At 37.5% G+C, this 144,179-nt stretch overlaps 2 protein-coding genes, 1 non-coding gene and 2 pseudogenes across 8 annotated transcripts; 2 read left to right on the top strand and 3 right to left on the bottom strand.

Moving 5' to 3' along the window:
• The first annotated feature begins 67,202 nt into the window (after positions 1-67,202).
• GCFC2 (GC-rich sequence DNA-binding factor 2) lies at positions 67,203-120,994 on the top strand. Of its 6 annotated transcripts, none has more exons than XR_004258289.1 (18): positions 67,203-67,548; positions 71,070-71,198; positions 73,311-73,349; positions 74,737-74,961; positions 76,156-76,253; positions 82,333-82,448; positions 84,533-84,719; positions 87,158-87,281; positions 88,527-88,608; positions 89,141-89,253; positions 90,009-90,208; positions 91,256-91,406; positions 94,774-94,895; positions 101,344-101,420; positions 102,860-102,926; positions 104,557-104,663; positions 108,405-108,529; positions 109,709-111,624. XR_004258289.1 is itself a non-coding variant. In XM_032243469.1 (18 exons), the coding sequence occupies exons 1-18, from the start codon at positions 67,260-67,262 to the stop codon at positions 120,613-120,615; spliced, it is 2,343 nt and encodes a 780-aa protein (XP_032099360.1). In that variant the 5' UTR covers positions 67,203-67,259; the 3' UTR covers positions 120,616-120,994. The 6 variants fall into 6 exon arrangements, 5 of the variants coding, with proteins under 5 accessions (XP_032099360.1, XP_032099357.1, XP_032099361.1 ...); XM_032243469.1 differs by lacking the exon at positions 109,709-111,624 and adding an exon at positions 120,564-120,994 and having other exon boundaries at positions 104,517-104,663; XM_032243466.1 differs by having other exon boundaries at positions 104,517-104,663.
• On the bottom strand, positions 117,053-126,225 carry MRPL19 (mitochondrial ribosomal protein L19). Its single transcript, XM_032243471.1, has 6 exons — positions 126,085-126,225; positions 125,769-125,886; positions 120,491-120,609; positions 120,117-120,251; positions 117,864-118,045; positions 117,053-117,729 (listed from the first exon to the last, which is right to left on the bottom strand). Exons 1-6 carry the CDS (start codon positions 126,185-126,187, stop codon positions 117,508-117,510), a joined length of 879 nt encoding a protein of 292 aa, XP_032099362.1. The 5' UTR covers positions 126,188-126,225; the 3' UTR covers positions 117,053-117,507.
• Positions 121,088-121,667, top strand: LOC116526829 (annotated as a pseudogene).
• A 10,853-nt stretch (positions 126,226-137,078) lies between the features above and the next one.
• On the bottom strand, positions 137,079-137,182 carry LOC116527054. The gene has a single exon (XR_004258366.1). It is a non-coding gene; the product is annotated as a small nucleolar RNA U13 (small nucleolar RNA).
• Positions 137,183-144,016: 6,834 nt separating this feature from the next.
• Positions 144,017-144,179, bottom strand: part of LOC116527032 — a 204-nt pseudogene continuing 41 nt past the window's right edge.

Below are 144,179 nucleotides of genomic sequence, written 5' to 3'. Positions count from 1 at the left end.
TGCCACTTCCACTTAAATCTACAAGCTTCCACTCCTGAGCCAGATGAGGGATATCCTCTTTGTGCCATTTTTATCTTTACTACCAATTTAAAACCTTTTCTTTTATTCTCTCGTTTTTTAATTCATTCTACTATTTACTGAATAGCTATTAATGTGCCAGGTATGGTATTAGACACAAGATATACCTTTTGTGCCCACATAGGGTACAGCCTAGTGGGAGAGACAGAAGAAAAAAAATTATATTTGTTAATATATAACTTGTGGTACTCTTATATATTAAGAAAGTGTATATGGTGAAGTGATAGATAATTATAATGTATAACATTATACATATACATTATACATTAAGAAAATGTGTAAGGTGTAATGACAGAGAATAAGAGACCGTACTTCAGAAACTGATGGGCCATGCCTGCCTACTTAGAGTTTAAGTAAGCTGGGTGTTTAGGGAAGGCCTCTGGTCTAGTATAAGGTATCACTAGCATTTACTGCAACACATAAACTCCGAAATGTCAGTGGCTTACCACAACAGATTTTGGATTCTCTCTCACATATAGTCCAATAAGTTGTTCAATAGGCAGCCTTCCACATAGTGATTTAGAGATAAAGTCTCCTTCCACCTGTGTCTCTGGCATTTGTTTTCAGTCAATGGACAGAAGCAGAGAGAGTAAAAAAGCCAAGGTCACTCACTTTTTTTTGTCTTCAACTTTTAAGGTTCAGGGTACATGTGCAGGACATGCAGTTTGTTACATAGGTAAACATGTGACAGGGTGGTTTGTTGCACAGATCAACCCACCACCAAGTATTAAGCCCAGCATCTGTTAGCTGTTCTTCCTGATGCTCTCCCTCCCCTCATCCCCTCTCAAGAGGCCCCAGTGTGTGTTGTTCCCCACTATGTGTCCATGTGTTCTCATCATTTAGCTCCTACTTATAAGTTAAAACATTGGTGTTTGGTTTTCTGTCCCTGCATTAGTTTGCTAAGGATAACAGCTTCCAGGTCCATCCCTGTCCCTGCAAAGGATATAACCTTATTCCTTTCCATGGCTGAATAATATTCCACGGTATATATGTACCACATTTTCTTTATCTAGTCTATCACTGATAGGCATTTGAGTTGATTCCATGTCTTTGCTATTGTAAATACTACTGCAATGAATGGACACATCCACATATCTTTATAATAGAATGATTTCTATTCCTTTGAGTATATACCCAGTAATGGGATTGCAGGGTCAAATGATATTTCTGCCTCTGGATCTTTGAGGAATCACCACACTGTCTTCCACAGTGGTTAAACTAATTTACACTCAACAATAGTGTAAAAGCATTCTTTTATCTCCTCAACCTCACCAACATATGTTGTTTTTTAACTTTTTAATAATTGCCATTCTGACTGGCATGAGGTGGCATCTAAATGTGGTTTTGATTTGCATTTCTCTAATGATCATTGATGTTGAGCTTTTTTTCATATGTCTGTTGGCCACATGAATGTCTTCTTTTGAGAAGTACCTATTCATGTCCTCTGACAGCTTTTTAATGGGGTTGTTTATGTTTTTTTCTTGTAAATTTGTTTAAGTCTCTTGTAGACTCTAGATAATACACCTTTGTCAGATGGATAGATTGCAAAAATTTTATCCCATTCTGTAGGTTGTCTGTTCACTCTGATAATAGTTTCTTTTTAGTTTAATTTGTCAATTTTCGCTTTTGTCAATTTTCCCATTTGTCAATTTTTGCTTTTGTTGCAATTGCTTTTGGTGTTTTCCTCATGAAATCTTTGCCTGTGCCTATGTCCTGAAGGGTATTGCCTAGATTTTTTTTTAGGGTATTTATAGTCTTGGGTTTTACATTTAGTTCTTTAATCCATCTTGAGTTAATTTTTATATAAGGTAAAAGAAAAGGGTCCAGTTTCAATTGTCTGCATACGGCTAGCCAGTTCTTCCAGTGCCATTTATTAAATAGGGAATCCTTTACTGACAGCTTGTTTTTGTCAAGTTTGTCGAAGATCAGATGGTTGTAGATGTATGGTGTGTTTCTGAGGTCTCTTTCTTCTCTATTGGTCTGTATGTCTGTTTTGGTACCAGTACCATGCTGTTTTGGTTACTGTAGCCTTGTAGTATCATTTGAAGTTGGGTAGCATGATGCTTCCAGTGTCAAGGCCAGTTTTTAAGCCCTTTAGCACACAAATGATCATATCACTTCTGTACACATCTGTTGGTAAAAACTGGTCACATAAATTAGCTATATGCCAGGGGAACTGGGAAACATAGACCCTGACTGGGTAGCCACTTCCTCAAAACAAGTATACCTTACAGAAGGAGAACACAAATGTTAGCGGAGACACGGTCATCTCTGTCACTGCCCCTTTCTGAGGAAAAGACACTGAAGAAGAGATTTGAAGGATAATAAGAAGTCAGACCATGTGTAGAGCTGTGAGAGGGTGAGCCCAGCCAGAAGAAACTGGACATGGAAAGTCAGCCTCAAAATAGGAAAGGTCTGCCCGGTTCAGAAGTCAGAACAAAGAGACTAAAATATCACAGACAAGGGAAAGGAGGCATTTAGTGATGTTGGAGATGTGGGAAGAGCCAATCCGTAGGCTATTATAGGCCACACTGAGGAATTTGGGTATTTTATTAAAATATCAAGGTATTTTTAATAGCATAATAGTTTGTTCTAATTTATTTTCTCAAAAATATTTATCTGGAAGTCATGAGAAAATTGGCAAGGGGTAAGAGATGAAGTGGAGAGATCAGATATGAAACTCTTTTATTTCCTAAGTCAAAGGCCATTGTGAATTGAATAAATGTAATCACTGTGGAAATCGCAAAAACTGAAACTGGCAACCCTAAGAAGCAGTAAGTCACTTGCCTGGACTAATGTACACATCTTGTTCATCTGATGGGAGACACGCAGCACATGGATAGCTGCCAGACTTTGCATTTTGACAATAGTAAGATAGGCCTAGAAGTCTGGGATTCAGGTGGATAGAAAGGGAGGCCCCAAAGTAATGTAAGAAGAGATATATTAAGATTGAAAGAGATAGCGGCCTGGTGCTCACATTTAGGGAGAAATCCTACGTGGTAGTGAGTTTAGAATGTTAATATTGACAAGCTGCAATGAAGAAATAGATGTTTGACTCTTTTTATGATCGTGGATATAAACACAGGTAAAAAATAATGTGAGTTTAAGAGTAATCATATTAATTTTTTATTTATCAGTCTTAGGCAGAAGAATGCCTTTCCTTCTTCTAAACTTTTAAAATACTGCTGTGGATGAGAATTTAACATGTCTTTGGTGAAGGGATATGCAGCCTTTATTTGATCTAAGACTTTGGTTTTGAAAAGTGAAAATGTTAGGGCTCCTTTCTCACATTGAAATACCACATGAGACAAATCTGAGTATCAAAGAATCTGAAAAAAGAAGGTGAACATAATTCCAAAATTCAAAGGATCAATGGAAGATGCTAACTTCACAGAATTCCGTGTGTAGGACTCCCAAGTTACCTGGAGGATTATCTACAAGCTTAGCTGCCTCTGATGAATTTTTTGAGAGAAGCAACCGACCCTCCAGCCTACTTCAAAAACCCATAGATAAGGAGTTCTTTAGTGCTCTAGTATATTTCTGGTGTGTGTTAAATAAGCCAGGATTCTACATGCTGTGTGCATGGTGTTTTGCAAGAACACAAAAGATTCGTTCCTGCCTTAAAGGGCTAAGATACAGACACAGGCAGTTTACTAAAAGGCCTGCTTACTTGAGAAAGGGTTACTGGAAATGGTATGAATGTGAAAGAGATAACAGGGTTTTACCTAAGGCAGGCAGCTCTTCATCTGGCATAGATGCTATTTCATTCACAGCATTAGATATAACAACAGCAAAAGAAGCCCAACATGAAATTACAGTACTAAGGAAAGAAAAATAATTATAGTTTCAAAAAAAAAAAAAAAAACTCAGCTCACTGAAAAGTAAAGCTTTATAAGCGCTTCGTGGAAATTCTGGATGATTCTACTAGATTTCTTCACTTAAATAGTATTAATGATAGGAGTACTTAACACAATTCTTGATAATTTTTACTAGAGCTTTTGAAGAGCATCAAAGTCATCAGTGTATGGACACGGGCAGACTCTGATTAAAAAGACTGTTTAATTGGTTTTTTGCTCAGCTTCTTGGCGACAAGCACCTCAGTCATTTTGCAAGAACCTTTGTTAAGCTTTTTTGGGAAAAAACTGACTTGCCAAGTACAATTAACAACTGTGAAGGTTGTAAAACACAGATATTCCTCTCTGCAGGTTCCAAACTCTAACCATAAATAAAGATATATTAGAAATAAATGGAAAAACAACTCCTTTGCCTTCATTTACAAAGGCAGCTCTGCGTACCAGACCTCTTACCCAGGAATCAGACAATTTAGTGTGTCATTTCAGTACTGCCACTACTCAGCAAGCAGGGTGTTTAACCCCTCCAAGCCACACTTTCCATTTTGACAAAATGAGGGAGTTGGAATAAATGACCTTTAAATTAACTCATTTCTGTTCTAACACGGAGCCTCTCAGACACAATAATGAATGGGAAAGCTTCACATTGAGTGGACAAAGACAACAGAGAGCACCATTTAGGGAGGCCATTGAAGACACTAGCAGATTTAGAGGCTTTCTGTGGGTTTCACCAATGGAAGAGCCACGTGCCATGCATCAGAGTTGCAATGCTGAGCTTTCACCTGAAGATCTAAGCCTGTCACACACCCAGAGTTCCAGCCATCATTAATGGTAACCTGTGTGCACACATCAATGCTAGATGCAGTGACTGTACTTCAGAAACCCCCAGTACAAAGCCAAAAGGAAAACTATGGCTGTAATTTTAAACTCACCTTTTGAGCAAACCAAAGAAGAAAAAAAATTCCTAGTTTAATTGTCTCCCTGAGAATACTTACACTATACCTTACACTGGAAAATAAAATTAGAAACCTTGATTTTAGTAGACAACTGTCAGAGTAATCTTCTCAACAAATAAATACTCTCCCGTGATGTCTGGTGTATTTACTGATGGCTTGTATCATTCATCACATGATAATAATCTGGATGTGATGCAGCAGAATAAATTGCAGAACTGTTTTAAATAATCATTTTTGTTTGTTTTTACTAAGTAGAACTTACAGAATTAGTAGCACCCTGGTACAGAGCTTTAAAAGTCTCAGTCAAGAAATTTCAATTGCCTTTGCAGTTTTTGATAAAGATTAATTTGATGATCAGCCAGATACTATCAACATATAAGATGCTCAGTATACAGAATATCATATGAAAAGGCAGGACAGAACACTACTAAGTATTTCAGAGCCTTCTGGAGTGAAATAGAATTTTTAAGTAGATAATGGGAATTAGGGAATACATATCATGTACAATAAAGTCATGTTAAAAGATGTTCCTAGCTTAACTCAATCTCCAAAAGAGGCCATTTTCAATCTACTGCTTTTTAGATGCCCTGATTTTCTCCCTTTGAATGCAGATGTGCTAACATTTATTAAGCACTTCCCTGTTTTGGGTAGTGTTTTAAATATTTATTTTGTTCAACAAGTTTGTCCTTGAGCATTGACTACTTGCCTGGTACTGCATGCAGTATTAGGCATAGGGCTGCAAAACCCCACACCACCTTTACCCTCATGGACTATATACACTAGAAGAGGAAGCAGAAATTGAATAAACAAACATTCAATATTATTGCAAACTGTGAACAGTGTGATGAAGAATCTACAAGATATCAAACCTCGAAAAGAGAAGGAAAACTCTTCCTGAGAAAGTGAGTTGAGACCTAAGAGGTTTCCTCCAGGCAGCTGGTGGGAGCTGAAGACAGAAAGAAGAAGATGGACAAAGGCTTCTGGGGATGAGTACTATCCTTACCCCCATACAACAAAAGGACAAACTGTTATTTAGAGACATTAACTAACTTAGCCTGAGGCAATACAGTTAGTGCCTGACAAGTGAGAAGTCAAATATGGGTCTACTATCAGAGCTCCAATAATGAAGGAGCCTATGGGAAAAACAGGAAATGCATCCTCAATTATTACACTTATGAGTTCATGACATCTTGTGTTTCAGATCGAATGACTGTTCTCTGAAGGTGTCAGAGAAAAAAAATACTCCCGACGTCATGAACAGCATCTTGCAATGCCTGGGCAAATCATTATTGCCATTATTATTATTATTATTATTATTATTATTATTATTTGGCTCCCTCAGAAGCTGCAGGCATTGGAGCACTGCCAATAACAGGAGATACGAGGTTCACTGAGCCAGAAGAATCGTACTATAAATCCTGATGCCATTTTGAGAACAGTAAAAAGCAAACAAACCATAACATTATAGAGCAAGAAGATGAACAAATATCACCTTCCCCCTGAATATGAGAATCAAGTGCACTAGATAAATAAAAGGCTGACCATATCTTATAAAGGACACAGAGAACTACTGATGAAAACAGGTAAAGGAAATATATTCCATTTTTCCACTGGGCAAACCAGGTTATACAGTAATGATGGGGCTCAGATTACACTACCCCAGAATATGGGACCTTGGCATGTTGGCTATTTTAAGCTGAAGGAATCTGAGAAACATGACCTTCCCCTGCCTTTCTTCCCTGAGGCAGGTCATAAGGCTCTCAATGTGCAAGGTGCCTTCCCTATATGCGAAGAAAGGAAGACCCTTATCTCCAAGACAAAGGATGTCAAGAGGAACCAAAACAAACAGGCTTTGCTGTTTCCTCCAGTTGATTATCCTTAGTTCATAATCTTTTTTTTAAAAAACCCATCATATTTGTCATAACTCTTCATCAAACCAAAAACATTCAGGTTTAATTATTTCCTCAGATCTGCATTTCCTTATGAAGGCTCTTGTGCCATGAAAAACATTAAATCAATTTGTATGCTTTTCTCTTGTTAATATGTCTTTTGTTATGGGGGCCCCAGCCAAGGAACCTAAAAAGGGTAGAAGGACAAGACATTGCTCCTCCCCAAGAGTAGTTACCTATGGAGCTGCCAGATGCATCAGATAAGGCTCACCTCCTGATCAGTGTCCATTTCTACTATGTTTTTGTAACTAGCACCTAAAATGTTAATCAGGTATTAACAGTAGGGTCTCTCCAAAGTTATACAGCCAAACTTAGACTTAAGAATGGAATTTAGAAATGCTGATGAGACTGGGACTGTGCCAGGTGTGAAAGGGTAATTTTTTAATAGATAAAATCTTGACTCTTGTACAAATATCAAGCACATGTAATAATTTGATTTAATCTATTATTCAGAGAGAACTGGTAAAATAAACCTGATTCAAAGGAAAAGCCAAAGAAAAGACACAGCTTTTGAACATCGAAATGAATTGCAAATGGAAGTAAATTGGCCTGTTTCACAGTATAGTAGGTGTGTCAATCGAAGTTCCACTGGATAGGACAGAAGTTGCATGTATATTTACAAGAATTATCATGCATTACTATCAATTATCTACAACTCATAGAGTTGTAAAAACGTACAGAAAATGAAGGTCATAATTAGATAGCTCTTAAGTGCATGGCTTTCCACTGAAGCACACATTTTTTTCCCACACACAGAGATGCAATATCCATCATGGCAAAACTGGTGACTTCAGGCAGATCACTGCATAATGTAAGGACAAGTAGAAATTAAAAATAAGCGGCTTAATTTGTTTCTGATTAAAATAAGGAAAGAAATTCCCCTCTCCTCCTCATTCTTAAAGCATTTACTTTAGAAAACTTAAAAAGTACTCTCTTCTTTCTTTGAAATGTATATAAATTCTTTTGAAAACTAGATAGGCCTTTTGTCAACTTTATGACCCAGGAATATTTTTTCTCAAGAAGCTGGGAGCCATCTTTTTGAAATACAAACATCAAAGGAGATAGCACTTCTGTTTCTGTGGGAAGGTTGGACCCTTACTTCACTGGCGCTGGAAGCCTTGCTCTGAGTTGCAAAACTACCTTTTTTTTATATTGGTATTATTTTTTATTGACAAATCATAATTGTATGATATGTATGGAGTACAGTGGTATGTTTTTATCTACATACACAATGTGTAATGATTAAATCAAGCTAATCCATCACCTTACTTAATATTTTTTGCGGTGATAGATTTGAAATTTTCTCATAGTTATTTTGAAATATATAGTATATTATTATTGATTATATTCACCCTGCTGTGCAATAGATCATAAGACTTATTCCTCCTGTCTAGCTGAAACTTGGTACCCTTTGATCAGCAATTCTTCATTTCCTTGCTCCCTATTCCCACCCCCAACCACTAGGAACCATCATTCTACTCTCTACCTCTATGAGTTCAATATTTTCAGAATCTGCATATAAGAGAGATCATGCAGTATTTGTTTTTCTGTGTCTAGCTTATTTCACTCAGTATAATGTCCTCTAGGTTCATTTATGTTGTCCCAAATGACAGAATTTCATTCTCTTTTAAGGCTGAATAGTATTCCCTTGTGTTTATGTATCACATTTTCTTTATCCATTTACCCATTGATGGACACTTAGGTTTATTCCATATCTTGGCTATTGTTAAGAATGCTACAATGAACATGAGAATGCAGACATCCTTTCAACATACTGATTTCAATTTCTTTGGATCTATTCCCAGAAGTAGTATGGTAGTTCTATTTTTAGGTGCTGTTTTTATTTTGAGATGGAGTCTCACTCTGTTGCCCAAGCTGGAATGCAGTGGCATGATCTCAGCTCACTGCAATTTCCACCTCTCAGGTTCAAGTGATTCTCATACCTCGTTGTCCCAAGTAGATGGGACTACAGGTACCTGCCACCATGCCTGGCTAATTTTTGTTTTTTGTTTTTTTTCAGCAGAGACAGGGTTTTACCATGTTGGCCAGGCTGATCTCGAACTCCTGACCTGAGATGATCCACCTGCCTTGGCCTCCCAAAGTGCTCGGATTACAGGCATGAGCCACCGTGCCTGGTAAACTTTTGGTTTAACTTTGTGTTGTTTTTAAGGTTTCTTAAAACTATCTCTTGTCATAAAAATTTGAGAGATTTGCTTTTCCTCTGGATAAAGCCAATCAGCTAACACAGATGGCCACATTTACCTAAGAGATTCAGGATGAATGAACTATGTGTGACAAATGGTGCTGTCAAGTTCTCTTACTTGAGGACTATTGTTTCTCTTGAAAACATGTATGTAATAGGTTGTATCTCTTTGACTGTATAAGAAGATGAGATTCCTTTCTGCCTTTTCAATCTCTTACTGAATTGCCTATGATATGTATTGCATTCTGGTTTAAATCTTATTAAACAATAAAACTGGCTTCTTTCTCCACTACTTTTATAGAGAGAATTTGCTTTTACCTTCATTTACCCCCAAAGAATCAACCTATCCAAATGTACCACAAATCCCAGACGCATCCTGCCAGAATCAAGAACCCTGTGAACCAAACTGCTTGTCCCACTGGTCATTGTCTCCTTGCCTCCAGACACAGGATGACGCCTTTTGCAAAAACCAAAAGAGTAGTGAACAAATGGCAGGCATTCTACTGTATTCCTAGCATACAGTAGATCCTAGGTACTATGTGTAGATTGATGTATGCAATTAAGAGGCCTCAGCAAACAAAGGCAGCCTAGGGAAAGTTAAAATGCCCACAGCAAGTATGATATTCCTTGATTGCTGTCACTGAGCATTGAAGGTTGGTGCCCCAAACATCACTGACACAACCTGCTGATAGACAAAGCTGACTTTATTGCCTATTTCAGTTAAGGGAGAAAACCACCTAGCAATGCTTTGGCAGTATCTGAGAAAAGGGGAAGGTAAAGTCAGAATCTATGAGAAATGGATCTTGGATTGATCTAAGGCAAGTATTTTAAGAGGAATTGAAGGGAAATTTTGGATCTTGGATAGGATTAAGTAATAATTACCATATAACAGTCTAGAAGTGGTAGAAATAATAAGGTGGCGATTTTGAGGAAAGTGATTTAAACATTTTTAGGTTATAAATTGTCTGTTGATGTTTTCCACTGAAGAGTTGTTTGGGAAATTCCTGTAATGAATAGTCAAAGCATTTTCCTGAATAGTAAAGTCATGCTAATGAAGGCAGAGGAATAGCACAAACTCATATTAATGTGGACAGTAAGGCATGGCTTTGATTCCCAGCATCCAGGCTGTGTGGGGGTAGAGGATTTTGACTTTTAGAAGCTCAGGCCAAAACTCAGATGTGCGGGAAACGTTCTTTTTCTTTTTCTCTAAGTCAGCTTATTTGCTATTTTGGGCCCTGTAAGGTTTTTAATATCCGTATTTATTAATATTATCTTGAATGCACACACAAGGTTTCTGGAGCAGAGAAGATTATCCATGAACTCCATGAAATAAAGAAAGATTTATTTTCCCACAGGCCCTGATTATGCTGGAAAATCATCTCAGCCCATTAGGGTCCATCATACTACTTTTCCCAGGGCTGTGTCTAAGTTTCACAGGTTTTCAAAGTACAAGGCAAGAGTAGGTAGCCATTTATGTTTCTCTGTGTATCTGTCCTCCCAGAAGCCCTCCCACCTGGCCTTTGGTCATCATCTCCTTCTTTAGCCCTGAAGTGTTTCTCCTCCCTCTCACTTGGTCCTAATGGCCCTGCAGCAACTCTCTTAGTTCAATGCTTTGAGCACAAGAATAAATGCACGTTTGGATTCAGTGTGATCCTCTCTCTGTGGCTGTTCAACAGTCCCTCTTGAGTCTGACTCAACTTGTAGCCCCCAGACTCCAGGTCCTTCTGTTTCCCCAGAGGTCTTCTCAGGGAACATAGTTCAAGACTCCTCTACATAGGGAAATACCTCAGACACCTCTGCTCTCATCTCTTTCCCCCTTTGCTTTAGCTCCCCCAACCCAGGGACTCTTAGTTAGAGGAAGTCATTCCTGCCTCAAACTCCTCACTCTCAGTCTGTGCACCTCTACTCCTCCATACCAGGTTTTCTCAACCTCGACACCATTGATAGTCTCGGCTAAATAATTTTTGTGATGGGAGCTTGTTCTGTGGATTGTAGGATACTCAGCAGCACCCTAAAAATACCCACTAGATATCCCCAAGTTGTGACAACTAAGAATGCCAAATGTTCTTCGTGGCAAGAAAAGTGGGCCCAGGTTGAGGACAATTGCAGTAAAAGCTTAGATTTTGTGAAATAATAACCAGGAGAAAACTTCCTGCATATTTCCTTCTTGCTTGCCTCATTTCTTCTCTGGGATACTGAACTTAGGATAGCCTCTCCAGACAAATGAGGGCAACACAAAAGACAAGAAAATTTGGCAGAGGAAGAACTTAGATTAATAATTCCTTATAGTGTCCCTTCAGTTGACCACTCCATCACAGTGCTATTGAAGGTCACTTGGAGACTATTAAAAATGCAGAATCTCAGGCTCCACTCTGCTGAATAGGAAGCTGGGCACCGGACTCAGCAATCTGTATTTTAACAAGATCTCCAGATGATTCTTATGACATGTAAAAATAAATGACCACCCAAATAAGAATAAGCAGAGGCTATTCATTCAGAGCTGCTATAGTCAGGAAGTCAGCCACCATCACTTACATTTGGCAGAGACTCAAAGGGTGGGAACGCTTTACTGACATGGGAAGCTAGACAAAGGCTATTAGAAGTGGAGCAGCCTATAGGATTGGTTTGGGAACATATTTCACTTTCTCTAGGTGATTCTGAGTTAGAAGTATGGTCAAAAACTCATGAAGATGGCATTCTTGGCCAAGTCTCAACTGGTCTGTGCCAATTGCTACAAAGATTATGGTTTGCTTCCTGCACTGGTTGCCGCAAACATTAGTTAGGGGTGGGGTGGGGTTGGGTTGGGTTGGGTTAGGTTTTATTGCCATCTATAGTCTGGCCTTTGTCTGGTTATATATTCCATCTCTCAGCTGATAAAGCTTGAGACTCATTGCTCTTTTCAAAATAGCTGACTGAGCCAGGTGCTGCAGATTTGAAGAAGGTACCCTCAGGGAGCTGACAATTTAGCAGAGAAGGACACTAAAACTACATGCCATGAAAATCACACTGAGGCAGAGAGCCATAAAAGAAGCCAAAACAAGATTCCCTGTGAACAGAGAGGAGTGAGTAATTCCCTCTGACAGGGAGCTCAGGGAAAGTTTCCAGATGGTGCAGCATGTGTGTTGAACCTTAAAGGATTAGTGGAATTTGAAAACAAAAAAAGAGAAATAAGATAAACCTACTGCTTCTGGGGGGTGGGGAGCGGAAAGGTTCGTAATCAAGAAAAGAGTTTACGGGGCTCAAAAATAAAAACTGGTCTTCCTAGGTTGGAGGGAAGGGAATGGTAATACAATTCATGTGTCAGCCCACTTACTCTTCTTCACTGTATCTATCTCTTTGTACCAGAAAGGACAAAAGACCAGAGCCAGGTATATGTTGATGCATGCTTAGATGCAAACAGCTCTTGCCTTCTGGCAAGAAGCATCTCTGCCATTGGCAGCCCTTAAAGACTAAAGATGTTCAAATAGCATGCACACATGCAGGAGGAGCCCTGGAAATGGAAAGAAGGTGAGACTGTCATATGAATAACCTGTGCAGAGTGTGGAGAAGGAACAAAGAGAAAAGATCAGAGGCAAGAATGGAGCCAATCCAGGGATGGAAAAGGAGATGTAAAACAAGAAAGACTGAATAAAGAAGGGAGACCCCAAGGAAGAGGAGCCTGCCTGGAGAGCTCATCATGTTCCCAGGAGGGAGAAGGCAGCAAGGTCTTTAAGGGGAAAGAAAAGGAAAATCGATTATTTTATAGTCCTGGCATTACTGAAAAAGAGGAATGGCAAGCAATCTTGTCTCCAATGCTTTCTTCTCTCATATGCAAAAAAGTCCTAATGTTCATGCCCTGTTTACCCCCATTCCCATTCATAGCACGGAAGTGGGGAGTCCATGGGTAAGTCACAGACTATAAGAGGAGGAAAAGAACAGCAGGAGCAGTCAGCACAGGGACCTGCCGACTGCTTTCTTCCCAGAGAACAAGGGTAATATATCTGCTTTTCTCTGCCCTTCTCTTCTCCAGAGCCAATAGTTCCTCCACCTTTATGCCCTTTCATTTCTGGATGTTCAACTTTTATCTTTATGATATGAGGAAAGCAAAGGGGGATAAAACAAATCTTCCAAGCTCTCCTATCCCCTAAGATACATCTTAAAAAAAGAAAAAGAGATGCTCTTTGACTACAATCAAAGTTCAAATATGGATTTTTCCTCAAATCCACAACATTTTTCCTTTCTTACCAGAAAACTTCTGATTCCAATTAATTTTCCCAGTGGATATCTTGAAACAATGAGCCGGTGTGCATGGGTCAGGCAGGCACTATCACTGAGAAATCCAGCCCTTGGCTAAAGAATAAATTTGGTACAGTTAAGTCTTTCTATGAGGGAAAGCCAAGGAAGAAAATTACTAATTGATGGCAGCTATTATGTGCCAAGCACTGAGATAAATATCTTTATATAAATGCATACTTAATTTGAAAAATCACCCCGGGAAGTCAGCACTATGATCCATGATTGACAGCTAAAACACTGAGGCTAAGCGGTTAACAAAATAGCCATCCCATCAGAAAGCAGTGGAATGGAAGCCTGAACTCTGCAATGCTGAATCCTAGTCTTTTGCTCCCTTTGCCTTCATGACAATATATCTCTGCCCACATAGGTGTGTTTATCCTTTAGGGTGACTCCCTGGCCCCTCACATGGAACCTTGCTCTTTAGGAAGGATTTGTCACCAGTCATTTTAACTTAGTATATTTTCCCATGTAAATATGTTCCAGAGAACACATATACCATTAACTATGGATTCCATAGGAAATTAAATTTGGAAAGCACTAGGTTAAACAAATGTAAACACATTTCTTTATTTACTTCTCAGACCCTTGATTATAGATATGTACAATGTGAGGTAAGAAGCTTAAATAGCAGTAGGACAAAGTGAGATAATGGGAAGGTACATCACAGTGCTCCAAAAAGGAATATTCTAAGACAATACAATGCAGTGGTTAAGCTCTCAGTCTCTGGGACCAGACTTCTTAGGTTCAAATCCCAGATCCATCACTTATCACATCAGATCTAGGGTTTTGGGCAAGTTACTTAACCTCTCTATGCTTTGAAAAATTGAGAAAGTAAAAGACTTTATACTTTCATAGGTATGTCATAAAGATTAAATGAAGTTATATCATACAAAGTATCTTTAGAATAGAGTCTGTGTGACAGCCATGAAAATGTGTCTCTCAGATCTCCTGCTGCAAAGAGCAAAGTCAACTGATAGCCCCAGCTGCCACACCTCTCTGGGTTCACCAGTGTGTTTGTGTTGAGGCCACATTTTCCTGGGCAGTACACAGTGCGGGCACTAATATAAGCCTATTCCTAAGGGACACCTCTAATAGGTGTCTTTACTCTGGGACCCTTCATCCTGGCTGAAACGTTCTTAGCATGCACTGTAATCTAAATTTCTTCCTACCCAATCCCCCTCCTTTTCTGTCTCCACCTGATTCTTCCCCTGTGTGCTTCAGTTGTTTCCCTAATAAATCTCTTAGGTATCTAATCTCATTTTAGCATTTGCCTCCTAGAAGACTCAAACTGACATGGCTAAGTACAAGCAGGCACAGCCCACAAAGTTAGTTGCCCACGGAGACCCTTACTCAAAAGCATCTCATGAGACACATTCCATGAAATGCATGAGTGAATATATTTGTTATTACATTTACCTATAAGGGGAGTCATTCTTTAAGCCTTTGTTACAAGGAAGTGAAGATGACAGAAAGATCTTCAGGTTAATCTAAAATCAAATTACATACCAGCTACCCAACCTAACACATATGACTGGGAGTATCTGTCATAATAAATACAATTGACTAGTATTTGGGAACGTAAGATAATCTGAAATTCTCTTCCTATCATAGGACTCTACGAATTTAAAACAGCTTCAAGAGAACCCAAATTGCCCTACTGAGGCTAGGAATTAAATGAAGGGCAGGGGGTATATGGATTGTATGACACCAGCTCTCAGTCATCCAGTTATTCATTGACTCATTGACTCATTTAATAAATATTGAGCTCTCACTATGCACTGGTTCCATTTGCAGGTGCTGAGGATGAAGAGATACAAGAGTCAGATGCAGACACAACTTCAACAAATGTGATAAAGGCTGTAAGACAGAATCAAGTGTGATAGGGGCACAAAGGAGAGAAAGCGTTGACTCTGCCTAACACTAAGAAGGAGTCTCAGAAAGTTAAAAGGTAAAGGGAATTCCAAGAAGAACACTGTATGCAAAAAGTTGGAAGTGTGAAGAAAAGAGCACAGAGTTGGCAAAAAGCTGATGCTGATTATAACATCCAGAATCAAAGTTCATGGAAGGTGGATACTGTAAAGACGGGCAGAGGTCAGATCCCAATGGGCTCCCTATGGCACACTAAGGATAGTGTACTTCCCCATGCAGAAGACAGAAAGTCACATGGTTCTACTTAGAACTGAGCCCCAATTACTAGATAGAGGAGTGCTGGAAACCTTTAATAGGGTTGGGCTGAAACTGGCAGTTGTTAGGCCCTATCAGTCGGTGACATGGATGTAATAAAGCAGGAATGGAGCACATGAGAATTTGCACAGGAACATATGTGCATTGTTGTTTTATCCCCAGAAGAAAATAAATCTATTCCATTGAAAATCATCAATATACAATTGCTTTGAAGCACTTACAAGTAATAGAAATGGCCCTGTTTTCTGTTATTACAACAAAATAAATACTAACAAAATACAACTTCAGAAAAAGTTGTATTTCAGACAGGCCTGAATTTTCTTCCTAGCAAATGACAGGATAAACTGTATTCAACCAAAAGAAAAGTTCTAAATCTGAAAAAAAAAAAAAAAAAAAATAGTTTCAGGGTCTTTGTAACATGTGACTGTTCTTTGTGCCCTCATTTTACTGTGCTCAAATTTTTTGAATTCCTATTTTAAAAATCCATGCATATTTTATGAATTGAGCCTAAATGTCCCATCATCACAAATTCCTAAGACTCTTTCTGCTCAGGAGCTGATCATTAGTGAATTCATTTTGTATGCTAGTGGTTGTCAAAGGCCGTTCTGAAGGTGTTACATTGGATTTTGACATTAATTGATGAACACTTAAGTTCATCATAACTCTGCTGGGATTCAGAACAGCAGAAATTAGAAAGATGAATTTCAGGAGATGAAACCATTGAAAGGAAATGTAACTTCAGAGTCATTACTATTGAATGCTTGGAGTTCCGTGACATCCACACAGAATGCAGTAAGGCCTCCGGCTGTAGTCAAGCATAGTGCTCTGATGGGAAAAGAGGGTTATTCTGCATGTTTCCAGCAAAACCGGACAAATTCAACAATCCATCTTCACAGCCTTATGTCCTGGGAACACAGAAGAACTAGATTTACCTTATTCTGTTAACTAGTTAAAGATGAGCATCTCCAAAAGGAGAAAAATCTATTTAGGTGAAAATCATAAAGAGCTCTTATTTCTATTGCTACCAAAGGATTTGTAGAAATGGAAAATGTCACTCTTAGGCTAGCAGACAGGAATCAGGGCCTTGGAATCCCATCAGCTTTGACAAGTAAGTATTAAATAAAGACATTGAGCTAAGAAGAAAATAGAGCAGTTTTCTTTGGCAGCAGTGCGTACTTGTTCAGCCATGCTGTTTGAATAACTCATTGGAAGCTTGGTAAGGTTCAAGGTATTACAGAACTTTCTGAAAACAGGAAAAGATGCTGAAATGATTATTAGATAGGTTGAAAATCAATACATATTCAAAATCCACAACTGCCATCTCAACTTCTCAAACTTCTCTGGGGTCACATTCTTGAACTCAAAAAGTCAATCAACAAATACATTGACTTTTCTTTCCTTCTATTTACTCTTCAAAACTCCACAAAGGAATTTGTTTTGCTTTGTTTTTTTCATTTGTACTGTAACCTACAGGGGGGTTTCAACTGGTCAGAAAAAGAGACTATATGCCAAAAGGTATGGAGGAGCATAGAGGGTTTTGTGAAAAATTTATCTCAGTGAAAGCAAGAAAGTAATTAGCGTTTCAGAAACATTGAATTCATTAATATGATTAATAGCAACACCTCCACTGGGTCTGGCACAGTGCTAGACTCTATAAACTTTCATTTCTCACAGTTTGTGTATGAGGAAAGGATATGATTGTCTATGATTTATAAATAAATAACCTGCAGCTTGGAAATGTTCATTGAATTTTCAAAGTCTTAGGCTAGCAGACAGGAATCAGGGCCTTGGAATCCCAAAGCTGGTAAGTTTTGTACCCAGGTTTCAATTCCAGGAACTTTAACCCAAGCTTTGTACCCAGGTTTCAATTCCAGGAACTTTAACCCAATGAACCGTTTTATCTCCCAACCTCTGAATCAGTTAACTTATTTATCAGGGATGTGAGGTGAGCTCTTCCACTGAAGGCAGAAAATAATTGTTCTCACCAAGGCCAATCTTTCATGCAGCCAAGTGACTGACTAAGGTCATGTATTTTTTTTTTTTTTTTTTTTTTTTTTTGAGACGGAGTTTCACTCTTGTTACCCAGGCTGGAGTGCAATGGCGCGATCTCGGCTCACCGCAACCTCCGCCTCCTGGGTTCAGGCAATTCTCCTGCCTCAGCCTCCTGAGTAGCTGGGATTACAGGCACGCACCACCATGCCCAGCTAATTTTTCGTAGTTTTAGTAGAGACGGGGTTTCACCATGTTGACCAGGACGGTCTCGATCTCTTGACCTCGGGATCCACCCGCCTCGGCCTCCCAAAGTGCTGGGATTACAGGCTTGAGCCACCGCGCCCGGCAAGTTCATGTATTTAAGGTGTAATAGCAAGTCTGAGGATGAATTGATATTCTTATAGATTACAACAGCATCACTGATGATCATTAGATTGATTCAGTCATAGAATTTTCAGAGCCTTTTTGTGAGTACTGTATTCAGTCTTTCCACTAGAAACCATTTATAAATGTGGAAGTCAAATGAGTAGATTATATTTTCTTGAATCTAGCATGCACCTTATGTTCTTATGAGTTTGTTGCCTGTTTTGTATTTTTTAAGCAGTTTTTTTCTGGTAACAAAAGCAATATTAGCTAACACAAAGTATCAGATTATCAAATCAGACTTACAAGGAATCAGAGATCATAACCAGTTTCAAGTCTTACCAATCACTTCAAGAATTCAGGTGATCACAAGGCAAGACAGCGTGGAAAAGTTGCCCACACTGTACTCCAGGTATTTCTTGCCACATTAAGACATGCTCTGGTCAAGATTAAATATACAAGTTCTTTATGTGGTGGATGCAGGTAGCAATTATACAAAAGGGAGCTAATTTAGTCAGGAAACATCCTTATTTTATACTTTGATAACTACATAGCTTATCTGACACTTTCCTGTGAGCCATGCCCCAGAAACCCATAGATTCCAGGTTTACTTACTGTAATACAAGCAAGTCTAGACACACCAGATACCTCTTGCTAAAAAGTATGTGGTAGATAAATAATCTATCACTATTAAATATCCCTGATCTGTATGCCAGATGGACTATCACTAGCATATTTACAAAGGTACTTGACCATCCCCAGGCTTTCCTCCAAAAACTAAAAGAACAAATGCATAGCTGCTGCTGACCCTTTCCTTTCCAAATAGCATACTCATTACAGACATGTTTGAAAATATAGAAAAAAGTGGCTGAAGGATATGAACAGACACTTCTCAAAAGAAGACATTTATGTGGCCAACAAACATGAACAAAAGCTGATCATCACTGGTCATTAGAAAAATGCAAATCAAAACCACAATGAGAAACCATCTCATGCCAGTCAGAATGGTGATTATTAAAAAGTCAGGAAACAATAGATGCTGGCAAGGCTGTGGAGAAATAGGAACACTTTTACACTTGGTGGGAGTGTAAATTAGTCCAACCATTGTGGAAGACAGTGTGATGATTCCTCAAGAATCTAGAACCGGAAATACCATTCAACTCAGCAATCCCATTACTGGTTATATGCCCAAAATATTATAAATCATTCTACTATAAAGACACATGCACATATATGTTTATTGCAGCACTGCTCACAATACAAAGACTTGCAACCAACCCAAATGTCTATCAATGATAGACTGGATTAAGAAATGTGGTGCATATACACCAGGGAAAACTATGCAGCCACAAAAAAGAATGAGATTGTATCCCTTGCAGGGACATGGATGAAGCTGGAAAACATCATTATCAGCAAACTAACACAGGAACAGAAAACCAAACACCGCATGTTCTCACTCATAAGTGGGAGCTGTACAATGAGAACACATGGACACAGAGGGAAACATCACACACTAGGGCCTGTCAGGGGGGTGGCGGCAAAGAGGAGGGAGAGCATTAGGACAAATGCCCAATGCATGCGGGGCTTAAAACCTAGGTGACAGGTTGATAGGTGCAGCAAACCACCATGGCACATGTATACCTATACAACAACTACACATTCTACACATGTATCTCTAACTTAAAATAAAACCAAAAATAAAAATGCAAAGAAACAAAATGCAAAACAAAAAATAAATAAATAAATAATAAAAATAGAAATCATTTATAAATACTAAGCATCACAAATCCAGAAATATTTACTCTTAAAAATAGTGTGTGGCCAGGCATGGTGGCCGATCCCTATAATCCCCACACTTTGGGAGGCTGAGGCGGGAGAATCACTTGAATGAACCCTGGAATTCAAGACTAGCCTGGGCAACACAGTGAGACTCTATCTCTATTAAAAAAAAAATAATTAAAATGTTTAATCAAAAATAAATAAAAATACTTGTGTTTTGCTCTAATCATTTTTCTATTCAGATTATGTCTATGCAAATTACTGAGATCATACTCTCATCTATGTTGCATTATATAACTGCTTATAACTCTGTATAATACATCGAGACTATATTCTCATATTTCTAAATAATTTTCTAAAATAGTGGTAATGATTATATACTATTATCATGTTTGAATACACTGTTCTTATTTAATAAATAGCCATTAATGTATATTTAGATTATTACATGCCGGTAGCTTTTTCCCCCCAAGAAAATTTGCAACCTACACTACACTCCCAATAGCAGAACTAAGATTTTTCTCTATGCCTCTTAATGCTAGATTTTAAAGCTGTTTTTTTTTTTTTTTTTTTTCATTTTATTAATCACATAGAAACCTATGCCAACTGGGATCTCTGAGTGGCTACAATTAGTAGAGCTCTCTCATTGCTTCACGTTGGCCATATGTACACATATATAGATGAGAGAGCCATATATAATGAGATAACTCTACTATATAAATATATAATGAGAGCTCTACTATATATATATATATATACATACACATATATATAAATATATATATTTATATATATATGTATTTAGATGGAGTCTCACTCTGTTGCCTAGACTGGAGTGCTATGGCGTGACCTCAGCTCACTGCAACCTCTGTTTCTCTGGTTCAAGCAATTCTTCTGCCTCAGCCTTCTGAGTAGCTGGGACTACAGGCACCCACCACCATGCCCGGCTAATTTTTTGTATTTTTAGTAGAGATGGGGTTTCACTGTATTAGCCAGGATGGTTTTGATCTCCAGACCTCGTGATCCACCTGCCTCAGCCTCCCAAAGTGCTGGGATTACAGGCATGAGCCACTGCACCCAGCCCACACTGGCTATATTATGTGAAGAGGAAGTAAACTATTGTATTAAGCACTTGCTATTTTGTGGTTGTTACTTTAGCACAAGCTAGTCTATCCCTACTGATTGATAGATACATTTGCAAATATTTTTCTAGGTTTTCTTCTTTAATTTAAATATAGCTAATACATTTTATTGCTGCATATGCTTTTTTATAATGGCAAATATCTCAAGCTTTGAAAATTGTGGATTCTTTATTTGCTTTAATGCATTGAAAGTGTGTTGCTGAAGAAAGATGAGATAATTCTCCTACATTTCCTTCTGGTTCTTTTTTTTTTTTTTTTTTGCCTATAGATGACTTTTTTTATTATTATACTGTAAGTTGTGGGGTGCATATACAGATTGTACAGGTTTGTTACATAGGTATACATGTGCCATGGTGGTTTGCTGCATCTGTACCCCTGGTTCTTTTATGGTTTTGGTTTTTGCACTTAATTATTTTCTAAATAGCATTTACTATATATTTTTTCTAATCATGGTACTATCATTTTACATATTCAAAGCAAAAATAACTTTAAAAATATAACAAACAAATGAAATAAAGACAAAATCGTGTATTATGCCATCACCCAAAGATAACCAGTCCTAAACACTTAATTATATGTGTTGTCAGTAAATTATTGTCCTATGCAGAGACATATAAGTGAATAAATGGGATAATACTTTATGTAATATTTTGAAACTCATTTTCAGTTATATAAACATAATATTTTCTAAAATAAATAAAAATAGAATGACTTATTTTCTTTTGGATATGTACCCAGCAATGAGATTACTGGGTTGAAGGACAGTTCTCTTTTAAGTTCTTTGAGAAATCTCCAAAAGGCTTTCTACAGTGGCTGAAATAATGTGCATTCCCATCAACAGCGTATAAGTATTTCCTTTTCTCTGCAGCCTTGCCAGTATCTGTTTGTTTAACTTTTGATAACAGCCATTATGACTGCTGTGAGATGGTATCTCATTGTGCTTTTTATTTGCATTTCTCTGTTGACTGGTGATGTGGAACATTTTTTCATATGCTTCTTGGCCACTTGTATATCTCCTTTGAGAAGTATCTGTTCCTGTCTTTTGCCCATTTTTGGTGGGGTTGTTTTTTGCCTTGTTGAATTGTTTAAGTTCCTAATCAATCCTGCATATTAGTCCTTTGCTGGATGCATACTTGGCAAATATTTTCTCTCATTCTGTACACTGTCTGTTTACTCTGCTGATAGATTATTTTGTGTGCAGAAGCTCTGTAGTTTTATTAGGTCCCACTTGTCGATTTCTGTTTCTGTTGCAAATACTTTTAAGGGCTTAGTCATAAATTCTTTTCCAAGGCTGATGTCCAGACTGATGTTTCCTAGCATTTCTTCTAGGATTCTTATAGTTTGAGGTCTTACACTTGAATCTTTAATCCATTTTAATTTTTGTATATGGTGAAAAGTATGGATCTAGTTCCATTCTTCTGCATATGGCTAGCCAGTAATTCCAGCACCTTTTATTGAATAGGGAATCCTTTCCTCATTACTTATTTTTGTTGGCTTTGTCAATGATCAAATGATTGTAGGTGGGAAGCTATATTTCTGGGTTCTTTATTCTGTTCCATTGCTCTACGTATCTGTTTCTTTTCCAGTACCATCCTGTTTCGGTTACCGTAGCCTTATGGTATAGTTTGAAGTGAGGTAATGTGATACCTCCAGCTTTATTCTTTTTGCTTAGAATTGCTGTGTCTATTCAAACTCTTTTTTGGTTCCATATGAATTTTAGAATCATTTTTCCTAGTTTTGTGAAAAATAACATTGGTAGCTTAATAGGAATAACACTGAATCTGTAAATTGCTTTAGGCAGTATGGACATTTTTAATGACATTGATTCTTCCAATCCATGAGCATGAAATATTTTTTCCATTTACTTGTGTTGTATATGATTTCTTTCAGTGGTGTCTTGCAGTACTTGTTGTAGAGATCTTTTACCTTCTGGATAGGTGGATTCGTAGGGTGTGTGTGTATGTGTGTGACTATTGTAAATGAACTTGCATTCTTGATTTGACTCTAAGCTGGAATGTTATTGGCGGATAAAAATGCTACTGATTTTTGTACACTGATTTTGTACCCTGAAACTTTACTGAAGTAATTTATGAGTTCTAGGAGGCTTTTGGTAGAGCCTTTAGGTTTCCTGGGTATAGAATTATATCTTTAGCAAAGAGAGATAGTTTAATTTCTTCTTTTCCTGTTGAATGCCTTTTATTTCTCTCTCTTGTCTGATGATTGCTCCAGCTAAGACTTCTAGCACTATGTTGAATAGAAGTGGTCTGAGTGGGCATACTAATCTTATTCCATTTCTCAAAGGTAATGCTTCTAGTTTTTACTTATTCAGCATGATATCAACTATGAATTTGTTGTAGATGGCTTTTATTACTTAGAAGTATGTTTCTTCAATTCCTGCCAACCACTTCTAGTTAGAATGTTCCTTCTTTCTTCATGAATACATTAGACCTTTTTTAACTATATCAACTCTTTGTCTATCATATGTGTTGCAGGTAGCTTTCTCATTTCATCCTTTTTCTTTTTGTTTTACTTAAGCTTTTACCATCCAGAAATATTTACATAGTCAAATTTATCCCTCATTTTTTATGGTTAATTAATTTTGTTCTATTACCAGAAAAATTTTCTTTCTAATATTACATAAATAACTATCATACTTGAGTTCTTCTGATTTCTCCTCTTGCCTAAGGGAGATGAATAGCATCGTAACAAAAAATTTCAGTTTCCTCTAGCCTCTTCCAGTGTCTGAAAAGCATCTTATACATTAGTCTTACCCTCCTCTTTCTAGGCCCCCTACCCCTAATGATGTTTCTGTGCCGTGAGGAACCAGAACTGGAAATAAAGTATCTAAGTAGGCAACTCATGTTACAATTATAAAATTTAGAATCATGGTTGGAGTGGAGAAGACACACAATTCTTTTGGTTCGCTGAAAAATATGAAGCTAACTTTGCCTACTCCTACATCAGGAAGATATAGAGGATTTACCTTTTGTGCTATCTTCAGGCTTTTGGTATGCAGGGTCCTACTATAAATTCCTAGAGGGGTTTATAAATGCTGTAGGCTATTTAAGAGGTTCAATACAAGATAGGTTGGACAAGGTGCTATGCAAGTATTGGACCACACATTAGCATCAGTCCTATCAAACGATCAGCAGATCAACTGATGCCCTGGTTGTGGTTTGTTCCTTTGAGGGGTCATCAAAGTCTCTAGATCTTATAATCTCCTGTCTTTATATTCCTCTTCATCTTCCCTTTCCATACCCGAGGCATCTTTTACCTAATCTACATACAGAAAAAGCAGAGATTTAAATACTTTTTAATCTGAAGTACATGACCCATAGCTCACTGTCTGGATTGAAAGGAATAGAAGGAATGCTCTCAAAGTGCAGTTGGAGAATGCAGTGACCACAAAGGGAATAAAAGCCAATCATGAGAGATCAGTCAGAGTTCTTCATTTCAAAACACAAAAAACAACAGGCTAATTTAAGTAGAAAATTAATTGATTAAAAGGATAGAACATGTTCATTCTCTTGACATAATTATGTTTCATTGTATTTTGGGATTATAACATCACTTTATACCCTACAAGTATATATCACTCTAATTTGTCAATTTACAATAAAGGTATTTTTTTAAATTTTTTATAAAAAAGATACTAGATAGCTTACAGAATTATCAGTAGGGCCGAAAAAACTAGGTTTAAGAAACTCTACCAGCTTTTGTATGTTTATACAAAATTATGTGATAAATATGGTCATTTGCAGACATCATTATTACTGCCAAGCTCTAGACATTGTAACAAATCAACACCACCAACTCTGGGCCCTGGACACTGCCTTCCACTACACAGCCACAGCTATCTCAAAACCAGATTTTCCTACATGTGCCACCACCATAAGAGAATGTGCCTTCTAGTCTTCTTTTGCATCATGAGACCCCAGTTCAAAGTCTAGAAGATAAGTATCTATTTAATGAAGCTAAGGTCATATACCTCTACCCTAGGTGCAAGGAGTTCTGGGAAAGTTAGAAGCCATGCTTTTCAGCAGGCTGATGTTACCTACCACTGAAATTAATAAGGCAGGGAATTCCCCAATATAGGAACAAGTTTAGACATGAGTCACAAAAACATAATGACAAATGCCTTTTGAATTAATATTTTAAAATGCCATCCTGACTCAATAATTTAAAACCGTAAATATGTCTTTTTATCTCAATGATTTATATACTTTGAGTTCAGTTGCTTGCTGCTTTCATAGATTGTTTATAAAGTAGAGGTACTCATTACAATTAGATTAAGTTACAAGTGACAGAGAAACCAAAAATAACTGTGGTTTAATAGGCTTATTTTTTTTCAAGTTTTAGAAGTACAAATATAATCCAAGACAGGAATGACATTTCATGGTAATGGAGACCCATACTCCTTTAGTCTTGTTGCTCTGCTATGTATGACTTCCATTTCCAAGATACTTTCATGGCTTAATGTAGCTACTAAATCTACAAATATTGTGTTCACATTTTATTCAGTCATAAGAAGAAAAGAAAAAAGAGAGGCATATTCTACCTCTTTAAGGACATTTCTAAGAAGTCAAGCATACCACTTACATCAGTTTATATCCCAATGGGCAGAACTTAGCTACTTAGACATGTGGCCATTCTAGCTGCAAAGGAAGTTTAGAAGTACAATCTTTATTCCAAGAGCCATGTGCCCAACTGAAAATTGGAGTTCTCCTTCTATAGAAAATGATCTTAGGGAAAAACTACCAGTCTTTGCCATGCTAAAATACCTTTATAGCTGAGAATGTGGAATTATAGAAGTTACCTGTCCATGATGTGGTGGCAGGCAAACTCTCTAATGTCCCTAGAACTAGATCTGTTTGACCTCCTTAATTATTATTGCAAACTTTTTGGACATGCCCCACCCAAACTTCAAGCACCAGAGTATACGTCACTCTCTCCATGCCACCTTCCCTAATTAAATGAGCCTACCTGGGCTCTATGAACTGTATAGTACTCACTGTTTCTCTTACTACTGTGGTAGAAGAATTCTAAAATGATCTCCAATATCCCTACCCCTTGTTGTACCTGCTCTGTAAAATCATCTTTACAGGTGGTGAGAGGGATCTATGAATATGATAATCACCCTCATGATTGTTGTATTATATAAAACTTTATCTTAGCAAAGGAGAGAGAGATTATCCTGGTGTCTTGAAGAAATGAGGTATCATGTTGTGAGAGGGCCGTGTGGCAAGGAAATGGGAGTGACCTCTAGTAGCTGAGAGTAGTCCCACTGTTGAGAGCCAGCAAGAAGGAGAACTGTAATCCTACAACTGCAAGACTTAAATTCTGCCAACAGCTGTAAGAATTTGGAAAAGAGCCTCAAGCTCCATAAAAAAACAAAACAAAACAAAACAAAAAAACACACAGCCCAATTGACACATTGATTGAAGCCTTGTGAGACCCTAAACAGAAAAAGTAGCTAAACCATGCTCAGAATTCTGACCCACGGAAACTGTGAGATAATAAATGGGTATTGTTTTAAGCAACTAAGGTATGGTAATTGTTATGCAGCAATAGAAAATTAATACCTTTACAGTACTATTTTGTATTATTAAGACAAAGAAAAGTGGGGAGATGGAAATAGCAGTGAAGTCTTACTTTGCTGAAGGTATAATGCTAGGGGCTCTACATACACTATTGTATTTAATATCTAATCAACTAGCATATTGGAGGAAAATAGAGCTCAGTTAAGTTAATGCAATTTGCCCAAAGTATAAAGATAGAAGGCAATAGAACTGACCACCTGGACCAAGAACTGGACCAGCCATTTCTAGTACTTTTCTAATGATGGCTTAAATTAAACAAACAAATAAGTAAATAAATAAGCAGTGAACTTAAAGCAGTAAACTGTAGGATTTTTATGAAGTTATTTCTATTACTAAAATGTTTGAATACTTATCACCAGTATTTATTTATAATTACCAAATTATATGTTTATTTATAAATTAGAAATGTTCTTGCTTGAATGAACATCTGATTTTATGTTTGTGGGTTTCTTAATTTATTTAGCCATTAGCTTGTTTAAAGGAAGGAGAAGAGGGTGAGGAAAGGAGGAGGGAGTGAGAGATAGAAGGATAGAAGAAAAAGCAGCTGTGGCCCAAGAGTTGAGGGTCATTGAGGAGGAGGAGCCTAAGGAAGGAGGAGATTATGGGATAGAGGACTACATTTGAAAGCTAAAATAGCACAACAAATTTAAGGATTTCTTAAGTGTTTTAATGCAACATAGTATCTTGAGGAGAATTTCTATAAACTTTCCTGGCAAGTGTTGTGAGAACATTGAAAGTGAAATGCAGGCTGTTACAGCTTATCTTTAACTAATACTTCCCTATTGTTTAGATTAAATCATAAGTAGTCCTATTACAAGAGCTCCTGGTCATTGTAATAAAAAATTGCAGTGCCCCTTCCACAATTAGATGTTACAGTATGGTAATTAAACTTTTTGAAGTGCTGGTATTCTGGTTTCTATCCTCCTGATTGATTTTATTCTCTCTTTTGTCTTGTTTTTGATGTATTTCAGAAACATTATTATGACTTGTGTTCATCATTTCAGAAGGCCTCGTTTGTATAAATTTTCAGTCTCCCAATCTTGTTCCTGTAACGTATCTTATGTCTAATTAGTTTCAGATATTTCAATAGCAGATGACAGTCTGGCTCAAACTAATTACAGCTGTTAATGCAAGATAATGATATAGTGGTAATAAAAATACCACATCTCTTTTCATATTTTGGAATTTACTCTAAGCTCCTCTGGAGCTCAAAGAGGATCATGTTTTCATTGCTCATCCCTGAGACTAACAGAAATGTCAGAAATCACATTTCAGTACACAATTAATATTTCTTTGCCAGCTGGCTGTGTGGTCTTTCAGATTGCAAATCTAATCTGCTTTGCAAGATTTTCTGCCTAATTCTTGGCTTTATCCCCAGATTAAATACTGAATGCTGTTTTAGCTGCTAATTTCTTTGGACAGGCCACGAGTACTGCAAAATAGAGGCAAGATTTTTTCTTAGTAGTCACTTCTCAAGTTACAGAAATGACTAGTATGGTTTCCACTAAATCAGCTAGGGAAATACATCAATGAATCTCCTGCTGTTTGTATATCCTTCAGAGGTTCAGGGAAGTACAAATGAATAAATAATAAAGGGATTGACAGCTGCTTATAAGAAGAGACTAAAAAAGACTGAGAATACTTTTATATTTGTTTGTAATTTTAAAATGCAGAGGTAGACATGATAATATCATTAAAACCTCTAAAATCAGAAACCCTGTGAGTAAGTGGCCAAGAGTTGTTCAAGAAATTCTAGAATATCATCACATTCTGATCTGAGATAAGAGAAGAAGAATGGGGGGTAATTGATAATGTCAGATTAATACTTGCCTAACACAGTATAAAATAGACTTAATACTGACTTCTCATTTTATAGATATGTAAATGTGTATAAAATGGAAGATATCAAAAGTTTAAAATAGTCTCTTGTTACGGTTTCTTATGAGACATAAAACAGGGAAATGAGAACTGAAATTAGAAACTAAAATTGGATGTTCACCAACAGTATGAATAAGCAAGACTCAGTTCCCATTACCACAAACTGCTTTGAAAGATAAAAGCAAAAACCCTAAGACACTAAGTGTAACAATTGCTAAAACTCTGTTCTATGCTCCCATGTCAAAGTGACTACAACCAGCCTGCTTTACCTAATCCCAAATTGTTAAGTCCCATCCCCAAAACACTCAACCTGTAAACCTAATTATAATCCTAAGCTGATAAAAACCCAAAGAGTTTTTGAAGATACCATTAAGGCTTTACTCTTAGCAGTTGTCTCCCTTGTTGAGCAATAACACAAACCAGTTTGTTTGAGACAGGCTTTCTTAGTGCTCTTTAAGCAGTCTACAGCACTTATCAGCTTTCGTTCTTTTCGTTTTTTCTTTTTTTTGTATTCTTGTCGAGTTTCTTTCATTGAGGATTAAAACAAAATCAATGCAACATCAGCTTGCCATTGCACAAACTATTCCCCTCATCTACTAAACACTCCATGGAGTCCTAGTGAGCAGCTGAATGTTCACCCTATGTGGCTTGTTCCTTCTTTGTTCTGTGCCTTTGCTTCAAGCAACTGCCCAGGGCTCTGAAGCCATGATTCCCATACAGCATGTGAAAGCCACTCAAAACTTTCACCACCCTCCTCCTTGATGTCAGAGTCTGGCAATATTTTTCATCTTTCACTCGAACTATCTCCTCTTGCTTAAAAAACAACTGCATAAATACTGTGAAAAAGTATAAGACAAGTTCTAGCCTAAATGCAGACTTCATTTATCAATGCCCCTATTTGGATAATTATACTTGTGGAGTGGAGAATAAACTGACTTGTTTCTTGAAAATCAGAAAGAGATCTCAATAATTTACAGAAATGCTAACTTAAATCTTTACTTCTTTCATAAGTTACAGCTGCTCCTGGGGCTTTCTCTGAAACTTCTACCTTTAGCCCACCTGATGTATCAGGCTTCTTCCTATTCTCTTCTCTCATTACAGTCCTTTTTTATGTAAAGTGTATAATGTGTATCAGCATCACCTGGCGAGCCTGTTGAAATACAGATTGGTGGCTTCATGCCGGAGTTTCTGATTCTGGAGGTCTCTGATGGCACGCAAAAATTTGCATTTCTAGCATGTGCCCAGGTGATGCTGATGGTCCAGGGATCACTCTTTGAGTACCACTGATGTAGGTCATCTTAGTCTTTCTGGTTGAGTTACTTTTTTCCTCCTGTATCCATAATTCTATCTTCCACTTTCCATTCTCCCAATTCTCTGCCACCAAAATACAAATCTTAAATATATGTGTCAACTTGGGCTGTCATAACAAAATACCATGAACTGGAAAGCTTAAACCACAGGAATTTATTTCTCACAGATCTGGAGGCTGGGAAGCCCAAATCAAGATGCCAGCCTACTCAGTTTCCCAGTGAGGGTTTTCTTCCAGTCTTGAAGATGGCCACCTTCTCACTGTGTCCTCACATGGAAGAGAGAGAGAAAGAGTTTGGGCCTCTCTTTCTCTTCTTAGAAGAGCACTGATCCCATCATCGGGGTCCTACCCTTATAACCTCATCTAATCCTAACTACCTTTCAAAGACCCCCTCTCCAACTACCATCATATTGAGGGTTAGAGCTTTAATAAGTGCATTTGTGGGGGTAAGAATATTCCATTCACATGAATAATTAACTCTCCTGAGATGGCAAAAACTGAATGCCTCTTTATGGGCAGATAAATAAGGGGAAAACTCTGTAGTCTTGTTAACAACGATTGCACCAACACCACGGGTGAATCTCAAAACTAGAAAAGAGGAAAGTCAAACACAAAAGATTATATATTATATGATTCCATTTACATGAAGTGCTAGAAATAACAAAAGTATAGTGCCAGAAAATAGACTAATGGTTGCCTGACACTGGGGCCCTAAGGAGGAAATTGACTACAAAGGGGCTCAGGGAAACTTCGTGGCATGATAGAAATGTTCTAAGTCTTGGTCGTGCTAGTGGTCACACAGATGTATGCAATTGCCAAAATTCATTAAATTGTATACTTAAAAAGAGTGAATTTTATCATACATAAATTGTGCCTCAGTAAATAAGAGAAGCATATATATACTTTATATGTATGTTACATATTAATATATATTACTTTATATATATGAAATGTTAAAACATTTCCAAAAACAAAAAAGATTTCATTTAAGTTAAGCTGATGTGACAACCAAAGGTGTCTGTGGAAAAATAAATCAATAAACTGATAGATTATCTTATGATTTTAAAGGAATTTTCTAGTTTTGTTTTGTATTTTATCTTTCATCTCATGTCCAAAGGGTGCCTGCTCAGACACAATCAGTACCTCAATCACACAGAATCAGTACCTCAATCAATGAAGTAAGCATGGCTCACTCTCCTCTTTCTGGGTGGGGTTCAAAGGATGTCTAAAGAATTTTATTTGTGAACTAAAGAATGCTACATTTGATTTAGCTGAACACCACTTACCTAATGAAGAAAGTAAAAGTTCAACTAGGAAATTATTTTATTTAGGGCAGAATCTTCACTAATCTCTTACTATGGTAATGCTTGGTGTGGTCTCTTCTTCTCCATCTCCCAGAGGAATAATTACACAAGTTCTGCTTTCTGCTCACCTGCCCCCTCATGTCAGATTTGGCATCTCTATTGCAAGATAATTGCTGCTTGGAATATTCAATTAGCTTTTAATTAAATATTGCTCATTAATATAACTGCAAGACAATAAAACATATGTCATTTGATTAGCCAAAAATTCAAATATAAATTACATTCATTTTTATGCCAACATGCACTTTACCTAATGAGACATTTTTCACACTGCTATAAAAAGATTGTCTGTGATCTTATTTTCTTTTAGATATTTTTTAATGCCTCTAAGCAAAGTTTTAAAATTATATATGGCAACTCATATTCTATTTCTCATCTCTACACTAACTAGAACAGAAAGGTATGTACACTTAAGTACAATGAAACTTCTTTGTAATCACAGGTGTTAGGATATTAACATAACACTCCATTTTATAGGTCATTTTATGTATAAAACTGTTGTTTGTAGTGATCATATATATATTAGAACACAAACAACATTTTATTTAACAATATATTTTTTGTCTGGTTACAAAAGTAATATATAGTTATATAAGAAGCTTTTAAATATAGAAAGGTAACCTATTAATACACTGATGTATTTTGCTCCAGTTCTATTCTGTTTTAAAATATTAAAATTATACAATATTTAATCTGGCTTAAGATTATATTGTTATCATGTATCATGTCACTTTTTTAGAATTGAAAAATCTGAAATGCTGTGTAATATTTCATTATATAAACTGATTATAATTTTTAGACATTAGGGTTTATTTTCCCAGTTTTTCACTATTATTGGTAAAATTAAGGCAAACATATTTATTCACAAATCTTGGCCATGTCTCTGGTCAGGACTGATTTCCGAAAATAGAATAATTGGATTAGAAGCATTAAGGGAATACTTGTATTCTCAGCTTCCCATGTCTTTACAGGGTAGAAAGCAGCCTAGTGCTAACTCTCCTAGGCCCTGTATAGCCCCTGAAATTGATCCTCCCATAAGAAGCCAGGGTGACTAATACGGTTAGAGAATTGGAGAGAGTTGATACCTCTGATTTCCTGTGATTTCTGTGACGCATGTCCCATGTCTTGACCTCATGGCTTACTTAGTTTTTGATGTAAGACTACTAGGGCAACGTGGTACCCACCAACAGCAACACCCCAGTGAAGGAGTGACTGCTGTTTAAAGTTGCTCGACCTGTAAGTAAGTTGAGGTGGGGATGGGCATTAGGAGGTCAGAATTATCAGGCCCCAATGTCCAACACTGGGAGAAGGGGAAAAGGCCCCATCAAGTTCTCCAATCACCTTTATTTGATAATCATGTACTTTAGAACACTTTGCACTCCTTCACTTAGTTTGGGCTCTGCTTCATCTACAAGAAGCCAGGTAGGAAATAACTGTAATGAGTAGGATGCAGGTAGCAAACTCTTCACTTAATCTCTAACAAATAATATAATACAAGAGTTCACAAGAGATAGAACAGTATATTCACACTTTGAAATACTCCTTCTACTCCAAATACATAGCAGTAACAGAAAAAAAAATGAGGGATGGGTGCGGTGGCACACACGTGTAATCCTAGCACTTTGGGAGGCTGAGGTAGGAGGATCGCCTGAGGTCGGAGTTCAAGAAAAAAAAAATAAGAACAAAATAATTTTTAAAACTGTCCCCCCCCCAAAAAAAAACGACTTTCATAGACAGGATATGAAAAAGAAATGAACAATGGGACCTGAACTCTTGGTCAGGAGGCAAAGAGGAGTAATTAGGAGTTTGGTTCCTGTGGAATTATGGAGAATAAAAATGATCCACTAGGCTGGAAAGGAAATCAGATAAAGACCTACTGACTAAGACAGGCTTTGGTAAAGATCTTTAATTCATGAAAACAGGCTTAAGAAAATGACTACCAACTCTACTTAAGACTGTAGATTATGGGAGCCATGAAAGCCCAAAACACAGATAGTAGAAAATTTCAAATGACATGAAAATTATGTAATGCTAAGAAAGATGTTCAACAAACAACAATATGAGCTTGAATTCACTTCAATTGAATTTAACAGTATAGCACAGTCAGACCAAGGTTTTAAAATAAACATGTTAGCAGGCCCTGAAATGACAAAAATGAAGGAAATATAATCATAGAAAGGACAATTATAAAATAAAAGCAGAAATTTATAAAGGACAGATGGATATGAAAATAAAGAGGTCTTAAAAAATAAAAGTATGTCCCATTTGTCTATTTTGGCTTTTGCTGCCAATGCTTTTGGTGTTTTAGTCATGAAGTCCTTGCCTATGCCTATGTCCTAAATGGTTTTGCCTAGGTTTTCTTCTAGGGTTTTTATGGTGTTAGGTCTTATGTTTAAGTCTTTAATCCATCTGTAGTTAATTTTAGTGTAAGGTGTCAGGAAGGGGTCCAGTTTCTGCTTTCTGCACACTGCTATTCATTTATTGACTGTCTCTAAGGATTTTATTATTTTAATTTTTTAATTGACATAATAATTGAACAGATCCATGGGGTAAACAGTGATGTTTACATAAATATAATACATACTGGTCAGATCAGGGTAATTAGTATATACATCATCTCAAACAATTATCATTTCTTTGTGTGGGGAACATTCAATACTCTACTTCCAGCTATTTGAAGCTATATAATATATTGTTGTTAATTGTAGTCATCCTACGGTGGGAAAGAACACTAGAACTGATTTATACTATGTTGCTATAATTTCGTATTCTTTAACAAATCTCTACTCATCCCTCCCTTCTCTCTACCCTTGCCAGCCTCTGGTATCCTCTGTTCTACTTTTTACTTGTGTGAATAAACTTTTCTTAGCTTCCACATATGAATGAGGATGTGTGGTGTTTAATATCTTGTTTCTGACTTATTTCACTTAACCTAATGTCCTCCACTTCCACCCATGTTACCACAAATGACAGGATTTTATCTTTTTGTGGCTAAATGGTATTCCATTATGTGTATATATTGCATTTTCTTTATTCAGTCATCTGTTGTTGGACACCTAGGGTGATTCCATGTCTTGGCTATTGTGAATAGTGCTACAATAAACATGGGGTGCAGATGTATCTTTAATATACATATTTCCTTTCCTCTGGATAAATGCCCAGTTGTGGGATTGCTGGGTCATATGATAGTTCTATTTGTAGTTTTTCTTTTAGGAATTTCCATACCGTTATTCATAGTGGCTGTACAGGTTTACATTCCCACCAACAATGTGTGAGTTCCCTTTTCTTTACATTTTCACCAGCACTGCATGTTCTCATTCATAGGTGGGAGTTGACCAATAAGAACACATGGACACAGGGAGGGGATCATCACAAACTGGGGTCTGTTGAGGGAGGCAAGGGACAGATAGCGGTGGGATGAGGAAGTTGGGGAGGGATAACACAAGGAGAAATGCCAGATGTAGGTGACAGGGGGGATGGAGGCAGCAAACCACATTGCCATGTGTGTACCTATGCAACAATCCTGCATGATCTGCACATGTACCCCAGAACCTAAAGTATGATAAAAAATAATAAAAAAATATATGATCACTAAAATTCAAAACAATTCAATGAATAAGAAAAACTCTAGATAGGACACAGCAGAAGAAAGAATTCATGAATCAGAAGGTAGTCAGGATTTGTCAAAGTACAGTAGTAAAAACAGAAAAATTAATTTATATGTAATGTGTATACACACATGTACATATATACATATATATGTGTATATAACTCCTATATATAGAATAACCAAACTCCTAATTACTCCTCTTTGCCTCTTGACCCAGAACTCAACTCCCCATTTTTCATTTCTTTTCCATATCAGGTCTATAAAGCGTTTTATTTTTTTAACACAGTTTAAAAAATTATTTTGTTATTGTTTTTTTCCATATTTTTTTCTGTTACTGCTATGTATTTAGAGTAGAAGGAGTATTTCAAAGTGTGAATATATTGTTCTATCTCTTCTGAGTTCTTGTATATGTATACTTGTGTATATATATATATGTACATATATACATGCATGCATATATATATATATAATAGAGCAAGAAGAGACATGGGTACAAATTAATAAATGACAGCATATGTCTAATAGGACTCTCCCTAACTACAGGGAAGAGTAGTGCCACAAGTTAGAGGCTGAGATTTTTTTAGAACTAAAGGAAGCATGTGTTCTCAGAATAAGCATGAACTCCAGCTACTGAGCAGGATAATAAAAATAAATTTATGCTAAACTATATCAGAGTGAAATTAAACAGTGCCAAGGAAAGAAGAGAAAATCTTAAAAGCTATCAGAGACAAAAAGAAAAAAAAAAACATTATTTAAAAGAACCATTGAGACCAGACGCAGTGGCTCACGCCTGTAATCCTAACACTTTGGAAAACCTAGGTGGATGGATCACTTGAGGCCAGGAGTGTGAGACCAGCCTGGCCAACATGGTAAAACCCTGTCTCTCCAGAAAAAAAAAAAAAAAGAAAAAAGAAAAAAATTAGCCAGATGTGGTAGCTGGCACCTGTAGTCCTAGCTACTCAGGTAGCTGAAGCACTAGAATCACTTGAACCGGGAAGATAGAGGTTGCAGTGAGCTAAGATCAGCCTGTGTGACAGAGCAAGACTCCATTTCAAAATAAGAAAGAATAAATAAATAGACAAATAAACCATTGAGATTAACAAGCAGCAGATTTATTTCTTGTAAAAGGAATTTCAGAAGGTAATGGTGTAAAATCTTGAAAGCACTGATGGGTAGTAACTTTGTTTTATCTTTTGTTATTGTTGCTTGTCTTGTCTGGTTCTTCACAATCTCTACAACATGAAAATTTTGGAGCATCCTAGGTTTTAATCCTTAAATGTCTTTTCTTTTTCTCTTCCCTCTCCCTCATGAGCTCATCCAGGTTCACAGTTTTACAAGACATCTGTATGTTGATGAATTCTAATTGTTATCTTTTGCCTACACAACAAACCTCCCTAAAATACGGTGACTTAAAACAACAATTTATTGTTACCTCTCACTGTTCTGAGGGTTGACAGGCTCAGCTGGGCAGTTGCGGCTTGTGGCCCCTCATATGGTTATAGTCAGCAGTAGCTGAGGCTGTAGGCATAGGGAGGCTTATTCATTTACAGGTTTGATGCCTGGATTTGGATGACTAGTATAGTTAGAGGCAAATTAGACATCTCTACCTGCATGAAGATTTTTACTCCATCACAGCATGGTAGTTTCAGCATAGTAGATAGTCTTTTATGGTGGCTGATTCCAGAACAAATATTCAAATGTTTTGTCTGCATCTATTGAGATGATCATATATATTTGCTCTTTAGTCTATTTTATGTGATGTATAACATTTATTGATTTGTGTATGTTGAAACATTCTTGCATTCCTGAGATAAATCCTACTTCATCATGGTGTATTATCTGTTTGATGTCTTGTTGAATTCAGTTTGCTAGCATTTTGTTGAGAATTTTTACATCTATGTTCATGAGGGATACTGGCCTGTAGTTTTCTTTTCTTATTGTGTCCTTGTCTGGTTTTGATGTGAGAGTTATGCTGGCCTTGTAGAATCAGTTAGAAAGAATTTCCTCTGTTTTAATTTTTTGGAGCTGTTTCAGAAGAATTGATATTATTTTTTAAAGGTTTGGTAGAACTCAGCTGTGAAACCATCCCATCCTAGACTTTGCTGTGCTGGGAGACTTTTTTGTTACTGATTATATCTCATTACTTATTATTGGTTTGTTCAAGCTTTCTCTTTCTCCTTAGTTCAATCTTAGTAGGATGTATGTATTCAGTAATTTATCTGTTTCCTCTAGGTTTTCATATTTATTGGCATACGGTTATACATAGTAGTCTCCAGTGATCCTTTGTATGTCTGTGATATCCATTGTGGTATCTACTTTTTCATTTCTGATTTTATTTATTTTGGTCTTCTTTTTTTTTTTAAGTCTATCTGAAGGTTTGTCAATTTTGTTTATCTTTTCAAAAAATCAACTTTTTGTTTTATTCACCTTTTGTATTTTTAGTGTCAATTTTATTTCTGCTCCCATCTTTATTATTTCTTTCGTTTTACTAATTTGGGGTTTGGTTTGTTTTTTTCTCATTTTGGGGGATATATGATCAAGTTGCTTATTTGAAATCTTCCGTTTTTTGATATAGGCATTTATTGTTATAAACTTGCCTCAACACTATTTTTTGCTGTGTCTCATAGGTTTTGGAATGTTGTGTTTCTATTTTCATTAATTTTAAGAAATTTTAAATTTTATTCTTAATTTTTTTCTTCACTCATTAGTCAGTCAGAAGCATGTTGTTTAATTTTCGGGCATTTGTATGGTTTCAAATTTTCCTCTTGCTATTACTTCCAAGTTTTATTTCATTTTGATTAGGTAAAACACTTGATATGACTTTGATTTTTAAAAATTTGTTGAGACTGTTTTGTGTCCTAGCATATGGTTGTCCTGGAAAATGTTCCATGTGCTGATGAGAAAAAAAAAAAAAAAAAACCCTGTGTATTTTGCAGTTGTTGGGTGAAATGTTCTGTAAATGTTTGTTAGGTATATTTGATATTTGGTAAAGTTTAAATTTGATGCTTCTTTGCTGAGCTGTCTAATGCTGAGAGTAAGATGTTAATGTCCCCAACTATTATCATATTGAGGTCTACTTTTCTTTAGATCTAATAATATCTGCTGTATATATCTAGGTACTATGATGTTTGGGAGTTGTGCGTGTGTGCATGTGTGTGTGTGTGTGTGTGTGTGTGTGTATGTGTGTATATATATGTATGTATGTATGTCTGCTCAGGCCAACATATATAATGTCCAACAAGACATTATATATTATATATATAATATATACATATTTCTAACTGTTATAGTGTCATGCTAATTGATCTCTTTATTATTATATAGTGTGCTTTTTCTCTTTTTACAGCTTTTAACCTGAAGATTACTTTGTCTGATATACATATGGCTACTCCTGCCCAAGACCATGAACCCACTTCTTACACCAGGGTGACCTGGGTGTGAGACATGGAGTCAAAGGAGCTCATTTTAGAGCTTTAAGATTTGACTGCCTCGCTGGATTTCAGACTTGCATGCGGCCTGTAGCGCCTTTGTTTTGGCCAATTTTTCCCATTTGGAATGGTTTTATTTATGCGATATCTATACCCCCATTGTTTTTTATTTTACAGGCTCACAGGCAGAAGGGTCTTGCCTTGTCTCAGATGAGATTTTGGACTGTGGACTTTTGAGTTAATGCTGAAATAAGTTAAGACTTTGGGGGACCATTGGGAAGGCATGATTGGTTTTGAGACTTGGGAGGGGCCAGGGGTGGAAAGATATGATTTGGCTGTGTTCCCATCCAAATCTCATCTTGAACTCCCACAGTTGTGGTAGGGACCAAGTGAGAGGGAATTAAATCATAGAAGCAGGTCTTTCCCGTGGTGTTCTTGTGATAGTGAGTAAGTCTCACAAGAGCTGATGGTTTTATAAGGAGTTCTCCTGCATAATCTCTCTTCTCTTGTCTGCCACTATGTAAGACATACCTTTCACCTTCTGCCATGATTGTGAGGCCTCTGCAGCCACATAGAACTATGAGTCCATTAAACCTCTTTCTTTTGTAAATTGACAAGTCTTGGGAGATAATAAATTAGTATGAATAATTAGTATAAATGGTCTTGGGGTGTCAGTTGAGTGGGGTGTGTTGGCCATGGTTCTAGGTGGATGTAGTGTAGTCTCCATGAAGTTTCTTCAGCTGTAATTCACACTGGTAATATGAGAGTTTCTCAGTGGGCTGGAATGGGAGAGTTTTTGGTGATGATGGTGTGCCTTTGCCAAAGGTTGGTGTATTAGTCAGGGTTCTCTGGAGGGACAGAAATATTAGGATATATGTACATATGAAAGAGAATTGATTCACATAATCACAAGGTAAAGTCCCACGATAGGCCATCTGCAAGTTGAGGGGCAAGGAAACCAGTGGTGGCTCAGTCCAAGTCCCAAAACCTCAAAACTGAGGAATCCAACAGTGCAGCTTTCAGTCTGTGACCAAAGGCCTGAGAGCCCCTGGCAAACCACTGGCCTAAGTCTAAGAGTCCAAAAGCTGAAGAACTTGGAGTCTGATGTTCAAGGGCAGGAAGCATCCGGCATGGGAGAAAGATGAAGGCTGGAAGACTCTGCAAATCTGCTCTTTCCAACTTCTTCTGCCTGCTTTATTCTAGCCACACTGGCAGCTGATTAGATAGTACCCACCCAGAGTGAGGGTTGGTCTGCCTCTCCCAGTCCACTGACTCAAATGTTAATCTTCTTTGGCAACACCCTCACAGACACACCCAGGAACAATACTCTGCATCCTTCAATCCAATCAAGTTGACACTCAGTATTAACCATTACAGTGGGCCCATGGAGCTATTCATCAATCACAGTATGCAGGCACATAGCTGCTTAACTGGTCTATGGGTGTGTCTTCTAGGGGTGGGCCCCTAGGTTGTTTCTCAGGACCAGGATGCAGGCTCTGGTTGTTCCACCAACCTGGAGGCATGTCTGCTGGGGGTGGTCCATGGGGCTGTTTTACAGGTCAGATACAATTACAAGCCTGCCAGGCTGGCTCAAAAGCATGCCCTCTGGGGGTGACACATAGGGCTGTTTATCAGGCCCTTATGGCTGCTTACCTGGCCTTGGGCATGTCCACCAGTGGTGGCCCACAGGGCTATTTCTCATGTCTTAGACGTGGGCTCGTGGCTGCTTTGCTGATCTTGGTGCATGCCTACCAAGGGCAGCCTGTGGGACTATTTCTCAGGCCTTTGTTGAAAGAAGCTGTTGAGCAAGCCAGGAACATGTCTGCAGGGATTTAAGAGTACTGCAGGGCTGCTTCTCAGATCCTGAGCATGGATGCATAGCCACTCCTCTGGCCCAGGGCCTTACTAGCTCTTCAGAGGCTTGGGGTGTCTCCTGCTTGAGTGGGAGGGCACACAGTGGTTTGGCTTGCCCCGGGTAGGACTCCCAGGCTATTCCTCAGGCTGGAGCTGTAGTAGTGGGGGTTGGTTTCCCTGCTTTGCAGGACCAGGGTCACAGCTGATTCTGAGCCCAGGCTTCACACAGCTGGGGTTGTGGCATTCAGCCACCTATATGGGTTTGGCATAATGAAGATAAAGCCCTAATGCTGGAGAGGTGCAGTGGCTACTGGTCCTCCCGCCTCATAGTAGGGCACACTCCAGAGGTGGCTTTGTCCTCAACATGGAACCATGCTGCAGCAGTTTGGCTCACAGTGGGTGGGTGGGAGGTGGGAAGTACAGACTTTGTGCTCGTAATCTAGGGCAATGCCCAGCAGCTCTCCAAACTGGGCTCAGGACTTGCAAGGACTCTGGGATTCTTCTAGAATAAGAACTGTAGGTGTTTGTGAGGGCAATGGGAAATGGTAGGTATCTTCTGCTTACCTTTTCCCTGAAATGAAAAGTCCCTTCTAACTCAAAGTAGATCTGATTTGGGTAGGGGAGATGAGGCTGCAGAAACTGGGTGCCTCCATCCTGTCCTTCCAGACTTCCAATTACCGCAGGCACATCTCCACTCTTCCACTGCACTCCAGAGCTCTCCCTTCAACACTCCAGTCAAATCTGAGGTGTTTATTTACTGTCTTGTCCTGTCTTGTGGGCAGGACAAACACCAGGCATCTCTAGTCAGTCACCTTGCTGACATCACTCTCAGGCAAGGATTTTTAGCCGTTTTCTTCCCTGATATATTGTCATACCTAAAACAGGGCTGGCATATTATAGGTGCCTAATAAACAATGGTGTGCTGATAAATGTTTAATGACAAGCTCCATAAACAAAAGCAAAACAAAACCATAATTTATAGAATGTGCTGGTCTCCCTGGTGTATGCACTTCTATGACAACCAATTTCAACTGACATGTCACTGAATATGGAATTGGTAAGTGATAACCATAATTGGCTCTCATGACTCATTACAAGTCAGCTACAGCTATAACACTTGTTTTAAAAAAATTTAAAGAAAGGAAGGAAAATACATCTATACCGAATTCAAAATGGAGAAAAAGGCTTTCTCAAAACAAAGACTTCAGGAGTTCACATCCACAAACTCTCATTGAAGGAACCAATTAAGAATGCTTTAGTAAAAAGAAGAGTAGAACTACAGAGATTGCATAGAATACAAAAATTGGTTGTGCTGAAATTATAAAATATATTAATAAATGTAATTATCAAGTATACAAATGTCTAAAACTACAATTTTTATGTTTAAAAATGTGATACAAACTCTAGACAACAAAAAGAAGAAGGGGTTCAAAGATAAACAGACTACGGATAGAGCCACTGTCTTGCTTAGGAGTTGGATAGAGATATAGAGCAACTCTATGTCAAATGTTTAAGAATACCACGAATAGCCTAAAAAATATAATCTGTAGCTTCCAAATCTTCAGAGTGAATAAACAGGGAGTGAATATGGAAATCTTCACATCCCAATATACCAGGGGAAATAGAGCAATGAAAAAGGATAATAAAAAGAAAACATAAAACAAAATGATAGAAATAATTCACAATACATATAAACAGATTAAATGCTCCTATTAATTGACTGAAGCATATTATTTTTTAATTCAACTTTAAATCCAAGACATACACCTAAATAAAGACAACACATAGAGGTTGAAAATAAATGAATGGAAAGCTATACCAGATTTACAATTTTAAAATGATAAATAGAACACATAAATTTACTTATGATTCATTTTGAAATCTCATTAAACTGGCAGCTAATGTTTTTAACTCCTAAATCTATTAAAAAACAAAGACAATGGTAAAAGAAACATTAGCTATAAAACACTGAAAACTGTAAAGCAAGTGGATATTGGTAAATGACTTAGCAGGTAGTGAGGAAAGCAAGAAAGAGCTATGATTTACACTGCAGACTCAAAAGGCTTAGGATTCAGTGGCACCAGGGATTTCTGAAATGGGGTAAAATAATAAAAATTATACTGCAAATAGATAGATTGGCTGAAAGTGTTTAAGAAGCAGTTCCCCAGATCCCCTCATAGGGTTGCTTTGAGGATTTTATGAGTAATATATGTAAAGCACACAGAGAAGTGCCTGGCACTAAGTAAGTGTTCTACATATGTTTGCTATTATTACTCCATAGTGGGAAGTTAATAGACAATTCTATTAAAAGATAGAAAGGCAGCAATAGAAGCATAATATAGAGATAGAGATTAATAATAAAAGAATTGTCTAAAAGAAATTAAAGTTGTTTCATCTTGGCGGGGGGAGGAATAGGGGTTACTAGTTTTTTATAACAAGCCATAGACTATTTGACTATCACCGTGATGAACAATTAAAACTTAAAAGGAAATAGGGAATAAAAGGCAGTGTAGTTGGTAAGCATAGTAGCTAATACTAACCAAAAGAAAGCTAGTATAACAATTCTGTGCTATTTTTATTCACAACATTTCTAACACCAAATGTGTCAGTTTTTTCTTCACACCAACCAACCAACCACTTTTACAACTCTCCAGACACCAACTTGATGTCCCACAATTCAGTGTAATTCTGATTCTAACTACCCGGAGTCAATGCAGACATCTCAGGTTAAGAGATCAGTCCCACAATACTACACTAATTTCAGATGCCCACTGCAAGTCCAAGTCACCCATACTTCTGACCAACCAGTTTCCATGACTCCCTCCTCAGGTTTGATAATTTGCTATAATACCTCACAGAATTCAAGAAAGCACTTTACTTACTATTACTGGTTTATCATAATGAATACAACAGAGGAACAGCCAAATGGAGATCTATCTGTGCCTATCATATTGTACTATACAGAACTAATTCCTATTTTAGACAAAATATTTCATATAACAGAAGAGGAAACACTGTCCAAATTATTATATGAAGCTTTAAAAACTCTGATACCAAAACCATGCAAGCACAGTGCAGGAAAAAAAATGTGTAGAACAATTTCACTTAAAACAAAAATGGAAACATTCTAAACAAAATATTACATGAAATTCATATGAAAAAGCTAAATGTTAAGAACATCCAAGACAGTTTGAAAACAAACAAGAGAAGAACTTGCTCCACCAGGTATTAAGATTTATTTTAAAGCTCTGCTAATGGGACTGTATGACATTGGTGCAGAGAGAGACAAATAGGCCAAAGAAACAATATAGAGAACATGACAGACATAGAATTACAAAGCAGAAGGCAAGAGTGTCCTGTTCAAGGAATAGTACACAGGTAGATGAAATTACTGTTAGTGATCTAGTTCTTGGGTTGGGTAATATTCATCATATTGCAAATAAATAAAAGAAAAGAAAGAAAGAATGCCCTGTTCAATCTATGGTGCTAGGACAACTGGTTGTCCATAATTTAAAATAGCTGAATTCGAATCTTACTTTACATCCTACAAAAAAAAAATACTTCAAATGGTTTAAAGATCTAAATATGAGAAATAAAAGTTTAAAAAGAAATATGACTTTTTGGTAGGGTTTCGTAAGCAAGATTGTTAAATAAGATTCCAAAAAAGCAGAAACCTATTCAGGTCAGGTAAACATTGATACAGTTTACCAATTAAAATATAAAACTTCTGATATGGTTTGGCTGTAACCCCATTCAAATCTCAGCTTGAACTGTATCTCCTAGAATTCCCATGTATGTGGGAGGGACCCAGGGAGACGCAATTGAATCATGGGGGCCAGTCTTCCCTGTGCTATTCTCATGATATGAATAAGGCTCATGAGATTTGATGTGTTTATAAGGGGTTTCTGCTTTTGCTTCCTCCTCGCTTTTCTGTTGCCACTGTCATGTAAGAAATGCCTTTCATATCCCAACATGATTCTGAGGCCTCCCCATCCATGTGCAACTATAAGTCCAAATAAACATCTTTTTCTTCCCAGTCTCAAGTATGTATTTATCAGCAGCATGAAAACAGATTAATACAGTAATTGGTACCAGTATAGTGGGTCATTGCTGAAAAGATACCCAAAAGTGTGAAAGTGACTTTGGAAATGGATAACAGAGGTTGGAACACTTTGGAGGGGTCAGAATAAGATAGGAAAATGTGGGAAAGTTTGGAACTTCCTATGGATTTGTTGAATGGCTTTGCCCAAAATGCTCATAGCAACATGGTCCATAAAGTCCAGACTGAGGTGGTCTCAGATGGAGATTAGGATCTTGTTGGAAACTAGTCAAAGGTGACTCTTGTTATGTTTTAGCAAAGAGACTGGCAGCATTTAGCCCTTCTCCTAGAGATTTGTGGAACTTCAAAATTGAGAAAGATGATTTAGGGTATCTGGCAGAAGAAATCTGTAAGCAGCAAAGCATTCAAGAAGTTATCTGAGTGCTGTTAAAGGCATTCAGTTTTATAAGGGAAGCAAAGCATAAAAGTTCAGAAAATTTGTAGCCTGACTATGCAATAAAAAAGAAAAACCCACTTTCTGGGGAGAAATTCAAGCCAGCTGCAGAAATTTGCATGAGAAATGAGGACCCTAATGTTAATCCCCAAGACTGTGAAGAAAACATCTCCAGGCCATGTCACAGACTTTCACGGCAGCTGATGCCATCACAGGCCCAGAGGCCCAGGAGGAAAAAGGGGTTTCATGGGCCAGGTCCAGGGTCACCATGCGGTGTGCATCCTAGATACTTGATGTCCTGTGTCCCAGCCACTCCAGCTGTGTCTCAAAGGGCCCAATGTACAGCTTGGGCCATGGCTTCAGAGGGTGGAAGCCCCAGGCCTTGGCATCGTCCACATGGTCTTGAGCATGCAGGGGCATGGAAGTCAACAACTGAGATTTGGAAACCTCCACCTAGATTTCAGAAGATGTATAGAAATGCCTGGATGCTTAGGCAGAAGTTTGCTGCAAGTTCGGGGGCCTCATAGAGAACCTCTGCTAGGGCAGTGCAGAAGAGAAATTTGGGGTTGGATCCCCTACAGAGTCCCCCTGTTGGGGCACTGCCTAGTGGAGCTGTGAGAAGAGGGCCATCGTCCTCCAGACCCAAGAATGGTAGATCCACCAACAGCTTGCACTGTATGCTTAGAAGAGCCACAAACACTCAATACCAGCTTGTGAAAGCAGCTGGGAGGGAGGCTGTACCCTGCAAAGCCACAGGAGCAGAGCTACCCAAGATCATGGGAACCTACCTCTTGCATCAGTGTGACCTGGATGTGAGACATGGAGTCAAAGGAGATCATTTTGGAGCTTTAAAATTTGCTGGGTGTGGTGGCTCATAGCTGTAATCCCAGCACTTTGGAAGGCTGAGGCAGGCAGCTCACCTGAGGTCAAGAGTTCAAGACCAGCCTGGCCAACATGGTGAAATACCATCTCTACTAAAAATACCAAAATTACCTGGGCATGGTGGCACATGCCTGTAATCCCACCTACTCAGGAGGCTGAAGCAGGAGAATCGCTTGAGCCCGGGAGGCAGAGGTTGCAATGAGCTGAGATCACACCTTCGCACTCCAGCCCAGGTGACAAGAACAAGGCTTTGTCTCAAAAAAGAAAAAAAAATATTTGACTGCCCTGCTTGATTACGAACTTGCATGGGCCCTGAAATCCCTTTGTTTTTGCCAATTTCTCCCATTTGGATGGTTTTATTTACCCAATACCTGTACCTGCATTTTATCTAGGAAGTAACTAACTTGCTTTTGATTTTACAGGCTCATGGGGGAAGGGACTTGCCTTATCTCAGATGAGACTTTGGACTGTGGACTTTTGGGTTCATGCTGAAATGATTTAAGACTTTGAGGGACTGTTGGGAAGGCATGATTGGTTTTGAAATGTGAGGCTATGAGATTTGGAGGAACCAGTGGTGGAATGATATGCTTTGGCTGTGTGCCCATTCAAATCTCAACTTGAATAGTATCTCCCAGAATTCCCATGTGTTGTGGGAGGGACCTAGGAGAAGGTAACTGAATCATGGGGCTAGTCTTTCCCATACTATTCTTGTGACAGTGAGTAAGTCTCATGAGATCTGATGGGTTTATCAGGGGTTTCTGCTTTTGCTTCCTTCTCATTTTTCTTTTGCCACTGCCACGTAAGAACTGCCTTTCACCTCCTGGCATGATTCTAAGGTCTCCCCAGCCATGTGGAAGTCCAATTAAACCTCTTTTTCTTCTCAGTCTCAGCTATGTATTTATCAGCAGCATGAAAACAAACAAATATAACTTCTATAAAATAGAAAACAGCAAATAAAATATAATCCTCAGACTGAGAAAAGCTATTTGTCATAATAAAGCCAACAAATGAATAGATTTGAATACATAGGAATATGCAAAAGTCAACTTTTAAAAAGATTTTAAAAATCCAACAGAAAAATGGACAAAGAATATGAGAATAAAGAATTACACACCAAAAATAGAAATGTAAATGACTCTTAAACATATGAGTAAATGCTCAGCCTCACCAGTGATCAGACAAATGCAAATGAAAACTATCACAGCATAACATTCACAAACTCATCAGATTGGTAACATTTTAGAGTTTGATGATTCCAGGGATCAGTGAGAATATGGAGCAACAAGATCTCTCAAATGCTGCAGATGGGTGTGTGAATTTGAACAACTACTTTGAAAGGCAATTTAGTGTTATTAATATAAAGTTGAATAATGTGCAAGCCACCTCAGGCATCAATTACACTTCTAGATAAACAGTCTTAATAAACTCTTCTTGTTTATTATACAGACCAATTTTGTTCTCTCAATTTGTCCTAGTTTTACCCTTGTAGAATAGGTCCAGAAGAGGCTCCAATTCCTGAACTCCAAAACACATCATGGTATATCATGGTGGTTTTCTTATACCAACTAGAAAAACAGCTTCCCCAAAATTATGCCATTGCCCAACAGTAGTTGTTAAGGTTCAATGTGTTTAAAATAGCATTCTTCATTTCCAACACAGATACAAATTCCATTGTAGTAAGAAAGTATTGTTAATAGAAATGATAAAAATGAGTCCTACTGCACTTAGAATAAAATCCAGAATGCTTAACAGGACCTGTAAGATCACTGATGTTCTCCCTGGCCTGCTTCTTCAGCATCACATTGTTTCAGTCTCTCCCAGCTCTCCACTCCAGCCACAAGGAGCATCACCTAACTTCTTGAACACACCATACCTCTCCCAACAAAGGGCTCTTGCTGTCATCTCTGCTTGAAAGCCATCTTCTCTACCTCTTTGTCTTGCTAATTCATGATCTATTTACAGGTAGCATTTCTTGGCAAATGATAAATACTTGATGAATATGTTTTGCCTGACGTAGACTGGCTAAATACACAAATGATATTCATCTTATTTGCCTATTTGTCTTTAGGAGATGAGTCTAGTACAATGCCCTTCAAAATCAGGCCACATATGAGAAGCTGCATTCAACCCTAAGGGGATTGGCAATGTGGGAGGGCAGATAGGTTGTTAATCAGGATGCCAATGGGAATAGGTGCAGGATCACTAAAGTCTGGCACCTTTGAGAAAATATTCATCACTCCCAAAGAGCATGACATGAGTGGGAATGTGAAAAGGGATGTTCTGTAAGGCAAAAAGAATCTCAAGGATTTTGTCAAAGAACACAGCAGTTCTTTTTGGTATAGGGGTATTTTCCTTTTTCTGCTGCAAATATCAGAAACGCTGTTTTTCAAACTTGATCTATAGAGTGTAAAGCCAACAGAACCCTTTTGGATCATTTGTGTGTGTGTGTGTATGATATAGCTGTTTAGGTGATGTCATGGCACAGTCAAAGTGCCTGAGCGAGGAAACTTATGAAGGACAGATAGTCTGCCACCTCTGAGACTAGCCTACCTAAGCTAGTCTTTGGCCCTGACCAGTCTGGGAGCCCTTGGGCTCTGGTTCTCTTGGAGACTCTTGTATGTGTCTCCAAGCTTCAAAATTCTCAGGCTGGAGGTTTTTTAGAATGCTGCTCTCTGCTTGGTCCTGTAGTACCTTAGATTCCAAGATAGAACATGCCTGGCCAGCAGTTTAGGTGGACAGGTAAAGGAGAATAAGACATTCAAATAATATGTTTCTAGAGCACTGTAAATGACCCATCTTGCCTGGCTGGCTGCTCCAAGCTTAGGTAGCCTGCATGTTTTGTTGTGGCATGCCAGGCCCTCTCAAGGCATGCTTCAGGCAGCCTAGGTGTCAATAGCAGCTGACTCCTCCTAAGATAACTGATTTCAAATGCAGCCAGTTTCTTGGAGACTTGGCACATGTATCTTCAGTCAAAGAGCTATATGGTGCCTGGGTCCATCATCATTTAAACAGGAAGGCAGGGTTTCCATGAAACATCCCTTCCTGTGACCAGGACCCAGGATGAAGTACAACATTTGGGAGTGTTGAGTCTTGCAGCAGAATAAGTATGTATCATAGATCCAGCACCCTAGGAAGAAATGTTCTATCCACTAGAGTATATGCTCTGCCACCTGGTTTTGCAGTAATTAGGAGAATGGGTGGATCAAGAGGTCCAGAACAGTAGCCACAGGAAGTTGTGAACATGATACCAGATATGCCTCACTATTTGCAATGAATACATCTATTCAGGAATCTGCAAGGTGTCAGGAGCTCTGGCTATCACTTCACCCAGTGAGCCTTGAAGCTTCCCATAGAGACTGCCAGTCACCCAAGCCCTGTCAGGGTCTGTGGATGGCACTTTGACCATCCATGCCAGGCGAGGCCACCAAACATTACTTGGCTCAGGATGGAAGTCCAAGTTGCTTTTAAGCAGCAGAAAAGAGCTGGAAGAGAAGTACTACTGACTTCACCTTTTCTACCAAACAAGGAATTGCACTATGCTCAGCTCCCATGTAAAACTGTATCCTGACATTTACAGGTGCAGTGGGATTAAACGGATTTAGAAATGGAGCCACAACCTCAATGGGCAAACTGGGAAATACGTTCTTACAAAACTGGCAAAGCCAAAGCCAAAGTAGACAGTGCCCTCATGTGGAAGAAAAAAAAATTTTGAGAAAACAAATTCTCACTTGGTTTTCTGAGTAACTGTAGCTGAGTATTTTTCAGAAATATGCAAGAGGAAAGTTAACATCCTACCAACAAGAGCTAGGTGACAAGTAACAAATGATTAACTTTATCATATGAAATTTAAACTCAAGAAATTGTCTGGGGTTCAGCAAAACTAGACAACTTATTTTTAATACAAAGAACTGTATTAGCCCATTTTTTGCATTCCTATTAGGAAATACCCAAGACTGGGAAATTTATAAAGGAAAGAGGTTTGGCCGGGCATGGTGGCTCATGCCTGTAATCCTAGCACTTTGGGAGGCTGAGGGGGGCGGATCACAAGGTCAGGAGATTGAGACCATCCTGGCTAACATGGTGAAACCCCATCTTTACTAAAAATACAAAAAATTAGCTGGGCGTGGTGGCACACACCTGTAGTCCCAGCTACTCAGGAGCCTGAGGCAGGAGAATCGCTTGAACCTGGGAGGTGGATGCTGCAGTGAGCCGAGATCACACCACTGCACTCCAGCCTGGTGACAAAGCAAGACTCTGTCTAAAACAAAAAAGAGGTTTAACTGGCTCGGCTATACAAGCATGGCTCCAGCTGCTGCTTGGCTTCTGGTGTGGGCCTCAGAGAACTTACAATCATAGTGGAAGGTGAAGGGGAGCAGGAGTATCATATGGCAAGAGACCAGGAGCAAAAAAGAAAAGGTGGAGGTCCCAGATCTTGTGACAGCTAGTTGAGAAAGAACTCAACTATCATCAAGGGGATGATGCTAAGCCATTCATGAGGGATTCACTCTTAGCCCCATGATACAGTCACCTTCCACCAGGCCCAACCTGCAACATTGGGAATCACATTTCAACTTGAGATTTGGAGAGAACAAACATCCAAAACATATCGGGAAGTAAATATAACATCACGTTAAGAGGAAATGTATTTTATCTATCTGCCCCTACTCCCAACTACCCAGTAAATAAAGATGATTTTTTTAAAAATTGTTTGAAGGAGTACCTAATTAGTAATCTTCCCCTTGGTACCCACTTATTTCCACTGGGCCAGAGGTCACAGCCATTCCCCAGGGTACAGCAACATGGTTTCACAGGCTCACAGTGATTTTTTCTTTTCTGGGAGTGGTAAGAGCAATGGTATTTGAGTGCACTGGGCCCTGAGTCAGATCTTTGCTCAGTCTCCTGAACACAAAGCACCTGCAAAGCGGGTGAGAAAGCATTTCTGAAAAGAGAGGCAAACTTGGGAGGAAGAGAGAGGAGGATCTGAACTCTCAGAGAACCAGAGTCTTGCACTGGCCTCTAGCAGCTGTGCAGCCCAGGACATGCAGCAGAGTCCTGCTAGTTAGGTTAGAGTGACAGTATCTATACCACTACCATGGAAAGTAGCAAGCCTTACAAATCAGGGCTTTTCTCCTGGAGAGCCAGCTATTAAATTCTTACCAGCACACTACTGCTTCTGTGATTTACTTTCCCCCTTTAGGCACTCTCCTGTTCCTGCTACCTGCACTCTTTACCAGCTACACTTTTATTCTTTGTACCTGTCCTAATTGCCCTATCTGGGAGCCCTCTCTGGGCGCCCTCCCTGGGCCTCACTTCCTTTCACATTGATTCCAGATTCCCTGTTCTGTCACACTGCTCTGTTACTTGCACTCTTAACAAACTAGCACCTATTTAAAAATTCCCTAACTATGAATCCACCAAATCTATGCATTTTTCTCTTACCTCATGGCATCGAAGCATTACTGAAGAAATCTCATAGTCCTGAGTGTTGGGACCATTTGAATCTGTGATATGCAGCCTCATAGATTTTTCAGTGCTTCTTAGAAGTCTATTTACTGTTCACAGCCAGCTGAGCTCTTTAGAAACTTACCCACATTCCCAAAGTTGGTTATTTTCTACCACCCTTTCCCAAACATACTCTCTACATGTAACCTCACCTCCTACTTTAAGAGAAAGAATTAAAATAGAAGTAATAATGCAGGAATTCTCTCAATTTCTTGGTGGCCAGCCACCAAAAGTATTTTTATCCACATCATAGTACCTAACTTTCTCTTATTTCAGTTACAGTATTATTCTTGCTCCTTTCTTTGTTTCTTCAGATTCCTTTAACTTCTTCAACAGTAAAATATGAGTAATAACACTGACCTCATGGGATGTTTGTGAACACTATACAAGTTATTAATCAATTGAATACATATTTGTAATGCTTAAAAAAATCTTTAAGGATATATAATTCACATACTATACAATTTTCATATTTAAAGTATACAGTTAAATGATTTAGTATATTCACAAAGTTGTACAACCATCACCACAATCTAAATTTAGAACATTTTTATCACCCCAAAAAGAAACCCTGTACCCATTAGCAGTCACTTCTCATTCTTCCCTCCTCAAAGCTCCTGGCAACCACAAATTGACTTTCTGTCTCTATAGACTTACCTATTCTGAATATTTCATATAAATGTCATTGGCTTCTTTTCCTTAACATGATGTTTTCAAGATTTAACTTGCAAGGATTTTAGAACAGTCTTCACACATGGGAGGTCTACTGTGAGTCTGCAGTTACTATTTCTTGGGCTATTCTTCCTCAAGGACTAAATTCCAACCTTTTCCATGCTTCTGGGGTTCCACTATTTTCTCTCTGCAGTATTTTTAACTCTCCTTTTCTACTTTCATCTCTGTCTTTGCATATAAGCCCTCTGAAGCCTCTCCAATATTTAACTCCTATCTTTCTCTCCAGATAACACTAATTTAAAAGCTATCTACTGTTTCTACCACATTTTCCTATTAACTCCTGATAATCAGTCTATCATCTAGTAGTAGAAATATAAGTTGAGTGTTCCTTATCGAAAATGCTTGGGACCAGAATTGTTTCAAATTTTAGATTTTTTCCAGATTTGGGAATACTTGTACATACATAATGAGATATTTTGGAGATAAGATCCAAGTTTAAACATGAAATTTATTTATGTTTTATGCACATGTTATACACATAGGCTGACAGTAACTTTACACAATATTTTAAATAATTTTGTGCATTAAACAAAGTTTTGACTTCATTTTTACTATGCCCCATCACATGAAGTCATGTGTGGAACTTTTCACTTGTGGAATCATGTTGCCACTTTAAAAGTTTTAGATTTTGGAACATTTTGAATTTCAGGTGTTTAGGCTAGGGATGCTCAGCATGTAGTAGTAGGGTTTTTTTTTCCTTAGAATTACCACTGGTTCTCAGAGGTAGACCCTCAAAACGGCCACATTTGTTGTATTAAGTTGAACTGTATGAAACAGTCAATATGCAACAATTTTTTGCTTACAGCAATGGCAATTTTATATCAATCTGTCAATTTCATCCAGTTAAAGACTACTATGAATGCACCTCCAATTGTGGAACTTGGGTTTACGACTCGTTGCAATGAGGGTGAATGCACACCATTGGGAACAGTGAGCTGTCCCAGTAGGAAGGTTTTAGGACTCGGGTTTGTCTTGGATGACTGATGGGGGTGTTAAGGATGCAGGAATTTGCTCCAAATTGGATGATATCAGAAAACAGAAGCAATTCTTTTTCTCAATCTCCTTCTTAATCAAAGGAAGAAGATATTGTCAATATCCAGATTTTCACCATTGCTGAGACTGTGCTGATCAAGATCAGAAAGTTGTTGATATGGTTTGGATCTGTGTCCCCACTCTAATCTCATGTTGAATTGTAATCCCCAATGTTGGAGAAACACCTCTGGTCCCTTATCAAAAATGACTGAGACCCAGAATTGTGGGAGCCTGGTGGGAGGTGATTGGATCACAGAATTGGATTTCCCCCTTGGCACTGTCCTTGCAATGATGAGTGAGTTCTCGTGAGATCTTGTCATTTAAAAGCGTGTAGCATCTCCCTCATCTCTCTCTTGCTCCTGCTATGGCCATCTGATCTGTTCTGTGTGCTCCCCCTTCACCTGAGGGGTTTCAAGTTTCCTGAGGCTTCCCCAGCAGCCAATCAGATGCCACCATATGCTTCCTATACAGCTTGCTGAACCATGAGGCAATTAAACGTCTTTTCTTTGTAAATTGTCCAATCTAAGGTATGTCTTTATACAGTGCTACAATGAACTAATATAGCTGTTCAGAGAACAGAGTTCATATTAGATTACGGTTAACTCTTCCTTCTGTCATAGGATGAGTTGAATCATCTGACATGACAAAATGGCTGTGCAGTCATATTTATATTTCTAAATAGGATATATTGGCCAATTGCAAAAAAAGTAACAACCTGAAATATATGATTAGTTATTCAACTTTATAATAGGTCTCAAAGATAGGAGCCTAGAATATAAAATAAAAGTAATGAAAATATATCCCAGAATTCACCTCGATCTGTTTTAGAGAAGTAGATTTTTAATTTAGCTTTGACATGGACTATTCTACTTGTCCTCTAGTATATATAAGCACATCAATAAATGATCTGTTATAGCATAAAGTTTTCCTTGGATTGTTAAGAATAATTCAAAGACTATTTAACTATTCATGATAACGTCAGTGAATGAATTTAAATTTAAATGGGTTTATCAGGTTTCTAAAGAAAAAGTTGTATAATTTTTAAGTTTTCCTGGATTCAAGGACAAGTTTTTGGTATCTTTCTACAATAGCGTTTTGTTTGTTCATTAAGTGTGGGAGTTATAGCCCATATAGTATAAATAAAGATGGAGTTAATTTTTCCCACAAGGAATTTTTCCAAATAGCCTGTATTTGTTGCTATTTTAAATTTTTTTTTGCTTTTAGTTCTGGAGTACATGCGCAGGATGTGCACGTTTGTTACATAGGTAGACGTGTGTCATAATGGTTTGCTGCACCTATCAACACATCACCCAGGTATTAAGCCCAGAATGCATTAGCTTTTTCCTAACACTCTCCCTTCCTCCACCCCACCCCCTAAAAGGTCCCAGTGTGTGTTGTTCCCCTCCCTGTGTCCATGTGCTCTCATTGTTCAGCTCCCACTTATGAGTGAGAATATGTGGTGTTTAGTTTTCTGTTTTTGCCTTAGTTTGCTAAAGATAATGGCTTGCAGCTTCATCCATATCCCTGCAAAGGACATGATCTCATTCCTTTTATGGCTGCCTAGTATTCCATGGTGTATATGTATCATATTTTCTTTATCCAGTTTATCACTGATGGGCATTTATGTTGATTCCATGTCCTTGCTATTGTGAATAGTGCTGCAATGAACGCAAACATGTATGTATCTTTGTAATAGAATGATTTATATTCCATCGGGGCCAGGCTCTGTACAGCACTTCAGGAGGCTGAGGCAGGCAGATCACAAGGTCAGGAGTTCAAGAACAGCTGGCCAACATGGTGAAACCTCGTCTCTACCAAAAATACAGAAATTAGCTGGGCACAGTGGCACATACCTGTAATCCCTGATACTCGGGAGGCAGAGGTAGGAGAATCGCTTGAACTCGAAAGATGGAGGTTGCAGTGAGCCAAAATGTGCCATTGCACTCCAGCCTGAGCGACAGAGTGAGAATCTGTGTCAAAAAACAAAAAAGATTTATATTTCTCTGGGTATATTATGATGCGTGGGGTGGAGCCAGAGGGGGTACAGCCAAGATGGCCAAACAGAGGCAGGTCTGCTCTACAGCTCCCATCAAGAAGGACAGAAGCTGCCAGTGAACTCTGCATCTTCAACTGAGGTACCAGAGTTCTTTTACTGGGACTGACTAGGTGGTGGGCGTGACCCACGGAGAGTGAGCAAAAACAGGGTGGAACAAGACCCCACCCGGGAGCTGCAGGTGGCAAAGGGAGCTTCCTCCCTCAGCCAAGGGAGACGGTGAGGGACTGTGCTTCCCTTCCCTGAAAACCAGGCTTTCCCCATGGATCCTTGCCTCTTTTTGGAGGTTTCTGGGCATTCTTTTCAAGGAAACATGATCTTCTGCTACTTTTAAAATATCAAAAACTGTAACAATTATCCTGCATATACAAGTTAAGTTAGTGTGTGGCATACAGGTATAAGCTTTGTGTTCACATAGGTAGTACTCTAATAAGTACAGATTGAGAATGTAAGTATAATTTAGAACAATAGAAGAAGGCTAATATTTTGTCCCTCAAATTGGGCAGGTTGCTTAGATGAAGTTAAATATTTCCTGCAAAGCTGATTGGTATGTCTCTAAAGAGAACAAATTGATTATTGTGGCAAGAATGGGATTAGTTCTTTTCTAAAAGGCTAGGTTTTGCTGATAAAGGTGTAACAACTTTAGTAAAAACATTTTGTTAATGGGAGGCCAAAGTTTAATTTGTATAGGACTAAGTAAAGGTTGGGATTAATGATGTGAGAGAATTTAAGATACAGAAGGTCTTATAAATAATCTACCTTTTGAAGTGTTTGAAGGGGTAGCTATTAAATTTTGTCAGCAAACAATTAAATTCATAGTCATAGCTATAATATGAGAAAAACACATCAGGAAGCTTTTTCTTAAATGGCCAAAGATTATATGGAGTCAAAAGTAATAGAATTAATATAAGGAAGATCATATTGAAAAGTGTTTTAGTCAGTTAAGGGTACAAAAATATAATAGATAATATTAATAATAAGGGAAAAGCAAATGGGTGATGAAGAATCAGAAAATTAATCTTGTCTGTTGACTTGGGTGGAAGCTGCTTTTTCTGTAGTCATCAACATGGTCTGTCTCCTTGTGTGTAAACCATTTATTTCTCTAGTCAGAGACATCTGTACATAACAATCCTAAATTTAGGGTTTCTGAATAGAATGACCATAAAGTAGTTAGAAAAAAAATGTGTTGGGTGTTTTTTAAGTTGGGTGGGATCAACACCTTGGCGTTTTACTGGTATGCCAGTTTTTAACATTACCAGGTAAGACCTAGTCTATCAAAATTCAAAGGCAATTTTTCCCTAATGCCTTCTTTAGAAGACGAAATACCCAGGTTTCAGATCATGGAGAGTCCACTGAGGAGGATGTTTTAGAAACACAACTTGTTAGTAATAAAGCCAGAGGCATCATTTGAATCTCTGGTAATGGTCAGTCATACCAGCTTGTAATAGGTTAGAATCTAGGCTTGGAAATAATACCCCAATGCATAAGGCAATCTGTTTTTAACTCAGAGGGAGAAAACCTGTGGTTCCTAGAGAGAACTGATCTTATTTTCATATAGGCTAATTATAATGATTTGGGACCTTGTTATCTGATGTTCCCTCAAGCTTTGATAATTACAGTTTAGAACTTCATTCTCTGCATTCTTTTCCTTTTTCCTGAAGCTTGTAGATCATAAGGTAATAGAGCTTCTGAGTAAAAAGTAAAGCTAGAATGAAATAGAGCGAGACTCGGCAGCACTTCTGCCCACTATGAAAACCAAGAAGTAGAGAGAGTCGGTTGACAGAGAGATGAATAAAGCAGAGATGCAAGGACAAGAAATGGAAAGAGTCCAATTTCCAGTTTTGGTCCTACCCAAGACCTGTATTCTTAATCACAAGATGTTCTGTATTCTTATAACAATTTATTCTTTTTAAAAAGTTTTGTTAATCGTTAAGTAGTTTGGATTGATTTATGTTATTTGCTCCCATTGCTCAAAGTTAGGATAACATGATATCAAATAGAATAATAACTGCCATGATCCAAAATGCATCTAATACATTTAAAGTATAAGCACATATAAAACTTTTGAGAAATATTAACTGGGCATTATTACAGGATGCTACAAAGCACCTTATTATTTTGAAAATTGTTAGATAAAAGGAAAGGAATAAACATGTATTCTCTCTTTCCTATATAAATGATACCACTGACAGCCTCAATATTAGATCAGAAGATTCTCTTTAAGTTTCCAGGGGCCAGTGCTGTGGCTCACACCTGTAATCCTAGTGCTTTGGAAACCTGAGGAGGGAGGACTGCATGAGGCCACAAAACAAGACCCAATTTCTACAAAAAGAAAAAAGAAAAAGAAATTTAGCTAGTCATGGTGGCATGCACCTGTATTCCCAACTGCTTGGGAGGCTGAGGTAGAAGAATTGCTTGAGCCCAGGAATTCAAGGCTGCAGAGAGCTATGATAACACCACTGCACTCTATCTGGGTGACAGAGTGAGGCTCTGTCTTTAAAAAATAAATAAAAATAAAAAAGGAATGATAGAATTAGAATATTACCATTTGTCAAGCCCTAATGAATTATTGGATCTCAGTATTAAGTGTTAGTGGCAGCTAACTTCAGATATAGATGCACACACAAAGAGACAAGTAGATATTACATGTCTCTAGATGGAAGAAAATAACCCTTCCTGTGAGGTACTCTTGACATAAAAGTTGAACCTGAATCTTTACAAGCCTCTAGTTAAAGAAAATGTAGGAGACAGAGAAGCATGATAGAAATGACATCATATTAATTAAATCAGCCAAAATAAGACTGTGGAACAAGTCTTCAGTTTTTTTGGGTTTTTTTGTTTGTTTGTTTGTTTGTTTTTAACAGATGGATTGCAAGAATGCAAGTGGGGAAAGCAAGAGCAAGACTGAAAAAGATTATTATGGATTAAAAGAAGCTTGAAAGATATATAAGCTAAACCCAATTTGGGGCTATGAGTAGATCCTGGCTCAAGCAAAAGGTAAAAAAATATATATTTAAAGGAGAATCAGAAATTTGAGCACTAATTAAGTATTTTATGATATTAAGGGTTATTGCTAGTTGTTTTTTAAGTGTGATAATTGTATTGTGATTACATTTTATTTTAAAAAAATAATTCTTATGTTTTAAAGATGCCTGATATATTCATGGATGAAACACTATGTCTGTCATTTATTTCAAAATAATGTACGAAGAGAGAAGTGGATAGAAGTACAGACAAAACAAATTGTTCATAAGTTGAAAATTGTCAAAGCTGAATGATGAGAGCTCATTAAACTGTTCTTTTTACTTAATACAAAAGTTTAGAAGTTTTCTATAGTATAATTTTAATAAAACAAGATGAACTGAATATCCATATAAAAAATAATTTTTTTTAATTTTATGACCAATATGGTGAAACCCCATCTCTACTAAAAATACAAAACTTAACCGGGCATGGTGGTGCACACATGTAATCCCAGCTGCTTGGGAGGCTGAGACAGGAGAATCACTTGAACCCAAGAGGCAGAGGTTGCAGTAAGCCAAGATCACACCTCTGCACTCCAGCCCAGGTGACAGAGTAAGAGTCTGTCTGAAAAAAATAATAATAATAACCAAATGTCAATAATAGTAAGTCAACAATATTAGGATAGATAAGCTGTGGCATATCCATACAACAGACAATAAAATGGACTATGGTTACACAGAAGAACAATGTGGAATTATAATACAAACACATATTAAGCCAAAAAAAAAAAAAAAAGCCAAGCACAAAATAAGAAACATGATATGATGTCATAAGTTCAAAAACAGACAAAGCTACATCATAGCATTTGAGTATGTATGTATACTTGCAGTAAAACCATATTTTTTAAAAAGCAAGGAAGTGATTACTGTAAAATCAGAATAATGATTACTTTTAGGGACAGGAGGGTGAAATGATTGAAAGGGGGAACAAAAAAGATTGCTGGGATGCTAGCAATCTTTTATTTCTTGACTTTGTTGGTGGCTGTGGAGGGATTTGCTTTATGATAAGTTCTTGAATAGTATGTTTTTGGTTTGTGCATTTTTTTTGGATATGTGTTACATTTCATATTGAGTGAAAGGTTTTTCATTCAATACCTCAAATGAGAAACCCTAGTAGACACATTGAAAAAAAGCTCGGATTTGTTAGAAAGCTGATTGTTTGGAATAGAAGGAAAGCTAGATTTTTCCCTAAAACTCAAAGGCAAGGGATTTAAAATGAAGAAAGACACTCATAACCACCCTCTAAACTGACATTTTTTTGACATTGTTTCCTCTTAATGCCTATAAATTGCCATGTATACCTTAACTTGATCTCCATTTCACAAACAGCTTATGGTCGGTTACCATAGGATGATTTATTTCATGTGACTCCTTTTACCTTGCCCTGCTTACAAGGCCTAACTGAAAATCGCCCATGGCATCTTAGTTATTGTGCGTAGTGCTGCAGTGAACAATGGGGTGCGATTATCTTTTAGAGGTCCTGATTTCAATTCTGTTGAATATATACCCAGAAATGAGACTGCTGGATCACATGGTAGTTCTACTTTTAATTTTTTGAGGAATCTCCATACTGTTTTCCATAGTAGCTGTACTGTTTTGTCCTCTGAAGGATGAATGAATAAAGGAAATGTGTTGTATAGAGAGAAGGGAATATTATTGATCCTTAAAAAATAAAGAAATCAAAAAAAAAAAAAAAAAAGAAATCCTGCAATATGCAACAACAGGAATTAACCTTGAGGGCATTATGCTAAGTGAAATAAACCACCAAGAAGGAAAAACACTGTGTGCTTTCATTTATATGAGGAATCTAAAATATTCACACTCATAAAATCAGACAGTAGAATTGTGGTTTCCAGGGGCTGGGGAAAGAGCAAAATTACAAATCACTAATCAACTGGTATAAAGTATCAATTTTACAAGATAAGTAAGTTTTAGAGACCTGCTGTACAACAGTATAGTTGGCAATATTGTATCTTACACTTGAAAATGTGTTGAGGATAAACTTTAAGTGTTCTTACCACAATAAAATACATTTTTAAAATAATCGTCCAGCCCAGGCCCTAAAACTCTGTAAACACCCTGCCTTATTCTTTCATTTTCTGACACTTACAAGATTCTGTCAAGGTGGTATTCTTTCTTACTGCAGTTAATCTTATAAATCTAGCTTTGCTTGATCACTTGGTTTTTCCGGTGGTCCTTGGGGTATCTGACACTTAATCAATAGATTAGTTCAGTCACATAAGAATGACAGCTCAAAGACATCTACTCATTCCGAAGATTAGGATCTAATATTGAGAAAATTCTCAATACTTGAGATTACAAGATATCATAAAGTATTTCCAATAAATCAGATCCTAGGGCTAATGTGGTTCCTCATGCCTGACCTTTGGAACAGTACCCCATGTGTTTCATGACCTTTTGGTCCCAGCAAAGGGTTCCTGCTATAGAAAGAGCTTAAAAAATAGATACTGAAAAATGAAAGCACAATTAGTTTCATATTTGTATGAATGCGTTTCCATAGTAATTTTTAATTTAAAAAATGACTTATATACATGACTTCCCAAAATTCTGTCCTCTAAGAAAGTTTTAAAGAGCCTGGCTTAAAATGAAAATATATTCATTGCTCAGCTCTATAATAAGCAAGGAGGCAATTTCCATGAGATTATTCGATACAATCCTTCTATAAGGGAGCACATTTCTCACAAGAGGGAGCTCAGAATCCACCATTAAATGGGAAGACAAGCTGAATAAAATGTCACTTCATTTTAGGGAGAAAAGAGCCTGTTTGGGTAAATATAATATTGATTTCCAGAAGTTGGGAATTTTTTATATGTCAGTTTTTCCCATTGTTAACCTCTGCAATTCTAAATGACATAAAAGGGGAATAATATAAACTATCATAATGATCAGCCAATTAATTAATAAGCTAATATTATAAATAAATATAGTGTAGGGCAAATAAAAAGATATGGCATTATCTCTACCTGCTTGATGTGGTTGGGGGGGGTGCGGTGAAAATCCTAGTATTAATGAAAAGGAGAAATTATATCAGCAGTAGTAAATACAGGTGTCTGGAAAAGCTGTTTGAAGAAATACAGTTTTGTTCTTTGACCGCCCTTTTGCTGTGCCCATATGTAACTCTGTAGAGCACCTTCTCCTTTAAAATCGCAGCATCTCGGGTACATTTAGGGAAACGGGCTATCTCACAGCCACACCTAAGCCAGCATGCTCAGTAGCCTGCTTCTCTCCTATCATCCATTCCATGTACTCTGACACCCCCAGTTCAGAATCGTGGAGCCACCAGCTCTTCCTCGTCCACCACCTGACCTCAGCTGCCAACTTCTTCAATCTCAACACCAATGTTAAAATTGTATTTGGAGGCTGGGCACAGTGGTTCATGCCTGTAATCCCAGCACATTGGGAGGCCAAGGCGGGCAGATCACGAGGTCAAGAGATCAAGACCATCTTGGCCAGTATGATGAAACCCCATCTCTACCAAAAATACAAAAGTTAGCTGGGCATGGTGGTGTGCACCTGTAGTCCCAGCTACTAGGGAGGCTGAGGCAGAAGAGTCGCTTGAACCTGGGAGGCGGATGTTGCAGTGAGCCGAGATCACACCACTGTACTCCAGCCTGGCAACAGAGCGAGACTCTGTCTAAAAAAAACAAAAACAAAAACAAAAGATTGTATTTGGAGAAAAGTTTTACTAAACCCTTGGGAGAAAACTGCACTATATCTTAAAAGCACTTCATCCCATTCCTCACTGTAACTGGGAACATCTCACTGACCCTCATTTCTCTCAGTTTCCAGATCTACAGCCATCTCCCACCCTCCACCTCAGATTCTGAAGTTTTTCTCTACCCTTTGAAATTCTTCACACCTACCTTTACCCTAGAGTTCCAACATCTACCATGCATGTATGTCCCAAATATTATATAGGACATATTTATACTAAAATTATATTCCTTTTTTATCTGAATTTCAAATTTTACCAGGTATTCTGTATTGTTTCTAAACCTGGCAACTATCTCTCTGAGATATCTCTCTGCTTTCCCTGGGGACACAGGAGAAAACTCAGGTTTCCTCTCTCTTTATTAAATAAGTTCTCTTTATTTCATCCTCTCCCATCCAGACAAAACCCAGAGAAAATCACTTTTCTCACTCCTTTCCCTTAGAACAAATATTTGATTTCTGTTTTAAATAGTAGAATTGTTTCTTTCTATCTCCGTCATATATCATCTATCTTTTAACATGTTTGCATTTAACAAGTCAGAGTGATTTGTTTTCCAGTTTTATTCCCCTGTTTGGTTTTACATTAACTGCTTGATAGTATAATTTGGAAAGTTGTCCTCCTCTGCTAAGGGAGAATAGAGAGTATCTAGACTTCGGAATTCTGCATGGAAAGATGGCATCTGAAAAGCACTGGACCGAATGGAACCCACTTCTCCATCCCCAATCTTTAAAGTTTATTCTAACTACACGGAGCACTTGGCCCATGGTAGGAAGCTATTATACCAGATATCACAAGTATCTCTATTCTTCAGAAATATCCTTTGCACATCATTTGCCAATTTTCTAAAGAAAAACATCAAGTAGTAGTTATCTAATTTTACCTGCATTAAAAAAGAGAAGCCTCTCTTTATAAGAGAATAATAAATTGTAAATAATTGATAATACTGTATCAGATAATTTCCCAAATTTATATCAAGAGGTATCAGTTTCTTGAGAAAAGTCAAGAAAAAAAGAATTCTGGGGCCAGGTCAATCAGAGAGAGTTTGCCTTTTCTCTATTCCTTTGATGAAGTGAGTGATATGATGGTAAATGTTTAATGACTGGATATCTGGGAGAAACACCCGGACTTGTAAGGTCTTCCAATTTATGTGGCATAAGTACTCCTATTATGGCTGATTTCAAGCTGCCAATATGATACCATCAAACATGGAGTTGGTTACAGGTATGCAGTAGCTCAACATTATATAGTATTTCTACCATAGAGACACAGTAGACATAAACCTCAAGAGCATAGATAACAGTAAGCGTTAATAGTAAAAGGAAGTGATGAGTTTTGAGGATTTATTACTGTTATTCATAATATCCTTTAAGAAGTAAATGATATAATTTAATGTTTAATGATGACTGTGTTAAACAACTGGCTCCTACAATTTCTGAACATTTTGCAAATAGCCGTCCAGAGTCCACAAGAGCCAACTCCAGCTTACCACTTAAAGAGTATTTCGTAGCTCAGACATTCCTAGAGAAAGCCTCTAATCCGTCTACCATGGTTGTGGTGTCTCTTTCGACCCTGTTAGCCATGTCCCAGGAGGTGAACCTGGCTATAGAAACCTAATAGAAGAGAAGTTTCTGTAGGAAAATTGGCTTATTGGTTGGGTATACCCCCTAAAACGTACTGCAATCCCTATTTTATCTATGACTCTATCCCCCAAGCAATTATTAAAATAGTATTCCTAAGAGACTGCACAAGAAATGTGTTTTGAGCAACTGGGCATCCATAGTCAGTACAAAGAAGATAGAGTTGGTAATGGTCATCTGTGATGGTGGTTTCACACCTTTCTGCATGTATACTGTTTTAGGGATTTAAAAAATATACTATCCCAGCATCTTTTTAGGTAGACATCTCTAAGTTTGGACATTTGCAAAGAATGCAATTTCTGGTGAAAGAATGCAATGTTGGGACTTATTTTTTAAAAATTATATTACTCATTTAAATGTATATAATGTAACCTAAATGTCAAACCTATTTAATACTCAGTATCATTCAGTTAATAAATGTACAAACCATTTGCATCATTGCTTTTTCTCCTTGAATTCATATTTCTATTCCCTACAACATTTTACCTAATAAAATATAGTTGATACTTGAAAGTCTTTCATTCATCAATCTATAGAAATCAGCTTATACTTGAAAGTTCTTCATTGATCAATCTATATTTTTCCATAAAAATGTATATGTATGTCCTAGATTTAGTTATCTTTACAATTATCAATAATGAGAAAGTCAGCTCTGCTGGAAGCCAAGACCATACTGCAGCTCTAAGAAGTATTTTGAAGTGATTGCTACTTTCTTACTAATGACCTCCAAACTCCACTTCCTTCCTCTGTTTTTCTCATTTCTTTAACAGAATTACTAAGGTACCCAATTGTTAAACTATCTAGCTTCTTGACATTATACGATACAAATATGGCCCTGCTTCTCTTAGCTCTCCTTAAAATCTAGCACAAGCCCAAATCTTAGAAGAAACTCCTCTCAACTCCCTCTTAGCAATACCCCATGGTTTCCTTGGTCTGTGCTCTCCTCGACTTGGAAAAACTAAATAAATCTAACTTTGACTTGGTATTCTCCTGGTAGCCTTTAACTGGTAGTTTCAACAATAGGTACACTTAACACAATATAAATACATCACAATTGTTTAAGCGAATATAATATTTGTTGAAAATGCATCTCTTGGCCGGGCGCAGTGGCTCACGCCTGTAATCCCAGCAGTTTGGGAAGCTGAGGCGGGCAGATCACTTGAAGCCAGGAATTAGAGAGCACTCTGGCCAACTAGGTGAAACCCTGTTTCTATTAAAAAAACAAACGAACAAAAAATTAGCCAGGCATGCCGCTGCACACCTGTAATCCCAGCTACTTGGGAGGCTAAGACAGGAGAATCACTTGAACTGGGAGGCAGAGGTTGCAATGAGCAGACATCATGCCACTGCACTATAGCCTAGGCAACAGGGTAAGACTCTGTCAAAAAAAGAAAAGAAAAAAAGTAAAGAAAAGAAAAGAAAGAAAGAAAAGGAAGGGAGGGAGGGAGAGAAAGAAAGAAAAAGAAAGGAAGGAAGGAAAGAAAAGAAAAGAGAGAGAGGGAGGGAGGGATGTCTCTTAATGACAAATACAGCTCCTCCCATATTAGTTCATGTATCCATAGATAGCTATTACTTATTGCTAGGTTATTATTCATTGTCAAGTATACTATTGCATTTTAATTTTATATTATGTAAGCACTGAGAAAACTCTCCACGTATGAAAAAGTATGTCTTTTCAATATCATTCATTTTTTAGAATTCCTGAATTGTATGCAAAAATCACATTGATTCATCATCAAAAATTACTTTGAATGGTCAGCTGACCATTGGATTTGGTCCTCCAATTTTGTTGAAAGCAAAACATTGGAAACTGCCTGGTTTGCAGGAGGACTGTAATGAAAACATTAGTTATTTATTTGTCATCTAGACAACAAAATGTCAGATGTTGCAGAAATTTTTACACATGGTATGTACTTTAGTATATTCAGGATGTACACAGAATTATGCCTCTCCTTTGGAAGAAGAAAAGAACACTACATTTGTGAAGGGCAGCATGAATACAGTGGTTCTCAGCCAAACCAATTATAGCAAAGAATATATATGCAAGCTGTTAAATCAAGTTTAACCTAAAGCTACCTCCTTACATATTCTAAGTTCAGCCTAAAGGTTTCTCCCTACCTAGTGAACTAGAACCTAACTAGGTGTGTAAAGAAACTGCAACCTACTTATTCTTTGACACTATACAATACAAATCTGGCCCTGCTTCTCTTAGCTCTCCTTAAAATCTAGCACAAGCCTAAATCTTAGAAGACACTCCTCTCAACTCCCTCTTATCAATACACCATGGTTGTGCCAAACATCAAACATTTACTTTTAGCAAATCAGAGCTGGCCAACTGTTCAAACCATGTTCAAATAAAGCAAACAGTAAGCTGTAACTCATCTGGCTGTTTCTGTACTTCACTTCTGTTAAAAGAAAAATTTCAGCTGAATTAAATTTAAAAGAGTTTAATTGAGCAATCAAAGATTCGTGAATCAGGCAGCCTCCAGAATCATAGCAGATTCAGAGAGACTCCAGGGATGCTTAGTGGTCAGAACAAATATATAGACCAAAAAAAAAAGGGAAGTGATGTACAGAAATCAGAAGTGAGGTGCAGAAACAGCTGGAATGGTTACAGGTTGGCGTTTGCCTCATTTGAACTGTTTGAACACTCAACAGTGTACGAGTGATTGAAGTACGGCTGCTGGGATTGGCCAAGACTGAGCTAGGTACACGTGCTTACTTCTAAGTTAGGTTTTCAATCTTGTCTACCTGTTGTGAAAGGAAGATCTTGGTGCCCCCAAATTACTAAGTTAAAGGGGAAAGTAAAGCTGGGAACTGCTCAGGGCAAAACCTGCCTCTCATTCTATTCAAAGTAATTCCTCTGCTCACTGAGATAGATGCATATTCTGATTGTCTTCTTTGGAATGTCTTATCAGAAACTCAAAATAATGCAACTATTTGTCTCACACCTTCCTGTGAGCTGAAAACACCCTCCCTGCTTTGGGTTGTCCCCACCTTTCTGGAAGGAACCAATGTACATCTTAAATATATTGATTGATGTCTCATGTCTCCCTAAAATGTATGAAGTCAAGCTGTGCCCTACCTTGGCCACATGTCATCAAGACTTCCTGAGGCTGTGTCACTGGCACATGTCATTAACCCTGGCAAAATAAACTTTCTAAATTAATTGAGACCTGTCTCGAATTTTGGGGGTTCACACTGTTTAGTTAGGTAAACATTCCTCCACAAGGATTCAGATATAGAAGTACAGAGTCCTTCTCAGGCCATATTTAGTTTCTGTTTTCTGTACATTACTTTCCTTTTTCCATCCATAAATCTTCCACTAGGTGGCTGGCTGCGGTGGCGCTGCTCTGAGCCTATTCTGGTTTGGGGGGCTGTGATTTGTGAACCAACCTTTGCTCAACTAAACTCCATTAAATTTAATTTGTTTAAGGTTTTTCTTTTAACAAAGCTGAGGGTCTGGAAACTTAATCCCTTAAAATATCCCCTTCTGTGAAGACCTTGGAACACCTTGTACTCTAAAGCAGAGGCAGAAACGTAGCTGAGCATGCAACCAACTGCACCAAGAGGGATAAATGAACTGGATGAATTGCTCCAGTGTAGACAGTCAGAGGCATCCAAATAACAGATTTTACCAAGGGGGTCAACCACTCAAAATTCATGGTAGAGGCTTCCTTTCTCTAGACACAGCTTAATGAGTATCGTACAAATTCGCCTCAGACAATAGCCTTTTTTTTGCTTTTAGATACTTTCTTCAAGGGTGAAAGTATTTAATCAGGTTCTCTTGAAGCCCTGCGGCCTGGGGGAAGTCACTGATTTTTGCTAGTCTGTATGCATTGTTTTCGTACAGACTATACTCTTTTGCTCTCAGAGGCATCTCCTCCTACCCCGAGTCTCACACTACTGGGGTTTCATTTGTTTTAAATCTTGGTTGAAGGGGCTCTCTCTCTGGAAAGCACAAAAAAGACAACGGATCTGGCTCCAGTCCAGGACGGAAAGCATAACGCCTGATTCCTGAATAGGGTGTGCACAGGGAGAGCACGTAAGGTCTGCTCTCCGTGAGACTCAGCCTGGAGAGGCCTTGGAAATCTCTAGGTGTCAGTCCACGCAACCTCACCTGGCAAAGGGACCGCTTTGCCGCTCCAGACGCCACACTCAGGCCTCAGAACACAACACAACCTGCTAGATCCAGGAAGCCAAAGCACGCAGGCGCAAACAGAGACGCGGGAAGTAGAAGGCTAGCGGAACGGGCGCGCGCACGCGGCGTCCAGGCGAGGCGGGGGCGCGCGCTGAGCGCGGACGCTGAACCTCCGCCTTAGGGTTCGCTGGGTACTAGGGCGCTGCGCCCTCTGCCATGGCTCACAGACCGACAAGGAATTTTCGGCGGCGCGCGGCCGATTCCAGCGACAGCGATGGCGCTGAGGAGTCGCCTGCTGAGCCTGGGACGTCGAGGGAACTTGCGGCCCCGGGCCCCGCGGAAGAAGGGCCGCCCTCTGGAGAAGGCCGCGCGCAGGTGGCCGGACGGCCCCACCGGGTTCGGGGGCCTCGGGGCCGGGGGCCTCGGGGCCGGGGACGAGTCTGGGCGAGCTCCCGACGCGCCACGGAAGCGGCTCCCCGCGCGGACGAAGGCTCCGGCGTCCAAGGTGACGCGGGGAAGCGGGGAGGTGACGGCACGGGGCGGGAAGGGGCCGCGGGGTCTCTGGATCCTTCTCTAGGGGTTCTATAACTTGCTGCCGACCACCGGCCATGCAGTCATGTCCTGAATGTAGTGAGCGAGTAAACAGCTAGCCTGCGAGCACTTGCCCGCTGCCTGTGTCTGGCTTTTGGACTCCTTAGGGGAGAAAAAACAGTCCTATACAGTTTGGAAGTTCTTCGTTTTCACCATCAGTTGACTCCACTGGTTAACTGTGTTATCAAAGTTTGTGAAGAACCTAACTTGTCACAACGGAATTCAATAATTTCTAATACTATTAAGTAGGCAGAAGTTACATGTACGTTTTAGGCACTTGCCCAACTTATCTTTCTTGAAAACATTTAGCCAGAATCTAGGTTTTGGAACATTCCCCTTTGCTTTTCTTTTTTCACCAATTATTTGCAAAAACTAATAAAAATAATATATGCAACACGAAGGAGCATGACAGAGATTCATGACACTGTAGATTTTGCCAGTAATGGTGTTAAATATAGTGTTGTCATTTTGAAGTACGTTTGAGTTCTTAAATACAGGTTTAAGGCAGCCTAAAGTTGTTTACATAAAATGTGCTGCTCTGAGTTTGAATTGTAGCTTAATGAGGAATACAGTTTTTGGTTAGTCTTGAGATCTGAAATCTTCCTACTATTTTTTATTCTCATTAAAGTGATTTTTAATTTATTGAGAAGTAAAAATTGTGTATACTTACGGTGTACAGTATGATGTTCAAAATGTGTCTACAGTGGCTAAATGAAGCTGATTAACATTTGCATTACCTCAGATACTTTGTGGTGAGAACACTTAATAATCTACTGTTAGTAATTTTCAAGTATGCAGTGCATTGTTATTAACTTTAGTCACTGTGTTGTAGGATAGAATTCCTCTTGTCTGATTAAAATGTTGTGCCGTTTGACCAGTATCTCCCCAACCACCTTCAACCCCTAGGGACTCTCTGCTTCTGTGATTTCCGATTTCCACCTTTGTAGATTACACATTTGAGATCGTGAGATGTTTGTCTCTCTGTGCCTTTTTTATTTCACATAACATGATGTCCTCCAGGTTTATGATCTTCGTGATTTCTTGGTTTTCCTTGTGACCTTCTATTTGTCTAAAGTTTCCATAATTTTTGTCTCTTCTCTGGTTAAACTTTGTAGATGAAAATTGAAGTCAGGAGTTGTTTTCTCTTGCCTTCTAGAATAGTGGTTCTCAATTGGACCTCCTTTAGACTCTTAGAAATGATTAAGGATTCCAAAGAGCTTTTGTTTCAGTAGGTTATATCTATCAATATTTACCATACTAAAAACAAAAATAAAATGTATTAATTTATTTAAAAAATCTATTACATGTAAGAACAAATAAGATTTTTGTGAAAAAATATTTCCCAAAAAGGGTAGTAGCATTGTTTTCAATTTGCAGATGTCATTAATGTCTGGCAAAATATGAATAGAAGACAACTGAATCCTCATAGCTGTTTCTGCTTTTAATCTGTTGTGCTATGTTGTTTTGGTTGAAGAATTTGAAGAAAATACAGCCTCTGACAGATACATGGTTAAGACCAATACTTAATAGCCTTTTTAGATCATTGAGGATGTTGTGCTTTAATATGACAAAGCTCAAAGAGTAATAAACTAACCATTCTTAAAAGTTAGCTGCCCCATGTAATCTTAAATCATAGGATTAAATTTGGGGTATGCTTACATAAAACTCTGTTCTGTTTTGTACTTTGGATCTTTTACTCATGCACGATTGGTAACGTCTTGCATTATTTGGAAAGTTCATTACCTGAGTTTGCACATCTTGCAAATGTTGGAGCAGTTTATTGTACAACACCAAAAAAAAAAAAATCACTTAGTATTACCACTGATTAATCAGTCTTTAAATTGGAAAGCTGTTAGGTTCACAGTAGAAAATAGGTTTTTCAAAATCTCAATTTTCACTTGAAATCTCTTATTCTGGAAGTGATAGGCACAACTTAGCTCATGTCTGAGGAAATGTAAGATAGCCATTGTCTGAATAACTAGTTTGTTAGTCATTCTTTCAAGAAAATGATGCTTCTCCTTAAAAACAATGTCTAGTTCAGCTTGCAACACAGTCACACAAATGCTTTTCCGTAAGGCAGCCGTTACATATCAAGATGCAGCCAAAGTGCCTTATGCATATTTCCATTTTGTCACAAAGAATATTAAACACGTGTGTACTCAAGGGTCAAAATTTAATAAAATAAGAATTTTTTAATTACTTTATGAAGAGCAACTGGCTTTTATCTGCCAGTGTGCAGTGGTGAAAAATACCATAACTGCTACTACAAATTGATTCATGCTAAGGGGATAGCTGTTTTACCCACCGCTGCCTTTGCTTCTTTAGATAAATGTCAACATGGCAAAAACAACAAATAACATGTTAGTATTGTTATTAAAGTAGTTTTGATTTCCCAGACTCTCTGAAAGAGTCTCAAGGACCTCCAGGGATTGATAAACCATGCTTTGAGAACCACTGCTTTGGTGTTAATCCACTTTGGAAACAGGTATGGGTTGTCATAAATGGCAGTTATCTAAGAAAGATGTGAGCTGCAGCTATATTTTAAGTTTTGATTTTACTCTAGCCTTTTTTGAACTGTATGTAGGTCTTCTAACTAAGGTAGAAATTAAAATTAATGAGTACTATGTAATCTTATGTTTTAAGATTACTCATAAACGTGCAAATTTATTGTGGGTTAACAAATCCTTTCTTGGCAATAATGTTAAGAATTCCTTTATTTTGTTCACTCAATTTTCACAACACCCCTGTGGTTTTTATCTCGGTGTTATCTTTAACAGATTAATTGAATTTAACAGACTATGTGACCTTCCCAAGTCATGCACTGAAAAGATAAACCCATGGTTTAATTTTGACCAAAGTGCTCCTTACAATATTTCTTTCTACCAGCCATTGAACTATGGCATACTCTAAAGAGAGCCTAGACTCTGGAGTTGGATGGGATTAGGTTGAAAGCCCTGCCTCTCTACTCATTGTGTTGGTATTCTTTATTCTCTCCATCCTTAGTTCATCGGAAATAGTGTTTACTTTATAGAATTACGAGTATTAAATAAGTCATGTAAAACAGATTTCAATGTGCCTAGCACCTAGTATACATTAAATATTGTTTTTCTTTTCTACTTATTCACTATTATTACTTTTCTAAATATTTAATTTTTGTCTCTTTTTTTTCTCTAATGCCTGCTTCCCTCTTCTCATTACATCTTTTTGGAAATATATTATTAGATGCCTAGATAATACAGATAGGATCTTTGTACACTTAGTAGATCATTCAGTTGTTTAAGGAAGATGGGAAGTTGGAGGTAGATCAATATGTCTACTTTAATATGTGGAGTAGGTTTAAAACACCATATTATACATATGCCATGTGTTGTTCAGATTTTCAATTACTGATTCCATTATTTTGACCCTTATTATGTTTTTAAAATGTCCTGTTAGAATCCACAACAGTTGATGTGTCAACAGATGAAGAGGATGAAATACATCACTCCTCGGAAAGTAAGGGTGATCAGGGTTTGTCTTCTGACAGCTCTAGCTCTCTTGGAGAAAAAGAACTTTCATCAGCAGGTTAGTAATTTGTATGATTTTGGTTAAGAATTTTATTTTTAATACAGTGTTTTTGATATAGTTATCATTGATAACAAAACAAACTCTAGTGACATGGGGCAAGTAGGTTATTAATGATGGTTGTCAGAGTGCCCAACTTGACTGCCCATTTTTATTACACTTTGACATGCTTGTAAGTATCAGAGCTAGGATTTAAACCCAGTCTTTTCTAGAGCCTGTATTCTTCTTAACCAGTGTGCTGTACTGGGCGATTGACACTGATACCTGAAAGATGGTAAGAATTTGTCATGGAGGATGTTTCAGGTATAGGATGTAGCATATCTGAAACTCTATAGAGAAGGTATATAATATGTGCAGGAAACTAAAACTAGCTCTGTTTGGCTGAAAGTATTTGGTTGGGAGTTTAAGGAAAAGAAAACAGGAGAGACAAGTTGGAGTCATACTTATGCAGGGCTTAGGCAACCACTGAAAATTTTATGCGGATGACATGAACGTTTTTGTGTCTTAGAAAGATCAATGTAGTTCAGGGGTTGGCAAATCTGGCCCACCACCTGTTTTTGTAAACAAAGTTTTATTAAAACACAGTCCCAGTCTTTCAATTACTTATTGTTTGTGTTTTTGCACTGTAGTAGTAGAGTTAAGAAGTTGCAACAAAGACCTTATGGCCTGCAGAGTCAAAAATATTTATCTGGTCTCTTAGAGAGGTTTATAACTTGTTTTGTCCTTTTTCTGTGTAGTGAACCCTAAGATCCCTTATGAGAAAATAAAGTAAAATACGTAGCTTTGTAAGGGAAACAAATTATATTGAAATAAAATTATTAAAATATATTTTATAAGGCTTGTAATACAGTAGTAAGTGCTTCTTTATTAGCCTATTAAATAACAACAACCAGTAGCTCTGTAACCTTATAATTATTTTTTCTGCTCCATGTCCACAAGGTACAGAAATATTAAGTGATTAAGCCACTATTAAGAATTGAAATCTAATAAACAGTCGAAGCCTTGTCTAGATTCTGGATACAGTGCTATTCAGTAGAATTTTCTGTGGTTTAGAAAAATTTTCTATCTTCACTGTCCATATGGTAGCCAGTAGTCACGAGTGGCTGTTGAGCTCTTGAAATGTGGGACTGAGAAATTGTGCAATTGAGAAATTGAATTTTTACTTATACTTTAATAGTCACATCGGCCTAGTGACTACTGTAGCAAACAATGCTACTATACAAGATGGTGGATTAAACCAGGTGTGGTGGCTCACACCTGTAATCTCAGCACTTTGGGAGGCCGAGGCAGGGGGATCACCTGAGGTCAGGAGTTCAAGACCATCCTGGCCAACATGGTGAAAACCCGTTTCTGCTAAAAATACAAAAATTAGCTGGGCATGATGGCACGCACCTGTAATTCAGGGGGCTTGAACCTGAGAGGCAGAGGTTGCAGTGAGCCGAGATCACACCACTTCACTCCAGCCTGGGTGACAGAGCAAGACTCCATCTCAAACAAACAATCCAAAAAAGATGGTGTTGGTGTATTAAATAGCATAAAGAAGTGATTGTAAAGTGTTTTGGCAGCACTGCCCACCTAAGAAGAGAGGGCATCATTTGAAAATGTATGGGACCATTTTAATAATTATAGTGGCTGAGTTGTTGCTCGCACATAGTGCCCTGGAAGCAAGGGATGATAAATGTCCTACAGGAGTGCAGAACAGTTTGGCATGGTGAATTGCCCCTCCCCCATGCTCCATTGAGAAACACTGATTAAAAATTGAAAACTTGTCCTGTGAGGAACACTGGAAAGTTCAAAGGACTTATTGGCTAGAGAAGAAAAGATGGAGGAATGTGTTAATTTTAGGTGCTGGCATATGGAAGGAGAGCCTTTATTCTGTGCTCAGGTGATAGAACTATTAGAATAATTCAGTGATGGAATACCTGCCTTGAAATAGTCCCTCTAGCAGAGATTGCTTTTTACTAATAGGAGATGATAATTTACCTCTCAGCCCTAGATGATTGTATATCAGATAGGATGATGTATATGAAGAATTATTCATGAGTTGTAAATCTGTAAAAATATGATATATTTATTATTGAATGATATGCTGACCTTATTGATTCATCCCATGTCTGCCCACCATCTGCTGTGTGAGAACCGTTGAACTAGGTATTGGATATGCAGAAACAGGACAGATGGAATAATACTCTTCTCTTCTTTGAACTTTTACTTCTTTATTTTTGTTTGAGAGGTTACCTTTACATAGCACAAATATCTTACTAGTGAGTCCCATTACTTGTGACTTACTAATTAAACCCCACCAAGTCATTTGCAGGTGGATCACTTCCAAAATAAGTATTTCTGTGTCCTTATTCATACACCTGAGTATTTGAACCTAAATGTCTTATCTTAACCCTGCCTACACATTAAAATCCTTTAGGGAGCTATAAAAACATACTTCTGATTAGCTCTGCCTCAGATCAACATCTGAATCTCTGGTATGGAGGCCTGGGTATCAGTAGTTTGTCAAGCTTCTCAGATGACTCAGATGTGTAGCCAGGGTTGAGAATTTTTACCATAACCTGCTGTGATGATTTTGAATCTTAAATGCTTTGGAAGGAGGAAGAGATACCCGACCTTCATCATGTCCCTGACAGTAGTCTATAAATAAATACTAGTCTATAAAAAAGTAAATCACCTGATTTTATATTACTTGTTCTTGATAAATATTTATTGATTTCTAGTGATTTCTTTATTGCTTCATGATTCACTCAAGCACTTTTAATTTTCCCTAGGGCTGATGTCAAGCATATTGATCTGTGATTTCTAAAATCTCTTTTTTTGTTTGTTTTAGACATTGGAGCTTTTGTGCATCTCCAAGTACATGGCATTTTTCTGTTTATTTTTTAAACAATTTGGGTCAATTTGTGGGAACATTTAGAAAACTCACTTGAGCCTCAGTAGCTTGACATCTCTTTAGTAGTTTAAGTGCTTAAAATGGTGAAAATTTCTCTTGCCATTTCTTTAATGTAGTATTTTTCTTAAGAAACCGTTTTTTCGAGAATGAAGATAAATTTCGTCTTAGATCATGCATGAAGAATCTTGTTTTAAATTGTAAGAGTTTATGCTAATGATGTTTATACTGTACAAAACAAAGAAAAAAATAAGATAAGACTCTTAAGAGTTTATTTATGTCATTTAAAATTTTTGACTTGGTAAATGAGCCTGATTATTTTCTTTACACTTTGTAACGTCTCATGTATTCATATGGTGCTCACTACAGAACTGCAGAGGTTGACTTGGCTTTACTCTGTTGCTGTTTGTAGTCTGTTTCTGATTTCTTACAAGTGTGGGTACCCACAGGGAAGGAAGACATCGTAGTATAGTATCTCACTTACTTGGTAAGTCTGACTGGTCTTGTCATTGATTCTTTTAACTTCCGCAGCTCTCAGAAATACTTTAGGAAAATGATGCTTTTTTTCTTTTTCTTAAATGTGAGGAATATTTACTTATATTGGTCTTTTGTTTTTAGTGTCCTCCTCTTTGTTTCCTTCAGTTGAGATCCCAGATGCAGCCTTTATTCAGGCAGCTCGCAGAAAACGTGAATTGGCCAGGGTGCAAGATGACTATATTTCTTTGGATGTAGAACATGCCTCCACCATCTCTGGTATGAAGAAAGAGAGTGAAGACGACCCTGAGAGTGAGCCTGATGACCATGAAAAGAGAATACCATTTACCCTGAAACCTCAAACACTTAGACAAAGGATGGTTGAGGAATCACGTATGTATTTATCAATATATGAAGCTTAGGTTATTTTTCATTAGAATATAATATTATGAGAGAATCTCCATAAAAAATGTAATGTGCTGTCTCACACACATTGATTGTGTTGATATTGGTTTTTAATATCAATTTAGTCCGTGATATTATGACCTCTAAAGGATGTGTCTGTATCAAAATGTTATTATCAAGGAATATGTGTAATAATGGTTATTAATGCCTGACCCTCACTTGATCTTTTTTGACAGGTTAAAAAAAATGTGCAGTGTCTTATTTTCAAAACATTGAAAATGATCATTGTCACATTTATAAATTTTTTTTAACATGGAAGCATCTACAGAGATTTTAGATGTCATGTATTAAAATCTCTGCTATAATAAAAAATTCCTTCACATTTCTCATTTATAATATATGCATTTTACCAAGGTTTTTGTAACCTTAAATAATATTTTTTCAGAAAGAGACTTAGTTCCTTATCAACTTATTTTTAAGTGTTTTGATTCTCAGGTAGTAATTGAGAGATGTTTGGTAAGAAAAGCCAAACATTTCATTCTTTCTCAGTTTTTTGTTTGTTTGTTTGTTTTTTGTGACAAAGTTTCACTCTTGTTGCCCAGGCTGGAGTGCAATGACAATATCTCGGCTCACCACAACCTCCGCCTCCTAGGTTCAAGTAATTCTTCTGCCTCAGCCGGCCGAGTAGCTGGGATTACAGGCATGCGCCACCCCGCCTGGCTAACTTTGTATTTTTAGTAGAGACTGAGTTTCTCCATTTTGGTCAGGCTGGTCTCGAACTCCCTACTTCAGGTGATCCACCTTCCTCGGCCTCCCAAACTGCTGGGATTACATGCCTGAGCCACTGTGCCTGGCTCTTTCTCAGTTTTTTACATTTCTAGGGTTGTAGTGTTTTGAGTGGAACAGTTTAGTGATAAGAGGGCAGGTTCTGGAGTCAGATACCAGGATCCAACTTCCAGCTTCAACATAGTCTTAAGACAGTTATTTAACCTCCCAATATCTGAGTTTCCTAATTTGTGAAATGAGGGCGATAATAGTGCCTTCTTCCCAGAATTATTGTGAAGAATAAGTAACACACGTAAAGTGATACTAACTTGTATATAGTAAGCTCAAAAAATGTTGCCTGCGGCAATTAAATTGGAAAAATATTAAACGTTTACATGTGAACTTTTTTCCCCCTAGAAAACAGATATGAAGAAACAAGTGAAGAAAGTCAGGAGGATGAAAAGCAAGATATTTGGGTACAACAACAAATGAGGAAAGCAGTTAAAATCGTAGAGGTAATCATTGTTTATACCATGTATATTAGATTCCTGTGGCTGCTATAACAAATTACCACAAACTTGGTGACACAAAACTGTTGTTCATAGGGTGCCATACCCTGTTCATTGGGCGCCAGATGTTGGGAACCAGCCCAACCCCGTACGTGGGTGCTCTTAATGACGGCAGTGACGAGGGATTGAGAAAAGGAAATAAAGACAGAGACACAAGAGAAGTTACAGCATGGGTCCAGGGGACGAATGCAAGCGTGGAAAACATGTTGGCCCTGAGCTCTGGGCTCCAAACACTTTTATTATGTGCACAATCTCATTGATCTTATGGGCATGGAAAGGGAGGGTGAAGGAGTAGGTAAGGTAGCCAAGTGGAGAGAGCACTTGAGATCCTTCTAAGACATGCTAAAGGTACTCTGAGTTTATCACCGATTGTTATCACAGTGCAGCTGCATCAGAAGTATAGCAGATGAGGAGCCACCCTGTCTGACCACTCCCAATGCAACAAGGGGCTTTTATCTCCCGAGAATTGAGGACATAGAGCAATTAAAATCACTCCGTATTTTGAGAACCTAGTCAGAGCATGAGGTATTCTGTGATCTCTGCCCTGCAAGGCTTTCCTCCTCCTTGCCAGCTCCCTTCTGCAAAGACCCTCCCAGATCTTGTGAGCAGGAGTCGCCTGCCTTCTCAGAGATCTTTGCATAAGCCCTCTTTACAAGGCCCTTGTGCAGTCTCTATGTTGAGAAGGCATGTGTGAGACCACAGCAGTATCTTGCCTGCTCTGCAGCCACCGCGAAGTGTTACCTGTTGTTACTGTGCTCTCCGATGGTCTTTACCTTAGGCCTTCTGTTGCCACTTAATTTCTAATTAACTGCACCAATAATGTAGCTTAGTTTGGTACATAAACTTCTGTGTACTCTGAGCCAAGCAAGCTTATAATTATTTAGCTAGAATTAACATAGGTCTCCACCTGGCCATCTTGACCCACACAAAAAGAACAGACATTTATTCTCTCACAGCGTGGAGGCCAAAATCTGAAGTCAAGGTGTGGGCAGCACCTTGCTTCCTCCAAAGGCCCTGGGGTGTTGGGGGTAATTTTTCCTTGCTTTTTTCAACTTCTAGTCACTCCATGTGTTTCGTGCCTTGTGCTACGTAACTCCTATCTCTGCTTCTGTCTTCACGTGGGCTTTCTCCATGTCTCTACTGTGTGTTTTCCTCATAAGAATACTTGTCATTAGATTTAGGGCCCACTCAGATAATCCAAGGTCCTTCACTTAATTACAACCACAAGTACTCTTTTTCCAAATAAGGTCATATTTACACTTTCCAAGGATTAATTCATGGATGTATCTTCTGGGAGGCCTCCATTAAGCTCACTGCACTATGCATATTATGTTATTTTTCCACTAGATTATAAATAGCTTCCACTTGAGGGTACTTTTTAAGCTTTAATTTTTTTAGTCATTGACAGTTTATGTTATACAGGTACTTAAAAGTTTAGGCCTCAAAGTTTACTTTTAAATACCTGTTCTGTATAATATATATATATATCCAGTTTTCTTTTGGAAACTGTTTTTTTTTTACTTCACAGTACAACAGAGACATCTCACCACAATAGTATATCTACTTCTACTACATTTTAATGATTTCATAGCAATCTAGTGAATAGATGTATTATCATGTATATATTAAATCTCATTTGACATTTATGTGATTTCTCAGAGAATTTTTTATTGTAGTGAACCCTGTGGTAAATATTGTGCTCAAATACATTATACCTATATTATGATACATAACTGTGTTACATTTCTGCATACACAAATATATTTTTGTGTTTTATTTAATTTTTAAAAAGATGTAAACAAATATCCAACAATGGGGGTCTTGGTACAATACAGTAGGATGGGATACTATGAAGCCCTAAAAATGTTATTAGAAACCAAAGCCCAAGAGGCTGAGGCTTGGATCATTTGAGTCCAGGAGTTCAAGACCAGCCTCGGCAACATGACGAAACCCTGCCTCTACAAAAAATAGAAAAACTAGCCAGGCATGGTGGCACACACCTGTAGTCCAAGCTACTTGCGGTGGCTGAGGTTGGAGGATCGCTTGAGCCCAGGAGGTCAAGGCTGCAGTGAGCCGAGATTGTGCCACTGCGCTTTGGCCTTGGTGACAGAGTGAGACTCTGTCTCATTTAAGAAAAAAACATCGACACTAAAGCACAGATTTGGCCAAGCATAGTGGCTCACACCTGTTACTCCAGCACTTTGGAAGCCCAAGGCGGGAGGATCACTTCAGCCCAGTAGTTTGAGACCAGCCTGAACAACACAGTGAGACCTGAGCTCTACAAAAAATAAATAAAACTAGGCAGGCATGGTGGGGCATGCCTATGGTCTCAGCTACTTGGGAGGCTGAGATGGGAGGATCACTTGAGCCCAGGAGTTCACGGATGGAGTGAGCTATGATCACACCACTCCACTCCAGCCTGGGCAACAGTGAGACCCTGTCACTAAAAACGAATGAATAAATGAATGAATATAAAGTTTAAACAAATAGTGAGCTTTGAAACAAACCTAAGAAACAAAAATGTACTATATTGGGGGTTAAAAGTTGTAGATTTGGGCTCTGAGTCTGCTGCTGGAATATAAGCTCTGTAAGTGTACATTAGAGTTTGCAATCAGTGTACATTAGAGTTTCCCAAACTTTCTCATTCATGGAGCCCGTAGTGTCTTGGTAATTTTATCATGGTGCTTGTAAGTCAAAAGAAGTACCAAACAATTGTATTCATTAAGTAGTTAAGTCCAAAGAATTTTACATAGTTTATGTCCTAAGAACTAACCATTTGGAAAAATAATACAAATAAATTGAAGGCAAAAAATTTTTATTATTATTTTGAGACAGAGTCTCGCTCTGTTGCCCAGACTGGAGGGCAGTGGTGTGATCTCAGCTCACTGCAACCTCCACCCGCCTTGGTTCAAGCAGTACTTCTGCCTCAGCCTCCCTAGTAGCTGGGATTACAGGCATGCACTACCACACCTGGCTAATTTTTGTATTTTTAATAGAGACAGGGTTTCACTATTTTGGCCAGACTCGTCTTGAACTCCTGGCCTCAAGTGATCCACCTGCCTTGGCCTCTCAAAGTGCTGGGATTACCAGCATGAGCCACCGCACCTGGCTTACTTTATTTTTAAATAACCAAAATTTCTTACTAATGAGATGTGTGCTCCTGTTAGATATTGCATGACTTTTCAAACCTTGGAATCAGGTTGGACACTGCCACTCTCATTTCCATATTGACATTCACATAATACTTATTTTATTTCATAGCATCCTCCCAAAATCAAGCTCCACAAATATGACTTCATCAAAAGGAATGAAACACATTCTTTTTGTTTTTGTTTTTGAGATAGTTTCGCTTTGTTGCCCAGGCTGGAGTGCAGTGGCATGATCTCGGCTCACTGCAACCTCTGCTTCCTGTGTTCAAGCAATTCTTGTGCCTCAGCCTCCTGAGTAGCTGGGACTACAGGCACACGCCACCATGCCCAACTGATTTTTTTGTCTTTAGTAAAGATGGGTTTCACCATGTTGCGTCAGCTGGTCTCAAAACTCCTGATTTCAGGCAATCTGCCAACATCAGCCTCCCAAAGTGCTAGGATGACAGGCATGAGCCACCATGTCTGGCCATATGGAACACATTTTCAGGTAACTGTGAACTAAGAGCTATTAGTCCAGCAGATGTTGAGTATTACATTGTTTCCCTAAAATATTTAAAATGTGTCACTATACCCCTTTGAATTTGCTAGGATGCCTTTGCACACAGTTTAGGAACCACATTATGCATTCAGTTTTGAATTCTGATTTCCTTGCTTGACATATAATAAAGTACCTTCTCTTTTCTTTACATAGTTATAATAACCAATTTTTTTTTTTTTTTTTTTTTTTTTTGAGACGGAGTTTCGCTCTTGTTACCCAGGCTGGAGTGCAATGGCGCGATCTCGGCTCACCGCAACCTCCGCCTCCTGGGTTCAGGCAATTCTCCTGCTTCAGCCTCCTGAGTAGCTGGGATTACAGGCACGCGCCACCATGCCCAGCTAATGTTTTGTATTTTTAGTAGAGACGGGGTTTCACCATGTTGACCAGGATGGTCTCGAGCTCTTGACCTCGTGATCCACCCGCCTCGGCCTCCCAAAGTGCTGGGATTACAGGCGTGAGCCACCGCGCCCGGCCAATAACCAATTTTAATAGCTTCATAATATTCACTGGAGTCACTGAATCATAATCTTATTAACCATTCTTTATTTTGGATATTTTTAGGTTATTTGCAATCTGATTTTTTTTCTATTAACATAATAATCAGTGAAGATTTAGTTGTTTTTCCTCCTCTCCTTTCTTTTGTTCAGATGTGTGTTTTTGAACTATTCCTTTCTAAAAAGTGCCAAGAATTGTATTACTAAAGAGATGAACATTTTTATGGCACTTAGTATATTTTTCTCTATTGCCTTCTAAAGAAAACAGCTCAATCTGTAATGTCTCCAATATCATGGGAATATTTTACCATAAACTTGCCCTCTTCAACTATAAGTATATAATTGGTGAAAAGGGAATCTCACACTTGATTTGCATTTTTATTACTTATATGAGTACATTTACTGATTCCTTTATTGAAAATCCATTACGTATTTGCCACTGTATTACTTTCCTGTGACTCCTTTAACAAACCACCACAGACTTAGTGGCTTAAAATAAGAGAAGTTTATTCTCTCTGAAATCTGGAGGCCAGACGTCCAAAATCAGAATGTTAGTAGAGCAACCCTGCTTCCAGAAACTCTAGAAGAGAATCCACTACTTGACTCTTCTAGTTTCTGGTGACTGTTTGCATACCTTTTCTTGCGGCCACATCACTCTCTGTTCCATCTTCACATCTGTGTCTTCTGTTGTGTCCTAAAATTCCCTATCTCTTAGAATGGTACATGTAATTGTATTCAGGCCCTATCAGGATAATCCAGGCTACACACCAAGTCTCAAAGTCTTAATTACATCTTTTGCCGTATATCGAACATGCACATGTTTTTTGTGGGGTCACCATTAGCCTGCTACAGCCACTTACAAAGATATACAACCTTTGCAGGAAGGGAGACAGCTAAACAAAATAATTATAGTGAAATCCTACTGGTTCTGTGAGAGAACTCTCTGCAGGGTCCTAAGGTGGCACAGAGGAGCAAGTGGGTGGTCAGTTTTATAGGAGGGAAGGTAAATGAGCAAGTTTGAGAAAGCCTTTACAGAAGTGGTGATATTTGAATGGGTCATTGACTGTAAAATATCAAGAATGTTTGGAGATTTGTAGATATGAGTAGTGCTGGATGGGAGGCTTGGTGAGAACTGAAATGAGAAAAGATGATGCTTCATGGAAAATATAAAAAGAGTAGCTAAGCCAGTGAAATTGGCTAAATATCTGCTTGATTTTTTTCGTGTGTCTTTGTCTAAAACAAAGGTTCTTCAGGATCTTTTGAACATTCCAAGCATGGTGGTGATGAGCTGTGATTAGACAGAGAACATTAATATAGAATATACCATGTTATAAGTTAGGAGTGCAATTCTTTACAAGGAACAGAAAACCCAAGTAAGAATATCTTAAAGAAAAGTAAAAACTTTACCTACAAACCCTCCCATGGACTTCCATTTAGTTTTCATTGACTGGAATGGAGTTGAAGTTAAATAGATACTTCTATCATGGAAATAGGTGTTAGGTCAGCCAGACAGGTCTGTCTACCCCACAAATTAATATTCACAAAGGATTGTTGTTTCTTCAAAAACTGGGTGACTTTCTGAGAATACATTAGACGATAACCAAAATTAGCCTCAAAACTAAGCTTTTTAAAAAATGTGATTTTTAGAATTTGTGAATTTTAACTTCTAAAATGTAAAACTGTGAATTTAAAAACATTTTATTGGGACCATGAAAAATTACAAATGCATGGAATTCTTTAGCTTGAAGGGACTGTGGATCATCCCTTTTCATGTATTAATGTTTATAAGGTAAATTGAATGGTTTTTTAAAAATCTATGGGTTTTTCTGTTTGTTTGTTTTTAGGAAAGAGACGTAGATCTTTCCCATAGCTGCGGATCTTCAAAAGTGAAGAAATTTGATACTTCCATTTCATTTCCACCAGTAAATTTAGAAATTATAAAGAAGCAATTAAATACTAGGTGAGTAATACTCATTTTGAAATTTACATTTGTCCTAGATATCTAATAGTGAAGATATAGCATTATATTCTTTTAGATTATTAAGTTTTAATATTAAACAGACTTGTAGGGAAAAAAAAAGGATCTCCTGTGTTACACTAACACAATTGATTACATTTTTGTATACAGTAGTCCCCCCCATATCTGTATGTTTGCCTTCTATAGTTTCAGTTATCAGTGGTCAAACCATGGTCCAAAAATATTAAATGGAAAATTCCAGAAACCATTCATGTGTTTTAAATTGCATGCTCTTCTAAGTAGTGTTATGACATCTCAGCTACCCTGCTTCATCTTGCCCAGGATGAGAATCATCCTTTTGTCCAGCATCTTTTTGTTCTGTAAGCCAACTGCCTGTTAGTCACATAGTAACCTTCCTCGTTACCAGATGGACTATTGCAGTATCACAGTGCTTGCGTTCTGGTAACCTTTATTTTACTTAATAATGGCCCCAGAGTACAAAAGTACTGTATGTAATATATAAATTAAGCTTCATCATAGTTATGTATGTGTAGGGGAAAAAAACAGCATATATAGGCTTCAGTATTATTTGCATTCACTGGGGGTCTTGGAACGTGTCCCCATGATTAAGGGGGTACTACCCTGTCTTTTTTAGTCTTTATAACATACTTTACATGGTTAAAAATCAGTAAATACAAAATTCTACTTTTTTATTTAATATGGTTTTAAGCATTTTTATTACCGAATAGCCTTTAATTTTTTAAAAAACTGTCATGTTTGTCCAAGTAGTTGTTATATCGTAATTAAGTATTTCTCTGTTGCACATTTTGATCTAGAACAGGAGTCAGCAAGCGTCTTTTTTTGTAAAAGGCTGCATAGTAAATATTTTAGGCTTTAAGGGCCAGATGATTACTGTTTTAACTGCTCAACTCTGTGTTATAGCATGAAAACAGCTATAGACAATATGTAAACATATAAGCATGGCTATTTTCCAATAGAACTTTATTTACAAAAACAAAGGATGGGCTAATAATTTGCCAAGCCCCAGAATACAAAGATAACCTTGCATGAGAGATAGAAAAGAGCTAGCAGATAATTGATTTATAGTAGCATTTTATTTTATCTGGATACTTTATTATATTTTTTATTAACTAAGTTTTTCATTTTAAAAAGACCATACACTCATGATTAAAAAATAAAATAACCAGTAGAAAGGATATACAGAACAAAGGAAATTAACCTTTCTAGAGGAAACCATTCCTATTAGTTTCTTTCTTTTCTTTTTTTTTTTTTTTTTTTTTTTTTCATTTTTTAGACAGAGTCTTGCTCTGTGGCCCAGGCTGGAGTGCAGTGGCATGATCTCAGCTCACTTCAACCTCCACCTCCCAGGTTCAAGTAATTCTCCTGCCTCAGCCTCCTGAGTAGCTGAGACTACAGGCGCCTGCCACCATGCCTGGCTAATTTTTTTTTATTTTTAATAGTGACGGGGTTTCACCACGTTGGCCAGGCTGCTCAAACTCCTGACCTCGGTGATCCACCCACCTCAGCCTCCAAAAGTGCTGGGATTATAGGCATGAGCCATCATGCCTAGCCACTGCCAGTTACTTATGTTTTCTTCCAGAAGTGGTCTGTATGTATAGCTTTACAAGCACATATATGCTTATGTATTCCTCTGTTTTTATACAAAAAAGGAAACACATCGTATACCCTTCTCTGTACCCAGCTTTTTCCATGTAGTATTTACTTAAAAGTTCACTGCTATAGTCAATATTTTACTTAATTAAAGTATTTTATTAATAATGCCTACTATATATTATTATCTTGATTAATTTCTTAACTCTCACTGTCCTTTATATAAAGCGAAGAAAGATTATGAAAGATAAATGCAAGAAAAGTTGAAGAGAGAATATTTGGCCTAAGCAAGTGCTAAAGGGGTTTCCTCTTTTATTGTGGTGCTCTTTGCTTGTCAAGTCTAAAAATCCAGATTTATATGATTGTCAGTTTCCTTGGTGGTCTTTGAAAATATTTGCATTAGATCGCTACTTTTAAAAAATTTTGAAAAATTTTATTTATTTTTTTTAATTTAGATTAACATTACTACAGGAAACTCACCGCTCACACCTGAGGGAATATGAAAAATATGTACAGGATGTCAAAAGCTCAAAGAGTACTATCCAGAACCTAGAAAGTTCATCAAATCAAGCTCTAAATTGTAAATTCTATAAAAGCATGAAAATTTACGTGGAAAATTTAATTGACTGCCTTAATGAAAAGGTACATATCAATATTTATATTATTTCCTTTGTTGGAGAAAACCCTTTACCACACAATTAAGAAAAGTCTAGCCAGGCACGGTGGCTCATGCCTGTAATCCCAGCACTTGGGAGGCTGAGGTGGGTGGATCATGGGAGATTGGGAGTTTAAGACCATCCTGACCAACATGGAGAAACCCTGTCTCTACTAAAAATACAAAATTAGCCAGGCATGGTGGCATGTGCCTCTAATCCCAGCTACTCGGGAGGCTGAGGCAGGAGAATTGCTTGAATCCAAGAGGTAGAGGTTGTGGTGAACCAAGATTACACCACTGTACTCCAGCCTGAGCAAGAAAAGTGAAACTCTGTCTCAAAAAAAAAAAAAAAAAGTCTGAAGCCTAAATCACACAATTGGATTCCTTTCTCTAGTATTTTTCCTACACATTTTTAACATAAGATGATACTAAGCATTCTGTTAATGTTGGATATTCAAGTTTTTTGTAGTTATTTTATTATTATAAGTAACATTGTATGAAATTTTATATGTAAATTTTTGTTACATCTGTTTAAGGAAAATCCCTTAAAAATGAAGTCAAAGAAAATGAATTAATAAGTCTAAATATTTTCAAGACTTATGAAACATTGCAAAATTGTCCTTCAGAAAGGTTGTTCCAGTTTTATTAGTTTACTAGATTAGGAAGAAATAAATTTTGTTTTCACATATCATATTTTTATCTCAAGCAAACTCTATGGTTTTCTTCTTGTGAATTATGTTTGTCGTCTTTGTCCTGTTACCTTTTTGGTTCTTAGTGGAGATTTTTCCTTTTTCTTTTCTAATTTTCTTAGAGTATGAACAATTCTTTGTAGCTTAAAATTTTTTAATGCTTTATCTTACTTGATGTAAACTTTCCAGATTTGTCTTTTGAATTTGTTTGTGATGGTTTTTCTTTTAGCATTCAGATGTTTTGAAATTTTTGTTTTTAGTTTTTGTTTTATGCATACTAAGTTCTTACATTGGGGCCTTCAGTTGTCCGTTTTTAAAAACAGATTAACCATTTCAATTAATTATACTCTACTTTCCACATTATTTTTATTTATTTTTTGGGGGGTGGCAGAGTCTTGCTCTGTTGCCCAGGCTGGAGTGTAGTAGTGTGATCTTGGCTCACCGCAACCTCTGCCTCCCAGGTTCAAGTGATTCTCATGCCTCAGCCTCCCAAGTAACTGAGACTACAGGCATGTAACAATACACCCAGCTAATTTTTTGTATTTTTAGTAGAGACCGGGTTTCACCATGTTGCCCAGCTGGTCTCGAACTCCTGAGGTCACGAAATCCACCTGCCTCAGCCTTTCAAAGTGCTAGGATTACAGGCCTGAGCCATTGGGCTCGCCCACATTATTTTTTATTTATAATTGAAATGTTGCTAAACAACGGGATGCTTTGTACCAATTGTTGTTTTAAGTTAGCTATCTTCTACTATCACTTGGTACATGCTTTTTGAAGTATTTATTACAATGTAATTTTCTTTCTTCATTAACTCTTGAAGAAAATTATATGTTAAAATTTTGTCATCCTGTGCATGAATGTATTCATAGCAGCAGCTGTGGAATATCAATAGAGTGGGAAAAATTGTTGCTCCCCAAAATACGAGAGTTTCAGTTTCAACTAGTCTCATTTCTGTATCACATTATAGCTTTCTTACCTGTCTCTGGTTAGTTTTTCCTCCATTCCTCAATTTTTCAAATTTCAGCAGCTTCAAGTGCCCCCACCTACTTTCCACACCCTAGGCCTGTGAAAACATCCACAGTCTTCATTTTCACCTATTCTTCTAGCTCAGAAAAAAAAGATCTTCTATTTCAAACTCTTATCCATGTTCCTGACTCCATCCATTCGGTTTCTTTTTTTTTTTTTTTTTTTTTAGATAAGAGTATTGTTCTGTTGCCCAGGCTGGAATGCAGTGGCGCGATCTCAGCTCACTGCAACCTCCCCATCCAGGATTCAAGCGATTCTCCTGCCTCAGCCTCCTGAGTAGCTGGGATTGAAGACAGGCAGCATTGCATCTGGCTAATTTTTGTATTGTTAGTAGAGACAGGGTTTCACCATGTTGGCCAGGCTGGTCTTGAACTCCTCGCCTCAAGTGATCCGCCCACCTCCCAAAGTGCTGGATAATAGGCATGAGCCACCACACCTGGCCTGCAACTGGTTTCACTGTCTCTGATATTTATAACAGTTCCGGTAGACTAAGTCAGTTTTCTGATTTTTAATATTAAAAGTATTAACAGCTAGGTATGCTGCATACAATGTTTTATAATTGAGATGTGATAGTATTAGGAATGTTTCTTTGTATGAGAATTGAGCATATAAATATGCTTATGTATCTTCTAAGTATTACCTTTACATATATATGTATATATATTTTATTACTGATTACCTGCAAAATGTTACTTGTATATGTATTTCAGATTATCAACATCCAAGAAATAGAATCATCCATGCATGCACTCCTTTTAAAACAAGCTATGACCTTTATGAAACGCAGGCAAGATGAATTAAAACATGAATCAACGTATTTACAACAGTTATCACGTTAGTGTTTTTCATGTTCAATACAGTTTTTTATTCATTAAGCTAAATTATGTGAATAATACAAATATTTTTATAAACATTTTTTGTGTGTATTTTCCCACAAACCCTTTACCCACCAACTTCCAAAAACTCAACATATTTAGAAATAGGACTTAACAATGTTTTAAATTAAGTCTAAGACTAAAAAATAAACATTACTTCCTATTATTTACTATTTCAGGCAAAATATTTACATAATCATTTAATGAATTTTTGAGATAAGTTCATGTAATTCTGTAAAGTCTATCAGAAATCTAACTTAATAGTTTAAAATCCCTTTCAAAGATTGGTTCTGGTGAGTTTCAATATAGATTTATCTTTAGGATCTCATTATATAAAATATGAATATCTCCTTTTTTTTCCCCACATTGATTATGTACTTTCAGAGATATCTTCCTTTGATTAAGATGCTATCAGGAGATAGTGAAAGACCATAACCAAGTAGCTAATAAATGCAAAGGCAAAGTGACTTTCAGTGAAACACGCGACCTTAGTGGATTGTAAATAATAGTATCATATATTAAAATAAGAAATAATGTGACTAGAATACAGTAGTCCCTCTAATCTGCAGTTTTGCTTTCCACAGTTCCTGTCAACAGTGGCCAAAAATGAATGAGTACAGTACAATAAGATATTTTGAGAGCTACCCCACATTCTTATAACTTACATTGCAGTATATTGTTTCCATTGTTCTACTTTATTGCTATTGTTAATCTTGTACTGTGCCTAATTTGTAAGTTAAACTTTATCATAGGTATGTATATAGAGGGAAAAACAAATAGGGTTCGGCACTATGTGTGGTTTCTGGCATCCACTGAAGTTCTTAGAATGTAGCCCTGCAGATTAGAGGGGACTACTGTATTGGTAAAGCCAATATTTCTTGCATTTGGCTATGGAAAAAAGTAGTAAAAACTACTGGAAAAGAATTTGAGGAAACGAAACTTTGTGGAAGAACTTTGTCACTGTTTTCAAGTGCCAAACATTCACCAGCCAAAGTACATTTTTAGGCTAACGAACCTCATGCCTGTCAATATTGCAATAAAGAGTTAACATTGAAATTTCATAGCATAAATTGCAAAATTTTAGTATATTTGTATATTTACAAATGCATATATGTTTATACATCCATATTACCTTCATTTTCAAAGCATTTCACTGTTTTCTTTTGAGAATTTGTAGTATGAAGTCACTTTTATTTATTAACAGACAAAGATGAGACATCCACAAATGGAAACTTCACAGTAGATGAAAAAACTCAATGGATTTTAGAAGAGATTGAATCTCGAAGGTAGCTATATAAAATGAAGATTTAAAGAAAGCATCATAGAGCAAGTACTTTTCACTACTTAAATATAATTAACCACATGGTATCATTAACCATACCTGATGTGTATTATTAATTTGTGAGAATAGTAGAAAAGCAAAATTCAATAAAACTATCCTTGACTGCTTTAAAGACATGCTGGTATATTTGAATCAGTTAAAAGGAATCGGTAAAATGACATTTATCAGGCTGGAGATTGCTCGTTACTAGAAACTGGTCCTAATTATATTGCTGCCCCCTCTTCAGAATATGGATAGCTGATGGGAATGTCTTATAAGAAAACAAAAACAAAAAAACGGAAAACCACCAAATGAAACTAAAAATGTCAAAAATATTAAGAAAATTGTACGTTGATATGATAGTATATTTCTAGCCATTTAAAATAAATGATAAAATTACTTATTTTCAGCAAGAGGTAAAAAAATTTGTTTTGAAGCATTTATTTTCAGCAAGAGCTATTTACTTTTTGTTATTTTTGGTTTGTCGAAAAATATAGGACAAAAAGAAAACAAGCAAGGGTGCTTTCTGGGAATTATAACCATCAGGAAGGAACATCTAGTGACGATGAATTGTCTTCAGCAGAGATGATAGACTTCCAAAAAAGCCAAGGTCAGTTACCAAGTTTCTAATATATCATGGTTTGAGTTTTGAGACTATGAGAAACACTTTGCTGTGATTGCCCTTAATAAGTAAATAATCTATATGAAACAGCAGGGCAAATTCAGGAAAAATAAAACATATTTTTCCTCTGTAAGACTCTTTTCCTACCTCTGAAAAAATGGAGTAAAATGAAGGAGGGACATTGTGAGTATTCTTGCATCTTCATAGTTTTTTCTGTTAGACTTTCTCCTATGACTAATGAACATCTTCATTTCTTTACCACACATACTTTGTATATTATTTTTAATTTAAAATATTATGAAAGTATCTTCTCATCTTTTTAGCATGATATGAAGATAAGATGCATATAGTTGAAAGATTCTGGACTCTGGAGTTAAATAAATTTGGATTATAAGGGAGATTTTATTCTGTGTAATCTTAGACAAATTTCTTGTTCTCCCTAAATTTGATATTGTTTTGTCTGCAAAGACGTAGGCTATACCTGTATGGTAGGAAAGATAGCTATGATGGTGAAATGAGATAAATATATTTCTGTTGGCATATAACAGGGGTATATATGGTAGCTTTTATTAGTGTTGATATTATTACTTTGTTGCTAAAATGATTTTTTAATAAAAATTTATGTTACTATTAAAGGGCAAATTTTAGCTCAGTTGATTGCAGTCCTTCATGGCCGTGTTTTTAAGGAAGCAGACTTAAAGTTCACAACTTAAAGTGGGTAAAGAGACTTATTTTGCTTACAGGTGACGTTTTACAGGATCAGAAGAAAGTTTTTGAAGATGTGCATGATGATTTTTGTAACATTCAGAATATTTTGTTGAAATTTCAGCAATGGCGAGAAAAGTTTCCTGACTCCTATTATGAAGCTTTTATTAGTTTATGCATACCGAAGCTTTTAAATCCCCTAATACGAGTTCAGTTGATTGATTGGAATCCTCTTAAGGTATTTATACTTAACATGTGAAAAATTATCCTGAATATATTAGTTACTTAAATTCCCTTAGTGTTATGTTAACTATTAAATACCTTACCCTTAGGGTTGGAGCTGAAATTTAGAGCTTTGGAACAATAATCAGAAAATGTGTGCTTTAAGCTACATTCCTATATTCTTGGCTCTCACTTGATTTTTAGACTGAGGCAGCACTAAACATCAGTAAAGCAAACATATTTTTTTTTAGCTTCTTGTATATTAAATTTAAAATCTTCCCAAAAAGTATAAGGTACTGTTGGGTTTGGGGAAAGTAGATATAAAAGCCTTGTTTCAAGAATTCTTAAGTTGGAGTTGACATACTGGAAAGGGTTGCTTAGGGTTGCATTGAGGAGGTTGAATACAAGACTTTGAAAGGTTTATGGGATAAACAGGATGAGACAGAAAGGGAAAGGTGTTTCATAAAGGCATAAAGGGAGAAATATTAGTTCAGGAGCTAGAAATTGCACAGATATTTAGATCCTAAGTTAAGAAATATAAACTCAATTCACTGAATTTGACTGTCTACAGTAAGAAATAAAAGAAATATGAACTCAGCAACTGCCTACTGTGTAACAGGACCTTTAAATCACATACAGATTACATATTTATGCTTACTAGAATTGAAGGGGCCAGAAATAAACTTTGCTTGAAGTGGATGGATTTTTTTAAATAAACAAATTCCATGACTGTTTCAAGTGCCTAACAAATGTATATTTTGCTCCTAGCAGACTACTTGCCATGTGGTAGGCTGTAAAGGCTCTGGCACACACTAGGTAGTTGTTGAGTGTTTGTTGTGTGATTGAATGCATGAAATGCAGCTTCTTGTTATGTTGCTTAGACACCCTGTCTCAGTCATGCTGTCCTGCCATCCTGCCTAGCCTTGGTGGTCTAGTGTTACGATAGTGAATTAATCTCTTCTGATCTTTAGAAAAGCTCTGGTAATTATTGAAAAAATTAACTATTTTAAAATACACTAATTTTGAAGGGTTTCTTTATAACTTCTATAATTTTCTTTGTAAGTTGAATTCCACAGGTTTAAAAGAGATGCCGTGGTTCAAATCTGTAGAAGAATTTATGGATAACAGTGTAGAAGACTCAACGAAGGAAAGTAGTTCAGATAAAAAAATCTTGTCTACTATCATCGACAAAACAATTGTTCCCCGACTTACAGGTACTGCATTGTAACCTTGATAAAATTAAATTATTTTTTAACAGAGTATGTACTGTTACCTTCTGTTATGTTCACAAATTTTTTTTCAGAAGTTTTTAAACACAAGGAAATGTTATGTGTAGTAAAAATCAACAGATGTCAAATTTAAGCTGGTTAAAAATTTTTTGTTTGTACGGGTTGTTGGCCACGAAACTGCTAATACTCATACTGGTTCTAATCCTCTTCTGACTTATCATCAGCAATTCCAGCAGTTGATCATTCTTTCTTCCTAGAAACACTGTCTTTACTTGGCTTCTAAGATACTACACTTTTAGTTTCCTGCCCACCTCGCTGGTCTTTGCTGTCTGCTTGTCACCTCTTTGACTTCCAAGTGCCACAGTATCTCAGGATTCAGGTCACTTACCTTCTTTTTTCTATTTACATTTAGTCACTTAGTATTTAAAGTCAATTTAGTGTTTGTGGCATTCCTGGCTGCTTCAGTCATTTTTTAGCACACTTCCATCCATGCTACATGTGTCTTCTTTTTCCTTTCACTTCTCTCATCATGTTTCTTTTCCTTTTCTTTAAAAAACATTGCTTTGGCTGGATGTGGTATCCGGCACCTGTAATCCCCGCAATTTGGGAGGCCAAGACAGGTGGCTCACGTGAGGTCAGGTGTTTGACACCAGCCTGGCCAACATTGTGAAACCCCATCTTTACTAAAAATACAAAAAATTAGCTGGGCGTGGTAGCAGGCGCCGCAATCCTACTCTGGAGGCTGAGGCAGAATAGCTTGAACGTGGGAGGCAGAGGTTGCAGTGAGCTGAGATCGCGCCGTTGTACTCCAGCCTGGGTGACAAAGGCTAAAACTCTTTCTCAAAAACAACAACAACAAAAAAGTTGCTTCATTCCACTTACATCTGCCACTAGCATCTATAAGCACTTAACATTAATGCTTGTGCTTCAGGCAAGCAAAGACAAGTGAAGTCTTTTGTTTTACCTGTGTACTTGATAAGGATCCGTTTCACTATGTCACTGAGAAAGAAGTTTGACAGCAAAGACTGCACAACTCTATTAATTTTTTGTGTGTTCGTTTTTGAGACAGTCTTCCTCTGTCACCCAGTCTGGAGTACAGTGGCATAAACATTGCTTACTGCAGACTTGAATTCCTGGGGTCAAGTGATCCTCCTGCCTCAGCCTTCCAATTAGCTGGGACTCCAGTCCCATGCTAGCACAGCCAGCTAATTTTTAAAAGATTTTTTTTCAGACAAGGTCTTGCTATGTTGCCCAGGCTAGTCTCAGGCTCCTGGCCTCAAAATATCTTTCCCCTTAGTTTCCCAAAGCACTGGGATAATAGGGGTGAGTCACCATGCCCAGCCTAGAAGCCTGAACCAGTCAGCCTTATAATTGCTTCTTAAGCAACTTGATTAAACTTTAAAAGATTTTGACTGGGCACGGTGGCTCATGCCTGTAGTCTCAGCACTTTGCAAAGCCGAGGTTGGAGGATCGTTTTAGCACAGGAGTTTGGGACCAGCCTGGGAAACATGGTGAAACCCCATCTCTATTTATAAATTTTTTAATTAAAAAAAAAAAAACTTTCAAGATTTTATTTCAATGAACCTATGGTGCAGTTGTGGGGTGTATTAGAAAGTTACTGTTTTTAACTAGCTCTACTAATGATAGAGTACATGTGCCTCATTTAAGCACTCTGCTGAAAATAATCTAAATACTTATGATGAAACGTCACACAAATAAGTAGCTTTGTGAGAAATTAACACAGACTGAATCCCGATAGTGGTTGAATTCTACGTATATTTCAAAGATAGCACTAACAGAATGTACTAATGGATGGGTTGTGCAGCAAGAGAGAAATCAAGAATGGTTCCATGGGCCTTGGCCTGAGCAACTGGAAGGACAGAGGTGCCATTTCCTAAAATGAAAAATTCTGAGAGGAGTAAGCTTACTGGGGGGAGCTATATTAGAAGCTCCATTTGGGACATGTTGAGTTTGATGTAACTGCAATCTAAGTGGAAATGTCAGGTCAATTGTTGAATACATGAGTCTTAAAGGGGGAGGTCCAGTCAGAAAGTGTAAGTTTGGAATTTATCCACATGACATTTATTGATGGCATTTAAAGTCGTAAATTCAAATATTAAGTGAGTGAATGTAAATAGAAAAGAGAAGGTAAGTGACCTGAATCCTGAGGTACTGTAGCACCTGGAAGTCAGAGGTGACAAGCAGACAGCAAAGACCAGAGAGGTGGGCAGGAAACTAAGAGCGTGGTATCCTGGAAACCAAGTAAGGACAGTGTTTCTCGGAAGAAAGAATGATCAACTGTTGGAGTTGATGATAAGTCAGATGAGGATTAGAGTCAGTCATTGGAGTTTGCTATGTGAATGTCATCTGTGATTTGCTAAAAGCACATTAGGTGAACTGGTAAGAGATAAGGCCTAATTAAAGGGAAATCAAGAACAAAATGAGAAGAGAGAAATTGGAGATAGAAGTTTAGACAGTACTTTGGGGGATTTTGTTGTAAAAGATAGCAGGGAAATGGAACAGTACTTGAGGAGGAAGTAGGGCTAAGAGGGGGATTATTTTTCATACAAAATAAATAGTTATTTGTAGGGTGATGGAAAAAGTCTAGTCCAAATGATGTCAATACCAAAGTGTAAGGACAGAGTTCTGGGGACAAGATCTTTGACTAAGCCAAAAGGTTGGAATCTCATGCACAAAATAAACAGTTTGCCTGCAGTGATGGCAGGGTGGGTGCCTCATCCATAGTAATAGGAGACAAATTAGAGCATATGGGCACAGATGCAGGTAGGTGTGTAGATGCTGTGGTAGGAGATTTGGAGAGTTGCTTTTCAGATTGCTTCTATTTTCTTAGCAAATTAGGAAGTAATTAGCTGAAAGAGAAAGCAAGACAGTAAATAAATAAGGTAAAAAAATAAAGTAGGAAATAATCATCTAGAAGAAAAAAGTCCATCAACCGAGAATGAGATCAAGGAGAAGGGAGAAGGTATGAAGTAATCATCTAGGTAAGAGGGAGAATGAATGGACCTGAAATAGAGAGAGGTTTGCTCAAGTTGTATAGTGATCAAGGTAATGTGATTTTTTTTCCCAGCCACTTTTTATCTGTTCGGTTGCAGGCAGAGACTAAGTGACAAGGTAAACCTAACTATAGAGAGTTGTAGTTTAGTCAGAGGAGTTTAACAAAGCCCAAAAAGAACCAGGAAATTGAGAATGTATGCAAATATGTAATGGTAATAATTGACCATGGATCTTAAACTGAATAAGGAGAGAAGTAGTGTTTGTTAGGTTTTGATTGTTTGTATATGAGAAGCAAAACAATCTAGTAAATAGTGCACCACTGAAATATTTGTTTCAGACTTCGTAGAATTCCTTTGGGATCCTTTGTCAACCTCACAGACAACAAGTTTAATAACACATTGCAAAGTGATTCTTGAAGAACATTCCACTTGTGAAAATGAAGTTAGTAAAAGCAAACAGGTAATAATTTCTAGAGCTGTGAACACCATGATGTATCTGTAAAGCATTATTATTTTCTTACAGATCTTTGTTTATAAAAGACGCAGAAGTAATTATCAGAAAACTGTTTTGGGAAAAACACATTTACTTTTGATTTATAGAAACTAGACTTTTTCTCAGACTGCACTGAGATAAAAAAATTTTAAAAAACTAGATTATTTTTCTTCTTTATAATAAGATGAAAGAATATACCTTGATACTTCTGAACACTGTGATGGGAGTGGTAATTATTTTAAAATATACACATACATGTAAAGGCCCAGATTTCTACTTCCATTCCTGTTAGCTTACTTTTCTGTGTTCGGTGATCTGATTTGTGTTCTTATGGTAAAGGCAGCCATCTTTTAGGTTTATGAATATACACTGGCCCTGCAGAGATGAACAGGTGTAAATTCATAGTGCAAATTCATTTCTTCTAAAGGAAAACAACACTCATTATCTTTGTTCTTTTGGCAAAAATATAGTGGCATTGTGGCCGTGCTTGAATAACAGTTTCAAAATTAGACTAACACTTATTATATTAACTAGTTATTTGTAATCTGCCAAATAATAATAATCTCTTTAATATTCAGAGTTTACTAGGACAGATCTTGATCTTACAGTAACCTAGAATTGAGTTCACTGAACATAAGACATATCAAGGAACTTTTTAGAGAGATCTTGCTGAGAATCTGCTAATTCTTTCATTCTGGTATTTTGTTTGTTTATTGATGAAATTGTAAATTCATGCAGTTTATGAGTAAACCTATTTTAGAATGAGCTTTAGGAAATTAAGGAGAAATTGACAGACTGGAGAATGCCCACAGTAGAATGACAGAGGTGGTTAAAAAGCAAGGAGGCATATCATATTCATATTATGATCACATTAAGTTTTTAGCCCTTGGAATTGTTTACAATTGATTACAAAGGAAGAAAGCTGTAAGAAATGAAAGGGAGAAAAAGGATACCAGCCAATTCTGCCTTCAAGAAGCATGTAATCTCAGAGAAAATAAGATGTACAGAAACTATAATTTAAAACAGGAAGTGAGAAGGAGAAGTAGGGAAGATAATAAACACTTATTTAATTCTAATTGTGTACTAGGTCACATTAATCCGTCATCTTACCTGTCATCTTAATCCCAGCAGCCCTGTTTAAAAAAATGGGTGATCACCAGGCATGGCGGCTCATGCCTGTATATCTGAGTGCTTTAGGAGGCTGAGGCAGGAGGATCTCTTGAGGCCAAAAGGTCAATACCAGTCTGGACATCATAGCAAGACCCATCTCTACAAAAAAATAAAAATAAAAATTAGCTGGGCTCCCCATTGAGCCCAGGAGTTGAAGCTGCATTGAGCTATGATTGTTCCACCACACTGCAGCCTGGGCAATGGCAAAACCCTGTCTCTTAAAAAAAAAAAAAAAAAAAAAATGGATGATAGCCTCATTTTATAGATGAAGAAAATGAATCTTGAAATCTAGTTTTCACAGTGCTACCATGAATGAGAATTAGGACTTGAACTTGAATAGTCTGCCTCGAAAGCCCAAATTTGTCTTACCGACCACATTGCCTCCCCATGAGCAGCATAGATAAAAGTACTGTGCCTTCAGAGGAGAGACAAGAGAGAGGTTACCTTCAGTAGTGAGGATAAGAAAATAATTTATCTTACGAGTGGCATTTGAGCTGTGGCTTGAGGGAAAGCATAGGATTTCAAAATGTGACAACAGATAGAAAGGTGTTTTCTACTTAACTCCGATAGGATAAAAACTCAGGTAAAACAGAAACTTTTACAGGAATTAGAGATATTTAATTTGAAAGAAGATATACAGAGAGATGGTTTTTGTATTCAAAAAAGGAATAGATTTATTCTGTGTTGTTACACAGCATAGAACCAAGATTAGTACTTAAAAGCTATAAAGAAGCAGATGTATAATTATGTATTTGCTTTTCATACAGGATTATTTAGTTATGACCTAAATGTAAATCATTTTGTTTTACCATTTATTAAATACTTTCACATTGTCTCATTTGATCCACACAACCCTATGAGATGTATTTATTTTAATTGCATTTTATAAATGAAGCTGGGGCCTAGAAGGGCTAAGTCATTTGTAAAATACTTGAGTACTACATGGTAGACCTGGCTGCTGTTTGTAATCACTGAAGCCTTTCAGCAGTATTATGGATTCACTCATGAAGTTTTTATAATGGATTTTTTATCCTGAAACCCCTCTGCTATGAATGTAGAAAATGGGTTGTTTGCATGCCTAGGAGAATAGATTACATCAGAGTTTTCAGTCTCAGCTCTGCATTGGTACAGTATTTGGACCAGATAATTTTTTGTTGTGAGAGTCTGTCCTGTGCACTATAGTATGCCTAGCAGCATCCCTGACTCATACCCTCTAGGTGCCACTAGCAATCCCTGGTCTTCACAACCAAAAGTGTCTTTACACATTGTCAGGTATTCCCTAGAGATGGCAAAATGGCACATGGTAGAGAATCACTTACACTACATAATGCCCCAGGTTGCTGAGACAGCTCACCAGGGGGATCACTGTATTTTTTCAGTGATAGAAGAGAATGAGACAGGCTCAAGAACGGAAATTGGGTCAGATGACATAGTTTCTGTTTTCAAAGTTAGAAGCAAATGCTGTAAGCTAATGCCTGGTAATAATAGTTTTGATTCTGACTGAAAATCTAAAGTAAATTATTACAGAAGTAGATTATGAGTACTTAAATTAAAAAAGCAGTAATCACTGTAATCTGTCATTGATAGGATTCCCAAATACAAATGATACTTAACATTGTTTATTGAAGCAAATGTAATGTATTATGATTATTCTTAGAAATTAAATGGGGAAATAAAAGCTTAAGTATACCTAAAACAGTAATGACCAGTAGGGCAGTGGCTACCTATGGGGAGTCTCTTAGTATTAGATGTCTTCTCAGTTTCTCCCTGTTCAATATTTTTGTTGAACTGAATAAGGAGGTAAAATACATACTAATAAAATGTGTCAGTGACAAAAAGTTAAGAATTCTGTAAGACCTGTGGATGGTAGAATTAGAATCCAAGATGTCAAAAGATTTTAGAAAATGGACCGACTCAAAAGAAAGAATGAAAAAATAAATGCATGTCCCACCTTTGTGTTTAAAAATTCAACTGTGTAAATAAAAGATGGGAGAGACACAGTTTTGAAGCAACATAGGTAAGACAGATTGTAATCAACATAAACCCCGTGTGAGTCAGCAGTGTCACTTGAGTAACAGTAAAACAGATAAATGGGAGTTTATCCTAGTATGTGTGTGCTGTTTTGAGTAAGAATGGCATATTTGGTGATAATACCCACAGATTAGACCTTCCTTGGAATATTGCATTTAATTCTCAGGGTAAGCATGTTAAGTGGAGAGTGTCTTAAGATGGTATGGGAAAGAGAAAATGTAAAAAAAAAAAAACTGTGATATTAATCTTAAAATCTGGAGAATTGTCATATGGAAGTGGGGCTAGATCTATTCTGCATGATCTCAAGAAGTAAACCAAGACCAAGGAGTGGAATTGGAAGCTGTAGGAGAGAAAAATTTGTTAACTCTCATTGTTAACTGAACTCTAATAGTCCAAAGTTATGGGCAGCCACAGGAGATAATGATTCCCTATCAGCAAATGCTTTTAGACCTGGCTGGTGGACCATGTAGTAGAAATGTGAAAATGAGTCTAAGCATCACTTGGGTGTTCAGATAGATTGGTGGTTTTCAAATTCATTTTTTGTTTTTTATCAACAGAACCTATTTCAAATACATCTTACACAACCGGATACGTAAATTCACACACACAGAAGTAAAACTGCTCCTGCTGTTGTGAGCAGCTGCCCTTATTCTTCCCTGACCACCCCAACATCTGTCTAGGCCATCCTGAGATTACCTCCATGGATATACAGAACAGCATAAAAACCACTGGCATCACACATAAGTGCCCCTTTAAAGCTGTTTTAAAATATATGTGTATATATGTACAAAGGGTTTGTGTGTGAATCTGAACATGTGATTCAGAATGCTTGTTAAAACAGTGTGGAGTACCTTATTTTCCACCAAACAAAAGATGTTATTTAATATTTAGAAAAGTTAATGGCTCGCTGTTTTAAAATATGTGGATTTCTGTGGGATTTTTGTTTTTCTGTCTTTTTTTTTTTAGACAGCCTCACTCTGTCACTCAAGCTGGAGTACAGTGGTGCAATCTCAGCTCACTGCTACCTCTGCCTCCTGGGTTCAAACAGTTCTTGTGCCTCAGCTTCCCAGTCAGCTGGGATTGCAGACATGTGCCATCATGCCTGGCTAATTTTTTGTATTTTTAGTAGCAACAGGGTTTCGCCATGTTGGCCAGGCTGTCTCAAACTCCTGACCTCAAGTGACCCACCCACCTCGGCCTCCCAAAGTGCTAGGATTACCGGCGTGAGCCACCACACTCGGCCAGTGAATTTATGTTTTGTTTTAAACAGTTTATTTGGAAATATTAATACTTTGAAAGAAAACTTTCATGTATAAGAGTAGTATTTCCATATTCCCTTTACCCAGATTTATTTGTCCTTCATATTTTGCCCCATTGGCTTTATCATTAACCCTTCCATTTTAAATATATACATACAATATTTTTTCTCCTGAATACTGAGAACAAGTTGCATATTTGTTGAGACAAGGATATTCTGTTTTATAACCAGAGTAGTTAGCCATTTCAGTAAATTTAACAACATTCAGTCATTCGTATTCCACTTTTGCCAGTTGATTCAATAATGTTCTTTATATCACTTTCAATGGAATTGTTTTAAGAAACAAAAGTTAAACAATATGGAAATATTTGCCAAGGCTGGCATTCAAAATCATTAAAATCAAATGAAAAAATAGAAGCGGCTTTTTTTTCTAGCACAAACATCTAACTAAATAAGTTACATAAGCTCAGATACTATTTTTTAGAGATACTGTCTAGAAAATGATCTTTTTTCTTTTGACAGAATTCAGAATGTTTAAGAAATGGAGTAAAATACAACTGAGTTTTTATTTTTAGCATTAATTAAATGTTGATATATGGGCACTTGAGGAATATGTTACAGATAATTAAGTGGAAAGAGAAAATTTCAGTTCATTATGCTTTTCATGAAAAGCATATTTATTTGAATTCCACATCTATGGATAATTCAGTTAGTATACAGTTTGTGACAGCTGAATTTGTGCTGTATGCATTGTCATTGACTTAAAAAATAACTTTCACTCTAGTGTGTAATATGCCATTTTCATTTTTCAAATTTGAAGTTTTTTAAGAATGAGAATATCATTATAGAAATACTGCTAATACATGAAAAAAATAAACATTCATTATCTTTTCATCCTAGTATAAGGACTAATACCATTATAGGATATTTTCATCCAGGCTCTGTTATCAAAGTTGCAATCCTAATAGGCACGTAAGTTAGTATACTGCCTCTGCCTAACGTTATCTCATTGCATACTTATAGTTGTCTGTTACTATGGTCAGCATAAACTTCAGCTAAAGTTTATGATAGATTCACTCGATGGATGTAACATGTCTTTAAAATTCCCTATGATTGAATATTTTGGTCATTTCCACTTTTTTAATATACAAAATGTAGTTCCCTAAGTGGGGATTTTCTGTGTCACAAGACACAAGACAAACCAACAAAGGACCCACAGCTAGAGTATATGGAAGGCTTCTATAAATCAAAAAATAAAATAATAAAAAGATAGAACCTAATACAAAAAAATAGCAATGTTGGCAAGCAGCTTAATTAGGTACTTTGCAAAAGGGCTTGCCAAGTAGCAAATAGGAATATGAAAAGATGCCCAACAGCACATTACTCAACAGGAAACTGAGAATTAATACAGTGAAATATGAGTGCATACTTATATAATTGCAAACATTAAAAAACAAGAAAATACCAATTATCATAAGTATGTAGGGAAACAGGATTTCTTTTATACTATAGGCAGAAATGTCAATGGGATAGCACTATTCTAGAAACAAGTTTGTTTTTTTTGTACATAGTTGAATGTATGGACATGGACTATACTCCACCAATTCCATTTCTATATATATACCTATTAAAAATGTATGACCATGCATACTAAAGGACATGTACGAGAATTTTTATGACAGCATTATTTATAATAGCCACCAAACCAGAAATCACCTAAGTGTTCCATCAGTAGTGTTCATGCAACAAAATACTATATAGCAGTGAAAATGATCCAACTATAGCCATATGCAGCAACAGGGATAAATAAGATTTTTTTGTACCCAATTGATAGTTATTATAACAGCCGATTCTGTGAGTGTGGACAAATTTGTACTCTTGTTAAAATTACTTTTTTTTGGTAAATACATTTCTGCCTTTGACTGTCACTGATGCTTTTCAAATTTTTAATTATAGAATTTACTTAAATCCATTGTTTCAAGAATGAAGAGGGCAGTAGAAGATGATATCTTTATTCCTCTGTATCCAAAGAGGTAAGGGCTGTTAATTTCTAGATTGTTTGAAATAGCTGATCATAGAATACAGATTTAAGAATGTAATGCAAAAGAAATTGTAGTGTTTTCAAAACGTGTACACATATTCTATGAGGATGCAAATTGAGATTTCAACAAGTATTTCTCAGTTACCTACTTTATGCTGTACTTTATGCTTGGTGCTTAGATGTATTTTTGTTAGGTTGATTTTGGTTTTGGTTTTACATATATCCTAGGAATATAACAGGTGACACATAGAGTGGTAAAAAGCACAAGTTCAAGAGCACAAGTCCACTGTTAGTAGATATTTTTAAGTTTTTCCATCTATAAAATAAGGATAAAATAAGGCACTAAGCCTACCTCACAGGATATTAAGGAGATGAAGAGAGTGCTCAGAAAACAGCAATACCTAGCACAGAGGAAGCACAACGCTGAGGAACCAGAAACTGCACCTGTAAATTCTACAGTCACTTTAAATTATGAAACAAGTAGTATTTGATGTATGATCATACATTTGGTTAGAAGGCATCAGTTATAATGATGCATGAACTGTAGCAATCCAGTGAGTACTGACAGGATGGAGGAGCTTTATAGAAAGGGAAAAAAGGAACCTCAAAGCTTTCTGATTTATGTTGAGTCATGAGATGCCTACATGTAAAAATTCTGCCATGGTAAATTTTGCTTTGTAATGTTTTAAATAGGTAATGCATTCACATGGTTCAGATGTATGAATGGGTATTTTATTTATTTGTTTATTTATAAATATGAATTATTTTATTAAAATAATATATTAAATAATAAAATATTATTTATATTAAAATTAAAAGTTTTACTCCCACCTCTGACTCAGTTTTTGCCCTTCTCCCTCTACTCACCTATGTGTATGCATTAATAATCACCTTGAGTAATTTTTGTTTATTTTTCAAGGCTTTCTTCATGCAAACAGAAGTACTTACATAGGCTATAATCTTATATTACCCTCCTTTCTACAGCAAAGGAAGTATACTCTTAACAGTTGTAATCTGTTTTGTACCTTTTTTTCACTTAGTACCTCTTTGAGATCTTTCTTTATATGTCATCTATCATGTACAGTTTCCTCATTCTTTTTTAAGTTGCAAAGTTTGCCATCACTTAGATGTCCTATGACTGATGGTCATGGGAGTGGTGAACTATTATCATCACTGATGTTGTAAACAATGTTATAGACATATTCTATACTTGTGCACGTATATCTACAAGAGGCATTCTGATAAATGGGATCATTGGGCAGAGTGTGCATACATTTGTAATTCCAGTGGATATCATCAGACAATCTCTATTTATATTCCATTAAGGTTTAGAGTGGTTGGTTTAAAAGAAAATCTGATCTTAAACTCTGGTTCTGAAAGGCTAATAGTCCTTTGCATTTTCTCCCTTTTCTTTCTTTTGTTTCTAATTAGTGCTGTAGAAAACAAAACATCACCACATTCAAAGTTCCAAGAAAGACAGTTCTGGTCAGGCCTAAAGGTAAGCAAAAACTGCAAAAATGAAAAGGCAAATTTTGTAAAAATCCTGTTTACTATAGAACAAAGAACAACAAACTTCTTCTGTAAGAGTTAAATAGTATTTTAGGCTTTGTGGTTCACATGGTCTCTATCAAATTACTTAGCTCTGCCACTGTAGCAGAAAAAAAGAGTACATAAACAGATGAGCATGGCTATGTTTGAATAAAAGTTATAAACACTGAAATTTGAGTGTCAAGTAATTTTCTCATGGTACAAAATATTTTGCTTAAAGACAGGTTTAAAATGTCCTTGAAAAATGTTAAAACCATTCTTAGCTTACGGGTCCTACAAAAAACAGGCGACAGGCTAGATTTAACCCACATGCTATATATAGTTGTCTAACTGCTGGCCTTAAAATTATTGCTAAGTCAGTGGCAGTAGGGATGGGAAGGAGAAGAGAGTTCAAACAATGTTTAGAAGGAAGCTTTGAAAGGACTTGATAATTGATTGAGGGAAGATATATCCGGGACGAATAGAGATACAGAGTTCTAGGAGGTGGCTGGATACATGCGTCTGAATTTCAGGAGACAGATCTGAGCCGGAGATTTGGGAGTCCACTACCTGTAGGCAATATTTGGAGCCATGGTCATGAATGACAAGCTCTAAGGAGACTGAATGAAGCATGAGAAGTAGGCTAAGGACAGAACCTTGGGAAATACAGAACAGAACATGGAGGCTTCAGGGAAACTGTAGAATCAGTTATGAGCCTAAGGATGATCACAAGAAAATGGCCTCAAGGAAGCTAAATGAAAGATTTTCAAGAATGAAGAAAAGTGTGTTAAATGCCAACAGAGAGAATTAAGAGAAAGACTGAAAATGTTTCTTGGATTTGACAATTAGAAGGACATAGGTGACCTCAGCAAGAGTGTTTTAATAGTGTGAATTAATATTTGTCATGGGTTGAATAGGGGAAAAGGCTTTCTGGTAAGAGGGAACAACATCAACAATAGATAAAATGTGAAAAAATATTACATTTTCGTAAAACTAGTAAGTAGCAATACCATAAAATTCACAAAAAGATCTGAATTTAGCAGAGGGAAAGGGCAACCAATATTTATTTTATAAAACTTTGTTTTGGCTACTTAAACCACATTATCTTCAAACTCACAGGTGATTATTAATCTTTATGTATCAGAGCAGTGAAACTCTCAGCATTGATTGCCTTCTCAAGGTCACATGTTGGTAATGTTGTCCCCAGTTTTGACAGTAGTTCTTTATGAATTATGTGGTTCTATGGTCTTAAACTCGATGGCCCCTGGCTCTGAGAGAAAATGGATTGGGAAGGAGGATTATTTATCTGGAAAGGCTTTAGTGAAGTTACTTGAGACTGACTTGGGGATGGTTATCTTAGAAAATGAAAATAAGATGAGCAAATACATGGATTTTGGAAAGAATCAAGTATTTATTAGAGATGGTCTATTCTAAACTCGACAGTTCCAACAGGGCTAATTGTAGTGACAATTTGAGTTAGACCAACTCCTTAGGTTTGTTAGAGACTATTACAGTTTCTTTTTGAAGAAAAGGTACATGTTTACTTGATGTTTTAATTTAGCTCTTCCGCAATATTCTTCTTTGGAATGGACTTCTTACAGATGACACCTTGCAAGAACTAGGACTAGGGAAGCTGCTAAATCGTTACCTTATTATAGCTCTTCTCAATGCCACACCGGGGCCAGATGTGGTTAAAAAGTGCAACCAGGTAAGTTGTGTAGGAACTGATTCTAATTTTATCATTTCTAAAAAAAATTAGCTATTAAAATCTATTAGTTAGCAAAATAATTAAATGTGTGGTACTCATATAAAAATAGACAAATGAATTTAACAAACTAGAAATCCAGAGCACCTCTTCCACATTTAAGAAATACTATACTGGTTTGAAAAGGAAAAATTACGTCATAAATGATGCTAGATGGCTGGCTGTTTACGAAAAGAATGTTAGATCCTCACCTCTAACTACACACCAATAAAAATTTCAGATAAAATTTTTAAAAATATAAAAATGAAACTGTAAAATATACTGAGTGGTAAATGACTGTGTTTGAGAGTGAGGGAGTTCCTTCTAAACTTAAAGACAAAAGGAGAAATTCTGAGAAAAAGTAATAGACTTGACAAAAAATATAAAACTTCAGTGGATCAAAAAACATAAAAAGGAAATAAAACATAAAACTGGGGAATGTGTGCATTGGGCTCACTGTACTATTCTTTCTACTCATGTTTATGTTTGAAATTTTCTGTAATAGAAAGGTAAAAAGAAAAGTTAAGAATCTAGGAAATAAAAAGTTATTAACATGTAACAAAGATTAATATTCACATTAAATAAAAGTTTTTTACAAATTACTAAATAATTCAAATGTTCTGATTAAAAATGGCCGAAACACGTGCAACAGTCAAGTCACCTAAAAGGATATGTAAAATTAACCTTAAAATATGTGAAAAATAATTAATAGTACTAATAATCAGAGAAATGAAAATTATTTATAATAAGGATATTTATGAGTTGTGTTGGCAAACATTTTTTTGCTGTTGTTTTAATTATAATTTCCAGTGTTATCATAAACAGAGGAAAACAATTAGTCCATCATTGCAGGGGCACCATTCATCTAGAGTATGCAGTGCACTGGTTCTAGAAAAGTCTCCTGCACTGGTAGAAGAAAGGATACAGCTCTTTTGAAGAATATTTTGGCATGATGGATACAAAACTTTTAAGCTTATATTCTTTGGCTTTGCAAAACGAAGTCAAAAATTAGAGAGGCACATATAGATTTTAAGTATAAAGAATATTGTTATAGCATTATTATAATAGAAAATAGTTGGAAATACCTAAATATCCCTAAAAACATGATGGTCTTCTCATAAGATAAAAATATGAAAGGAAAATAAATCTCAGGACCTGTCTTAGATACTTTCGGGTTCACAAAAGTTACATTTTTGAAGAATTTTTAAGAATATAGGGAAATACTTATTTTATAATATGATTTAAACACATACACACACACACAACTGTTCCTAGGTAGAATAGGGTACAGCTGCTTGTTCTCACAGTCCAATAGCAAGATGCAGACAGATTGGGAAAGAAGGGAGCTTATTTCTGCAACCAGTTATAGAGAAAAGGTTTTAGTAACTCACCAGACCAACTGAAAGTTACAAGTTTGTTTTTTTCAGCGCTTGTATGCATTCTAAGCTCCATGCTACTTGTGAGAGTGCACCTACAATTGAGAGTGTTGCATTCAGTATATATCTAATCTTTAGGGTCTGGGGTATGGAAAGCTTTGTCTGGAGTATTGGAAAGTTTTTTAATCTTAAGTGGGCCCTGGTACGAGGAGTATGTGTAAGAACACTTTTATTTGATCAGACTTTAAGGTCTGGGAAAACCCAGGCGGGGTCTTAATGGGTTTGTTTTTGCATTCCAGCCAGCCCTTGTACTTAGGCACCAATTTCTCCTGTTCTTTAATGTTTAACTTACACATTCATCAAAATTACAGAAAAGGGTTAGTAGAAACTGATTCTTCTAGTTGCTAATGGAAATCTAGCCTGCCATGAAACTATATATCAATTATTAGCCAACCATGATTGTTCTGGCTATAGTTTTTATATCATACAGTTTTAAGCATTACATATTGAAATTTTAAATAATCATCCATGTTATGTTGTTCAGGTTTAGTTTAGTCACCTCTGACCATAGGGTCTATTACGAAGTGGAGAAGAAGAAATACATTTACACAGCATTCTCTCCACAGCATATGGTTAGAAAACCAGGCCAAGAAAATAGATTTTTAGTGCTGGGATCACTAATGGAAAAATTAAATGGTTAAATGAGAATTTTATTGAGACTTGTGATACAAAACAAGAGGAAAACAAGTGCAAGTGGCATTGAATTCCAAGCCAGTAAAGGCTGGTTTTAAAACTTTTAAAAAGAGATAGTTTGTATAACAAAACTTGTAGGATCTTCTGCCTTAGGCAGTCAGTGTGTCTGTATTTTTCCTGAATAGTTGAAACAGGTGATTAAGGAATAGAATAAGTCTTTTTCCTCAACCATGTTTTAAATGCCAACCAACCTTAGAAAGAGCACATTCTAGAACTTTTATTTATGTTATATATAGGGTGCATATTAATTTTTTCCCCAACTCTCTATTTTCTATAAATATTGATCTTGTTGTTACCAACTGTAGCATAGTCTGTGTGATTGTCTAGGAATTTCTTTGAACAGTGTGATATTGTGGCAGGCCATGTTTCCATTAGCAAACAGAACAGTAGGTTTCCACAAACCCATTACTATGATTTTTATGAATCCATAAGCTAACATTAAAAAACTGGAGAAACTGGTACCTGAGTACAAGAACTGGAATGCAAAAACCAACCCATTAGACCCTGCCTGGGTTTTCTCAGACCCTAAAGTCTGATAGAATAATAAAAGCATTCTTACACATACACCTCATTCTGTCGTAAGAAACTTTCCAAGACTAGAGAAAGCTTTCCAGACCTTAGTCCCTTTAAAGATTAGACAGAGATTGAATGAAACACTCCCAGTTGCAGGTACAATCCCACATGTAGCATGGGGCTTTAAATATATACAAGCACTAGAAAAAAGCTTATAACTTTGAGTTGGTCTCGTGAGTTACTCAGACCTCCCTGTAACTAACTGGTTGCAGAAATAAACTCCCTTCTTTCCCCATTGTCTGCATCTTGTTTTTGGATCTCAAGAACAGGCAGCCAGACATTGTTTTCTCAGGGAACAATGAGTTTTTCCTTTCTCCCCTTTTCCCTCTCTTTTTTTCTCTTGGTTCTGCTATGAGGAAGCTTTTTTTTCTTTTAACATTTTTCTAACATTCTTTCAAAACTTTTCTCAAAACCTTAAATTATTCTTAGGATGACATTGATAAAATGTAATTTCTATTTCCAAAAGAAAAATTGAATGAACCTACATTGATTCATTTTGCCGTTTACACTTAAAGCAATGTTGTAAATTGATAGGAGATAACCATAATTAATTTCTTTCATTCTGTATATCTTCCATTTGATTCCTTAACTCTTAATTTATACAGATCATTTGCTAGGCCACCCAGTTTCTTTATAAAATAATAGTGAACGTATGTATTTTAGAGTTGTATTGACGAAATATTTTTCGTCTAGACATTTCTGGGTTTTAGTTGTAAATTATGTTTTGTACAGATTTCATGACTCACAAATACAAGAGTATAGAATTACTAGCACTTCTAGGGAATGTTCATAGAGAGTAGTATATTTTAAGTTCTTACCATTAAAGAATGAATTTTTAAAACATAGCCTTTAACTCAAAGGGAAATTTTTACAAATTTTTATTTAACCATCAACTACAAAATGGGGAGAATGATACTCAGCTTGCAGTATCACTATGAGATTCTGTTAGCAAGAGTTCTTAGATAACTGTCCTTGTAAACCAGCCATGTGTTTTAATTAACAGGTGGCAGCATGTTTACCAGAAAACTGGTTTGAAAATTCTGCCATGAGGACATCTATTCCACAGCTAGGAAACTTCATTAAGTTTTTATTGCAGTCTGCACATAAATTATCTAGAAGTGAATTCAGGTAATGCATATTTTATTTTCACCTCTATAAACATAGTTCAAGTATTCTGTATACTCTCTGCAATTTTTAGAAAGATTTGTATTTTTACTATAATTTTTAAAATATGTTGAGACTTTGTGATACTGTAGGGTTAGTAGATATTTTTGTGGTGACCTTTGGGCTGGCTTATGTATATTCATATTTTAAAACGTAAATCTCTCCCATATTAAACACATTCAAAAAACTGTAGCACAGGGGAATATAGAATTAAAACTATAAATCAAAAACCTTTTATTAAGCACTTTTTAAATGTGCTTTTAATTTTCTTGACCATTTTTAAAGACTCAACAGTTGTTAAGTACAGGTCTACAGCTTGGTATTTATCCAGCAGTAGCTAGCTGTCTGTTCTGAATGTTTCATTCACAGCACCAGATGTTCAGGGGCTTAAACACAGTGATATTCCTATTAACTACCTCTTCATAAAAAATTATTAAGCCCAGATTTGGCTGGGCACAGTGGCTTACATCCGTAATGTCAACACTTTGGGAGGCTGAGGTAGGAGGATCACTTGAACCCAGGAGTTTGAGAACAATCTGGGAAATGGAAACATAGCAAGACCTTGTCTCTAGAACAAAAAATTAAAAAATTAGCCAGGCATGGTGGCACATGCCTGAGTCCCAGCTACTGAGGATGCAGAGGTGGGAAGATTGCTTAAGCCTGGGAGGTTGAGGCTGCAATGAGCTCTGATTGTGCCACTGTACTCCAGTCTGGCCAACAGAGCAAGACCAAGTCTCTTCAAAAAAATAAATAAAAATAAAGGCTCAGATTTGTATTATTTGCTAATGTCATGATGTGTGTATACGCTCCCACCATTGCTCCCACCACAGTGTCTCATAAAAGCTGATAGCAACACAGCACTACTAAAATTTCTGATGATAGACTTACTTATGGTCTTCTACTTTTTACAGTAATTCACATTAGAATTTGCCAGAATACATCCACTAATGGTCTATATTTGAACTTTATACTTAATTGGAGATGGCAGCATCTCTCTGTATTTTATGCTACTTTTAGATATTGGCTTAAGGGTAAAGCTTTTGTTTTAGATTAACAACAGATGATTAGGTTCTGAATTGACCACTGTTCCCTCATACATTGCATTTTTAAAGGGAGAAATTTGTTTTTGTGTTGTTTTTTCAGGGATGAAGTTGAAGAAATAATTCTTATTTTGGTGAAAATAAAAGCTTTGAATCAAGCAGAATCCTTCATAGGAGAGCATCACCTAGACCACCTTAAATCACTAATTAAAGAAGATTGAATCAATTTTATAGGAAAATGCTAAAATTTTAATATGGTTACACTGAATTCCTTTGCTTGAGAAGAAGCTGGTGCCTCTTCTTTCTTCCCTGTAGTAGAAGGTAGGATTTGCAAAAAAGTAAGACTCTACCTCTACATTCTCCCCATGCTTTACCTTCTGGCATCATGAAAAGCTGCCATGATTCTGTGGTGTTCTAAGAAATTAAATTCACTGGAGCATTAAGAGGTCAACATGTTTCCCTTTGATTTTTTTGGCTGGTCTTTCAATTTTCTTAAAAGGGGAACTGGAGGAACTTTGCCATAGCTTAGGTGAACCATAATAACATCTTTTAGTTTTCTTTATTTTAACTACCTTTATTTAAAAATAAATTAATATGAAAAGCTCAGTTGGAGTAAACTATTTCCAAAGTATAAATGAGTAAGGCATTTGCTGATTATCAGATTGTCCTTTAGAAATCTGTACCAATTTAATGTACCCAACATAAGTGTGAGTGAGTGCCAGTGAATCCCTACCAGCAATAAGTATTACCATTTTTTTAAATGCATTGAAAATTAGATAGGTAAAAATAATCTTATTTTAATAGTTTATTTTGTTGTGGCTATTAGAGAGTGAACATACAGGTTTTGGCCATTTGTAATTATTTTTGAAATATCCATCTTTTTCTTGTGGACTTTAAGACCTTTCTATTTCTAAAGATATTGATCTTTTGCCCATGCTATGTGGCAGTTTTCCTTATTTGCCATTTCTTTTAATTTTTTCTTTTATTTTTTGAGACAGAGTCTAGCTCTGTCACCAAGGCTGGAGTGTAGTGGCACTTTCTCAGCTCACAGCAACCTCTTCCTTCTGGGCTTAAGCAATCCTCCCACCTCAGCCTCTCAAGTAGCTAGGACTACAGGCATGTACCACCATGCCCAGCTGATTTTTGCATCTTTTTGTGGAGAAGGTGTTTCGAAACATTGCCCAGGCTGGTCTCAAACTCCTGATTTCAAGCAGTCTACCCACTTTGACCTCCCAAAGTGCTGGGATTACAGGCTTGAGCCACCATATTTGGCCTTTCTTTTAATTTTTTTTGATGTTTTTTGTTGCATTAAGTCATTACTTGTTAGCAAGTTACTACTTTTTTTTTTTTTTTGTCATTGGTAGGACTGAAAGGGAAACAGGTATTTTAAATACTCAGAACATGTGATTCCTTTTTTGATAAAATATTTGTCTAATAAGACTGAGGCAGGATAATTTAATCAAAAGAAATTAAGAAAATTTTCTAAAATGTTAGTTTACTAGTAATTTTGCTAAGTCTACTTATTAAGTATCTTAATGGAAACTGTAAATATATTTTGCAAATTATTGCCCAAAAATAATTGGAAAAATTTGATTATATTGTAGGATTTGAATATATTGCCGACTTTTATGTCACCCCCTAGGTATGTCATACCTTCAAAACTGAGTATAATTTATTTTAGGAGTTGAGTGTGTTATGTCTATTGCAGTGAGTACTTGTGATTCACTGAAGAATTTTTTAATGTTTATATTAGTTACACAAATTATACAAGAATAGAATCTCATCTAGAAAATCAAACCATTGTTGAAAAGCAGTTAGCATTTCTGCACAACTGTTGTCCCCAGAGGTAACTGCTGTTTTCATTTTAATGTTATCCTTTCAGACCTCTTCTCTATTTACAAAAATGTTATGTGTTTTTATGTGTACATAAAGTTTTGGGGTTTTTTACATAAGTAGCAGATACTTTATTGCATATGAAATTTGTAATTTTTTTCTATTAAAATACGCATTTGGAAATTATCATCTGACTTCTGGATTTTTAACTAAAGATATGTTGGATATTTCCTTTATATTTTTAAGTTCAGCAGAGAAACCTTCCTTTTTGTGGAAGAGAAAATATTAAAACTGCTTTCAAAATTACAGATTGACTTAAACTGCTGTAGTAATTTTCAATTAAATTTCATTATACCTGGAGTTTGAACCTCAAGGTTTTTATCTGTCATATACTATAATTCAAAAATTTACCTAAATCTCAATGGAAAATTTTTTTTTTCTTATTACTGAGAAATGGATGAAATACAGAGGGATAACACGACTAGCAAGAACAAAAAATTGAGTTGGCAATTCATACCACATCTTAATCTTTCCCTGGATTTTTTTCAGCTTTTTGTTCACATAAAGAATGTGAAATTTGGCTGGGCACAGTGGCTTATGCCTGTAATCCCAGCACTTTGGGAGGCTGAGGCGGGCAGATCACCTGAGGTCAGGAGTTCATGACCAACCTGACCAACATGGAGAAACCTCGTCTCTACTAAAAACACAAAATTAGCCAGGTGTGGTGGTGCACATCTGTAATCCCAGCTACTCAGGAGGCGGAGGCTGGAGAATTGCTTGAACCCTGGAGGCGGAAGTTGCGGTGAGCCGAGATCGTGACATTGCACTCCAGCCTGGACAATAAGAGCAAAACTCCATCTCAAAAAAAAAAAAAAAAAAAAAAGTGAAATTTTTACAGAATCAGACAGATGACTTTAAAGAAATTTTTTTCATGACGGAAAAACTACCTCAAAACAATCGATTTTTGCATTTCTGAGGTCCTTGACAAAATGATACTTAGATATGCCTAAGAAATGCCATGTGACACAAATCCTGAAAAAGACATCATGAGAAAATAACAGCAATATCTATCATGAACATAGAAATAAAACTCCTTAAAATAGTTAGCAAATCCAATCCAGCAGTTTACAAAAAACATGATAATATGTCATGACCAAATAGGGTTTATTCCAGGAAAGTAAGGTTGGTTTGACATTAGAAAGTCAACCAGTGTAATCACTTATAAACAGAATAAAGGAGAAAATCCACATCTCAATGACTGTACCAACGAATCATCTCTATTACTACAAAAAAGCGTTTGACAAAATTTAGCACCCCCTGAGACTACAAAAACCTTTCAGCAAATTAGGTATCTAAATTCCTCAATCTGATAAAGGGCATCTGTGAGAAAAGTCTATAGCTAACATCATATATAATGGTGAAATATTAAAGCAAGCATTTCTGCTCTCACCATTTTCTGTTCAGTATTCTTCCAGAAGACAGTCATACAATCAGTTAAGAAAAAAGTAGGCATAAACATTGAAAAGAGTTAAGATAGTCATTAGTCCACCAGATGCAGTGGCCCAACCTATAATCCCAACACTTTGTAAGACTGAGCTGGAAGGATCATTTGAGGCCAGGAGTTCAAGATCAGCCTTGGCAACAAGCTTGTTGTAAACATTAAGAGAAATGAAATGTCTTGCACAGCATCCAGCAAATAGGAGCCTTCTAATGAGGCAGAATAGCCTATCCCTGAAAAAGTGAAAGATACATCATTTTTCTAATCCTTCTAATAGGATAAACTAAGTTTTTGATCTTTCTTGAGTTATATAAAAGGCTCAGGGAATTATTTCTTTTAAGCTTATAACTTCCCATCACAACACTACAGGGTAGGTTAGAAAATATATACACTTGAACAGCATGGTGGAGCAGGCACATTCAACATCAGAAACACTGAAAAACAAGCAGGGGCTGGGTGTGGTGGCTTACATCTGTACTTGCAGCACTTTGGGAAGTTGTTGAGAGGATCGCTTGAGGCCAGGAGTTTGAGATCAGCCTACTCAGCATAGTGAGACCCCATCTTTAAAAAATTAAAAAAAAAAAAAAAAAAAACAGGAACAGGCATAGCCAGTTTTGTCAGAACTCTGGAAAACAGTAAAACGTTTATAGCAATGAAGCAAATGCTGAATCAAGAAGACGCAACTTTAAAATGGTGAGAAAGCTTTCTGACATTCCTGCTCGCCCTTAGCCCACAAGCTCCCTGGTGTTGCAGCAGTCTTGAAAACAGCAACTACATTGTGTTGGACCCTGATTCCCATTTCTAGAGAAAGCAGAGCAGAACTTAGAAATTCTTAAGTCTCTTGTAGCCTGTCTGGAGCTGCTCAAAGGATTGACAGAGCACTCATCACTGTTTTACCTTAGAACTCAGGCCAGAAAAAGTAGGCATCGCTTGAAAAAAGTGTAAGGTGAACAAACAACCTGCAAACACCTGGGTCGAAAGACTATAGTCAAGATACCCAAAAATCCATCTATGTTCTGGGAGAAAAGGCTACAAAGAGGAGTTTCTTTGGGAAATTAGAATATTCAACAGCTCATACAGGGAGATTTAGAAAACCACCTGCATACACAGCAAGAAGTATGCTCAGACAAGACATGCAAAGACCCTACACTTTTGGGGCTGACTGCTAGGCTCAGTACAAGCCTGGCTAAGTATTGAGGGAACAGCCCAGCACAGAACCAATCTGCAAAAACTGGAAAGACTGGGAGAGATGTTAATTAACTAGCTTTAACTCCTTTATTTTAGAAATAAAACATGACATTATCTAGCAATTCCACTCAAGACATATACCCAAAAGAACTTAAAAACAGGCAATCAAATACATACTTGTTATGTCAATATTTACTGCAGCATTATTCACAATAGCCAAAAGGTAGAAATATCCCAATGTTCAACAGAAGATGGATGAATAAACAAAATATGTATACCTACAATGGAATATTAGTTATAAAAACGAATGAAATTCTGATACATGCCACAATACGGGTGAATCTTAAAAACATTATGCTATGTGAAATAAGACAGACACAAAAGGACAAATATTGGATGATTCTGCTAATAAGTATCTATAATAGGCAAAGTAATAGGAGGTAGATTCAACCAAGCACAGTAGCTCATGCCTATAATCCTAGCACTTTGAGAGGCCAAGGTGGAGGACTGCTTGAGGCCAGGAGCATGAGAAACATAGCAAGACCACATCTCTACAAAAAACAAAATCAGCCACATGTGCCTGTAGTCCCAGCTACTCAAGGAGGCTGAGGTGGGAGGATTGCTTGAGCCCAAAATTTTGAGGCTGCAGTGAGCTATGGTCACACCATTGCACTCCTACCTGGGCGATGGAATGAGACCTTATCCCAAAAATAAAAGGAAAGATTTGAGGTTACCTGGGGCTGGGCAAGATACAGGAGTGAGGTTATTGCTTAACAGTTATAGAATTTCAGTTTGGGGTGATGAGAAAATTTTGGAAATAATTTCACAACACTGTGAAGATAATTAATGCCTCTGAATTGTATATTTCAAATGTTTACAAAGGCAAAATGTTATATATGTCCTACCACAAGAAAAAAGCGTTAGACTATGCACATTTAATTTTATTTCTGGGGGAATATTTGTAAGAATTTTAAAGATATTCCTAGAGTAAAAAGCACAATTATTTACATGTTTTGAGCACCTGTACTTACATTTGCAGAGCTTTAGATGCTGAAATATACCCATCTACCATTCTACTAAGGTTGACGTGCTTATCAAGGCAGTAAAAGAACGGGTTTTAATAGCTATCTTCTAACAAGATAAAGAGAAGAAAAGTATAAGATATAGCTCGTTAATCTTTTATTTTGAGAGGTTCTTTTTAGAAGTTATCTCAACAAATAACCTAAACAAGTGAAGGATAGGTTATCTGTCACTTGTTGACAGCAGTTAGATGACTATATAATCATTAGTGAAAAAGATGAAGGAAGCAGGTGAAAGCTGCTGACAGACCCCTCCAAGGAGATTGGAAGCCTCTATTCTAGAGAATCTGACCAAACCAAAACATTCATGTGGAGGAGGGGACTCCCAAAAAAGCCCATTCAGATAACCCTAAAGACAACCCCTTCCCACAAGTCCAAGGCTTTCCAAGTTTTTTAGTCCTTCATTCAACCATAAGAAGACAGCCAAGGATTGCCAGATATCCTGGAAAAGCCTGAAATATAGACAACAAAAATAAATACAGAAAGAAATTTGGAGGAAACAGATATGCAAACTATTTTAAATGAAAAAATACAAACACTATAATGAATCACCTTATCTATGAACAAACCCATAGATAAAGGCTTTTTGGTTATAAGAAAAGAAACTTTCACAAAGCAAGAAGGGTTCTTAAGATTTAAAAATAGCAAAGAGTCGGAAGATGGAGCTAAAGAGCTAAAAAACAAGAGACTGGGGTCGGGGAGGGAGGTAAGAAAACAGATACCCAGTGCTGGATATCCAACATCCAAATAAGTTTTGAGAACAAAGCAGCAGAGAATAAATCATCAACCAATGCTAAACGTTTCCCAAATCCGACAGAAATGAATTACTACCTTGGAAAGATTCACCTGAAGCGCAATAAAATGGATAAATATAGACCCACACCAAGGCACATCATCATGAAATTTATATGAGAAACAGAAATCAAAATGGCTTTGGATTTCTCAATACAACAATGGAAATTAAGAAAATGGAGCAACAATATTTTTAAAGTTCTGAAGGAAAATTACTTCCCACCTAAATGTATAAAGTATCAATCAAACATGAAAGACATGCAAGGTCTCAAAAACTTTACCACCACACAAACTTCCTCTAGAAGCTACCAAAGGATGTGATCCAACAAAACAAGTTAGTACTCAATAATGGAATCTAGAAAGCAGCTGAGCGCAGGAAAGAAGTTAGTCCTAAGACAGCTAGGAACCAGAGGGCAGATCTGAAGGTAACTCAATGGACAGGTTGAGAGTTGCCTGCAAGATTTAGGATACTACTATACTTTTTAACCTGAGCAACAGTATGCTCTGGTGAATATGGACCAAATTATATGCTTTTCTTTAGAATGTATGATTATATCCTAGCTTTCCAATCTATGCTGTATGGATCAGCAACAGCACTCATATCATCCTAAAGGTACTGTTTTGACCTAATCCTAAAATAGAGTTTGATTCATCATGCTGTGAGCATAAAAAAAAGTTTACTTCCTTTAACCACATTTCTGTCACATTCAGTTACCCAGTCCATGCTATAATCCTGCCACATACCCTGTCGTGAGCCTTCTGTTTAGCAGAACTCACTCTTAACCTTGGCTATGAACGTGCTCAAAATTGGCTTTTGTAAACTCTCAGGGGCGGCTGACGCCAGACTGTGACCCAAAGACTGTAATGTTTTCCTTGAAGCCTTCATGCAGTAATAGCAATACTGCCCCTTTATACTGGCTAACAGGTTTTTCGAAATTATATTGTTGAAGAATATATATGTTAGAAGTAAACTAAAAGAAATGCAAGCGAATGATTAACAAGTCAAGATATTTACATTTAAAAAGGAAAGGGATACAATTGCAGACATACAGGAGTCTTAGATCTTTTTAAATGTTTTATTTCTTAACCTTCTTAGATATTACTAAATGTTCTATTTCTTAACCTGATAGTGGGTACATGAATGTTTATTTTATTATTCTGTAAATCATACGTTGTGTTTATAAACATTTCACAATTTACAAAAAATCATGCCATCTATTCCCCTTGCTCAGATTACATGCTCATTAAAGAACATTCTGGTGATGCTCTGACTTCTATTGTAGCTTTGCCTCCAATAGGCAAATGGACAGGGGACCATTTGGCATGTGTAATTCTCTTTTTAGAGTAATAAACTGGTGCATAAGTTTTATTTTAGAAAAAAAGTATTAATAAAATAATGAAGGCTTAGTTCACGTAATTACTATGTTCTTATAAATGAAATTAAATTGGTCTCAAAATATATCCTCTTAGAGCCAATATATCCTCTGCAACTAACCAAATTCATTCTCAGAATCAAGACCTTTGCGATGCTTCAATTTCTTCCCATATTGCAGCTTCAATTTTTGTAGTATCATACTCCCTCATCATATCAAATTCAAGCCACGGCTGACTCCACTTCTGAGCTTCTTCCATTTGCTTTTCAGTTAAACAAAGATCAAATCTGATTCCTTTAATATTAAAATTTGGGCGTTCCCAGCGTTTAGACCAGGGCTTAGGCTTCATTTTCACTTTCAGCTAAGGAAGATTAAAGAAAAAGAAAAGAAAAAAATAATTAGGCTGATAGGCATAAGCAAAAATTCTTCTGAAGTTTTCATTAAGATGATCCTTTCTTAAACTTGAACTTCTAGTTTCAAATGTATAACACATACCATATTAACAGGAATTTCTTGGGTAGGCTCTTGTGGTACTGGCTTCATATTCACATCAAAAGTGCTATATTCAGGAAGGGCATCTCGTAAATATAGCAAGCTATCATCCAGCCGTTTCTCTAATTTAACCACTTGAATCTCCTGGATTCGAGGATTATAAAGTTCAAAACAAATCTCGACACCTAAATAGAAACGAAAACATATTCTTACAATCTAAGTCCGCATTCCTATACATGTCTCATACTACAGTAAAAGCATTTCATAAAGGAATTAGCACAAAGTTCTGCATGTAGAAAATGTGCTTTTAATTTGAAATTTTTAAGATAAAGATTAGTGAAAGATATAGAAATAAGCTAAAACCCATTTAAATATAAAGTGAGAAAGTCTGAATTGGAATGATAGTCTAAAAAAGAAAAACTGGCTTTTATAAATATGTTGTCACATATCTTTTCAATTCTCATAGTAGTAACTTCAGAGAAAGTTTGAATTCTTCCCTATGTCATGTTTTTATCTCCCAATAACTTGAAGAAAAATCAGTCTTCCATGTTAAGAGTATAAGATTTATGATGCAAAAGGGGTAAGTAAATTTTTAAGTTCCAACTTTGGTTAGAAGCTCCTTTGATTAAGGATTAGTTGCTTAAAGGGCTGGAGAGAACTAGTTTTGCCTATTGCCCCTCCACCTTTCACCATGTGAGGGCACAGTGCTTGGCCCTTCCAGAGCACAAGCAACAAGGCACCATCTCAGAAGCAGGGAAGGAGGCCTTATGAAATACCAAACCTGCCTGCACCTTGATCTTAGATTTCCCAGCCTCCAGAACTGTGAGAAATAAATTTCTGTTCTTTCTAAATTACCCAGTCTGTAGCATTTTGTCACAACAGCACAAACAGAGTAAGGCACCAGAAATGTAAACCAGAGAGACTGCACAAATGCAGGCAGATGATGGTGACATGGATGAGGGTGACAGCAATGGAGAGGGAAGAACAGACAAAATTGCAATATAGCTTTTGGAAACTGTGCCAAGAAAACTTGATTGACTGCATGTGTGAAAATAAGTAGGTAGACAGTGGTACCATTTATGGAAATAGAAAAGACTGTGAGTGGAACACTGTGCAAGGGAAAATAAAAGGTTCTGTTTTCAAATTATGATGATAAGACATCTCAATAGAGTATTGATCGTGTAGTTGCATATGCAAATCAGGAACTTGAAAAGGGTCAGTCCTGGAGTTATAAATTTGGAAGTTATCATTATATAGATGGTATACAAAGCCTCTGGACAAGAAGGAAACACTAATGCAGGAAGCAGTGATGGGGAAGGTTGAACTGGGTTACAATAGTCAGACATATTATAGAGAATGGCAAGAGGGAGCTAATCCTTTTTGAGTATTATGTGTCCAGTACTTCAAGTACAGTATCTCACAGCTGACTGACTAGAACCATGCAGAGTGGAAACTATTAACATCTTAATGCTTAAAGAAAATCAAATGACTCACTCCTATGCTCATTTACTTCTATTACAAGGCTTCTCCAAGTACTTGACCTGATTTAAGGCACAAATTTCTGTGATCAATCAAGTCCTGCTGAATGCCTACATGCACAGCCCACTAGGTCATTACAGAATAAGCAAGACAGCAACTGCTCTCACGATCTTTGAAAATAAGAATACTTTGTTGTTGGAAATCATGAAGCATACAACTTTATAAACTTAACTTTACCTGCCATTTTAATTCATAATCTTGCTAGTTTTACTACTTGTTCCTCTGCCTATTAGGAATAGTATACAAACACAATTTTGCCTTTTTAAAATTCCTCCCAAATCATATAAAACAGTGATGATTTTGTTTTGTGTCATAACATAAAGTAAAATGTGGGTATTCATTTTAGGAGCAAGTAATTCATGAGGACATTAACGTTTGTCTTAAAGTACTCATGGGTTATTTACTCCTAAAAGGAATATCCCCATACTGCTTTATAGTCACTTATTTCCCCGCTTTGATGTTGCCATGGTTTGCGAAGTCTACTTCTAATGACTGTTGTTCCAATAATATAGGAAGCCTTCAAGAGAAAGAAGATCATCAACCATATTTAATCATTAACCTCAAATCTCAATCCATTTTAAAGCCACAGGCTCCACATCTTCCCTCAGAGTCCCCTTTTACTTTCAAGTTTCAGATTTCTTATACCAGGATGCAGAAACAAGAAGAAATCCTGTGATAACATTTTCTAGACACTGAAAATGATGAAATAAAACTTACCTTGTCCTTCAATAATATTCCTAAGGATAAAAGTAGCTCCAAGTCCTTTTCCTGATCGCTGGATGCAAATCCCCAGAAACTGGCTGATTTTTCCATTGGCATATGGGTCGGATGTAGTAACACGAAGAATACTTCCTACAAGTTCAAAAGAGAAGTGAACTTTTTTTCAGCACACCCAGCTGAGAAGTAAACTTTATATAAGATGCAGAAACAAACAAACGGCATTTCTAGATAACTTCTTAACTGCCTAAATCTTTTAATGTAGGAATAAATACCTCATATGGCATAACCTAGGTACGTAAAAAACAATCGTCTTTATGCAAAGAAACTAACGATCCAATCACTAATAATAAAAGCATACAGCTCTTACTGACCAACATAGAACTCTGGAATGTGGAGTACTTTTCTCCTTTCTAACATATCTTTTCTTTCTATTTGAAATTTCAGAGGATGTGTTCTTCCCCTTCGAGGAATGAATTCAGGACTCAAGAACCTGTGAAAAATATAAATAAATTAATTAATTAAAAGTAAACTTAAAAGGCCGCTAGAAGAAAAATTGTTGCTTTTCAAAGAAATTAAAGAATATGATATTGACATTTTATTCTTCATTGTCTAAATAAAAGTCAATCTTACTTCTAAAATTGTCAATGCTCATGAAAATAGCTAACAATTCCTGAGTACTGACCTGGTATTTTGTTAAAAGCTTTATGAAATGTCTATTGCATAAATTAATCCTTCTAGCAACCATGTGGGTTTGGTGTCATCTCCTTTTTACAGAGCAAGAAACTGAAGCTTAAAAAAGGTGAATAACCCATTACCATAATAGCTATAAATCTGTGAAGATTTAAATGTAGGCATGTCTATCAATCTCTAAAGCCTACAACCATAACTACAAGCCTCATACTTAGCTATACAGGCTACAGTAAATTATGTCAGAAAATACATAAACATATAAATCAGTATTATAAATGGACTTTTAAAATGATCTTCTTGATCACAGAAGATGGCCCCGGAGACGGTGCCAAAGAACTTGCGGCATCTATGGGCTTGTTTGCTGTGTTTGCTGGTCAAGTCTATAGACCAGTTTGAATATGATGGTTGTGACAACTGTGATGCCTATGTACCGATGAAGAGTAACCGAGAGATGGTATATGACCACACTAGCTCTTCCTTTGATGGAATCATTGCAATGATGAGTCCAGAGGACAGCTAGATCTCCAAGTGGCAGCAAGTCAGTAACTTTAAGCCAGGTGTATATGCAGTGTCATTCACTGGTTGCCTGCCCCAAGGAATCGTGTGGAAGTGAAAAATCGAGGAGTGATCTCCAAATCCAGAGACACAGCTTCAGCACATTATGTCCCTGAACCATTTTATCTTCTTTGGATGACAGGTGAGGGTGGGAGGGATTTGCCTGGTGGATTAACAGATGGAATTGAGGAGAAAGTACAATGCTGATTTTCCTATCCATGGCCCAGGGCTGCGCCTTGCCCATGGTGAGGACTCTAAGTCAAATGCCAATAAATATGAACCTCTAGAAAGTTAAGGCCATGACACATCCTTGCCTCCCTCTCCCTTTCTCTTAGGCACAGTAAGAGCTTATTTACCCTGTAAGAATCTTCCCAGAGCAGCAGAGGCCCTTCTACTCCCTATTGACTGTCTCTGAACCCCTAGCATTGCAGCCTTTCTAGTTTGCTTCCTTACTGCATATAGTAAGGTGCTGTCCAAAGGCCAGGTAACCCCATCAGCTTGGTAGTCCTGGTGTCTCATGGTTGTATCTTTCTGCCCTCTAGACCTGGCACAGCAGTATCCCTTGAAGAAATCCTGAGGCTTCATAGTGCTCTTTGCTCCTTGACCACGATTAATAATTCTTGTTTTTCCCCCTGCTCCTCCTATACCTTAGGCCAGTCCCACATCCTTGCATTTCACATTCTCCTAACTGGAGACCCTTGGGCCTTAGGCGACTGCTGGGTCCTAGTCTGCCTTGTTTGTGCCTCTGTAGGAGATAAGCCCTTCCTTTTCTCCTCTGGCCTAGTAGGGAACCTTGGGTAATGTCCCATTTTTGGCCAAGGTGAGGTATTTGTTTTAGAATAAAAAATTCACCATAAATTCTCATTTAAGAAATGAAAGAAATCCCATTAATGTCCCCATTTTGATTTCCCTGAGTTCCTAGTTCTCCCTCTGTAAAAACAGAATGATTTGACCCTGCCTGTTTATCTCAGGCTTGTTGTGATTGCAGAAATGAAGCTATATAAAAATTATGAGTCTTATAAAGGTGAAATCCTTTTGCTCAAAAAAAATAGTAATTTTCCTTTTTGCTTCTATAACTAATTTTAAACTCATGAAATATTTACATAAAAAATATAAATGACAGTACAATGAATATTTATGTCTCTATCACCCACCTCAAGAAATAAATTATCAATATTGTGGAAGCCACTGTGTATTCCTTCTTACTCCCTATAATTACTATCCTAAATTTGGCGATTATCCCCATGAATTTTTCTTCAATTTTCTACTTTGAAAATTTTAAAACCTACCAAAAATAGTAATACAATGAACACCTGTAGATCCTTCATTTACTTTTACCAACTGCTCAAATTTTGCTGTATTTGCTTTACGTATATATATCATTTTTTTCTGAACCATTTGAAAATGTCAGCCAGGTATGGTGGCTTACATCTGTTATCCCAACACTTGGAAGGCTGAGGAGGGTGGACCATTTGAGCCTATGAGTTCCAGACCAGCCTGGGCAATATAGTGAGACCTCGTTTTTAAAAAAAAAAAAAAAAAAAAAAACTAAAAAATTTAAAAAGCTGGTACTTGTAGTCCCAGCTGCTTGGGACGCTGAGTAGGGAGGGGTCCAGGAGTGGGAGGTTACAGAGCCAAGATCATGCCACTGCACTCCAGCCGGGGTGACAAAACAAGGCTCTGTCTCAAAAAAATGGAAAAGCAAGGCATTTCATTCTTCAATAATTTAGAAAGCTTATTCTAAGAATAAGGACTGGCACCTATATTATCGTGATACCCTTATGACACCTATAAAAGTTAGCATTAATTTGAAAACATAATCCAATACAAAAGTTTCCAATCTTTTGGCTTCCCTGAGACATGCTGGAAGAATTATCTTGAGCCACACATAAAACAAACTAAGAATGGTTGGTGAGCCAAAAAAAAAAAGGCAAAAAAAAATCTCATAATGTTTTAAGAAAGCTGACAAATTTGTGTTGGGCCACATTTAAAGTTGTCCGAGGCTACACGATGGGCTGCAGGTTAAACAAGCTTGATCTAATACAGAGTGCATACTCAAATACATGTCATTAACCTGGGAAGGTATTTTACATCTATTCGTTGCCCTTCAAAATACAATCAAGCTTCACAGATCAATCATATTTGGTTGTTAGTCTCTTAAACTAGGACTTTTCCCCATCTTTGTATTTTTATAACATTAAATGTTTTGAACAGTCAAGGCCTACTATCTTATTCCTAGATTCTGGATTGTTTCCACATGCCTAGACTAAGATTAAACAATTTTAGAATATTACAGAGATGATGAGGTGAACAACTTATTCTGTCACATCAGGAGACACATAATGTCAGCTGGTACCACTAGCGGTAAAGAGGTTTGACTGTTCCGAAAAGTTTCAGAATGTCCCCCTTACATTTCTTTTTACTTTACATATGCATATATGTCTGGGCAACATATATTGTTTAGTACAGTTTTTTGTTTTTTTCTGAGATGGAGTCTTGCTCTGTTGCCCAGGTTGGAGAGCAGTAGAGTGATCTCAGCTCACTGCAACCTCCACATCCTGGGTTCAAGCAATTCTCCTGCCTCAGCCTCCCGAGTAGCTGGGAGGCACATGCCACCAACACTGGCTTTTTTTTTTTTTTTTTTTTTTTTTTTTTTTTTTTTTTTTTTTTTTTTCAGTAGAGATGGGGGTTTCACCATGCTGGCCAAGCTGGTCTCAAACTCCTGACTTCATGATCTGCCCTCCTTCACCTCCCAAAGTGCTGAGAGCCACCACACCCAGCCTATAGTTTTAAACTTCACAAAAATAACATCCTACTACATTAATGATTCTAAAGGGTTTCTTTACACACATATTTGTAAAATCATCCATGTATAAAAGTTAGCGCTAGTTCATTTTTCACTGCTGTACAATATTCTGTCACATGAATGTATCTGCCTATTCACCTACTGATGGATATGTAGGCTGCCTCTGAATTTTTGTGACAAAAAATACTGTTACATTCATTCTTGTACTTGTCTCCTTGTACATACATGTTAGAGTTTCTTTCGGCTGTGTGCCTTCTGAGAAGATATACACAAACTTACCAAATTCTGTCAAATTTTTCTCCAGAGTATATAATTTACATTCCTATTTACGTGAATTCTATTAAATATCACCCTTTACGGGAGATATTCCACGGATGGATCACCTGAGGGTCAGGAGACTAGCCTGGCCATGATGATGAAACCCCGTCTCTACTAAAAATACAAAAATTAGCTGGGCGTAGTGGTGCATGCCTGTAATCCCAGCTACTTGGGAGGCTGAGGCAGGAGAATGGCTTGAACCAGGAAGCGGCGGTTGCAGTGAGCCAAAATCGTGCCACTGCACTCCAGCCTAGGCAACAAGAGCAAAACTCTGTCTCAAAACCAAAAAAAAAGAGAGACAGATGGACTCTAGTTTTACCTTCAAAAAAAAAAAGTTTTTATTAGGAAATATTTTCTGAATTTCTAGGTTCTCTACCTCCAAGTTTACTTCTATTTAAATCCGTGGAATATTTTAAATGTTAAACAACAACAACAAAAGCCAGGTGTGGTGCCTGTAGTTCCAGCTATTCAGGAGGCTGAGACGGGAGGATCACTGGAGCCCATGAGTTTGAGGCTGCAGTGAGCTAAGATCACCATTGTATTCCAGCCTGGATGACTGAGCAAGAGTCTCAGAAATTAAAAAAAAAAAAAAAAAAGAAAAGAAAAGAAAAATCCCAGAAGTAATCCAATCAACAACCTACAGGCTTTTCAAGAAGTCTATAATCATATCAGGTTTTTCCTCTAAAATCTGGCTTTTTAAAAAGATTGTTACACAGCTCTCTTTTCAGGTCTTAAGTCCTTCAAATTTACATGTATCTTCAAAATTACCACCACTCATTTAAGTTTTTATGCACACTGTTTTGATAAGTAAGTTTCAGACACAATTCAGTGGCAATTTTTACTATGCCATGTCTGCCAAAACTTCCAACCTAAACCATAACAAATTTTTTAAGTTGGCCAATCGATTCCTATCCAGGGTTAAGGGTCTTTTGAAAGAAAAGAACGGCTCGTGAACGTAAACCAGTACAAATAGGATGTACCTCAGAGAAAAATTCTGGTATAGGACAAATACCACAGAAGAAAGTGCTTAAAATACCGGGAATCCCTACTTGAAGTTCTGACTCAATAATTAACTGCAAAGAAGTTCTATGCTGGTTTGGGGAGACGCGAAGAAGACAGAACAGAGAGGTGCGCTTTACAAACGCAGGCTCAGGAATCTTACACACCCCCACGTGCGGAGGGAGGTGCACTCCCCGACTTAGAGCCGGAACGTCCAACGTGAATGCGCTCACGCGCGCATCGACCCCAGTTGCCGGCCCGGCGCCAGGGCAGAGCCTCACCTGCGTTCCTGTTGAGCGAGGCGGTGCTTATCCTCAAAGACTGGTTTCGGCGGCGGCTGGAAGGCGCCGGGCTCAGAAGGCCCAGTGCTTTGTTGCCGGACATTCCCCGCATGAAACCCTGGGAGAGAGGACGACGGAGGTCAGGACGACAGAAGTCAGGACTACGGAGGTCAGGGCTCTAGTGCCCGCCCTGAGATCTTGCAGACTCCCGCCATCTCCCCCAACACCGGGGTTGCCTCTGATCTCCAGGCTCGCCTCCCCCATCCTGACCCTGGGCCCCTAACGCCCCAGCGCTCGCAAGTCCCGCTCCACTTACTGCAGGCGACAGAGGTCTGCGCGGAGAGCAGCGTCCTGGCTGCTTGGAAACTCCGGCCTAGGCCCATTGCAGCCCCTTGCCCCGCTGCAATGCAGGACGCCATGTCTGCTAGCTCACGTCAAGACTACAACTCCCAGTAATCAGTGCGATGCGCTTGCAACTACCTGCCACCGGATGGCGGCTGCTATGGGACAAAATGAATAAGTCTCTCCCCAACTACTTTCCTGATGTCTTAGGAAAAGTGCAAATTTCTCTAGTTATCCATAATGCGCCAAGTTACACCTCTCCCACAGGGGTGTTCTCCCAGCCTAGAAACCTCTTTCCTTCCCACCTCTGAATCAACTATCTTCTCAGGCAAGCTTTCGCTATGCAAAAATCATTGTAGGCCCCCATTCCCACTAGGTGCCTTGATGGGCAGCTCTGATCTCATTTGCAATTCTTTCTTTCTTATGTAATTATTAGATTAGTATTTAAATCTGCCATTATAGTGTAATGAGGCAATGGAAGGGACAAAGTCTTTTTGCTCACCGTTTTATCCCAGCACCTAGCACCTACCTGGGCCTTACCTAAATCTTTGTTTTTCTTTTGTTTTGTTTTTTTGAGACAAGGTCTTTCTCTGTTGTCCAGGTTGTAGTGCAGTGGCCTGATCATGGCTCCGCAGCCTCCAACTCCTGAGCTCAGGCAATCCTCTCACCTCGGCCTTCTGAGTAGCTGAGACTACAGTCTCGCACCATCACTCCCAGCTAATTTTACTAATTCTTTGTTGAATGCACAGAAAGGAGAATTGAATAGTTTCTGACAGAACTGCTGGCCCAAAGTCCTTGAGACTACAGAATGCATTAAGCCTTTGAGGAACCCAAATGAATTTGGGCTGGGCAACTGTGGATATGGATAGGTGGGAGAAGTAAAGCTAAAAAAGGTGAATTGTAAGTCTAGTTAAGAAATATGGGAAATGACTGGGCATGATGGGGCATGCCTATAATCCCAGCACTTTGGGAGACCAAGGCAGGAGAATCCCTTGAGCACATAAGTTGGAAACCAGCCTGGGCAACATAGTGAGACCGTGTCTCTAAGAAACAAACACAGAGCCAGGTGCAGTGACTACACCTGTAATCCCTGCATTTTGGGAGGCCGAACTGGGCGGATCACCTGAGATCAGGAGTTCGAGACCAGCTTGGCCAACATGGTGAAATCCCGTTTCTATTAAAAATACAAAAATTAGCCAGATGTGATGGCAGATGCCTGTAATCCCAACTTCTTGGGAGGCTGAGGCAGGAGAATCACTTGAACCTAGGAAGCAGATGTTGCAGTGAGCCAAGATTGTGCCATTGCACTCTAGCCTGGGCAACAAGAGTGAAACTCCATCTTAAAAATAAATAAATAAAATAAATAGAAAAAAAAAAAAGAAAGAAAAGAAAAAGAAACAAACATACCAAAAAAGAAATTTGGTATTTGTTATTTCAGCAATGGTGACAAAATAGAAGGATTTAACACTTAAGAGTAATGTGATTATTTAACTATATATTGGTCATTCCAGTTGCATTAGTGTCCCAAAGCTACCTCAAGTTCAGCATATCCATACTGAGTTCTAGACTTCCTTTCCAGTATTGACTATCTCAAGAAATGAGTTCAGCATCTACTCTCTTGCCTAACCAAAAATCTCAGTGTTATCCTTGATTCCTCTGTATATTCTCCTGGATGAAGTTCCAAAAACTATTCCTGGCACCACCAGATATCTCAGGAATCCATATACTTTCTTATCCTCCTATCCATATTTCCAATCTAGGACACCATTTTTTCTCTTCAGGATCCCTGGAGATCCCTTCAACAGCCTTCTCGTTAGTCTTCCTGCCTCTAGTTACCTCCAGTCCTTCACACAGCAACCAAAAAAGATGGCTCAAAATGCATACCCTGTTCCTGTCTTTCCCCAGTTTAAAGCCTTGCTGTTTACTTTGGACACAAATCAAATACTCAAAAAATCAACCAACCTCTGCCGCTTGGCCCCCATACTCTGGCTTGCCATCCTGAAGAACGTGAGCTGTTTCATCAGCCTGAGGAACAGGGTCATGTTTTGAGCACAGAATTCAGGGTGCTGTGAAGAAAGACAGGGTCTTCTATTTTAACTCTAGCTTCTTTGATTAGAATAAGAATTTATTCTATAAATGACAAGAAATTGCACAACCAAAATTTCAGATGAGCAGTATTTTGGCTCTTCTGCCTATGCAAAAAAGTAGACTTCAAGCCCTTAAGAGTGAAAATGAGGAGAGGCAAAGATAATCATAACTGGTAGTGGTGAAGATTTTTCTGCATTAACTACACCCAGAACACTTCACCTTCGCTCTTGCTAGGATTGGTCCTATGGGGAGGGGCAGAGAAATAAGACAGACCTTTACAGGAAGATGGCAGGATTTACTAGACATTATCAAGACATACTTGCTGCCCTCCCCACTTCTACAGATGAAGGAGTGGTTTCGTAGAGTTTTACAAAACTAGAAGAATAAACCTAAAGAATCTTAGTTAATTTTCTCCCACATTTGTGCTCACCCAACATCCATCAGGCCATTTTGACCTTATCCTAATGTGGAGAATGAGCTGGAGTTTAAATTATTTCACCAAACAACTTCATGGAGCAAAATCAACGAGCACAGAGCTGCCTCAACCATTTTGTCAGCTGATTACAAGAATGGAACTTTAATTATTTAAGTCTGTGTTTTACAGCCATGGAAAGGAGATCATGAACATCATTACATGATGTTCAGCCAAGGGAAGAAAGTGTTCCAGGCAAACTGGCTGATTTAGGTTATTGTGACATCAGGATCCTTGTCTGTTTTGCTCATTATTACATCCTCTAGTAGAGTATCTGGCACCCAATAAATATTTCCAAGTAAAATTATGTAGATCACTCTGATTGTACTTTAGAAAAATGGGTGGGAAGCAGGAAATTATTGGAATATTCCAAAAGAGAGATGGTGCTAACCTGGAAGCAAAACAATGGTTCTTAAAGTGTGAGCCCTTGACGAGCAATGTCAGCTTAACCAGGGAACATGTTAAAATACAAATTCTTAGGTCTCACTCCCAGACTTACTGAATTTAAAACTCTGGGCATGGAACCCAGCAATCTGTGCTTTAACAAATCCTCCAGGTGATGCTGATAGTTACTCCAATTTGGAAACAATAGAGGTAGAGGCAATGGTGATAGAAAGGGGTATTTTTTTCCCCCATCTCTTGATCTATTTGTGAGGTAGAGTCAGTAAAATCATTTCTGAAATATACTAGCTATTAATCTTTGAGAGAGGTTCTCATCTCTGCCTTCACTTCTTTGTGGGTAATAGGATGGAAATATACCTACCTCAATGTGTTGGTGTAAGGATCAAATTGAGATAATGCATAAATAAAGTTTGAGGATAAATGTATAGATCATAATGAATTTTTTCCAACTTTATTAAGATACGATCAGAAAATAAAATTTGTATATATTTAAGGTATACAACATGATTTGATATACATATGCAATGTGAAATGATTATGAGAGTTAATTAACATCCTTCACCTAATTAAAAAAAGAAAAGCTTTTTGTAAAACTTACTTTAAAGATGCCAGCAAGAGGAAACTATAATTTGATTCATCTATTAACACATCCAAAAAAAGAATCTTCTATACCTAGAAAACCCTAAATATGCTACTAAAAGACTTCTAGGCCTGATAAGCAACTTGAGTAAAGTTTCAGGATCCAAAATTAATATGCAAAAATCAGTAGCATGTCCATACACCAACAACAATCAAGTTGAAAACCAAATCAAGAACGCAATTCCATTTACAATAGCCACCAAAAAAAAAAGAAACCAAAAACCAAAAAACAAAAAACCTAGGAATACGTCTAACCAAAGAGATGAAATCCCTACAACAAGAGCTACAAAACACATGGAAAACAAATGGAAAAACATTCCATGCTCATGGATTGGAAGAATCAATGTAACCAAAATGTCCATACTGCCCAAAGCAATTTACATATTCAATAACATTCCTATTAAATTACTGTCATTTTTCATAGAACTAGAAAAAAAATTCTAAAATCCATATTCAACAAAGTCTACAAAAATTAGCAATGGAAAAACGACATGTATTCAATAAATGGTGCTGGAAAAACTGGCTAACTATATGCTGAAGAATGAAACTAGACCACTATCTCTCACCATATACAAAAATTAACTACAAATGGGTTAAAGACTTAAATGTATGACTTCAAACTATAAAAGTCCTGGGAGAAAGCCTAGGATATACTCTTCTGGACATTCACAGAGACATAGAAATTATGATTAAGTCTCAAAAGCAAATGCACCAAAAACAAAAATTGACAATTGAGACCTAAATAAAGAGCTTCTGCACAGTGAAATAAAGTATCAACAGAGTAAACAGACATCTTACAGAATGGGAGAAAATATTTGTAAACTATGCATCTGACAAAGGCCTAATTCATATTCAGAATTCATAAGAAACTTACATAATTGAACAAGAAAAAACACCATTAAAAAGTGGGCAAGGGACATGAACAGACACTTCTCAAAAGAACACATATAGCCAAAAAAGTATGAAAAAATGCTCAACATTACCATTAGACAAATCAAAACCAAAGGAGATACCATTCTCACACCAGTCAGAATGCCCGTTATTAAAAAGTCAAAAAATAACAAATGTTAGCAAGACTGTGAAGAAAAGGAAACACTTTGCTGTGTTGGTGGGAATACAAATGAGTTAAGCCCCTGTGGAAAGTAGCTTAGAGATTTAAAATAACTAAAAAGAGAATTACCATTTGACCTGGAAATCCCATTACTGGGTATATACCCTAAGGAAAATAAATTATTCTACCAAAAACACATATGGACTCATACGTTCATTGCAGCATTCTTCACAATAGCCAAGACATGGAATCAAACCAGGTGCCTACAAATAGTGGATTGGATAAAGAAATGTACCTATATGTCATGGACTACTACACAGCCGTAAAAAGAATGAAATCAAGTCCTTTTTAGGTACATAGATGCAGCCAGGGGCCATTATCCTCAATGAATTAACACAGAAACAGAAAACCAAATACTGAATGTTCTCACTTATAAGAGGGAGGTAAATGGGTACTCAGGGACATAAAGATGGAAACAATAGACACTGGGTATTCCAAGAGCAGGGAGGGTGTGAGATGGACAAGGGACGAAAAAGTATCTATTGGATTCTATGTTCACTATTTGGGTGATGGGATTAATAGAAGCCCAAACCTCAGCATCACTCAATATATCCATGTAACAAATCTACACATCTAGCCACTGATTTTTTTTTTAATTTTAATTTTTAATTTTATTTTTTTGTTGGGGGGAGACAGAGTCTTGCTCTGTTGCCAGGTTGGAGTCCAGTGGCAAGATTTCAGTTCACTGCAGCCTCCACCTCCTGGGTTCAAATGATTCTTATACCTCAGCCTCCCAAGTAGCTGGGATTACAGGTGTGCACCATTACACCTGGCTAATTCTTATATTTTTAGTAGAGGCAAAGTTTCATCTTGTTCCCCAGCCTAGTCTTAAACTGCTCGGTTCACGTGATCCCTCTGCCTTGGCCTCCGAAAGTGTTGGGATTACAATTGTGAGCCACTGTACTTTGCTAGCTGCTGAATGAAGGAGGAGGAGGAGGAGGAGGAGAAAGAAAGAGAAAAGAAACAAGATGAAGGAAGAAGAAGAACTCTCATTCCAAAGAGGGATTATTCATAATGGTAATCTAGAAAACCAGAGTTATAACATGAAAAGTTGGCCAGTGCCTAGCCAGGAAAGGAAAGAGCCTTAGCCAGGAAATATGGGGAATTTCCAAGCCCACTGATGAGTCCATCCTGGAGCAGACATAGATGCAGGAGGAAGTTGTAGACAGCAGTTGTCAAGTTATCTGATTCCACTGATGAAATTATCCTTAATAGGAGCCTTAGCTTGTTGCCAATAAATACTTGGAACCTATGTTAAACTCCCTTTGTTCTGTGTTCATCAAGCAACCCCTTCCATACTTGTTTTTTGTTGTTGTTGTTGTTGTTGTTGTTGTTGTTGTTTTTGAGACGGAGTTTTGCTCTTGTTACCCAGGCTGGAGTGCAATGGCGCAATCTCGGCTCACCGCAACTTCCGCCTCCTGGGTTCAGGCAATTCTCCTGCCTCAGCCTCCTGAGTAGCTAGGATTACAGGCACGTGCCACCATGCCCAGCTAATTTTTTGTATTTTTAGTAGAGACGGGGTTTCACCATGTTGACCAGGATGGTCTCGATCTCCTGACCTCGTGATCCACCCGCCTCAGCCTCCCAAAGTGCTGGGATTACAGGCTTGAGCCACCGCGCCCGGCCCCCTTCCATATTTGACATTACATTTTGCCTTTAAAGAGAGAGAAAGTGCTGGTCACAAAGACATAAATGTTCTGGTATTTTGGTCAGCATGATTGTTTTTTGTTCACTTATAAGTTAATAAACTAGCATTTAGTTTTGTCATATCAATTTCATAAATTCGGTTCATGTAAATCTCCCCTAAATGATGTATCTATTTCATGCTATGATGAAAATCAGGTTCTGGGCTTCCAAAATCCAAAGTCAGACCCAGGGCCACGACAGATTCTACAAAATCAATATTATCTGTATCTGTAAGGCCTTGAAGTATATATTTTGCCTGGATGAAAGAACTTTATATTACCTCATAAGCTCACCCCCACCACACATACACTCCTTTATTTACTATCTTTTGCTATTTAATAAATTGCTCTTAAATTTAGCAGCTTAAAACAACGAATATTTATTATTGTATGGTTCTGTGGGTGGGAAATTTAGAAGGGGCTTAGCTGAGTGATTTTGACTCCAGGTCTTTCACAATGCTGCAATCAAGAGGTTGGTTGGGGCTAGGGTCAACTCAAGGCTCAACCAAGGGAAGATCTGCTCCCCAGCTCATTCCTGTGGCTAGAATCAGCCCCCAGGTCCTTGCTGGCTCTTGGCTGGGGACATTGGTTCCTTGCCACATGAGCCTTTCCATAGGGCAGCTCATAACAGGAACCTGGATTCTCTCAGAATGAGCCAGCAGTAGAACAAGAGGGTGAACAAGGCAGAAATCACAGTCTCACAGTCTTTTTGTTACCTAATCTAACAATCAACATGCCATCACTGTTACCGTATTCTATTCATTAGAAACAAGTCACTACATCCAGCTCACATTCAAGTGGAATGGACCCCAAGGCCATAAGCATGAGGAGGTGGGGAATATTGGAGGCCATCTTACAAGCCGCCTGCCACAAAATCATTTTCACATTCAAATATAGAAAAGCATAATATTTCTCTTCTAAAAGCTAGCCAATATTTCATTGCAATGACTATTAAACAATGCCATAACAGTTCATATTTGCTAATCTGTTCCATTGCTTCACAGAGGAGCAAACCTGGAAAAAAGGAACAAGAAAAAATATATTGTTGACACAGGAAAAACAAAGTAGGAATAAAAGTTAAAAACTTAAAACAATTACACATGTGTATGAGAATTTATGATACGGGCAAACTGGCATTTAAAATCAATGTGGAGGACGTGTGCGGTGGTTCACGACTGTAATCCCAGCACTTCGGGAGGCTGAGGCACAGAATCGCTTGAACCTGGGAGGCAGAGGTTGCAATGAGCTGAGACTGCACCGCTGCACTCTACCCTGGGTGACAGAGCGAGACTCTGTCTCAAATAATAATAAAAATAAAATAAATGTGGAAAGGATGGACTACTCAATAAATGATGTTCAGACAATTAGATACCTGGTGGAAAAAAATATGGATTGATCCATACTTCACAAGTTTGGAAAATCAGTATCTTACATTTCTATCTACTTGATGTGCATAAAGAACTTCTGGAAGAATATTATATATATATATATATAATTAAATATATGTATATCCCACACATGAAAGAACTTAACTTCCATGGGATGGAAAAGGCTTAGAGAAAGAAGAAACAAGGTTGGAGCTAGCACTTTCACTGTATGCATTTTTGTATTGTTTGACTATGAACCTTATAATTATCTATTCTAGGAATTGAATTTTGAAAAATGAAAACTTTTGAATGGAATAAAGAAATAACCATAAAAGAAAAACATGCAAGACATTATAATAAAAAATAAATTGTATGTCTTCTTAAATAGGATGAAAACACCCCAAAGCCATAAAAAGAGAGATTAAGTTTCACATTACTACCACTGAAATCTTCTACATGAAAAACATATCATAAACAAATTTAAAATGCTAGTGATTGCCAGGCGCGATGGCTCATTCCTGTAATCCCAACAATTTGGGAGGCCAAGGTGGGCAGACCATCTGTGATCAGGAATTTGAGACCAGCCTCATCAAAATGATGAAACCCCATCTGGACCAAATATACAGAAATTAGCCAGGCTTGGTGACACACACCTGTAATCCCAGCTACTCAGGAGGCTGAGGCAGGAGAATCACTTGAACGCGGGAGGTGGAGGTATCAGTGAGCCGAGATCGCACCACTGCACACCAGCCTGGACGACACAGAGAGACCCTGTCTTAAAAAATAAAATAAAAATAAATAAATAAATAAATAAATAAGACACGGCTGACCACCTTGGAAACATTTTATTTCAAATTGTAGAAGAGATAAATGATGAATGTTCACAAATTACAGCATTGAGTGCAAAAAAAATATTGAAAGATTGACGATGTCAAGTGGATGAAACATAAATTATAACATTTTAACCCAGCTGCTCTACATCTTAATCGCACTAAATATAAACTCACTGGGAGCTCTGGAATGTTCTAATGGATGACAGTCTTGCCAGAAGTGTTCATTCAATTGTTCAAAGAAATCTTGGGGAGAAAAAACAATATTCATTATCATGGGAATGACTAACCAGAATCTGGCAATTCAGTAATACATAAAACTGTGACAGAATTAATAATTAACTGGATCTAGATATCATTTTTATGACAATTATGGTGATATAAATTATGATAAAATCATAAATAACATATATTTTTAATTACACCTATAAATATAAACAACCAAGGGCAAAATTGTCCATTTCTGGGAATGATTAAGCTCCTAGGCAAGACATGTACTAGGGCTTAACCTACAAATCTTTGTATTGAAATGCATTTAGAATGTTATTTTACAGTAGAAAGGCATTCCCTTTAGAGGTGCTGCCAAGGCCCACCCAACCGAGTCCTGCAACTTCTGTCTGTGCAGAGGAAAGGGCTTAGTGATAGCATCAATTCACTGTTGTTTACATGGAGTTTTTAGACTTCAAGTATTTATTAATCACAAAGTTCTATTCCCAATGCCACATTTATTTGTACATCATCTCCTACCAACTTATCTGGGGAAATATTAATATTTCTTGATACTCATTTGTAATTGGCTGTTGAGGTATACTATGTTAATCCGGAATTCTGAAAACCAAGACTTTACTTAATAAAGTCTATAAATTCTTTCTAATATAATTTCTGTTGCTTGAGGAGTTTTCTAGAAGGGTCTATAACAACATTTTTTTTCCAACATGGTAAGATTGCAACCAGCAAACCCTTAGTGACATGCGTATCTAAAAAAATGCCAACCTAGGAGGATTCATATCAATTACACCTACACTCTTAGAGATTGCTTCTGACATATGCTACTGTAAAAGTTGTTCCTGGATATGTAGGGTGATAGAAACCATGATGATGGGCTGCTGTGCTTCCGCCTAAGTGTGGGGCTGGGGTGTGATGTTCTGTAGTGACAGCTGCCTCTTCTTGAGCTTTCTCCTTTTTGTCAATCTATCTAATTAGATATGAGTAATTATCTTGACTGCTGTGGCTTTTTGGTTCACAGGGGTGAATCTTCATATACGGGCTGAACATCCTTTTCCTACTGATATAAAGTACAATCTTGGACACTTATTTATTTACATAACTATTTGAGTCTTGCCTGGACTTTTGCGTATGTGTGCGATTTTAGCTTTGTCTTTTCTTATGCCAATAACATATCGGTTTATTTCATTTCTGTTTGTATTATTTTATATGGTGGTAAAATATGCATAGTATAAAATACACCACTTTAATCAGTTTTAAGTGCACATGTCAGTGACAATTCAATTGTACAACCATCACTACCACCCATCTCTAGAACTTTTTGATCATCCCCATCAAAAAATCTATAGTCATTAAATAATTCCCCATTACCCTCTCTTCCTAGCCCCTTGTAACATTTTAATCAGGGCTACCAAGAGAAGCTTGGAAGGAAATAGCAATTTGTTAAAAAAGAATCTTTTCTAATTTTGTCATCAAAGCGACTGGTTTGCTATTATAAAAGTAACACGTTTGAAGGAGCTGGGATTTGATTTTACCATACTTAAACGTAAATAAGTTAGCATCTTGTTTCATGAACACTGGTAGAAGACATAGACTGCTGGGTTGGAGACAAAGCACTTTATTATTCATGACCTAGTGTGAGCATCAGCATGTTTGCAAAGGTTCTCCTTGTTCCCAAGTCTCAGATGGGTGACACCACAGGCCCAGATGAATGGTGCACACATAGTAGGTTTACTTCACAGCTAAGGAGCACTGGGATTTATGGAATATGCTGCTCTTATAGCAAGCAATAAACACACCTATTCTTTGTTTCAAGTGACACAACCTCATCCTTCATGGTTGGCCACAGCAAACCCACACCTGAGAAATGTCCTGGGTAAAGAGTGCTGAGGTCCTTGCATTCTTGGTATGCCCAGCAAGACATGTCGGAGCTCAAAAAACAAACAACCATGGAGGATGTCTCCTCTAATATTTGCTATAGGAAGTGTGCATAATTATAGTAACAATACAAAATCCACTTTCTAATTGCATTACCCAGAAACTACAAGTAGTTGATTTAGTCCTACAAACTAGATCCAGAGTTGAGAGGAGCTTATGGGCAGCTGCTGTAGTCACACCTGAAGTTCAGGTGATAAATATTATTTTTTCATGTCAACTGAGTAAGGCGCCAATGTAGTAATAAGGTTAGAGGGAGGAACACCTTACACGGGAGTGTGAAAACCCAATCATCACGCTTATGAATCGTAAAAGGATTTGGGTGATATTTCTGAAGAAAATGTTCCTGTTAGGACAGCTGAAGTTCCTCACATACCTTTGAGCTCACTACTTGGGGTTGAGATTAGTCTTTCAGGTTGAAGTCACTAAAGAACCCATTGTCCTTTTCCCTAAATTTCAAGGACTGTCCTTCAGATGTGTCAGAGACAGCATTGTCTGTGAATATAGTGAGGGCTTCCTTGCATAGCTGGTCTAAGATTGCCTGCTTCTAAGCCTTTGCCTCTTCCCAAGCATGTAGTCAAATCTGAGCCGGTCACACAAAACAGGTTAGAATAAGGCTTTATCGCCACAGCAGGCTATCTATCCACCTTTTTTTTTTTTTTTTTTTTTTGGATGGCATCATGCTCTGTCCCCCAGACTGGAGTACCGTAGAGCAATCTCGGTTCACTACAATCTCTGCCTCCTGGACTCAAGCGATTCTCCCACCTCAGCTTCCCGAGTAGCTGAGAGTACAGGCACCTGCCACCATGCCCAGCTAATTTTTGTATTTTTAGTAGAAATGGGATTTTGCCATTTGGCAAGGCTGGTCTCAAACTCCTGCTCTCAAGTGATCTGTCTGCCTTGGCGTCCCAACGTGTTGGGATTACGAGAGTGAGCCACTGTGCCTGGCCTCTACCTTCAATTCTGAGCCCAGAAAACTCCCTGCTCCTCAAGCTTTGAGGCCTATTCACTTTGCTTTATCATGTATTCATTATTAATCCTTCCTTCATTCTGTTTAGTAAATATAGTTGGAGTTACTACTAGGCTGGGAGTTCTGCTATACAATGAGGGTACTTGCTGCCTGCCCTCAGGACACCAAAGCTAAGGAAATCTCATGCAAGTTTTTTTTAGATGAACTCTGGAATGTGGAATGGAAACAAACCAAGTGTTTGCTATGCTGTTAGTCAACTATGGTATGTAATTTGTGTGTGTTTTTTTTAAAAAAATAGCCAAATAAAACCCAATATTACCATTCAAAATTAAAGTTGCAGGAAAAATAATTGCTTTATTATGTAGGATGCTTGAACATGTTTATATGCCTTGAAATTATTAGCAAAGATGCACTTGTGATTTTAAAAATGTAACAAAAAATGAATTAAATTGTACGAGAAAACATCAACAGATCTCTTGATAGTCTTTTTAAAAACGATGAAAAGGTCCAGATTGAATAACTAACTAAAACTTAGCTCTTAGAAGCTAATGACTTAGGTTGTATTCTCTGCCTTTCCCTTGCCCAAAGGAGAAAGAACAGTCACTTAGGTGACAGCCCAGGCTAGCCGTTTGTGTGCTCTCAGCATTAAAGCTCATGACTTTGGTACAAGTGAGCTGCAGGTCCAGAAATACCTCTCCAGAAATACACTTTAGAAATAATCCCCCACAGGGTAGTCATGTCACTTGTGTTAGTTGTAAAACACACCACTCACTTTTTGCTGGTGATAAAATGATTACTTCATTGACTTTTTTGGAAAAACTGCAGCAACATACTGTCTTAACAAATGCTTTGAAACAAGTTTTTTAATTTTTAAAGAAAAGTGTTTTGGACACCATTGATTAGTATTTATTTAAGAAAGTTTTATGGGCACGGTGGCTCCTACCTATAATCCCAGCAGTTTGGGAGGTCAAGGCAGGAGGATTGCCTGAGCCCCGGAATTCGAGACCAGCCTGGGAAACATTGAAAAACCCCCATCTCTACAAATCATTTTTTAAACATTAGTTGTGTATGGTGGCATGTACCTGTGGTCTCAACTACTCAGGAGGCTGAGGCAGGAGCATTGCTTGAGCCTGGGAGTTTGAGGCTGCAGTGAGCCATGATTGTGCCACTGCACTCAAGCCTGGGTAACAGAGAAAGATTGTGTCTCAAAAAAAATAAAAAATGCCTATTAAAAGCCACTAGATTTTAGCCAACAGTATTAACATTCCTTAGGCCAGCTTATCAGAAAAGATGTGAAATGCTTGCAATTGTAGGGACAGAATTTTGTAGTGAATAAACCTTTGACGTGGCAGAAATCTAAACAGTATTTGATTAAGGCTATGACCTACCCTTTCATCTACTGGGGAGACAAACCTGAGGGCCCTAGTCTGATGGGCCTTGGCACCCAGCCAACCAAGGGAGTGTGTTCGAGTCAAGGCCATGCTCCAGAGAACTCTGTTACCTATTATTAATAGTTCCCAATTTATAAAAATAACACTAATTTAATAACTGTTCAAGGTCACTTTGCTCAGCCAAATGAGTGATGAGAGTTTGATTCAAACCAGGCATATCAAATCCCTAAATCTGTGCTTTTCAGGGCCGGGAAGAGAGAAAGTTTGCTAAGGTAGAAATCAGAGGGTGGAACACCAATCCTTACCCCTTCCCTGCCCAGCTAGTGCAGCTCTGACTGAGATCACATTTGAAGAAATCCTTTTGCTGTTAAGAGGAAAAGAAAAAACAGAAAAGAAGGGAAAAAAAAGGAAAGAAAAGAAAGGAAACATTCTAGCCTTGCACTACTCTGAGATATTTTGAGGCTGAATTAAATAAAACGAGATGTTAATTTATTATCAAAATTCTCAGCCTATAACAGTGGTTCTCAAATCCTGTGTACTTAAGAATTCGCTTGAGTGCTTGTTTAACCTGGAGAGTCTTAGGCTCCACCCTTAGTGATTGGATTGAATAGATCTGGTCTGGGGCGAAGCACAGGAATTTGCAATTTTAACAGGTGTCCCAGGAGAATTGGATGCAGGTGGTGAGAGAACCTCATTTTGAAAAACTGAACAAAGATGTTTTGGAAAAAAAAAAAAAAAGAGAGAGAGTGAGCTCCAGAAGTGCTCACCCATTTGGCATATGTGCTACTCCCTTTTGAAAGCCTTCTGTGAATGACTCAGCAAGGCCTGTCTTAAATTGTGGGTCTCTTTCCTGGTTTGACAATGGAGAGTAGTTATCATCATGGAAAGGAGAAAGCGAGTTTTAGGATGCCATCCTTCACTTGTAAGGGAGGCCACTGAAGAGGGGAAAAGAGGGAAAAGCTCCAACGTGATCTGAAGCCAGCAGAAGAACACATGAGCAGAAACAAAAGAAACGAACAGAGAAATTTTCCTCCCTGAACAATAGTGGGTAGAATTTCTTAGGAACTCAGAGGCAGGGGCACGTTGCTACCCTGTAAATCGTGGCCTGACAGCCAGTCACAGGCCAGTCCCTTTCAGCAGAGAGAAGTGTTCGGAGAACAGTTCCTGCTTGTACTCAACATCACGACCCCGGCAAGGCTTCACAACAAGAATATGAGCTCCTGGAAGCATCAGTGATGAGGTTGGTGGCAGCCCAGATTTTTGTTGCAGAAGCAGCTAGATGCAGTAGCCTGTAGGAAGAGGGAGAGTGAAGATAAATTTGCTGAGGATTTCATATAACACTGAACATAGTCCATATCAAGCTCATATATTTGACGACACAAATGAGATCTGGTAGTTGTGGCCACCCATGCACGTGTGATAGAACTGGATGATTAGCTGGTTTCATTGTCTTTTCTACTCCCTGCTGTTTTCCCTAGGAGAGACATGGGTTATGAAGGCTCCAGCATTACTGAATTTGTACTCAGCTTGCCAAGGTTTGGTTCAGCTCCACATCAGGGAGGGCGCACATGGAGAGTCAAGGTCAGCCTGGACTGTCTGCATGCTGGATCCTCAAGGTCCCAGGCAAGCTGCACTGGAGAACCATGGCTGGTTTAGGAACCAGGGCTCTGTGTATGTTGCTGGAACATTTCCCTCAGATGCTACAAATCCATGTGAACAGGTAGGCCGTGAACATGAACATCTAAGCCTGCCTGTTCCCTGTCTCTTCTGTATGAGTTTTTTCCATACCCGTTCCTTACATGTCCAGAGGCTCTTGGTTTGCTGGGCATCCCCACACAATCTCCCCACAGTGACCTCAAATTCACAATGTTCTAAACTAAATTAACATTTCTTACCTCTGCAGACCTGCTTCTGTCTTTCTATCTTGGATGAGACAGCCACTCAGCTGTGCATACCACATCCTTGGGAATCCTCATTGACTCCTCCCTCTTGTTTACCCTGATCATCCAGCTGAGACCAAGTCCTGTGGAGTCTACCCCATAAACAATCCTAATACCCATTCTCTCCCCTGGAGCCTTTACCACTCTCAAAGAACGTGTTCTTGGCGTTTTCAGAAGGACAATTGTGCATTTGTGCAAAATGTTTCTAACATTGCATTTTTTTCTTTTAGACAGAGTCTCCCTCTGTAAAGGCTGGAGTGCAATGTGCAGTAGCACGATCTGTCACCCAGCCTGGAGTGCAGTGGCATGATCTTAGCTCACTGCAACCTCTGCCTCCCTAGGTTCAAGCAATTCTCGTGCCCTAGCCTCCCATATAGCTGGGACTACAGGCGCATGCCATTACGCCGAGCTAATTTTTGTATTTTTAGTAGTGACAGGGTTTCACCAGGCTGGTCAGGATGGTTTTGAACTCCTGACCTCAAGCAGTCCACAAAAAGTGGACTCGGCCTCCGAAAGTACTGGGGTTACAGACATGAGCCACTGAGCCCTGGCCTTGTATGATTTTTTGCATTTGTGGCCTGAATGTTGAAAATGTTGGTAGTGCCACCATAGTGCTAGAACTTAACTCCTTTCTAGCACCACTTGTGGAAGGAGTGGTGCCCTGAATTAAGCTCCCCTCAGGGATGTGAAGGAACAAATTAGAGTCACAGGAGCCACTGGATGATCTGAGCATCTGAAGGCAGAAGCATGTGCTTTAGGTGGGGCTTCTATACCCTCCTAGTGCAGGAATGCAGCTCCCACAGGGAGCTTTGATGCAGCACACATTGTATCTTTACCCCATACCCTGTCATCCTTCAGTTGTATCTTCTGTCACTTTTATTTTCTTCTAATTCTATGCACTACCAGGAAACTGATTTCACTTATTATATCCTCCAAATATCATATAAATGCCAATTTCTCCCAAACTTGCATCTCTACTTCAAGATTTCTCAGGATGAGGCACAGTGGCTCATGCCTGTAATTCCAGCACTTTGGGAGGCCAAGGCAGGAGGATCATTTGAGGCCAGGAGTTTGAGACCAGCCTGGAAAATACAGTGAGATCCTGCCTCTACAAAAGTAAGAGAGAAAAAATTAGTTGTAGTGGTGCATGCCTTTAGTCCTTGCTTATCAGGAGCCTGAGGTGGGAGAATCACTTGAGCTCAAGAGTTTGAGGCTGCAGTGAGCTATGATTGCACCACTGTACTTCAGCCTGAGTAACAGAGTGAGAACATGTCTCTAAAAATATGAAAATTCGAGCTGGGCATGGTGGCTCATGCCTATAATCCCAGCATTTTGGGAGGCTGAGACAGGTGGATCACTTGAGGTCAGGAGTTCAAGACCAGCCTGGCCAACATGATGAAACCCTGTCACTACTAAGAATACAAAAATTAGCCAGGTGTGGTGGTACAGGCCTGTAATCCCAGCTACTCGGGAGGCTGAGACATGAGAATTGCTTGAACCCGGGGGGTAGAGGTTGCAGTGAGCCAAGATCACACCACTGTACTCCAGCCTGGGTGATGGAGTGAGGCTCTGTCTCAAAAAGAATTTTTTTTAAATAAAACTAAAAAAAAAAATAATAAATTTTAAAGAAAAATGAGGCATTTCTTCTCATCTCAAGACCCTTGTATATATTGAAATTTAGTATGTGAAAAAACGTTCCTATTCAAATCAGTTCAGAAAGGTAAACTATTCAATAAATAGTGTTTATACACTCAGGAAAAGGTTAAGATAGATCTTTGAACCATTTATAGAAACATATACCTGATCGTTAAATAAAATAAATGTAAACATAAAGTCATATAAAAATATAAAAGGTATGTAAAGTCTTCTTAAAACATAAATTTAAAAAAAGATGAAAGAAGAGGTTGATAAATCTGATATCAATATTGATAACTTCTGAATATCATATCATAAGCAAAATTAATGACTAGGCTGGTCCAACCCAGAATTAATATCCAGAATATACAAAGACATGCATGCAAAAAGGAAAAACACGTACAATTCAATACTGAACTGTATACATATATTAATAGGCATTTGCAATAGAAAATAATGTGAATGACCATGAAATATAATAATTTTAATCTAGTTAGTAATAAGGGGAATTAAATTATAGCAGTAATTAGATATTAATTCCTCTGTCTAGATTGAAAGAGAGAAAGAGTGAGATTGAGAGAAAGAGGCAGAGAGAAAGAAGAAAGAGGAGACTAGATATTTACTCCACACACTGTTGACAGGGGGGGTAAAATCTCAGTGCTGAATTGAAAGAAAATTTGGTAGTGGCTTAGAACTTAAAGTATACTCTTTGACCCAGTAATTTCACATCTTATTTACTTCCAAGGAAAACTCATGCATGTGCAGAAAACACACAACGATGTTCATTGCAAGCACTGCTTGTTATAGCAAAGAATTGAAAGAACTGAGAGAAAACCAATGGTTACATATACTGTGGCACATCACTGGCTAAATAAATATGCCACAGTTTATTCATATCTTAAGATACTATACAGTAGATAAAAACTAATTAGATACATATATACTGATTTGAATGTTTAGTGAGAAGACATGTAAAATTAAAATTTTAAAATATTTCATATTTCATATATTGTTACATAAAAATAAGCAAAGAACTAACTGCTTTACTTGAAAAAGGAAGTTTTCGTTAAAGGATGAGCAAGTCAAGAAGGAGATACGCCTTTAGATAACTGAAGTAAAGGAAGGTACTAGATGTTACCCCTTTTCTTTATGGAAAAGGGAAAGGAACAATCCCTGAGAGTGAAAAACAAAATACAATGAATCACATCAGAAAGGAACCTCGAAACTTGTGTTCTCTTTGCCCAAGGAGCGGAAGAACACTCATCTACAGCAAGCAGTGGCTACCAGCAGGTGGCAGCACCTGCCAGCTTCATGCTCAGGAGAGCTACTCCCGCTATCATTGAGTTTTCTCCCTATTCTGTTCAAAAATAATTCTCTAG

This window comes from Sapajus apella, unplaced genomic scaffold (genome assembly GCF_009761245.1).
Source record: "Sapajus apella isolate SASKATOON/1434 unplaced genomic scaffold, GSC_monkey_1.0 scaffold52, whole genome shotgun sequence".
Taxonomy (NCBI): Eukaryota; Metazoa; Chordata; class Mammalia; order Primates; family Cebidae; genus Sapajus; species Sapajus apella.
The sequence above is the reverse complement of the archived record's forward strand: the minus strand, read 5'-3'. Positions and strand labels throughout refer to the sequence as shown.

Coding starts and splice junctions, on each gene's coding strand:
- GCFC2 (XM_032243466.1), top strand. CDS start 67,260: ATGGCTCACAGACCGACAAGGAATTTTCGGCGGCGCGCGGCCGATTCC. Junction 88,609..89,140: donor GAAGAGATTGAATCTCGAAG/GTAGCTATATAA, acceptor CGAAAAATATAG/GACAAAAAGAAAACAAGCAA. Junction 108,530..109,708: donor TTATCTAGAAGTGAATTCAG/GTAATGCATATT, acceptor TTGTTTTTTCAG/GGATGAAGTTGAAGAAATAA.
- MRPL19 (XM_032243471.1), bottom strand. CDS start 126,187: ATGGCGTCCTGCATTGCAGCGGGGCAAGGGGCTGCAATGGGCCTAGGC. Junction 125,887..126,084: donor GCAGACCTCTGTCGCCTGCA/GTAAGTGGAGCG, acceptor CCTCTCTCCCAG/GGTTTCATGCGGGGAATGTC. Junction 118,046..120,116: donor GAATATTATTGAAGGACAAG/GTAAGTTTTATT, acceptor GTTTCTATTTAG/GTGTCGAGATTTGTTTTGAA.